Source organism: Topomyia yanbarensis, chromosome 2 (genome assembly GCF_030247195.1).
Source record: "Topomyia yanbarensis strain Yona2022 chromosome 2, ASM3024719v1, whole genome shotgun sequence".
NCBI lineage: Eukaryota > Metazoa > Arthropoda > Insecta > Diptera > Culicidae > Topomyia > Topomyia yanbarensis.
The window spans coordinates 33,213,137-33,357,315 of NC_080671.1; positions in this window are offsets into that span (position 1 = coordinate 33,213,137).

The following is a 144,179-nucleotide window of genomic DNA, read 5'->3' on the forward strand; positions in this document are numbered from 1 at the left end:
TCAATCAAATCAATCAAATCAATCAAATCAATCAAATCAATCAAATCAATCAAATCAATCAAATCAATCAAATCAATCAAATCAATCAAATCAATCAAATCAATCAAATCAATCAAATCAATCAAATCAATCAAATCAATCAAATCAATCAAATCAATCAAATCAATCAAATCAATCAAATCAATCAAATCAATCAAATCAATCAAATCAATCAAATCAATCAAATCAATCAAATCAATCAAATCAATCAAATCAATCAAATCAATCAAATCAATCAAATCAATCAAATCAATCAAATCAATCAAATCAATCAAATCAATCAAATCAATCAAATCAATCAAATCAATCAAATCAATCAAATCAATCAAATCAATCAAATCAATCAAATCAATCAAATCAATCAAATCAATCAAATCAATCAAATCAATCAAATCAATCAAATCAATCAAATCAATCAAATCAATCAAATCAATCAAATCAATCAAATCAATCAAATCAATCAAATCAATCAAATCAATCAAATCAATCAAATCAATCAAATCAATCAAATCAATCAAATCAATCAAATCAATCAAATCAATCAAATCAATCAAATCAATCAAATCAATCAAATCAATCAAATCAATCAAATCAATCAAATCAATCAAATCAATCAAATCAATCAAATCAATCAAATCAATCAAATCAAACCAAAATATCCAACTAACCCCCGCCGTTCAGTTGGCGCAAACCCAGTGGGATCTGCTCGTTCTTTGAAAATACCTACAGAAGCATGTTGTCAGATGTCTTAGTGATAAAAACATTCGATATATGGAACGTGTTTGCCAATAAAACAGAAAAGCGATATAAACTTATCATCCTAGGTACAGACAAAAACATTTTGACAGAAGACCTGGCTGTAACTTCTGTAGATATCTTTAAACATTTTTTGAAACCTTCCATAAATCAGTAACAAATTATATATCGTATCTAAATGTTATTGAAAGAAGAGAAAAAGCAACAATTCTCGCGGTATCATATAGTAATTCAAATAACCTTAAGATATAAAACCTCTTTCAAATGACCACCTTTTTCAAATGACATCCATATTGATGGTGGTTCTCACTATTTGTGGTAACCGGAGGTCGCCATCTTGGATTTAAAAATGGCGGTAATGGTCAATTTTCGGTGTCTGCTGACCACACCCTTTCAAATGACACACATATTGATGATGGTGTGGTAACTAGAAGTCGCCATCTTGGATTTCAAAATGGTGGTAATTGTCAATTATTGGTCTGCTGACCATATCCTTTCAAATGACATCCATATTGATGGTAGTTCTCACCAGTTTTCGATGTCTGCTGACCATATTCTTTCAAATGACACCCATATTGATGGTGGTTCTCACTATTTTGTGGTAACCGGAAGTCGCCATCTTGGATTTCAAAATGGCGGTAATGGTCGATTTTCGGTTCTGCTGACCTATACGGATCCAAAATCTTACGATTTCTGTTCACAAGTCTGAATAAGAAATATTCTGAACACCTGTTATGGACCTATGTATTATTTTCGTACCGCAAAAATGGGTTAATATTCTATACCATTCTTGCTCTGAAAATTTTGTCGAACAATTTTTGCGCTAAATGATATATGGCCCGCTTTTGCCTGAAGTTTTGATAAATATACCATTTCGGATCTAAGGGAATATTTTAACCCACTTTTGCTCTGAACAAAATTTTAATCCACTCTTGCTCTCAGTCTCTCATATAAAAATAGCGAAGGCTAATAAACTTCCTTTTTCTTTCAATTTTGGGCAGTTCCTCATACCAAACATACCCATATTGCAAAGTTCCTGATGATAAATCATCATGAAAATGCCGTAATATTGAGTTAAGGTAAGTCATTTATTTTCTTCCAAAATGACGAGGAACATTTTTGTTGTACATGGAAGATGTCTCAGAACAATTTTTCAATTACCGAAAAAATACCTGACATTATATCTAAAATAAATATGCACTGAATTTCTAATAAAAATGCTGGCAGCACTAGCATAGCCGATAAACATCAACCCGAATACACAACCGCAACACAGCCGAAGTTTGGTTTCGGTATTCTCGTGTTTCGTTCCATACTCGTGCACCGGTAAACGAAAATCAAAACCAAACCACGGTGCTGTGTAAACGAAACTCGGTTTGGTTTTCGTGTCTCGTTGAAACACAACCAGCGGTAAGACCGCACACGATGTAAAGGAAACACAAAATCGTGTGAAAATTTGGTTTACCGCACCGGTACTAAACCGGTTTTTTCCCACCTCTGGTCATGTATGGAAAGTTTGTGGACGAAATGATTTTCTGAAACTCTGTTGAAGTAGCAAAATGGCTATCTCTTAAGCGAAAAAAGTTATTGAATGAAATTGAAGTACATGTCGGAGTACCCCCTTAAAAGTGTTTTTTATTGTAACTTTTTTATTTGATTTTTTACAGTTTTTGGATGTTCTAGAAAGTTGTAGATGCTTTCAAAACACACCCTTTTGCGGAATAGACCAACTCGCTATCTTGTCGTTTTTAGGATGTGTGCCTGTTTTTTGTTTTTTTTAAAGACGCTATGGTTTGTAGAGTAGCAGGTAGAAGCAGCTAAATTTTTTTTGTTGTTCAGCAAAAAATATTCTATTGATACATATATAAATCATAGGTGGATCTATGTGGAGTAAAATAGACTAGCGTTTCAATAAATTATTTGTATTATGAAGCATGAAAAATAAACTGTGACGGCGAAGCCTCTCGTTGCAGCGCTGCTACCAACACACAGCGGCCCACACGGCGATCATTTTAGCCCTACCTGAATCTGTGCGGCGTTGATGAAACGGAAGGCAGAAAACTGTCACTTGGAAAAACACAGAAGTAGTGGATAGAAGGAGGACGATTCTTTTCTCTTTCATTTACAGAATACTTTATCTAACTACTTAAAAATTAATTTAAAGCTAAATTTGCAGTGCAGTATAACCTATTCTTAGGTGGCATAAAACTTAAATTAGTGGTTTGAGCTTAATACTACTTAAAACTACCGTGAGTATTCTAACTTAACCTAAAATTCTTACTTAGAGCTAAAAACATGTGCACAATTTATCCAGACTTACAGACTAAATTCACGGATACTGAGTCAACCCTACCATTTGTTAAGCTGGTAACATCAAATAATTGGAACTAAACCAATCATGAAAACATGCAAATATTAAAATTTCACTGTTTGCAGTTGAAGCATTCCGTAGAAAAAAAGATCCGGTTTGCTGTCTTAATTTGGAACTATCACACACCCCCACATAAACTATTATGCGAAATTATGTTGAAATATTATAGTTCATTCAATATATTTCGACTCTCCGTATCGTTCACTATAAATGAAAGCACAAAACCTGTCAGAATATATAACAAAAATCTACCTCATCATCAATTTGTACATGAAGAGACACTATTTTAAAGAAATGTTTTATTCCTACAGCGAAAAATGCGAATATCTAAAATGAATGAACCTCGAATCGTGCACTTAGATTCGACATAATATTGATTGATTTCAATGGCTGCAATATTCAACATTGTCATCTGTGAATGTAGTTGAACTATGATTGAAAAAAACATCAGGAACAGTAAGAAATTGAGAACAGCATTGTACGAATCAATGTAACTTTTATAAATCACGTAGTCATCATCTATTAACGAAATGAATTTTATTGGCATAATGCTAAATATTTTTCCTAGATTGTAATAATGTAAGGACAATTATTGAATGAAGCGTCGACATTGTAGTGTTGACGTTGAACCCGCCTTACTCCATTATTCGTAATTATTGACGGAGGCACTCTTCAGCCTCAAACAACGTCTTACAACTATGAAGGTCAGCTTATATCAAATGGGGAAAGAATAGCGCAGCTGGTAAGTCTATTAAACTGTACGCAGCTCACCTGAGTTCGAACTCTCAAAACCGCATATAGTGTGTTAGGCCTTTTGTCACTTTCGGTCAGATTGGTCATAAATGCTAATATCTTTATAAAATCTATCAAATACATCTTCCGTTTTTCGACGGTACCTGGATATTTACAATACCTTTTATAGTGGTGGAAATCTAAAAAAATTTCTCCATATATTTTGATTCCTACAGCATTTTTTAATACTTTCACATGGTTGAATGATTTGGCACTCTACTCTACAGCAGCTTATACCTGTTCAATTATAGGGGCTCTTCAGCTTAGCTGTGCCCAGGGGCTCCGAATGGTCTTAAGACGGCTCTGGTAGTGACAATCCGGTATGACATTGGTCAACTAAATGATGCTACGAGTAAAAGGACAAAGTTACCTTGTGGAGGCACAACGCGCCCTTTTTTAACTAGGATGAGTGTTAAAAGAAACGTTAGCTGTGATATGTGGCACCACTACGTAAATTAAATCGGAGCCAAGAAACAGATGACCCCCAGTTTACTTTCTTTCTTTATTTTTTCTAGTATTCGAGTAAACGAATCATTTACTCCGGAAAGCCGAAGCCCCGGGTAATCGAATTTGATCTGTATTGCAATAGACACACCTTATTAAAAAAAGTTTGTCGTAGAATTATTGCACACATTGCTATAAAAAAACTGATAAATATCGTTAACTCGTTACCAATATTAATAATAAACGAAAACCAACTAGAAATACACGTCACACCATGAAATTTTGAAAAATCGACTAGAGCCAAAATAGGTACATTTACATTTACCATAATAGAAAATTTAAATTTTAAAATTAAAAAATATCATAAAAAAGTTTGACTCGATCATCCGGGGTGAGATTTTTTTTTAAATCCCCGGATAATCGAGTCCGATCTGTAGCTATAAAACATCTCATGAAATATTTTTTCTCGTAAATCGTTTAAAAGAAAGCAAAATTGTAGTCTACTAGTTTTTGGATATTAAAATGTAAAAAAATAGGCGCCGCCAAGCTAACGCACCCGTGCTACCAAATAAGCGAACTGATAAAAAATAAAAATCCATAAGAAAAATGTTATGATCCCGTTTCCGTGCATTACCAAAGTAGGGCCATCGTTAACTGGTTTTTGAGCTTTTTGTGCCAAGTAGTCCGTGTGCTACCTCGACGGAACGAAAACTACCGAAGCAACCAAAAATTCGGATAATACCTAAAAAGTACTCCTTAAAGTTCACATTAAGTTCTTAGCGAACTTTCAAGCTTTAATTTAGAATTTGGAAGCAGAAGCTATTAGAAATGGCACCTCTTAAAGTGCAAAACCAAGCATCCCTTTCCCTTATATAAACTTTTGATTGATTGAGGCATGTTTGGTTGAATTTCTTAGGTAAAACAAATAGCTCAACCCTGTGGCAAAATTCCACGAGAAATATTGAAGGAAAATGTGAGCGATCAAAATATTTTTTTAAATAAAAAAATATATTTATAATTTGTTTGACCACCTCCCTCCCCCTTTTAAAAAAATTGGTTGGACATAATTTTTTTAATAATTTCGTATCTGTCTTACAAAAGCTACGAAATTAGAAACGAATGTTCTTTGTTTACTGCATTTTTTGAAAAGTCAAATATTTCTAGCAACGTACTTCAGCACTGCAGCCCTTGCTTATGCATCAATACCTAAAACGTTGAAACTACTAGAACAGAATTCCTGTTTTCCTTCCCCCGCCGTAGATTACGTCAGCGCAAGTAAAGGTGAAAGTGGATCGTCATGGCAGAGATTGAACTCTTGCCACTAATGCAATCTTATACCTATACTAGAGTCATTTTCCGCTACATGCAACTGTTCCTATAACAACGATCGCAGTAGTTGCAGCGCCCCATGACGACGACATCAACGAAAGAAACGATGCCAACTATGTGATGGCGATGACTGTGTAGCATATTACCTCATAGCCATAGCGTGCTGACATAAGGAATCCCCCTCCCGCCGCGACGACCCCGTGGTCGCACTGTCTGTAAGGCGCGAGCTTTTTCCTGAGTAGCCAAATCCGAAAAGATCACGATCGAGGGGTTTCTGGGGTTGCGCCATCGCCCCCACTGCTACAGCCGGTGAGGATGGGGATGAGAAAGGGGATGCGAAAGTTTTGTGTTACTGTGTCTTTGGAGCAGATCAGCGGCACGTGAATTTGAGCTTTTTTCTCCGGGGCTAACCATGGAAACGCTGAATCGGTGGCCTGCTATGCAACGAACGAGCTGCAGCAGGTCACTGTTTATAGTCTCGTAATTTATGCACTTTCGGCGCGATACAAAGGCTGCAGGAACGATGCAAGATGCTATGGCAGTGGTACTCTGATCGAGCATTTCTATGCTGTTGAAATGTTGCCTCCATTGTTCTTTGTCGTTGGCGTTGACTCAAGCTGATTAGTGCTATAATAAAATACTGTCGGGGAGAAATTTGTCGGTTTCGGAAGATTTTTGGTTTTGCATGAATAATTGACAAGGTTCAAACTTTAGTTGTCCCACAAATTGTCGTATTTCTGAAAATAAATATTCTAATAGAAAATTGATAATTAACATTACTTCAGCACTCTTTCCATTCCTATTCCATTCTTCCAAACATCAAAACGAGCCACGAATTCTATATTGTGCAATCCCGCCTTCCATCGAGGAAATACTCCCCAAACACGTGTTAACATCTGGTTCTAGACACTGCGGTAGCGTGGGAAAATCGTTTCGTCCTTTCCGAGTAAACCTATACGTAAACAAATAAAAATAAAGATCCTTCGAGAGAGGAAAGAAAGAAACCGGTGCCACATGTTCAAATAATAACAATCGAAGCAAGCTTGGTGTGGGTGTTTTTTTACATTTCTCAACTCCAATACATGTACAGGACCACAGCCGTTACGCACTGGGAGGGAATGATCCTTATTGTACCACCACTTCCTCACCCCAACCCGAGCGCCCCGATAAGTGTCTCCGCACTTCATAAAAATGATTGTTGGCTGCAAAAGGAAATGGGACATGTTTACAGCTCCGCGTCACACCGTCATCATCAGCCGACAGGACAGGGAAAGGATATTGTTACACATGATTTCAATGCTCGGTTGAGAGGCGTACTCGGAATGCGGGAGGAACACGTGCAATCTTTATGACTGGTTGGTACCAATAAGTAATCGCTAAAGGATGAGAAAGTTTTCCACCCAGCCCAAAAGCGACAAATGAAGAAATGATCTCGGTTAATCGAAGATTGTCACGGAATGAACGGGATGGTACACGAGGTAACGAGAGACGGCGAAAAAAACATAACAATCGTGATGAAACGTAATCGGTTAAATTAGTGCTACAGTTTTATGTGTGCGAGTTGTGATGAATCCAAGTAGCTCTCGCTTTGCCCATTCGAAGAGTCGTCGTCATCGTTGCGAAAACAACAAACAACAGATCAGATCCCGCGCGAGGCCCAGCTGAGCCAGACCGGGCCCGGACCCGGACCCGACCAGAGGAAGGATGATCAACGGAACCCCAACAACCAGCGCGACATTTTCAGTTTGATTGGCTCAATTGGAGTTGCTTGAACTGTGAACTGCTGCCTTTCGCGGGTGCTACTTGGGAGTGCCTTCATGAGTTAGTAGAGATATCACACTGCTGGCTGTGGATGGTGGCAGGCCGTGTCTCAACTTCCTCCATCAATCCGTCCGGCAAATTGTAGAAAAACAAACCGAACAGATTCCAGAGGAATTCCAACCAATCTCGTGCATATCCGACGACGATGGTGCGAGGTGGCGGTAGCGACAAAAGAGACAAGTGGATCTGGGGAACGACGTTTATTTGAATTTATTATTATTATTGCTACTTAGATCGTTGTCTTATTTAGAACATTTCACCATCGGGGTGTTTCGTGGGATCTCCTGCAGATATTTATTTACTTTAGGCAGATGATGTGTGAACGATGGGAAACCTGGAGGAACGAAAGCGGCTGAATTCGGAAGCGATGCGTATTCAACGGCGGATCATATTTCGGACCGGCACTAATTGGCTGTGGAATGTGAATGCGGAGTTAACGTAGACCTGTGCGCCGCCGCGCCACGCCGCCGCCGCCTGTAAATTTCAACAAACGCCGACGCCGAAAGGTAAACCGGCGGCGCACCGCCGACGTTTTTTTCTCACGCCGACAATTCGCGAACTCGAAAATGATTGACTCATAATTTTATCCACAAATCTATGAACACTGTCTATGGTCCGAATATAAGACGTTAACTGATTCATGATTTATCACATTGATCTTTATTTGGCATTAGTGGTTGTGAATTAGATCATAAAATTAACAAAGACTTGATATTTTCTCGAAAATCATTAAACGATACTCGGAATATAATTCATGGAGCCATTCTTGCTTTTTCAACTGGTTATGATTGCGAGCATATAAGTTACAATTCACCATTCGTGGAATGGTCCACAAATTCAAAAAAATACTTCCACTTTCAAGATATAGTTGATTCCTAATAAGTTAGACACGATTCACCAGTGGAGTTCGTGAAACTGTTCATGATATAGTTCATAAAGTAATAAATCTTCCACATAATCTTAATATACTTACGTAAACAATTTCAAGGAACTCGGACTATTATTTATGGACTATTCACTCTACTCTTTGGTTTTGAAATTTCTATGTGAGCTATTGTGTACAACTGCTAGCAACCAGTCTCATAGGCGCGAGCATTACATACAAGAAAACTCTAGGACCTGTAACCCTGTTATTCTTTTGTTAAGATTCAGTGTAATTTTCGAAATTAAATGAAACTGCGCTGAGCACCAAAAATACAGTACCTAGCTACAATTCATGTCCGTGAAATAATTAAGAAAACTATAAGACACGTGACTCTGTGTCAAAAATCTGACGGTAAGCTCAAGACTAAAATATCACGATAACACGACGAGAATTTACGAAAATCGTTGCACATCCTAGGGGCAGATAGAAATGTATAACAAATTTGAATCAAATTAGAAAAAAAAAATGCAATTAATTTCCATTTTTGCATCAACTTTGCGCTCCCTCGCAGAAAAGTTTGTTTAACAAACGTCCTACGCTGATTCACTTTGTTCGACGTTTTGTTGAACTTAGGGCTAATTTTTTGTAGGGTTTTGACGTCATACACGCAACGCAAAATACATTATGAATTTCTATTTTGATGGAAAGAAATGCATTTAATTTTGCTGATTTTTAAAAATGCTTCACAAGTGATCTGCCCCTAGTGCACATCGTTCAATTCTGGACTTTTTTAGTCAATAAAGTTAATATAAATCAATGTATCATCAAGTTATGAACTAGAATCATAAAAATATTAAACATATTAAAATACAACCACCTACTAAACATTTGAGTATAATGGATTATTTTTTTTGCAATAACTAATTTTGTAATTTTTTTTTTTAATTTTTGGGAGTTGAAGTCACCTAAAACTAGCCTCGATGCGGGAAGGAGTTCCGCAATATCGCAAAGCCGTCGGTGGCTAACCTAGGCTGTAGGGTAGATGTAGGTGGAAGCAATGCAAAGGTCTTTGCCTTTAATTCTGGTTTGGCAAGCGACAACTTCAATGCCTGGTGTCGAGGGGAGGTCGATCCGATTGAAAGAATAGCACTTTTTGATCCCCAAAAGTACTCCACCGTAAAAGTCTGCTCGATCCAAGAGAATAATATTAAAACCGTGGAAGTGTAGGTTCATTTCTGAAGTAAGCCATGTCTCGCATAATGCAAAAGTATCGCATTTCAATTCATTTAGTAAGATTTTAAACGAATCGATTTTCGGGATAATGCTTCTGCAATTCCACTGTAGAACAGTGATTAAATCCTTGACCTCGTTCGATGAATTAGCCATCGAAGGATACAATCGCTGAAAGGAGGGGCCATTTCGCAGTGAACTGCATCAAGAATGTTTTTACTGCGGGGAGAAAGCTTATCAAGATACTTTTAAGGGGGTCAGAAATGTTTAACGCTGTAAGAATACGGTCCACAATGTCAGAGAAATTTATTAAGCCAGCACTGTTTTCTTTCTCTGGCTGAGATATGGGAACACTTGGGGTTTTTGATGTTCCTGGAAGTGCTGGGAACTCCTTTTCTGAGCTCAGGTTACTGAGACCGGGAGCGACTTGCTTCGGTTTTGCACCAGTACTTCCTTGAGTAGTTATTTTAGGGGGACCATGAAGAGACACCTTCTGGCCTTTACGACGAAGCTTGGAAGAGGAAATGTTCTTCCTTTTTCTACTACTTCTAGGCACAACAGAAGATGTTCCCTCCCGGGGTTCATCATAGTCGCCTTCGTCAGTAGACAAGTTGGTAAAGATGTTCGTAGAGACAGGTGGCGTAGCTATCATAAGCTTTTCTGCAAAAGATCGCTTAGAGCGTCCCTTAAGGGAACGCTTAAGATTTTCTGAGTCGAGTCTGAGTTGACGTATATTTTCTTGCCGTCAGCTGCGACTGATGCTGAATGCCAACGTTTGCATTCCAGTATCTTCACTGGCTTAAGCATGGGGTCTTTGAAACAGCCAGTCCCATATTTTAGCAGGTCCTCGCAATTCAGACTCGAATCGGAAACGACCCCACTGACTTCAACCCTGCTAGCTGGAATATACACCCTGTACTCCTTCGTAAAGGGCTCGTAGCCAGCAATATCGTTTGCCTGAGTTGAACTATTAACCACCACCCGAAGCTTATCAGGGCGAATTTTCGATATTTCTGTCACGGCCGAATACCGATCCGTCAGAACTCGAGAAATCTGCAACAGATTCAGACACTTTTTTTCTTTGGTCCGAAAGAAGATCACAAATGGCCCGGTGGCCGAGCTCGGATATACCTTGAGCCGGGGAGCCGATTTTATTTCGACGTCCATCTCACCTTGAGATGAACCGCCGTCAGGGGAAGTCATTTTTGCACGGACCTATTGCCCAGTGCACGTTATTAAGACAACCAAGAAGGGGAAACGAAAACTAATACTTAGTTTTTGTAGGTAACGGTATCCAGACGGCTTACTAGAAGAACACTGCTTCACTTGTCACTGACCGGCTAACGGTACTCAGAAACAGAAACACAAAAGAAGGGAAAAATATTGAAACTTCAACTAGGCGTAGAGTGTGCAAATAACCTTGAACGCGGATTAACACTATTTGTCGCTATAGAGTGTACGGACCGATGACAAAAGACTTCTATCTCGACTGAGTGCTCGATAACGAATGCCGAATTCCTAATGTTATATTGGTTTGTTAAATATAAACTTTTTCGCAGTGAGAATCAGGAATCAGTAGCATCTTGCTCAAATGGCACGTTCCCCACAGGCCCGATGAGAGGGGGAGGCAGCCAGGGCAATTGCCCGGGTCGTATTTGGAGGCCCGCGTTTTTACCCAGAAGATGGGCGTACACATCCGGTATTCATAGAAGAGCAATAAAAATAGTAATAATATTTTCTTTGTAATCATTTGTCTTATTAAATTGTTATATGATGAAAGCGTAAAAAATGAAAAATTCAAAGTATTTTTGAAGAAAGCAATAGAGCGTCTAACAGAAATACGAGCGCACCGACAAACGCATCCGTCCTCTTCTACGTTCGCTTCTTTGTTGGTGGTGCCGGTTGTTGTTGAGAGAACATTTGTTCCTGCCAGATCCGTAGATATTGGTTTTGTAGCCGTTTGTGGTTTGGCATTAGATTACGGTGTGCTGTTTACGATTATAGTAAGTGGGCTTTTCTTAGCTGTTTTCACACAAAGTTTTCCATGGTGCAGTGTCTTTTTGTATGATTCGCGCATAGAAATCTACAATGGTTGCATAACCAATATTGTCAGATGGAACTTCCCGTTTTCGGGTGATCCGCATAAAGTGGTTACGTATGAAAAAGTTGGTTTGTACGGAAGCATTCTCACAACAAGAACAACGTTAGGGACACCCGGGAAAATGCGAAGTTACAGCTCTTATGGAAGCCACTTCTCCGTATCCTGACATAAATTTGTTAACCGCGATGTCAAGGGCGTGTGGAGATAATTTGTATAAGCGCATCTCGCTAGAGTCCTTGCCTATATATACTAAAGTGGTGCATTGCTATATGGAAAAACGCTATCATAGCCACATCAACCGAGCACAGCACTTTTTTAATTCCATTTTGGTTCCAGTTTTTACCCTGTATCTATAGCGGAACGATTCTTAGTTTCTACTTTGGGCGAGATGAGAAGATAGACTGACAATAATTAACAGGTGATTAAAATGGATATTTTTTGTATTCGTATAGCACGTTCAAGGAATTTATCTTTTAAAAGTGCATTGTGTTGAGATACTCGCAGTTGTTTAATTTGCGTCTTATTATTGCGTTCTGTGTCTATATTGTTGTCGGGTCTTACATTTTCTCATAGCATATCACAACCGGCTCCTACGTCAGACATATCACATTGTTTATTAATTAAACCTGCATAAAATCTACGATTAGAAACGGTTTTCTTGGATTCAATACGAGATAAACTTATGTATATTGAAAATCTTTTTGATTTCATAATTTTAAATGAGAATTTCGAACTGCATGTGCTACCTTCTCATTTTGCTTACAACAAAAGCTAGAAACTGCTTCATTACTACCAGCAAATAAATCAATCAGTGTCGCTTTGTCTGCACAGTAGAAGCAAAATATCGTGTTCCAATCCACTATATCGAAAAAAAATGAGTGACGATTACAAGCAGAAAGGCGCCTATTATGATCAAACTGTATTCCAGTTTACTTTTCGAGACGTTTCTTAAGATCTATTGTTAAAGATACAAATGGAGCTAAAGATGGCGAATGTTTACACCCTACAATTTCACCATGTTAGACATAGCGTGCTGATTATATTCCAGACCATCAATCAATCAGAAGTGATTTTCGCGAAAGGAATATATCCGCTCACAGTTAAAATAAAAATTCTCAATCCCTCCTGTGGTTGGAAGTATTATTTCTGCTATTGTAACACCTGCAGATCGTTCAGCATCCTTCCAGGGGTGCAGAATACTCTGTTTAAATTGTTTTGTGTCGTTACCCAAGTATCCATAAGCACTAATTTTAAACTCTAGATAAGCTATAAGCTAGCGTTCACATTGCTATATAGCCGTATACTAATATTTTCAAAGCTTCAATGCACCTAAAATGTAAAGCATTGAATCTAGCACTATATCGATATACAGAACATAGACATCGTGATAAAAAGCTTTTAAAGATAAATGCTATGAAGCTTTAGTAGAAATCTCTTAGTGCTAATATAGAATTTTCTTATAGTGCTTTGAGACACCGAACAACAACAAATATACGTATGGGTTTCAATAGTCACCTAAACTCGTATGCCTTCATGTAACAAATGATGATGAAATAAACTTAAAATCAAAATGCAAATTCTGCGCGATTTTTCGAAAAAATACAATTGCAAATATAATCCACAATAGACGTTTGCTTAATTTTAACCAAACATCTAGGTAGAGTTTGGATTAAACCAAGTATACATGCAAATCTTTTCACAGATCAGTGCTCAAACGCGTATACCAAATTGAGACGAGGCTTTTGACTGCGGATCGAATCCCATTTCTATAGGTACTAAATCATCAATTTAAACAGTCGGCATGTCAAACGAAAGAAGAGAGGAAGGGTGGTTACGTTATCGATTTTTTTTTCTTTTGCTGTCTCGATAAAAAAGGGAAGAGTTATTTAAAAAAAAAATACGGCTCTATGTTAACATTGCTGACAGCCGTTAAGATGCTTCTGAACTAGCTCTGTTCTGGCACACTATTTCGCCTCTTACGACACTTTCAATGATCTCTATAGAACTATGAAGCCGTAAAGAATACGTTTTGTATGCTTCGTGGTCTCCTGGGTATATTCCTTACCCCTAACCTTACCACTTGCCCAAACCTTCCCATCAGGGAAATCATGAAAAAACGATTTATGGCAAGGCACATATCTCTGATCAACATAGGGAACGTACCATTTGAGTACTCGTTGTTATAGCAATTTTATCCGATTTGGATACCACGGAATAAGAAGCTGTCGAAATTCACCTGTCTGGCATGCTATTTGTGGATGTGGCAATATAAGTCAACCGGAGACTAATAGAAACCACGGACTTACGAGTTTCCCATGGCTGAAGAGATACTAACTCATACTGAACTAGAGGGCTTAGGTTTAAAAGGGCCTGGCAGTAATACAAGCCTTGGGGCCCGCCGCGGCTCTCGACGGCCCTGGCTTCCCCATGTTGATCGGAGATTTGTGTCTTGCTAAGAATCGTCTTTTCATCATTTCCTGCTGGGAAGGATTGGGTAAGTTATAAGGTTAGGGGTAAGGAAAATAACTACACAGAACAATTAAAACATTCTGCACCCTCGGAGGGATGCTGAACGATCTGCAGGTGCTACAATAGCAGGAATTAAACTTCCAACCCCCGGAGGGATATAGAATTTTTATTTAAGCAGTGAGCGGATATATCTTAAAACCACTCGGAGCCCCTGGGCACTATTGAACTAAGGGGCCCCCATCATTGAACAAGTGTAAATAGATGTATATTGGTATGGTTCTTCATGCCACTCTAAGGCTTCCAAATTTGAGCCAGGTAGGCCAACAAACCATCAAAATAAATGGAGAAAATACATAGTTATAGATATCACCGCCAGATGGCTTTATACACGCAAGATGATCTAAGTTGATCTTAGAATTTATTAGCAAGTGACTATAAGCACAAAATTTCCAAAAAAACAAAATACAGGACACCCTAAGGTAAAGTTAATAGCGTTTAAAATGATAAAGCAGAATATCGCAGAGAAGAATCGTGTTTCAATCTAAGAATACAAAAAAGAGACATATTGTAAAAGTCATTGGAAAGACAAAAGGACATTTGAGGGTTAGAAATAAAAAAATACTGTGTGACATTTCTCATTGTATAACAGAAACCTGACAGAATTAACATGTGGTAATCTGACCTTCATAGATGCATGACGTTGTTTGAAAATGAAGAGTGCTTTAGCAAGGAGGAATGCTGAAGTATGGCGAGTTTACCGTCCACCATTTGAACGTTGGCTTGAGATCGTAGTAGCCATAGGCACAAATCAGACGCGAAATTTTTTTGCTCTCGTAAAATTTTCCAAAGACTTCAAAACTTTTTCCCTTTTAATTTTATTTGAACTGTGAAATATTGTCGTAGAATTAAACATTGAGGAACGATTTCGTGAATAAAATCGTCGTGCTCATTTTTTGGAAAAATAAAAGAAGAGAAATTTTACGCGGTGAAAATTGGGTTCTGGAAGAAAAGATTATTTGTGGTGGTTTATATTCAACATGTGGAGGAAAAAACATTGGAAGGCGGAAGGCTGCAAATCTGTTTCCGGAAGCGGCTCTAAACTATTTGGGATACCGATAGCAGCATATTTGCTCTCGCAAACGTGTTTCGTTGTTGGTGGCAGTAGCAAGAGGAACTCGTGCGGAATAATTGGGTAGTCTGGATCGCAATTTCACCGCCGGTTAGATCGTTTTAATTTATTATTATTGTTCAAATATTCCCACAAAAAAATGTTTTCGTTGGACTTTATTTTTTTTCGGCTTTCAGAGCTGTTTAGGCGTTTTTGCCTTTTGTCTTTATGTTTAGCAATAACTAACCGTTTTGGGCAATTTGCTCTATCATTTCGGAGAGCGAGTAAAGGCGCTATAACCTTGGCTCATCAGCCAGGACAGGGCTAATAACCTCTGCCCCAGCCCCATCCCAGGAACCCGGAACCAAAGGAGTGACATTAACCCTTTTAGCCAAGTCACTCCCAACGATTTATCAAACTCCTATCAAATTGAAACGGTTGTGTACGGTTGTCCACGATTCTTCCTTATTCAAGGTTCAAAATGATTCGTTGATTAAATTCTTCATTAAATGAATAGTTTGATGGCCGTATAATTTTGAATCATCTTCATTTTGTACGCTGCACAGTTGGCCTGGCCGCTTTAATGCTTGTGTCATATTCCATATGTGCCACAAACGTTAATAATGACAAGAAAAATTGTGGACGAACGCCTGCAATTTTCCAGGATCCCTACATGTATTGGCTGTGTATGTGTAGACTAGACTAGACTAGACTAGACTAGACACCATTTGAACGTTGGCTTGACCAGTAAAAGTGCCTTTGTATTCCGTGATAAGTTTATGTGGCTTTCGTAAATAAAGCGCGAAATTTCCAAATTATTTGGTATTTTTAATAGTACGGTTTTCAAATGTTCAATCGGAACATTTTAACATCGAGACTATAAAGAATGCCCAATCTATAAGAAATGATGTGTTCTGCTTCGAACTGAACGAACTGAAATTGGAAATGCATTTGCCAATAAATAATAGTGTCTAAGTTTGATTCAAACCATCCTCCGTAAGGGAAGGGGATCATATTTTATTGCGATCCTCGTTTGACCGCTAATTGAGGTTTTAAATTTAACCTATACAAACTGCATTGTAAAATTTAAATAATTTTATTTCAGGATCACAAGGTTTCTTATTATCAGAAAAAAATATTATCATTAAAGAGAAAAAGAATGGATTAGCTCCTTTCGAGCACGATAAGGCGAGTTCTAGAATGTTTGAAAATTTACCTATTTCAGGCCGAAAACAACATTATTGCCTCGGTACCAGGTCAAGAGGGTCCAGGCGTAGTGGAAGAGTAAAATTTACAGGGGTTTACTTTTGTAGATTTGTCCGTTAACCTATACAGTACCAGGTTAAAATTTTTCTGAAAATTTTGTTCTCATTTCGTCAATTTTTGACCGCATTGGATGGAACCGGCTTTAAAAGATCTGGAATTTTGTCCAGTTTCTATGTACCGAGTAGCGTTCAAATCCGTAGACCGGTTCCGGAATTAATCCGAATTCCCGTGGTGTATATCCGGCATCCAAATGAGGCGATGGACGAGTTTTGAAGAAACATCCCATAAATTTAAGTAATTGTGTTTTGAAATGTGGTACATATGACTATTTTCCATTGATCCTTCACAATAGACATGAATTGGACCAATCTTGGCCACTGGAGAACTAAGAAAATGTATATATTTTTCTATCATTCCAGCGATTTGGGTTCATAGATTTATACGAAATACGAAGTTCTTCCAATCATACGGTTCTACAGCTGCCTCAAGCTATGGCCATTCCGGCACCGGTTCCGGACGGATGGACATTTGACGCAATTTTGAAAACCAAGATGTCGGCTTCCGGTTACCACAAAACAGTGAAAACCACCATCAATATGGGTGTTATTTGAAAGAGGGTGGTCAGCAAAAGCCGAAAATTGATAATTGACGCCATTTTGAAAACAAAGATGGCGATTTCCGGTTGCCACAAAACAGTGAAAAGTATCCTCAATATGGGTGTCATTCGAAAGGGATTGGTCAATAGAAGACAGAAATTGATTTTTGACGCCATTTTCAAAACCAAGATGGCGGCTTCCGGTTATCACAAAGCAATGCAAACCACCATCAATAATGGTGTCATTGTAAAGCGCGGGTGGTCAAAAAAAGCCGAAAATTGGTTTTTTGATACCAATTCGAAAACCAAAATGGCGGGTTCCTGTTCCAAAGAAACAGTGAAAACCGTCATCAATATGGGTGTCATTAGATGGTCACTTGAAAACCAAGATGGCAATTTCCGGGGACCACATAACAGTGGAAACCAACATCAATATGGGTGTTATTTGAAAGAATCATCAATTTATAATTGACGCCATTTTCAAAACCAAGATGGCGGTTTCCGGTTATCACAAAACAGTCAAAAGTATTGTCAATATGGGTGTCATTCGAAGGGAGGGGGTCAATAGAAGACCGAAATTGATTTTTTCGCCATTTTCAAAGCAAAGATAGCGGCTTCCGGTTACCACAAAGCAGTGAAAAATTCCGTCAATAATGGTGTCATTGTAAAGCGAGTGGTCAGTAATAGCCGAAAATTGGTTGTTTACACCATTTTGAAAACCAAGATGGTGGCTCCCTGTTCCAAGGGAACAATGAAAACCGTTGTCAGTATGGGTGGCATTTGAAATGGGGTGATCAGTAGAAGACGGAAATTGATGATTGACGCCATTTTGAAATCCAAGATGGCGGCTTCTGGTTTTCACAAAACAGTGAAGACTATCATCAATATCGAAGTCATTTGCGAGTGGATGGTAGGCAGATACGGATATTGATTGACGCCATTTTGGAAAGCAAGATAACGGTACCACAAAATAGTCAAAATCATCATCGGTATGGGTTTTATTTAGAAATGAACGGTTACCCAAGTAGCAATTTTTATTTCAACAACTATTTCAAACCAACAATAAATATGTGCTGTTGTGACTGACAACTAAGTTTCTATGTGAAAATCGATGCTTTTACCGTAAATTTACTGTTGAAGTGCCGATTGTACGCCACACAGAATCGCAAATATTTCTGCTTGGAATACGGTACAGTATCTACTAAGCGAATGAGATTGGTGTAATTTCATTTCATGACAATAGACACCAGCACCGGCTTGGCCCTCCAACAAAGAACCGTCAGTATGACAAACTACGTATTCTTCAAGTTGTCGATCCATTCATCCAGACAGTCATTCCTCGCGAAGAGGAATTCTCATATGGAAAATTTTACAAGGAAAACTACATGTGAGTGTAAGATCACTGGGAGCAAGTGTATACTCATCACAAGTAACCATTTGAGGCCACAGTCTTGTGTGGCTAGTTGCACAATCTATTGGATTACTGTTCCAGAGCCGGTATGCACAAGAAAATGCTTCTTGGTTCAGAAACACATGTAGTAGTTTTATGTTCAAGAGTGTCTCTAGAGCAACAGTAGGTGTTATAGAGAACGCACCAGTCTTCGCCATCAAGACCATCATCTGAAGATGGTTAACCAACGGGGTGGGCGTAGCGTAGTTGGTAAATCGATTGCCTTGTGCGCAGCGCATCCGGGTTCGAGTCCCGACCCCGCACATAGGGTTAGAAATTTTTCACAAGAGATTTTTCTAACCCGAAGAGGCGAATGACCTTATGGTTAAAACCTCTATAATTGAAAAAAAAAATGGTTAACCTTTGATAGGATTGTCATGACTTCTCCCTTCCGCCACCAAACAAGGTACCCATATGCCAGTATTGGTCTAACAATTGTTGTGTAGACCGACTGGATGTACTTGGGTTTGAGTCCCCAAAATTTGCCGGAAGCCTGTCTACATTTGTCGAAGGCTTTTTTTGATCCTGAAATCGATGTGAGCTGTCCAATTAAGTTTTGAGTCAAGAATTACCCCATCATACTTAACTTGATCTGCGATAACAACACATAAGGCTTATTGCATCAAATCAAAAAGTGTGTTTATGCAAATACCGGTGATCATTATGTGATAATCATCGGCGAAACCATACGTCGGAAACCCAAGCTCATTAAGTTTCCTCAACAAACCATCGGCGATAAGGTTCCATAGAAGTGGTGACAGCGCACCATTTTTAGAACATCCGCAGAAACTCAGTTTCCTTATCTCTACTTGTCTTAACGATGAGCCCAGATGTCGGTTGCTAAGCATTGCGTGTATCCAGTTGGTGATATATAAAGGTACTCCGTGATCTCGTGCTGCTTCCAAAATGGATTCGAAAGACACGTTGTCAAATGCACCTTCAATATCGTGAAAAACTACTAAACTAGATTTGTTTTTTTTTGAAAAGCTTTTTCATTGTTGTAGACAACAATGCGTAACAGGGTGGTAGTAGACTTCCCCCGCTGATATGCATGTTGCATTTGCATGCAGCGGGTGCTCGCCCAAGCTAACATCCCGAATGTAGTGGTCGATTAAACGTTCCACTGATTTGAGAAGGAAGGAAGGTCATACTGATCGGTCTAAAGCTCTTTGCCTCCTCATAAGTGACGCAGCCACCCTTTGGAAATGAATTTGACAGTTATTTCCCGCCACGCTAATGGAATGTATCCTGTTTCAAGACTACAAGTAAGAATCTTTTTCAAAATATGCTTGAAGTGTTCGTATCTTCTTTGTAGTAGAACTGGAACGATTCCATCCTTTCCCGGAGACTTATACGAAGCAAAACTTTCAATCGCACATTTGAGTATTCGAGTATTCACCATTAGCAGTTCTAATCAAACTGATATGAAAGTCTTTTGGTTTCGAAAGTAACTTATTTAATCTACTAGTCTCGTCGAGACAAGTTTTACAACCACTTCGCTCAGAGGATCGAAGGAAATTTCTGCATGCTTTGCGAGCCAACCTAAATGCCTCCAACCCGTCCCTGCGTCTACGATTCCAAGCTCTTCTACATAACTTTTTGAGTTGAACAAGTTCGGTATTTCTCCAAGGTGTTCCTCTAGAAGCACGCATAACTCGAAGCGGGCAAACCTCTTGGTATGCTGCTACTATGAGTGAGTTTGTTTTATCCACGGCCTAATCCAAGTCACTTGGACATTCAATCATCGGAAGATACCCATAAAACCTAGTCGCCAAGCCCTCTTCGTGGAAGTCCCAGTTCGTAGATTTGGAATTACGATTTGTGACGATATCTACCCGAGCAAATACTCATGGGTTCAAACACCACATAGCACCTTGAAAAGACCTTAAACATGGTCCGTGACAAAATTCACAACCATCAAGGCGCCATAAAATGGTCTCAATAACCCATAAAAACACCAACATATGGTATTTTATATGGGATCTACCGGATCATGGTGATGGTGTTTTCATGGTTTGAACCCATTTCAAACACCCATGTCAAACCCCAGGACCATAGGGGTATTATGGGCTTTTCGTTTGCTCGGGTAGCGAGACGTTTAAATGATCAAAGACGATGTACTTATGATCAGATAACAGCGGTTCGAGCTCGTTTGGTACGAGCCACTTTGCCAACTTATGCGTAATACTGTCGGAGCAGAAAGTTACATCTAAAACCTCTTCTCAGCCAGCACGTACAAATGTTGGGCGGTTTTTCTACATTAAGTATGTGCAGATTTAAGTATTCTACCAATTCACTGCCTCTCAAATTGATACCAGAGCTGCCCCAAATTATGCGCATCACCGCCGAGTATAAGGGGAAACCCATTTCTGACACAGTACGATACAACCCTTTTGAAATCATCAGAAGGTGATGGTTTATTATGCGGCAAATATGCCGATCAATAGACGTATGACAGCACAAATATCGCAAGTTGTGAAGTCGAATATAAGACATGTGTCAATAGCACTATTTGCATGCACGAGGCATTTCACGTGGACTTGTCATACGATTTTTGTTGAAATCTCCGAAGACGGGGTTAGGTAGTTTTCCAAAGTAGCTTTTCATGTCAGGAAAAATACGGGAAGTTGGGATATTGGGGAATTCGATTAAAAAACTGTGGCTACCTGCCACTATGTCAAAAATAACTAATATTTCTGAATTTTACCGATAACAACTCTAGTTCCATTTTGTTCTTGAAGATATTCCACTGTCGTGAAATCTCATGCCTAATAACTTTATCGAAGACATCAAGATGATCTAAATCGATTAATCTGTCAGATAGTAGCAAAGGGCCAAACACATTAATACACATTAGACCACAAATCATTTCCGTTGTGCGATGATTGCCATCATATAACTATTTCGTTTCACTATTCTGTGTATCGTTTGACGCCCACCGAATCATCCATTTCAAATGAGCAAAATAAACAAACTCAAGAGGGCTGACTGCTCGGACTGTGACTGACGCCAAGCAATGTTTCATCCCGACTGTGCCTATAGTCCCAGGGCATTACTCCCAAATGGGTTAAGTCACTCACGACGCACGCCCATTCACCCATTTACTACGCCCGCTTGGGACGAGGGATCGAAAGCCGGAAAAGGCTAGATTTTTGTTTTATACATAAATGGAACGCCACCACCATACACTACACGCATGTAGACGACTTCAGCCGGCAAGAGCATCATCAAGTAGCCTTTGCCGACATAAACAAGCTGCAAACAAAAACAATACACATACGGTAGCGACGGCAGCCAAACAGAATAATTTATTTCAAAAACTAATTTGTTCTTAATTTGGTCTAATTTGATGCGCTTTTGTTCTGTGCGCCATAGTCGTCGTTACCAGAACCCTGTTTCGTCCCGCATATCCACCATGTAAAGTATGATTTTGCTGTTGCTCTTCTTTGGTCGAACTCTTTCCGATATTAATTCAAATTTATCGTTTGTTTATACTTTTCTCAAACACAAGCCGGGATCGTAAATATCCAATTATTTGGATTTAAACAAATTTGAATTTGGGACAGCCGTAGAATCTAGCCTTTCTCTAAGCCAGTCTCTACAGACATATTGTTCCAGCAGGAAATACTCAACTGGAGGAGAAATCGAATGAATTAGTTGTAATCAGTAGTCGGTTTGATTATTTTTAATTTTACACCAAATCAATCGTTTCGGAAGAAAATTAGTAAATCCTACATGGCTGTATGGTTGTATTTAAACCGTTCGCTATTTATGCGAAAAGCAAAAGAAACAATCTCACATCAGCGCAGTAGCACATTTTGCATCAATTGATCATAATTTGCGCGACCAATCATACTACCAACGCCAGCTGTTCTGCACGATGGGACAAACTATGACCGGGTCGGACGATGATGATGGTAGAAATTGCAAAAAAAAAAAATGATTCGACGTAGTGACCCACTTTCGGCCGTGCTTCCATGCACGACGCTTACCACCCTTTGGTAGAAATGTTCGAGGATGGCGTTCGCCTACTTGTTGCGCTTTAGGGGAGCCTGCACGAGAGTGAGAGTATTCAGCTCCTATGAGGGGGTTTACGATTGAAATCAATTGACTATTTTGCTTCCTACTTGTTGCATTTGTTTACAGATTGATATGTCGTTTGACTGGCTTTTCTGTATTAATCGTGAATGCGAATAGAACATCAGAATAGAACCACAATAAGTACAACGAGAAACAGTTACGCTACTTCCAATTTCAACTAACTGGATTTCTGAAAAATATGTCTTTTTTAGCCAATTACCCACTCAAACCATCGACGGTGTTAACATGATACTCAGCTAAGCTGCATTTAGGTGTTTTATATTACAGAAGCACTTCGACTTTCGATTTTTGTTTACGTTAGCCGCTTCTAGTGTGGGAAACGGTTACGCAATTAGCTAAATATTTACCCAAGTAATTCGAAACCAAATTGCCAAACTTCCGAGAATTAAAGAGTGCGCTACAGTATTGATTTGAAACATGAATACTGCTGCTACTAAGTGAATAGGATGATACCCAGCTAAAAATTTATCGGCAGGCCGTGCAAAAAAGTGTCCACCCGATGGGGGGTCCGCAAAATAAGCGTGAGAAATTTTCCAAATTTTCATACATAGCTGGTAATATCGGTGCGGTTTGAAAATTCTCTAACCAAATACATCGTGTCCGTCAGCGTCATCGGTTCGAAAAAAAAGAAGATAAAAAAGCTGTCGGTATATTCACGAGGTAACTCGATACTCTGCCGCTAGAACTGCAACATGTTTTCACTATCACTGATGATGGAACAAGGCAGAAGCAGTTAGTTATGTACACACACAAAAAAAATATAATGTCGGTTCCTATAATTGAACTTCGTTCAGGAGGCACATGTGTGTGTCAGCAGATAGCCGACTTTCAAGTGAGAAGCAGTAGAAAAAGGGATCAGGAAGAATAAACAACCGCATAAAAGTATGTATGTGACGATCGACGTAAGGGACATCAAATTTCATAAAAATTTTCGCTAAGCTGCGGTGCTTAAATCATCGTTTGCCCCGTCCGAAGCGACGGATCAAGTCAAGTGTAACCCCGTTCGGTCCGATATGATGATACCCGATAAGCTGCTGAAAGGGCGCAAGGCTAGTGAACCGCAAAATATGCCGTACCAGACGTTCTGGGTGCTGGAAAAAAATGTGACGATCACTTTTGGGGACTCCGCACTTTGATTGACGGATGGAGAAGCGTGGGAATGTAGGTTGAATGAAATTATCGGAAAAATTTTACTCGAAATCTTTAATCATTTGATAGTGCTGTATGAAGAACTTGTCTTTTTTCAAGAACCTAAATATAAACACTTAAAAAGTTAAAAAAAAACCTACCGCCTTACCTCTCCAAAACATTACGAATTCCTAGAATACTCACCTACCCGCATTCCATTCAGTCGCAGCAGCCGCCGCTGAAGAGTTTTATAGGCTTTCCAATGTTACGCACTTCACTTCGGCCCGGACGAACAAAGACAATGATTGATTTCCGAGACCGAAAAGCTTCCTCCTTATTGTCGTTTTAGTGATTTAAAATTTTTTTGGCTGCCAAAAATCATCAAGCTCTTTTATTCACAACAGACCTCTGCTCGAATCCTGCCAAATACCCATCGCAGCAAGCGGTCATTATTCATCGACGAGGAAAAAAAAAGTCATTTCGCTCTTCGGTCCCTCTTGCTTTGCTTTCGGTGCTTGAATTTGACTTCCTTTCATTGGTCCATTTCTGTCTTTCCGCATCAGCATCATTTATTATATCGAAGGTGGTCAAAGAACAGGATGTTGCTGCTGTCCCGTGCATTGTGTGTGTGACACCGAAAGGATCTTCAGCATGAATGGTTGCCTGGGCCTTCTTATGTAGGCCTTATTTCTTATCGTCGAAGGGGGATGGAAGAATATATTGTGAATAGACAGCCGTAGTATACAACACGATGAATGTAAGTGATAGTCTTAGACTATTTTTTGAATAAAACACTAATAACGTTCCAACTTTTTTTATTTATTTATTTAAAGGTGCTCAACACATATAGGTTATCTGCACCTGTTATCTAATACAGAGTTTACAAATTTTAGAGTACATCGTATATCATAAACTAATCTAAATATAATAACTTATTTTATATTATCCTCTAGTGATTAATCTTAATTGAAACTATCTATAATTGGTTATATAATTTTGACTCCTTCAGGAAATTGAAAAGATCCCTGTGATTTCCTTTCTCCTTCAAAGAATTAAGGGATATTTGGTATTTAATTCTAAGATCCAGATATTTTATACAATTAGAAAGTAAATAGGTTATATTTAATGGGGATTGGCATGTTACGCATAATGGGGCTGGTTCCCGTTCAAAAAGGTGTTTGTGTGTCAATTTTGTATAACCGATACGTATCCGAGTTAGCACAACAGCATCTCTTCTTGAGAAGCAATTAATGCCTCTCCATTCGTATGTTGTTGTTTGGTTTTGTCGAAGTTTGTTTTCTGTTAGGCTATTCCAATTTTCTTGCCATTGATCATAAACAATTCTTTGATGGTTGATATCATATCATAGGATGTTGGTCGCACGGGGTAAATTGGAGCAACAGCTGCAGAACGTGCTAATTGATCGGCTTGTTCATTACCTTCTATTCCTATATGGCTAGGAATCCATGGGAATGTAATTATTTTGTTCGGGGATAATCTAATTAGATCCAAAATATGTTGAACTATGGGATTGTCATTGAATGGATTTTGAAGAGCGTGGATTGAACTCAAGGAATCAGAGAGAATGAGAAATTTGTATTGTAAGTCTGTGCTTATGGCAAGTTTGACAGCGTCATGGATAGCAAGTAATTCCGCAGTGAAGGATGAAAAATAGGAAGGTAGCCGCATGATGATGTTTTGTGATTGTTCTATAACAGCGTAACCGACAGAACAGGCCCATAGCCAGGATTTTGTTTCGGGAGGGGCTTAAAAATTATTGCATAAGCATAGCATAGCATAGCACGAACACCTGCACAAATCGTAGATGGAGTTGCAGAAATGAGCATATCCATTGTCATATTAGTTTTTGCCACAAACCGCAATGACGTAGACCCGCTCATTTCCCCACACCTGGCCATGTCCTTACATGCGTTTTAATTTCATAATTGTTCTATCATCTACTTAATGAAAACGCTCGGAACCGAAATAGTTTCCATATATGACGGAGATTACAAATGGCGAAAGATATACATAATGTAATAATTGGGAGTTATATAGATCAGTATTACTAGTACTAACCACTAATACTTACAAACACAGCCCTCCTGTATAAATATTATTAAAAGAAAATAAAAACATTTCCTCTAAGGGACACAAACTTATTTCGTAAAGGTGAGTCGAAGGCACTAAAGGCAGAAATCCTAACATCGAGCTTCCACCAATTGGCAGCGTATTACAGAAAAGAAATGTTTCCATGTATTCATTCATGCATGGTAACAGTGACCCAATTAATAAAATAAAAACTATTAACAAAAAAAACCCATAATTCCACAGCGCTTTTCCTTCAGTTTTCCTCATACCGCCTAGCAGTAGGACAAACTCACTAATCAATAAGCAAGGACTCAATTATAGATATTCTTGCAATAAACCAAAAAAGGGAAGCAGCTTACCCGAGCAAATACTCTGGGTTCAAACACCACATAGCCCCTCGAAAAGATCTTAAACATGGTCCGTGCCAAAATACACAACCATCAAGACACCATAAAATGGTTTCAATAACTCATAAATACACCAACATATGGTATTTTATATGGGATCTTCCGGACCATGGTGACCCATGTCAAACCCCATGAGCATGGGGGTATTATGGGCTTTCCGTTTGCTCGGGTAGTCGGCCTATCAGATGGATACTTCCAGATATGACCGGAAATCCAATATTGTTCCAAACATAAAGCGTATATAGCAATATTTAAAAAAGAATATTAGAAACGATCTCACCGGTGTCCAGAACGCAAATTATGTCCAACATCCTGCTTGCTTACAGGTTCTTGATGCCGCTTCTGACTGATGACAGTTGCAGGATATTCAAGATCCTCGGTCGCCTAAGACAACACATGACATGATGTGTGTTTGATGATCTACAACTAATGGTTGCAACACTCATGGAGCACTTGAAGACAGAACCACATCTCGAACATAACTGTAGCAAGCAAATCTTCGCTTTGTAGTTTGTGCACTAAGGAATGCTTCTTCTTAAAGCTAATTTATGTTTCCCGGAGTCTTCACCAGTGTGAAAATGGCTTGAATTCCAAATCTGTTCCACAACAAGTCCGCCCGCAAAGGTAGCTTCAGCCAGCATCCGTAATTTCTTCATCCAGCAAGTGTTTTCAGATCCGGACGACGAAGCGTTTCTTCAAACTCCGGAAACGGTTTCAAACCTGTCGATCAGTTTTCCGTGTCGTAATTTCACTACTCTTCAAAATTAACGCTTGATAATTTAGGAAAAATGTTGACGGGAGCGAAAAAAGTTGACCACCATCGTCAAAGGTTGCTGTGATTCTTCGGGGCTTAAAAATTATTGCATAAATGGATTAATTCTGATGACTTGAGACAGTCACTGGAAACTGAACGTAATTATGAAAAGTGAAAACTATTCCAAAACTAAGGCAATAGACACTAAAAAACCCTAAAAGTATGTTGTCTGTTACAAGAAAGGCTATAGTGCATCGACGAATTTGATTATTATTAATTTAGAAATTTTTCTAGTTACAAAAATGAATATTCAAGAGTTCAAAGTATTTAGGGCTGCTTGAAAATGCTATGCATTTTAGATTACACGTTTACATGGTGTAGAAAAATATCCAAAAACCCGTCTCACGAAACTTTACACGCATTTGCTAATCAGGAGAACGAAAGCAACGTCAAGGTTATCTCCATGGATAGGAATATATCAATGTGAAATCCAAGTTTACGGTTGCAAAGGATGTCCGCAAAAAGTAAATGTCGGAATTTGCTTCAAACCTTCTGATAAAGCAGGCGATTTGTAGATGCGGAAAATAGGTTTAACTCCTATTTTCATGATCAGGCGTCTTGCTACTATTACTAGTTCTGTGACTTCATCCGAAGTTTTCGTTAACTCAACTTTATGAAATTTTTAATTTAAATGATACTGATTATGTCGTAATCATAAAAATCCTGAGAAAAACACATGTTTTGCCTTTCTCATATAGAAAGTTTATGCAATCACTCTAAAAATCGTCAACCTAATCCCGGCCGAGAGAGCCGAGTGTCATATGCCATTCGACTCAGTTCGTCGAGATCGGAAAATGTCTGTGTGTATGTAAGTGTGAGTGTATGTGTGTATGTGGAAAAAAATGTCACCTCTGTTTCTCAGAGATGGCTGGACCGCTTTGCACAAACTTAGTCTCAAATGAAAGGTACAACCTTCCCATCGGCCGCTATTGAATTTTGTATTGATTGGACTTCCGGTTCCGGAGTTACGGGTTGAAGAGTGCGACCACACAGCGAATTCCCATATAAACTGAAATGAAAAATTCTCAAAAAGAGGAGTAAGGAAAAATTTCAAAATCGAATTTGCATTTTAGATGCCAAATGACTTTAAAATGTATGATACGTTGAGATTTGATGAAATCTCGAAACAAAAATTTTGACAAAAATTGACTTTTTTGGACTGGCATATTTTTGCCTTTTTCGTATAGAAAGGTTATGCAATCACTCTAAAAATCGTCAACCTAATTTTTTGACCTATAAAGGCTTAGGTAGGAGTATGCAATGAGGGGTTGCTCCTTTAAAATTAAAACTATTTTAAAATTTCTAAACACGTTGAAAATTTTCGGCAGGGTCCCGACCCCCAGGATCTTCTTCCTTGATCCGCCATGCCATGGAATCGTAGTTTGGACAAATGAGAAAGACACAATTGCACCACTAGGTGGATTATATCAGGTTTTTTTTCATTTTACTCTCGTGGAGAATGGGTTAAAGACTGTCTTCGACAATATTATCAGGCAAGTGAAAATAACTATCTATTTATTTATCTATTTAAGTAGATTCTTTTAGATACTTTTTATATCGTTGGACTTACGAATTGAAAATATCGTTGACTGACTTTCCTAGGTCCCTGAAACTATAGTAAAAGTCAAAATGTAAAGTGAGTGCAAAAAACTACTGATTTCACTACAAAGCAAGAATAAGAACCTTAGCTTTATTGACTTTCAGCGATCTTGCAAAACCGTTGGAACTTGAGAAGATTACCTAAATTAAGTAAATATTAATTGTTAATATTATTGAACATTTGAAGGTTTTATTTCGGAATTCATGGGTTTTTGGACAATGTAAAATATATATTTCAATGATTTAATCTACTAATGGAAACTACCCAGAATTTAATCTACTGAGCGAAACTGCTCAGAACTTGTTCACTAATCGAAAGAAAATTAGTTAGCACTGATTAACGAATGCTTCTAATTTACGTAAAATTTGGTAAATATAACATTGATGACACCACCAAAATAACTATAAACTTTAAACTTATAAGCTTAATAATTTCAGCATCACTTGCTTCCGACACATGGAAAAGAACACATCGCATTTACATCTAATTTGCCGGAGAGGCTTTCTTTTAGAGTTGTCTGTTTTTAAATTACAGCAAATTATCCGTTACCTGTGAAACGAAAGACTGTCACATACTGAAGACATGAAATCGAAACACTTATCCAAACTTATCGGCTTATAGATTCAATCAGTCCCAACATTTTAGCCGCCCTTCGTGATTGCCTATTGTTTTACCACTTTTTGACCCGTCCACTTTTAAAAGAATTTTCTTTTACACGTTTTTTGCAGATATCACGGATTTATGGATTAACAGTGTATTAGTACGGAACGAATTACTCGTAAAATGAAATGAAGCGTCAATAAAAATGGTATTGCGGTTAAATGACGCGAAAAAAACTGTCTTCTCGGCTGAATCTTTTTCAGACAAATTGAAATACTTTTTGTGTACCACAGTACAGAGTACAGAGTGCACAGTGTGCGCTGACCTAATACAGAAATTTAAAATTGTCTGTAATTCAAAAACTTATCGTTTAAAAATAACAAGCGGGGTCGTGGGTCTGTTATATATTATGTAAACAACAAAATTAATATAACGAGTTTAAATATTTGTCTGGCAGATCTCGCGCAAGCGCTTAGTCATTGCACGTGGACACCAGTTTACGAGGCGAGGAAATATTTTTTTCCTCACCAACTATGTCTTGGAGGGAGTTTTTCATTTCTATCTCGCTATTGTACATTTCCGTGTCATCATCGTAGTTGCTGTCTTTATGTTCGCGAATATCTGATTTCTTCCTTGCTTCTAGCCCTCAATAATTGCCCTTCCGAATGGATTCCATTTCTCCCAAATGTGACATTAATCTGCGAGTAAGCGGTATCCGATCTTGTAGCGGAACATTGATTTTCTTATCGTCCTTATATAGGAGGATTTTAATTATAGCATTCTCACACACAACCATGTGTTTTAAGTTGATCGAAATGAATGGTTTCGTCTGTGCTAATTTGTTGAGCGCTAAATGCCTGACATGGTAGAACTCGATAAAGGCGGCTTCCGAAAGTCTAACCTCCATTTACACATTTACACCTTCAGGAAATGTTCCACATTATGAATGCTCGGTCCTATGCGAATCAGCAATAATTTTATAATCACCGTATTTGGCTGCAGCAACACTTTTTGCTTCTGCTACTCACTGATCTCGATGGATTACTACAGCAACAATTATAGTAACAGTTTATTTTATTCTTCAGACAAGGCACACAATATAAAAGTTACTATTTTTGTCGTTCGCTTCGCACTGGCTCGAGCAAAAGCATAAAGTACACTGAATTTCGTGACCATTGCCTTTGGTGGTTATAAATATCCTTCTTCAACCTTTTCTCAATGATTTGTTCAAACCAAATCAGCAACAAATTTTGTTAAAAGTAACCGGTTTTATAAATTTATTTTTGAAAAATTTTAGCCCCCCCTCTGGCTACGTGCCTGCGACAGAACCCTCTGTTTTAGAACCATCTGTGTAGATAAAATTGTAATCTTAACATTTTGAAACGCGGACATGAAGACGGTTGGATATGTCTCTGATTTCTTGAACCTTGTAAGTCTGTTATCAGATTGTCGGGTCGAGCCGGTCCAGGGTGGGTATTGTGTGTGTTCGCGAGGAAAAGGACTTCGAAGAATGATACCGTACTTTTCGAAGCAGTCTAGGCACCGCTGGTAGAATGGTTTGGAGGTTGAGTTAAAGGCATTTGGGTGAAGTATGCCATCAATCATCTGCATGAAAATTTTGTATAAAAGGTATTTCCAGGGAACATATCTTGAGACCTATTGACATCATTTGGAAATCTCACCGAAGAGGTAGAATTCCAGATTCAGCGTGTAAACTCTCGACAGGACTAGCCCTGAATGCGCCTGTTGCTAAACGAATTCCCATATGTTGAATTGTGTCTAGTTGACGAAGTATGGTCTTCCTTCCTGTACTATAGATGGCACTCCCGTAGTCTAGTTTAGACATCACAACAGACTTATACATAGTAAGGAGAATTTTACGATTGGAGCCCCAGGTGGTGTTAAAGAGAGTTCTTATAATTCGGATGGGTTGGTCTACATTTCGTTTCAATTGCTTGATATGTGCAGTCCAATTAAGCCTTCGATCGAAAAGCATTCCCAACTTATGTGCATTAACAAACAGGAGAGATTCGCCGTATAGCTTCAATTCTGGGTCGGAGGTACAGTCTGTTTTCTACAAAAGTGAATGACCTTTGACTTTGTAGTTGAGAATCGAAAACCTGTGGTTTTGCACCATTCTTCGAGTCTTAGTAGAAAATCTTGGAGTGTATCTTGGATAAGTGGTAGTGATTTACCTGATGTGAACGCTACTGTGTCCTCGGCAAATTTGAACTCTTTGATGGTGACAGGAAAGCAAAGTCGCATTGAGTTTATCGCTAATAGGAACAGAGTGACGCTTAATACGGATCCTTGGGGTAGACCATTTTCTTGAACAAAGATAGATGAAGAATGGTTACCAACACGGACTCTAAATGTTCGGTTTTGTAAAAAGTTATATATAAAATATAGCATGTTACCCCGAACTCCGATTTTAGAAAGTGTTTGAAGTATTTGGGGACGCCAAGTCATGTCATATGCTTTTTCAAGATCAAAAAATATGCAGACTAAGTGTTCCTTTTTATTATAGGCCTCTTGGATAGCAGATTCCAGCGATATTAGATTATCCATTGTGTTTCGATATTTTCGAAACCCTGATTGCGTAGGGTCGATAATTCGGTGGTTCTCAAGAAACCACAGCAATCTTCGATTTACTAGTTTTTCTAGAAGCTTGCATAGACAGGATGTTAGTGAAATTGATCGGTAACTTTCGGGGTTAAGGGGGCTAGCTCCTTGTTTCAAAATCGCGATGATGATTGATTCTCTCCACTTTTCCGGTAACACATGTTGTATCCAAATGTTATTATAAATCTCGAGAAGATAGAACATACCATCGATAGGTAAATGTTGGAGCATATGGTAATGGATATCGTCGGTTCCAGTTGACGAACCTTTGCAACTGGCGAGAGCTATTTGCAGTTCTATCATACTGAATGGGATATTGAGGTCATTATTTTCTAGATCTTCGAAATCAATATTGTCAAACTGGGTTCTCCTTCTAAGAAAATCACTTGGATAGTTGGAGGTACTTGAAACATAAGCAAACTGTTTCTTCTGCTATTTCAACCGGAGATGTTATTAGTACGTCACCTACTTTCAAAGAGGGTTTTATGTTTGGTTTAATTTTTCCGCATATGCTCTGAACCTTGTTCCAAACGGTTCTGGTTGAAGTAGTGGGTGTGATGGTCGCTACGAACTCTTTCCATTTGTCAGACGAGTATTTCCGAGTTAATCTTCTTGCTTTAGCCTTAGCTAAGTTGTATTGAAGAAGAGTTTCAGTGTTCATATGGGCATTATACTTTTGAATAGTTTGGGGGTTTGAATAGTTTTATGGTGGATGAGGTCTTGCGGATGGTTTCTATGGCTGAATCTATGATTGCCTTTGTAAAATATTCTACTTGTGCAAGGGCCTGGGATGGTTTATCATTATTGATATTAACTGTGACGAGTGATTGGAAATTCCCCCAATTTGCAGTACCAGTTATCCAACGTGGATGTTTTGAACCTTCGTTAGATCTTCCCGCTGGCGTGAGAACAATAGGGAAGTGGTCACTAGAGCAAAGGTCGTCGTGAACTTCCCAGCTAAAATTGGTTGACATAATTTGACTACCAAACGTAAGGTCTATGGAAGAATACGAGTTATGAGCAACACTGTAATGGGTTGGTGAACCATCATTAAGGCAGTTAAGATCTAGTTCTTCAAACAATTCTTCTAGTATTTTTCCCCTACTGTTGTTATCTTTACATCCCACACATATATTATGAGCATTACTGTCGGCATAGGCGGCTCCAGCTGGCTGACAAAGGAGGGGCACGCCTTTCTGACAAAATATTATTTATAGATCATTTAAAAAATAAATACATTTAGAAACTTCGAATTTTAGAATAATTTCTTAAAACAGTTCATATTTCGGGATTGGCGACTAGTGAATCAAACACCATCCTTGAATGAAATAACTATTTTTTATAACTCATTTATTCGACACGGCTCATTGCGGTGACTTAACGAAACCGATGGTCTTTAATATATTTACAAAATGTAACTAAAAACAAAACCAAATGTTATTGAGTGTTCGTCGGATTTAGTACGTGCTATACTTACTATAGCTTCTTTCGCGGCGGGGACACACGTGTCTTGTCGCCTGCTGCATCATGAGGTTCATTTACTTTTCTCTTATCATTCACGTAAAGATGGGAAATCTAATCGCGAGCGGTTCAGGAGAACTGGTTCTTCAAATAGAAAGAGCGAACGGGAGTTCCTTTCCAAAGCACAGTAGTAATTATTTAATTTCCTTAGAAATGAATTGGCCAGTTCGCCTAGAGCAGATCGCCAAATTCCAGGGATTGATTTTAGAGTGAACGAATGACAATGAACTGACCTACCGTCTCGCAAACTGTCATGGATGCCATCTTGTGGAAATTGGAATTTGACGAATAACGACATTCAAGAAGAATAGAAAAATCCCTCTCACTCCCAATTTCTGTCATTTCATGATACACAACTGGCCAAGAAATATATGTAACAGTTCGATTGGCAAACGCTCAAAGAGAGTTTACGCTCCAAAATTATACTGCATATGTCTTCCGGCCTTTTCAGATCAGACTTTCGACAATCATTCGCTATGTACAATTAAAAATTCAACTGAACGGGAAAATGGTTCATGTGATCTAGTTTGTTTTAAAGAACTATTCTGCCCATCTCTAATCGGTAATGCCGCGTTCGTACTCACGATCAGATTTTCGTTACCTTTTGCACTTACAGGTCACAAAAGCTGGCTGTTGATGTTGGGGTGCTTGATGCTATGTTTTCAGTTGAACAGTTGCCACAAATTTGGCAACCTGGTAATTGTAGTTGGATTGATTTGCCATAAATGTATTGGCAATTGGTTATGATGTATTCACCTGACTATCTTCCGCTTAAAATTTTTACATTATGTCCCGTTTAATACACAGTACTTGCACATACAAATTAGCCATATTCAGGAAAAAGTTTCTTCAAGTATCAGTTGAAACGGATTCTACTTCTTCAAATTATGACGTGTATTTTTTATTCGGTTTAAAGGGGTAAGCGTTGATAGCTCATATAACTATACCTCTAACCTGCCATTTTCCATATACACGGGAATCTTAATTCCAATACTGTAACTTTCAGCCACGTATTTTAAGCTGTTCTGTATTGGATAGGCATTGTTGGACAGGTGAAGTAAGGTGACATTAATAAGCCTAAGTTCAATTTTCACTTCTAGAAAATATTCTGAAATATGTTAATGTCATTTTTTTGTACTTTTACTCTCTGCGTTTTCCAAAAGAAATTCTTGTTTTTCATTTTCTTGGGAAAACAATTAAATTGAGTACTTATTTTGTTATCATCGAAATATCTCAAAAGTTTTTTAAATATTTGCTCTCACAGTGCACTGGTAGCAGATCTGTTTAATGACAAATAACAATTCCTTGCTCTCGATTTTGATCTTTTAGTCGTTCACAACATCAATTTAGTTTTCAATTTGCTATCAGATTTTACTCAAATACGCCCACAATATCAAATATAAATTCTGAATTTCCAAATAACAGTGTGTACACTGTACAGTTATGTTACTATATTGCTTCCGTGTATGAATCTCGATATATTGTTTAACTAATAAAAAGGGACAAGAACAATCTATCATCTTGGAAAACAAATTCGAGTCACTTTAAATTATTAGCCTTGGAATTCCATTGATTTTGGGCAGATTCCTCGTTCAACGGAATGCAGATACGCGAGAAATTAGAATTTTTGTGCTCATCTCGGAAAGCTTTTAAAAGCCTTTTATTGTTTGTTTACACTTTTGCTTGGTTATTTATTTCACAGTTTTAAACCAACATGGTACCGAGTTATTCCTCATCTAGGAAAAGAAAACAAAAATCACTGTGAATAGTTGCTCGAAAAACCTTCAGTGTCGACTCGGGAACTTAGATTATCCTGAAAGTACTGTGGCTCGAGTGATTAGAAGTATAAGGAAACCCTCACTACTGCCATCCATGCTTGTCAACTGTGGTTGAAGGTCATTCTGAAAATCAAACCTGATCTCAATAGCTTGAATTATGGTTTGGCGAAAAAATCGACGATGAAGTCTATGGAACTTTCAAACAAATCGGGGTTTAAACAAGGCTCCTGCTCACTGCAAGGTTCCTAGGAGATGCAAGTTTGTTTTCGTGGGTAAGTTCACGAAAAAAAAAGATTTGGCGAAGGATCTGTACGTTTAGCAAGAAAACCGGCTATTTTGTGACGGATTAGACTATGAATTTGGAAATATTTAAAAGGGAGTGGGTTTTACGCTTCATCAATTTTCATGATGGTCCAGTCATAGTCAGCTGCCATAACAGCAAGACGTGCTACCAGTCCCGTGCGCCGGAAATTCTCAAGGGAAGGTAGGGTTTTGATATTTTTACGTTTCTTATAAAAGAAAGATACGAAAGACCTACGGCTCCGTGAAGCTACCGCCTTGAGCCGTGCCAATTAAACAAATTAAAAAAAAGAAAGGTACAGAAATTCTTCAACTCTAAAGATTATTTCCGAGCCGTGGAGGGCCGAGTCTTGCGTACCAATCGATTCAGCTCAACAAATTGAGCCAACAAATATCGCTGCCTGCTAGCTTGTGGTAGTATTGAATTTTTACTGCAGTAGTGTGTAGTAGTTCAGCCTGCCAACTTAACCTTAACCTCTTGTTTACCCTAATCCGCATCCCTCGGATTTATCGTTAGGTGTTACTTCAGGATGGATTGTGCTCCTGCTCTTTTTATTTTATCGTTCATTGCTACTTTTTCTAATTCTTCTTGGTGCAACTCGTACCTATTATTATGCTAGCTGTCGCTGAGAATTCCTCGGCGGCGGTATTTCTCTCGATATCGATGCCCATTTTCGTGAGCCATATAGCTCTCAACAACTGCGACGGAGATATCATCGGCAGTGAAATTTCTCTTGACAACGGTAACCCGATCTTCTACGACTTCATGTGGCTCGTTCGTGGTTTTCCTTATCTCCCGTTGCTAGTTCGCTGACCGACCTTTGCTGTGTCTACTCACAACTATTGATATTATCGCATCTTGTCGAAACAGGAACCGATTCGGAGATGCCGATCAGTTTGACTTACATCCCTTTCCAGTCACCCTGGTAATATTTTTCCTTGATTTCTTCAACGGCTTGTTTCTAGAGTGTATAAACTCAAATGACATTTTATGATTCAAACGGCTCGCAGTATTGTTTACTGTTAAGACATTTTTAAAGGTAATTATTCTAAATACTCGTAGGATGGGTATGAGCCCCCAAAACCTTTCCAGTGCGCACGGGTTGCGTGCTACAATTGTTCAAAAGCGGAGTCATTTCATCTCAAACTAGCGAAATCCGCAAAACTGTTACTCCAATAGAAAAATCTTGAGCGATAATGAAACTCGATCTGAAGATTAAAGGAGCAGTCACCAGCGACATCGGACAGATGGAGAATTGATGGTTAGCCGAGGCAGTGACTAAAAGAAGATGTGCACTGACTGATGTCATTTATTTATTTATTTATTTATTTATTTATCACGCACATCAACAGGCCGTACTCGGCCCCAATGATGGAAACTTAAACTAATTACATCTAAAAAACTGCAGGAATCGATTTCTCAATGATATTCGAGACAAATGAAAGTCGAACAAGTGCGACACACGATTGAAGAGGCGTTGTAGTCCCGTGATAGCGGCATTAGCTGTTTGAATAGTTCGTCGAAACGGCACTCTCAGAAGAACGTTTCCGCGTAACGTTCTGGACCTTGCTTGGATGTTAACTCGCTCTAGTAAATCTGGAGAATCAATGCGTCCTGACAGAAGATCAGAGATGAATAAGGCTCTTGCAGTTTCTCTACGATGCTGGAGAGTATCGAGCTGGATGAGTTGACACCGACTCTCGTAGCTTGGTAGACGAACAGGATCGCGCCAAGGTAGGCGTCGAAGAGCATACCGTATAAATTTTCGTTGAACGCCTTCAATTCGATCGCTGCTGTTCATGTAATTCGGGTTCCAGACCGCCGAACAATACTCCAGCGTAGAGCGCACTAAAGAGCAGTATAGGCTTTTGAGACAGTAAATGTCTGTAAAGGATTTAGCCGTACGGAAAATGAAGCCCAGGCTTCGCGATGCTTTACCAACAACATACGAAATGTGATTCTTAAATGTAAGTTTCGAATCTAACAGCACTCCAAGATCCTTAACGCAGCTCACCCGGGAAACAAGAGCTCCAGACAAGTTATATTCAAACTCAATGGGATCTTTTTTTCTGGTGAACGATATCACAGAACATTTCGCCGGATTCAGAATCATTCGGTTGTTTTCACACCATCTGCTGAAAGTGTCGAATTGCTGCTGCAAATATTGTGCGTCCGAATGATGCATGCATATTTTTAAGAAACAAATTAATTTTTTTCAGTTATTCCCTTGAGATAAGCTCTAATTATTTATGTTCCAAACTTAGCTAGTTTATTGGTAAAGCGTAAAAAATACACGAATTTGAAAAAAGTCCCATGCCTAAATGATCTAGCCTTTTATGCGTAGCATTAGGTAATGATAGATTTATGAAGGCGATGGCCTTTTGATTCTCGTCAAGTTTTAGTCTACTTTAAATATATAAAATAGAAATAATTTTTTCAAAAGTTCCGAATTTACCGGTAACTACTTATTATTCTCCATATTTTCGATGCCGGTATTACTGGTACCACAATCCTAATACTTTGCTTATTGCTTGCACAAATTCAAAATTGCTTTTGTTACCAAATTTAATTAATTAGCTTTTACTTGGTTAAATAAAGTATAACAAAAAAAATGATCGCCTTGTTGATCACTTTTAGAATATTAACATATTGAAGTAGGGAAATACAAATATCTTTTTACCAAAATAGCTTCCGGTCGAATAGGGGGGGCACGTGCCCCTGCGTGCCCCTCCCTGGAGCCGCCAGTGACTGTCGGTGATAATTAGAAACGGGGGTGGGAGTTTGACTATTAGGCTTTCAAGTTCTTTTTTGGAGATTGGTTCTCCTGGAGGCAAGTAAATATTGCACAATGTATATTCAATCGGGTAGAACATCCTCACTGCAATCGCTTGCAATGAGGTGTTAAGATCAATTTCTTCGACTGCGAATCCATCTCGGACACATATTGCTGCACCGCCGGATGCTCTCGCATGGAGATTATCAATCGCAGAAAATATTTGAAAATTTTTCAGGGAGGGAGTAGAATCGGGTTTAAAGTGTGATTCTTGAATGCTTATAACGTACGGATTGTATTTAGTTATCAGGAGTTTTAGTTCTTGGGAATGTTGATAAAAACCATTACAATTCCACTGTATTAATGTGAAAGCGACTGATGAGTATTAGGAAGCATTCATATGGCTTGAATACTATCTGGGTTATCTGCGTCTTTTAAGAATATCGATGTTCTAACTGCATGGGAAAGGAAATCGTAATGGATTTGTTTATCTAAGGGATTATTTTCTGGTTCATCGACCTTATTATCGTTTTTATCAACCATGGATGGTTGTGCTGAGCTAGTGTGAGAACTTGCAGTGGCGGCGCTAAGGGGGGGGGGGGGGGTGAAGGGGGCAACCGCCCCGAGCGGCAAAATCAGGGGGCGGCATTTCCTACTCAACAAATTTCTATTTCATTTTTTAGTAATTGTTCAAGTTTCATTAATCACGATGAAAATCAAGTGCGGAGGAAAAGCTTGAATTTATATTATTTTCGCATCTGTTGACAATTAAAAAGGTAGGAAATCGGGACGACGGATGCGATCGAACAGAACTATATACTTATTGATTAGTCTCAAAAGATTCAACGGAGATGAGTTTCTGAATGTCCTTGTAGTAGTGTGAGTATTAGACAATTTTGACTTTTTTCGAAACACTGTTAAATCAAACGGTAATTGGCTTTACATACAATTTGTCAAATATGAGCTTTTTTCGAAAACTCTAGTTCACTCACAAGAATTTTCAAGTTTGTAGATGAAAATATATGAAAAATGGGCAATCGAAACAATAAATTCAGTACAACATCAACTTGTGCATCCCAAAATCTGCAGATATGTAGCTTAAGTGGTAAGGATCAACATTACCGAAGACTGCAAATTGATACGATTTTGCAGTAAAAAGATATTCTCATGTAAAGTTATGTGTTGCCTCTCTTTCTCGCACACGCTTAGAATAGGAAACTTTGAAAAAATTGGTTGGTCTTCAAAGTTGAAAAACTAACTTGAAGACCAACCAATTTTTTCGTGAACCTCTAAAAGTCTAAAAAGTGACCGGCTGTGAGAAGCAATCCACTCCGTGATCGGGATGATCTGCGTCGTAGAAAGAATACCTTCGGATTGGTTGAATGGCCTTATATGTCCTATCTTCAAGAAGGACTACAAACTCGAACATAATGTCTTCCGAGACATAACGATCATCAATGCCGCCTACAAGGTAGTCTCTCGTGTTCTTTTGAGGAGACTGCGTCTGTTGGCTGAATCCTTTGTTGATGAATATCAAAGCGGGTTTCGAGAAGCACGATCGACGACGGACCAAATGCGACAAATTCTGGATATATTCAGGGAAAACAACTTGCGGACAAGACAAAATACATGGTAGCTGGCAGAGAACGTAGCAGTCGTGTTGGGTTTGAGGTGGAAAACGATCGGGTACGGTAAACCAATTTATATATCTTAGAACACTACTGACATATGATAAAGATGTTAGCCGCGAAAGAAAAATGCATGTTGCTGCTGCGAATATGGTTTACGTAGTCAGCTAGAGTCCCACAGCCCGAGGATTCAAATCACTGATACTCCTTGTTGCTCTGTACGGCCATGGATGTTGAAGGAAGCAGGGTATCGAGTGCTCGGCTTGTTTGGGGAAGAATTCTGCGTTCAATACTCGGCAGCACAGTAGAAAATGGAGAATAGCCCAGACAGTACCAAGTATACAACCATGCTGACATTGAAAGGCTGATAAAACACGGCAGACTACAGTGAGCTTGGCTTGTAGTGCCGAAAGACGAAAGAGATACCAATTAAAGTTATGACAACAGAGCAGAGAACCTGGAAGAAGTCGTCAATTTCGAGACAAACCCCGCTCTCGCTGGCTGTGCACAATTGAGGAAGATGTGCATGCGGTGGGCGTCTATGGAACTGGCGGTCCAAGATCGAGTAACCTGGAAATCTAAAATACATTCAGATATGATTTGAATTATCCGGTCACTAGGTGACTAGTTTGTTAAGGCAAATTTGATATTATGATAGATGCACTTGGCCGCCCTTTCACCTAGGGACGTTTAACAAGCAATTACATACAAAGCTGAGGCACGAGCTGGACGCTGGCGAACACTGGGAAGTATTCACCATTCGGCGACCTTGTTATTAGTATAATAAATAATTACAAAGTGCCGCAAAATAAAAAATGTACTTTTCAAGTGATCCAGAAAAGGTTGCAGGTCTGGTTAAATACAATACAAACCCACGATCTCTAAATTAGAAACTTGCTCGCATAAACTTTTAAGGGGACGGTTTCATATAAAATTTTCAAAAAATCGAATTAATGGTAAAAAATTGTACTCTTTTGAAAATTCATTATAAAAGGGGCGGCAAATTTAATTTTTGGCCCCTGGCGGCAAATCATCTCGCGCCGCCACTGAGAACTTGCAAATGTAATTTTCTCAGAAGTTTTCTCTTCGTTCCCTCTCGGACTTATCTGTGTATTGTTATCACTAATCAATTTTACTACTATTCTCTTACCGTTACTGGGTGTTTGTTCTGAGTGATGTAGGTCTGTTTTCTCGATACCTGTAGTTTGCTCTTCTTGTCGTGGTGTTGATCTATAATATAGATCGGGTGACTCATGTTGTTACACTGGTATATTATTGGTTTTGATGATGTGGGTTTGCTCTGGAAGCTGTTTTTCAAGTCTCTCGCTATTCTTGGTTTCTTCTCGTTGCTGAAGTGATGCGCTAGTGGGTCGATTGGACGGCGTATGTTGTTGTGCTGAAATGTTATTAACGGGCAGTACGTTGGAATTTGCGACCGGCTGGGTACGTAAAACCATTGCGAATGTTTGTGTGAGTGGGGGTGATTTAAGTAGCGATAGCGGGACCTGGAGTCGACGTTTTCTCCTGGCTTCTCTCATTGTAGTTCTCTCAGATACTCTGATTTTCTGGATCTCCATCTCGTCTTCGAATATTGGGCATGGTCTTGTCAGTGCGTTCTGATTACCTCTACAGTTGACACATGTAGTCATTGCCTTGCATGGGGTTTGATCGTGGTAGAGCTCTGCACAGTTTGCACAGACGCGATTTCCTCTGCAGTTCTCTTTTTATGTCCAAACCGTAGACACTCCGTACATCGCATGGGGTTGGGAATATACATCCTCAGTATACACTTGTAAAAAAATCCAACGTCAATATTAGTAGGTAAGATGTTGGCAAAGAAATCATGGCGGCATAGTAGATACCTGCGTAGGATGGTATAATAAACTCCACCAGGCTAAAATGACAGATTTCTATTCCAAAGACCACATAATTCTCTGAAGCAAACAAATTCTGTAAGCATTTGATTTAATTTGAATTTGTCAGATTTGGCTGAACTGTCTGACTACTAAATATAATGTTAGAGAAGCTCTCAGTCCTTGGAGTGGCTAGCGACTAACAATACAACTCCATAACGTTCTCGGTTGTATGCACCATTATTAGCAAAATAACATTTTAGCCAATTATGGATCTTAAATATTTCTATTCGAAGGTTTAAGCTAAATCGAGGATTCCAAAATTGTTTTAAAATACAACTACATTATACTAGTAAATGGCATAAACAGTGAATTTTCAATTAAACTCATTGTACGGTTTTTTAACATTGCCGTGTATTGCCGATCAAAACGCAGTAATGCAAACGGCGTCAAATTGTCATGCTCCTCTTGCGCATACTTCGTTATTTTCAATCCTCTCTTCGGCTTCTTCTGGATAAATATGGCTCTCTTTCATCGCAATAAAGCTGACAATAAATAAGTCAGTTTTGTCAGGTAGGAAAGACAAGCATCGTCAATCTATATCTACCCGCATTCCTGCTCTCTATACGCTTGATTCCAATTGCACATCAAAGGGATACAGTAGAGCGCATTTGGATAAATTGGATCGATTCGAATCGAATGCTCAGACCGAAGTTGTTTTTGCGAATTAGAAACAGAACTGCAATAAGAATTGTTTTGATTTTTTTCTTTTTGCATATCACTATAAAAACAAGTGGGAACATTTAATTCGTTAATATCTATCGTATCTCACACTAGGAAAGAAAATAACGAAAGAAAATTAATTTCTCAAGGGGATGGATCCAAATAAGTGATAATCGGATATGAATCGTTAAATGCAGTATTTTATGAATTTTCTTATTTATACTCGTGGTTAACAAATTGAATCAGAATGTTAACAGCTTACAAATTGGCTTCGCAAATACCCTAAACTAAGATTGAATACCAGATTTTAAATATGTGCATTGTTACTATAAGAATAAACTCACAAAAAACATCTATATACAAAATATTTTGAAGCTGAACGCGAACGTAACGGTGATCAATATAATTGTTTCGAATGTTGGCATATGCTTAAATAGTTCTGAACCACCGGTACATATATCTACTCTACTAATCTACTTTTCCAAAATATACCATTCCAAAATATAGCTTGAGCCGCGAGTAAGAAAATAATTCGACATAAATTTGGAATACTAACCCGTCAGATTAAAATATTAATTAACTCTAGAAATAATTAAACAGATATATGATTCTGTCAGTTGTTGTAATAATTATAAGTTTTTTTAAAGGGGAAATTGCGTATAAATGGCACAAATAGTTACAGGGTGTTCGTAAAAATATATTGCTAGGATGCTTAAAACTCTAATTTCTGTTTTTCTGTTTTAATGAACTTATTATTTTATTCATAAAATTGTAGAAAATTTTATTAGCAAACAAAATCGTTTCAATCTGCATTGATACGTTACAGATATGAAATATAACACTTGTGAAAATAAAATGATCATTCTGTCAAAGTTTTATTTCTTGTTTGGCCTTTGTTTACCCTTTTTAACCCTCTAAAATTACAATTACAAAAATTACAGTTACAATTTTTAGTTACTAAAAAATGTGTATGCAGTATAAGCTTGGGCATGGAAATTTTGATAAGTAGCTTTGAAATCTATAACAAAAATAAAGAATTGTGAAATTTTCATCTATGGAGTGGTGCGCAGCTATGTTTGAATTTTTTACATGCACAAAAAGGCAAGCCGGGCCTGGCAGGCCCGGTGTGCATTCAATATTTACTAGGAATACCACGAGTTTTATACATTAATATTTATCTGAAAAAAACATTTTGATGAGTTCATCTTCATATTAGCAGGATTTTTTTCATGTTTTGATTGATTTTATCTTTTTACCTTTTCTTATAAGAAAAAAATCTTAAAAGTTTGAGCGAATTCTATACATTTCTTTTATAAGAAATATAAAAATAACATACGATAATGACGTGTGTCATATTTTTTGGGGTAAATACTTTTATTTCACCCACTGTGGTCTACTTGACAATTATTTGGATACAACATAACCTAACTCTGTCGTTATTGTCTATTTTTGCTGTCTATTCTTTGTGTTATAGTTGTCGTAATTATTCATATTGTAGGATCTAAAAGCAACAAAAAATTGAAATGGCTATAAAACGATATGGCTATGTTTTCAATCATCGGCCAACTATCAACTATCCAACACGTTAAAGCTCTAAGTTCTGATACATATCGGCTACAAGTTGACAAAATCTTTAACTTGAATTTGTTGTTTTTAACATTGTCGTGTATCGCAGATCAGAACGCACACTGAGAAACAAAAATTTGCATAGTTAGCATACTTTCTATTCCCGTCCATTTTCTTCTGCTGTGATTTTTATGCATTTTCATGCATAAACTTCTAATAAGCATTCAATGAGTGGATAGACCGAATATGTCCAATGCATAAAATTTACAGCAGAAGAAACGAGAGGCAGATAGAAAAGTATGCTATCGATGCACAAATAAAATTCTGCGTGCAGCCATATAAATGACAAGTATCGTTTGGTTAAAGCTAGCCAAATATTTTAGGCCGGGTTTAAAGTTAGTCCGGTTTAAAAACATTTAGTACGCCTTTAAGCTTACGGCTATCAGAGTTTCACTGTCAATTGAATATTAGCTTCTGGTCCTTTTTTGAGGCTTTCTTCAAAGACATCTACAAGAGTGACTCTCATTGTTTACTTTCTCTTCTGTTGATAATTCGGTCGCATTTATCTCTTTATCTCTTAACTCTTTGCATAATAGGCTAGTCAAAACCACCGTATTTTGATCTGTACTGTAAAATAAGTGAAAAGTGCTAAAGTGACGCCTTAAAACTCGAAAGAGAAAGTAAACAAAGCAAGTCACTCATTGTAGATATTTCGTTTTGAATAGAAGCTCTAGATTTGACGTTTTTGCCTGTTTAGTTTGTATTGAAAACCAATCTCACATTAGCACGGTCTCAGCTTATGGAAGTAACCCATTCTAAAGAACCACACTCAAATAAATATGAATGAACACTCACTGACATGTAAACAACTCCGACCAAGATAATAAATACATACAGGGTAAAGGCTAAGACAAGACGAGACAACTCTACACAGGGCCGTCTTAAGACCTGATGCCACGACAATCTTACCCTTTTCATCTAACTGCTAATAACCACCTGTTAATGCATTACTTGCTAATGAAGAGAGAAACCAAATTTCAATTCGTAAGTGTTTCCTTATATATGATTCCAAAATCAAAGTGTGAGCAAATTTTTTGGTTCCTGCACTGAATGGTTCATGCTTCGATTTTATACTTTTTTCAAACTTTCAAGTTTTCTAATTACAGTAAAAAGTTCTTGAACACGTGCGCAGTTGAAAACGGTTTTTTTTGAATTCTCGAACAATACATACTAAGCTTTAGGGGGAAAAGTTACCGGCGAGCTACGTCATAACCAGGGAGGGGGGTGTAATTTGGAGGTTTGTGATGAAATGTTACGATGGGGAAGGGGGATGTTAAAATCACTCAAAAATGCTATATCATTTATGGGTGTAGCCTAAAAGATGACGACTACGTGATTTATAAAAGTTACATTGATTCGTACAATGTTGTTTTCAATTTCTTACTGTTCCTGATATGATGCAGCTATAAGAAGTCAATTGCCAGCTTTAAAAAAGCCACATTTTTCACAAATTATTCCACATTTACAGATGACAATATTGAATATTGCAGCCATAGAAATCAATCGATATTATGTCGAAAATAAGTGCGCGATTCGAGGTTCATTCATTTCATCACTGAAATAGAAAGATGCTTTGAAATAGAGTCTCTTCCTGCACAAGTTGTTGGTCAGGTAGATTTTTGTTATATATTCTGACATAAGTTTTGTGCTTTATTTTATAGCGAACGGTTCTGAGAGGCAAAAATAGCAAACAAATACATTATAAGCAATATTAATATATTAATATTTAACGAAATAGTATCTCAAAGACGGCGCCGGTAGTTAAGTAGCAAGTCTAGGGTTTTATGGTAGAGTCGGTGTCGGTCATAGGTACTCAGTGCAGAAAGAATCCGAAGGAAAAAACCCTTCGAAAGTACAAATGTTCAATTCCTTGTTACGTAAATAAATAAACATACTGAAACATCGAAATTACTCGAACCAATTAATATGAGCAGCACAATTCATTTCAATAATTCACTACCACAACTTTTAGGAGTTCATTCATAATCAGTCACAAACAGAAACCATCTTCCAACGAAGCTCATCAAAGTCGAAAAGCAAATGCTATATCACTTAGACTGCAATATTATTCAAAATGTAAACTCAAACATAAAACAGTGAAAACAGGAAACACATCGAATGCATGCTGCCGTAAGGTACAAATCCTCGACTACCTACGGGATACGTTCCATTTGAGCCAGTGTATTCTGATTGCTGATTCTGATGGCCTAAAATATTTTTGAAAGACGGAGTGTCGTACAAAAATAACCTAATTGGTACTGTAGCAGACTACGACGGCATAGTGGAAAATGCCTAATCTGGCCGCGAGAGTATCGTGGGACCTCTAGAAGTCCAGGAGTCAGTTTTGAAGGTTTTCATGTAGATTTGTCGTTTCACGATCCCTGATGTGATGAAGAAATGAAAATTTGCCACATGCACTGATCGCTTGCCAAACAAGGATTGTGTACTTCTTCTTCCACTTTCTGCACAGCTTCCTTGTGCGAATTTTGCCACCTTGTTGGTTGTCGGTTGTGTTTGGTGTCCTTTCGAACTTTCTATGCGTATTGAAGAAATCATTTGATTGATTTCGCTCAAAATGAATTGAAACTTGAATCGAAATATTGTATTGACGTTTGAATTGGTCAAATACCAATCTGGTCATGCAGTTCCTCGTTTTCGCTACCAACACTCCGCCTGATTGTCTGATGCTCTTAAAGAGTTATAAATAATTGAGTGCTATTATTGTTTGGAACATAGCCTTCAGAATGATTCGTAAACACGTAAAAACGGTACTTTTTTCTAGACGGATAGAGGAAGCCGATAAATCAGGAGGATGTGAAGAAGAAAAGTATAAACAAATGACAGGCCACTACTTTTCTGTTCATAAAGGTTTTGTTTCGGATCGGTATTAATTATTTTTTATTGTTAGTTTCGAGATAAAAAGAGTTCCTAAGTGTTCAAATCGGAAGATCCGAGGTGAAACTCGTCCTTTTCTCTCTTTTCATCGTGCGCCAAAGAATCGGAATGCTCGTCCGGATGTTTACAAGTACAAAACTAATACACTCAAAAATTACAAATGTTCCCACCTTTATTTCTTTTTAGCTTGGAGGCTTCTTCTTGACTTCTTATTTTTGCAAATCAAACTTCTTATTTTTGTTAATCAAAATATGCAACTTGTAGCGTTGATTAGTCCCACAGCCCGCAGTGCTTCTATTTGCTTTGACTAAATTTCTTATTTTGAGCTCAAGAATACAAGGCACGCAATAAGGCAAGTAGAAATTACAAGTATCGTAACAATGTTCCTGAAATCATTGACACGAATCACATTACATTGCTGGACCAATACTCGACTGTTTTAGTCGATATAGTTAATACAAATCATTGGATCTCCAAGTTATGAACTATAATCCTAAAAAAGAAAACACATTCAGAAAAGTGCCGCTAAGCTTCACAAAGCTTATTAAACCGTAAACTTGTTTCTTGGTCAATAATTAAGTTCAGGGCCGGAGGAACACTTTTTCCCGAGTGGGTAGTAAGATTCGGAGTCATTTCTACCCGTACTGACGTATGTTCAGACATGGCGTGTGTAAGTGAAAATGAAAATTCCTTAGTCATTTGAAAAACCCTTTGTTAACGGGCTGTATGAACAACGGCTCAGCGAAAATGTGCTTGTTGATTACTGATACTATATGGAGCATTTGTGCAGCTAAGTACCAATTACTCCATTCTTTTAAATTTCGTTGCATTAATTTTCCATACCCTGCGATAGAACTGCGATTTGGTGGATATTGAAGCCCGCATGACAGAGTTGACTAATGGGAAGGTATCTCCGACGACCGACATCCTTTCAGGAATAATGGAGGACAATTTGAATACCGAAGGCAAAAATAATGCAGATTTATCTACTTTTCAATACAAACCTACCGGACCAAAGATATGCCATTCAACATCATCGATATGATCTAATTAAACAACACTCGGGCGTGTACGAAAATGTATTTTGTTTACGTACCCGTCCGGGAAGTAGAGATCGATGGTGTGGTCTCCGAGAGGGGCTTACTTGCGAAACAAGGGGTTAGCTCCTTTCAGAACCCTTCGTTTTAGGCAGTTTTATGTATCCAAGCAATTGCGTTCAGTAAACATTGAGGAGTATCAGAAAAAGACTTAATTTCCATTAGCCTCACTTCGAGCGTTTCGCCGGATCTGTTCTTCAAAAGTTGGTTCTTTTGAACGAGACTCGTCTACCTATTCGCCTTTTTGTACAGAGGGACATAAGCTGCCGTTGTTGCAAATAATGGGGCCCAAGGGTTACCCATTGTAGAAACAAGGCACGGTGTGGAATCATGAAAAGTTTTCCTTCTCTGGAGAGACTCTGTGGAGAGACTCCCGCATATAAATCGAGTTCCTGAACCCAAAACACCCAAAAGTGTTGAAATCGGTTGGAAATCGCCTTAGTTCTTGGCATTTCAGTTTTGTGGGTACCCGGGTACCCTCGTCGGCCTGTTACGTGGTAAAAAAATTCAGGAGCCCAGTTTCCAGCTGTATGTGTATGTATGTTGGTAGTCACCATCCTAACTTAAGCCTTGCTCTGCATGCGGCTCCACAACACAGTACGCTCAAATTTCGTTAGCAGTATCCAGTATCCGCGGAAATCAAAATGTCTACTTCCAACAATATGATCCAACTGATTGAATAGTGAATTTAGCGATGATTGTCAAGCTTTCCACGAGATGTTTTGTTCGAAGAAGAGCTCGTTAAGTTATTTACAACTGTTGGAGAGAAATTTATCTGTCGCGAATGGCAAACACTTTTCCTCCTTGACTCCGATTGGCCTTCCACTTCATTGTCTAGTTGTAACTTCAATGATGCCCTGATGCATCCTCCTCACCCCGTAAATTATATGCATATAATGTCAATATAATATAATATAATGTAATATAATATAATATAATATAATATAATATAATATAATATAATATAATATAATATAATATAATATAATATAATATAATATAATATAATATAATATAATATAATATAATATAATATAATATAATATAATATAATATAATATAATATAATATAATATAATATAATATAATATAATATAATATAATATAATATAATATAATATAATATAATATAATATAATATAATATAATATAATATAATATAATATAATATAATATAATATAATATAATATAATATGATTTCGGGGGACGGGCATAGCGTAGTTGGTAAATTGATTGCCTTATACGGCAAAGTTTCAATTTCCAGCTATGGATAAAACATTGGAATTTTATCATTTGAAACCTGTTTAAGGTACCCGGGTACCCCGTCGGACACATAACGGTTAAAGGTCAGACGAAACGAGTGCCCGGCGCGAACAACCGTGGCCACTCACTCTGTTGTGGGCAGAGAGTGCTCTGAATTGTACGCGAAAAGGTCCTATAAGAACTTTTTGAACGCCGGATTGCCCGAATATTTCTGAATATACGCGACGTTAAGAACGCAAATGAAATTTTTATGAAAGCTGAAAAAGCGGTTATTGGCACCGGTTCGTCGACGGATTAAGGAGAGAAACAATATTACGACTGGTCACTAAGGCCTACGTTGGATATTCGATTCAACCTTTGATCGGAATACACGGAGCCAAGAATATTTTTTCGGTGACAATAGCATTTCATGTAGATCCACATACTAAAGATATACGTTTCGCGATGAAATGATAATAGTGTATATAAACGTAATGATTGTTCTTTGAACACACAAATTTATCTGACAGCAAAGATGCTCGTGCTAGTCAAGTTTATTGAATCAGAAAAAAATGATAAAAAATAAAATTCCTTCAAAACTCAGGTAACAACTACCCAAAGACCACAATGGAGTACAGACAAAAGAAGAGCAAAATGTTTGCAAACATCTTCCGATGTTTATGTTCACCGTCTTCTCCAGCAGTCGTCAATTGAAAAGGTTACAAAGCAGTGAAGTGGCATCGAATTACCTATATCGATCTCAAAGTGAGTGAGGTTCAATTTCATTTGGAAAATAATAAAAATCAATCTGCTGCAATTCTAGGAACTACAGAATGCAGTTTGATAAACCCGTGGTTGTGCTGTGGTACATTTCGGGATCAATTTAACAAACGTTCGCTATGGGAACTGACATAAGGTTTTTGGAGGCGAGTGGGAACTTTTTCATTCACCTCTGAATTTCTTTCGTGCAAATGTTTGTATTTACAAGAAAGTGAACGTTTAAAAATACTTTCGCCAAATTATGTGTTCAACCTCGTGAACATTGTGTTGATGTTTAATTTATTCAAATATGAATGAAATAAAATCTGCGCATAATTGTTTATATTAATTATTCTTCGATTCCACAGAGTATTATCTGCTAGTGCCTCTTCTTAAGGATCAATTATTTAATAAAGCTTCCTTCAATTGTATCGTAAACATAAATTACTATCACAACCTGCAAGTAAAATTCTGAGTACATTTAAGATTTTTCTATCCCATCAGCAGTGGCGTTACCAGGAGGGGGTTTTGGAGGTTAACCCCCCCCCCCCCAAACTAAAATTAATTGAGTGAAAAAAATATTGGTAATGACCAGTTTAATTTAAAAAAACCTATTTTAATCCACCTAGCGGTGCAATTGTGCCTTTCTCAATCATGAATCACGAGAATGTGTGCGTTGTTTATATTCATTAAAAGAGTTCGAGTTCTAAAATTTTGAAAAAATTGGTTGGCCGTCGGTGACCTAGAACAACAAATTTAAGTTGTTTGAGAGACATTTTAGCGAAATTTTTACCTTTTTTGCTTTCATCGGAGTATCGGTTTGAATCACAATTTGCTATGTGATCGCACGCCACAACCTGTAACTCCGGAACCGGAAGTCGTCGGATCGGGATGAAATTAAATAGCCATTTACGGGGACGCAATACCTTTCATTTGAGGCCAAGTTTAGTCGAATCGGTCTAGCCATCTCCGAGAAACCGATGTGACTGTTATTCTGAATTTAGATACGTTCGCCGGGGCTTCCGGAACCGAGGATGGTGGCCAATGTGGCCAAATAGACTTTGAATGGATGTTAGTGACCTAATACTACAAATCGAAGCAGTTGTGGTCATATTTTGGAAATTTTTTCACCTTTATACATTCATTGCAGAATTTATTAAAATCGACATTTTCTGCGTGTTCGTACTTATCACCCTGTAATTCCGGAACCGGAAGTCGGATCCATTAGAAATTCAATAGCAGCCTATGGGAATGTTGCACCTTTCATTTGAGACTAAGTTTGTCAAAATCGGTTCAGCCATCTCTGAGAAAAATGAGTGACATTTTTGGTCACATACACACACACATACACACACACACACATACATACATACACACATACATACACACACACAGACATTTGCCGAACTCGACGAACTGAATCGAATGGTATATGTCACTCGGCCCTCCGGGCTTCCGTTAAAAAGTCGGTTTTCAGAGCAATTGCAATACCTTTCTATTGAGAAAGGCAAAAATAATATTTAAATAAGAATTTTGGATGTTTATTATCTGATCATTACATTGAGAACTTAAAATTTTAAACACCGTTGGGACTCTTGGTAAATTGTGGGAATATGATTTTTTAACTGATCTCTTAGTGAGGAGCTTATAATTGACAAATCATGTCCATATCAAATAGAATACCTGCATGGAAACATCCACATGGAAACTTATGCAAAAAGGCATTATCCGTTGGGCTCTAGTAGACCAGGATCAGTTTTTATGAGTATATGACTTTCTTTTGTACTATCAATTATTTTAATAGCCACTAAGTAGGATTGGAAATGAAGAAAATTCAAAAAAGTTAGTGACTATTTATAATGTACATTTGAGTACTGAATTAAATGGCGTAATACAATTTCGTATACAAGTACTCGTTCTTATGTTATGAACTTCAATAGCCAGAAAAAAGTAAAATAAATGCTCGAAATTAGTTTTTACGATCAATATCATATAGCTTCGAAACAGTCAGCTTTAGATGTTTAGTATTTTCGAAGAATTTTGCAACGTAAAGCATCTTCTGGTAAAATAATTTTGGTGAATAATCCTCCCAGATGGATGCATTAATTCTTCCAATAAATTCGGTCTCGAAAACTTGGTGTTTTCAATAAAGTTTTTGAGAATTTTATTACAAATAACTTGGCTGAAGACATGAATGCTTCATATATTCAGGGTAATATTTTCATAAATATCGATTTATATCTCGATACTAGGGGCAGATCACTCTAGGAATGTATAACAAATCTGCATCAAATTAGAAAAAAATGCATTTAATTTCCATTTTTGCATCAACTTTGCACTCCCTCACAGAAAAGATTGTTTAACAATCGTCCTACGCTGATCCACTTTGTTCGATGTTTTGTTGAATGTAGGGCTGTCTTTTTTGTAGAGTTTTGACGTCTTACACGCAACGCAAAACGCATTACGAATTTCTATTTTCATGGAATGAAATGCATTCAATTTCGCTGATTTTTATAAATGCATCACAAGTGAACTGCCCCTAGTCTCGATATGTTACATATCGTTGCTGTTGTGTTATCTTATGACAAGCGCCATTGAGCACATTTCAAGAAAAAACGATTTTTAAAGTTTGAGATTGAATATCTTGAAACTTATAAATGGTATGAATAATTCAAAGAAGACAATTGCTTCTATCTATTCTGTATTAATCTCTCAAATATTACGAAGATCAGTTGACTATGTTGCGAGTTTTTACTATAAATGTAAACGAAAGTCGCGCTCACACGTGCCACAGGTATGTATTGATGACAAAATTTGTATGGCGTGTCATAATCGTGCATGGAAAATTTTCCACAGAAAAAAATCATCAATTATTAACTTTTATTCATATCTTTGGCTTCATTTGGTCTATGAACAATCGGTAAGATGCATTTTGAAGGAAATGAGTCAGGGAATCTAGAAAAAATAGATATTTTTGGTTGTAGTGTTGCCAAATATGTGAAATTTCAAGTTTAAAACTTAATTTGCATTGCTAAGCTTCTCATAATTCGTGAATTTATATTTTGAAAATGATTATGCTATTGTGTTTCTCAGACCGGTTTACATAGAAAAACATCTAATACATCAAGATAACTTATGCCAGTCCCCAAACACAGTCATTTTAAGCTAAAATCACAAAATTTCTCAGCACGTTTCTCGCTATATCTCAGTAATCAAGCAGAATGTCAAAGTTCTGAAAACGTCACCTTGTAGAGATTTTTTAGACAAGTAATGTGGGATATCTAACTCAGTTTACCCCAAAATGACGTTTGTCATAAGATAGCACAACAGCGTCGATATATAGAGCTTTCATATCTTCAATAAAGATGTTTTACATGAAATTCGCAAAAACTTTGCAGAAGACATCAAGTCTCTTACTACTTTTTTGAAGAGTTGCTTTTCCATGGCTTTTTCTAGGAGGATTTACCACTAAAATGATCCGAAGATGCATTATTTTTTATTGGAAAACTTGTTGCTAAACTTTTACTTAAATAATTTAGTTACCTAAGGCCGCGTTTTTCTTTGCTGTATCAAGAAAATTGTCTCTAGTTCACTCAGTCTATGGCAGTTTGTCTCCTCGCAGGGCACGAAGACTTCGCAATTCCACTTAACACCCTTTTTATAGATGGGACATACTATTTCCTCCATCCAATTCTCCGGTAAAATCTGTTTCTTCCAGATCTTCAAAACCACCCAATGGGATGCTCTAACCAATACCTCTCTTCTGTGTTTCAGCAGCTCATTAGGCAGTTGATCATTGCCAGCGGCTTTATCAGTCCTCAACCGTCCGATCTCTTCATAAATCTTAGGTAGATCCGGCGCTGGGAATCTTTCGTCGGCGCCCAGGCTGATTCTTGCGATACTCTCGTCGTCAACTGCTATTTCGATACTCGTCATAATACACTTATCGATCAGTTCACACTCTGTCGTGAGAAGGTCTCCATTAGTATCCCTTCATATGTCGACCTGTGGCACATAGCCTTTGCTCGAGCGATTTACCTACTCGTAGACTTTTCGTAACTCTACAGATGCTCCATCGCTTCGGTATCCCGATCTTCCTGAAACGATTGTGAATCTTTTTTCCACACATTCTGGTCCGCCAAGCAAAGTTCCTACAATGCTACGGCTTTCAAGTTGCAAGTTTTTAGCTCATCGTATAGGATTCGTTCGAACCCAGGGAAACAAAGTGACTTGCAAATTCGATGTGCCAAGTTTTCAATCATATAGTCTTTATTTTCGTTACGTAAACTTTGTCCGATTGTTCCGATCCGCCTTTTGTTGCATGATTTTGCGTAACGTGGTGTTTACTGGGCGGCTTGTTGGGTTTGACCCAACCTCCTGTCTCATCGAAGGACAGTCATGCGGGATTTCTGTGCCACCTCACGTATTCAGTTCTGTCCACGGTAGGGTTATAGCGCCCATACCCACTCGCACCTTATCATTTCGCTTCTACTGTAGAAGACGGTAGTACCCAGTCGATGCCGGCCTAAGATTAAAAGTCATCAATAGACGCACTGGGAAGCATGAGATAGGAGCTTGTAAATACTGGGAAGTATTCACCATTTGACGACCAATCTTCAAAGTTGGTTTCGGAAATATGTGACCAGTACCGTCTTTACGCATGGGCACACTGGGCCAGACCCAGGGTCCCCGGGTATTTAGGGCCCCCCAACTTGGGATGAATATGGAATCACTCTGAAGACTACATTCCAAAAAATAGTAGCACTCAATTGTTATAACTCTTTAGCGTGTGGGTAACAATGGATCAGTTGGAGGGATTCACACATTGCATCTCATCCCATGTGACGTTTAAAGAGCATCACACAAACAAGCGGAGTGATATTAGCGATAGGAAACGAGGCACTGCATGACCAGGGTGGTATTGGGCCCATTCAAACGTCAATCTAACATTTCGATTCAAGCTTCAATTCATTTAAAGCAAAAACAATGAAATGTTTTCGACCACACGTATAGAAAGTTCGACAGGCACCAAGCACGAGCGGCAACCAACAAGGTAGCACAGAAAATGGTAGAAGAAGATGTCGAAATTCGGTACACAATCCTTGTTTGGCAAGCGATTCGCGGATGCGGCAAATTTTCATTTCTTCATCACATCAGGCATTGCGAATGGAAAAATCTACATGAAAACCTCTAATGAAGACTCCTGAACTTCTTGAGGTCTCACGATACTTTCGCGGCCAGATTAGGCATTTTCCAAAGTTCCGTCGTAGTTTGGTACAGAACCAATTATGTTATTTTTGTGCGACACACCGCCTTATCAAAAATCGTTTAGGCCGTCAGAATCAGAATCGCTGGCTCAAATGGAACCTAGCCCGTAGGTAGTCGAGGATTTATGCCTCACGGCAGCGTGTATTATATGTGCTTCCTATTTCGACTGTTTTACATAACTGGTATTGAAATGATTTTGTTTAACTTAAATTTTTATTCATTTATGTTTCGGTTTACATTTTGTATTGGAATATTATACAAGTCTAAGTGATATAGCATTTGCTTTTGGTCATTGATGAGCTTCGTTGGTAGATGCATTTCTGTTTCTGGCTGATTATGAATGAACTCCTAGATTGTAACTTTGCCCTGTGAAACGATCATTGGAATACATATTTTTACCTACAAAACTGCTTGAAGCAACCGCCGTGGAGGATTTCAAATTACCAGTAGAGTTGAACATCACTAGTGATAAATTATCCCGTTCACGGTGACCGGCATAAGCAGTCCGTTAAAAAAAATCAAGAAGGAAACATTCATCAGCCATCGGTTAACCGGAGGAAGACGAGTTTTACTTCTCTAGTACATGCCCTTCAAGATTGACCTAAACACTTTTCGTTAAGTATCTGTTTGATTTTTTATATTTGTAATAATATGAGTGATTGTACGTTGAAATGGCGGTTAAGTCTAATGAATTATTAGTTTAGGAATAGTTTAATAACCGCGCTAAAGACAAGGAAATTCTACGAGAAGTTGAACCGCTCGCGCAGGGGCCACGTACCACAGGCCGACATGTGCAGAGATACAAACGGGAATCTTCTCACGGACCAGTGTGAGGTGATCCAGAGGTGGCGGCAGCACTATGAAGAACACCTGAACGGCGATGCAGCAGACGACGAGGATGGCACGGTAGCGCACCTGGGAGCACGCGCGGAAGACATTACACTACCGGCTCCGGATCTCCAAGAAATCCAGGAGGAGATCAGCCGGCTCAAAAATAATAAAACCGCTGGCTAAAGCGCTGCACTGGGTGATTACCAAGATTTGGGAGGAGGAGATTTTACCGGAGGAGTGGATGGAAGGTGTCGTGTGTCCTATCTACAAAAAGGGCGACAAGCTGGATTGCTGTAATTACCGAGCCATCACCCTGCTGAACGCCGCCTACAAGGTACTCTCCCAAATACTATGCCGTCGACTACCACCAATTGCAAGAGAGTTCGTGGGGCAGTACCAGGCGGGTTTCATGAGCGAACGATCTACCACGGACCAGGTGTTCGCTCTTCGTCAAGTACTGCAGAAATGCCGCGAGTACAATGTGCCCACACATCATTTGTTCATCGACTTCAAAGCCGCATACGACACTATCGATCGAGATCAGCTATGGCAGATTATGCACGAGTACGGATTCCTGGACAAACTGACGCGATTAGTGAAGGCGACGATGGATTGGGTGATGTGCGTAGTACGTGTCTCAGGGACGCTCTCGAGTCCCTTCGAATTACGCAGAGGGTTACGGCAAGGTGATGGTCTCTCGTGTCTGTTATTCAACATCGCGCTGGAAGGTGTAATAAGAAGAGCAGGGATCGACACGAGTGGTACGATTTTCACAAAGTCCGTTCAGCTACTTGGCTTCGCCGATGACGTTGATATTATTGCACGAAACTTTGAGAAGATGGAGGAAGCCTACATCAGACTGAAAAGAGAAGCCAAGCGCGTCGGACTTGCCATCAACACGTCGAAGACAAAGTATATGATAGGAAGAGGTTCACGAGAAGAGAATGAGAACCGCCCGCTTCGAGTTTGCATCGGTGGCGACGAAATCGAGGTGGTTGAAGAGTTCGTGTACTTGGGCTCACTGGTGACTGCCGACAATGATACCAGCAGAGAGATTCGTAGACGCATCGTGGCAGGAAATCGTGCTTACTTTGGCCTCCGCAAGACACTTCGGTCGAACAGAATTCGCCGTCGTACGAAATTGACCATCTACAAGACGCTGATTAGACCGGTAGTTCTCTACGGGCACGAGACCTGGACCATGCTCGTGGAGGACCAACGCGCACTTGGTGTCTTCGAACGGAAAGTGCTGCGTACCATCTACGGTGGAGTGCAGATGGAAGACGGCACATGGAAACGGCGAATGAACCATGAGTTGCATCAGCTGTTGGGGGAGCCGCCCATCTGTCATACCGCGAAAATCGGACGACTACGGTGGGCCGGGCACGTAGCCAGAATGTCGGACAATAGCCCGGTGAAAACGGTTCTCAATTGCAATCCGACCGGTACAAGAAGACGTGGCGCGCAGCGAGCACGATGAATCGACCAGGTGTGAAGACGATTTGCGGACCCTTCGCAGACTGCGTGGTTGGCGACGCGCGGCCATGGACCGAGTGGAATGGAGGAATCTTTTGTATACGGCACAGGCCACTTCGGCCTTAATCTGTTAATAAATAAAAATAAGTTTAATAATATTTACATTGAATACCCAATCTTTGGAATTGGGTGGTTGTTGTTAATATTCCTATCTGCCAGGACAGAGTTAAATATCTCTGTCCCATCCCAGGAAAGGACCGAAGGAGTGACATTAACCCTTTCAGTCAACTCACTCCCAACGATTTATCAAACCCGCATTAAATTGAAACGGTCGGTACGGTTGTCCACGTTTCTTCCTTATTCAAGGTTCAAAATAATTCGTTGATTAAATTCTTTATTAAATGAATAATTTGATTGCCGTATAATTTTGAATCATCTTCATTGTGTGCGCTGCACAATTGGCCTGGCTGCTTTAATGCTTGTGTCACATATTATACTGCCACAAACATTAATATTAACAAGAAACATTGTAGGCGAACTCCTGCAATTTTTCAGGATCCCTACATGTATTGACTGTGTATGTGTAGACTAGACTAGACTAGACTAGACTAGAGTGGCTGATTATGAATGAACTCCTAATAGTTGCGGTTGTGAACTATTTAAATTAATTTTATTGCTCATATTAACAGATTCGAGTAATTTCGATGTTTCGCTACGTTCATTTGTTTGCGTAACGATGGAAGGTATTGAACATTTATACTTTCGAAAGGTGAAAAGGCTAACTATTGTTTTTTCTTCGGTCTCTTTCTGCACTGAGTCTGATACCAGAGAGGCGTCTCTACCATCAAAACCCTAGACTTGCCACTTGACAACCTACGCCGTCTTTGAGATATTAATTCGTTGAATATAAAAATATTAATATTACTTATAATGTACTTGTTTGCATCTGTTCGTTATAAAAGAAAGCACAAAATTTCTGTCAGAATATATAACAAAAATCTAACTCACCAACAATTTGTATAAGAAGAGACAAATTGAATTATTTTGGCATATTGCTAAATATTTTTCCTAGATTGTCATAGTGTAAGGACAATTATTGAATAAATCGTCGACATTGTAGTGTTGACGTCAGTGGCGGATCCAGGAGGAAGGTTTTGGGGGCCCGGACCCCCCACCCCAAAATTTTTAACTTCTTGAGAAATTTTGAAATAGTTTCTACTTTAAATTCATTCTATGTTCAAAATCATTTCGGACGAGATTCGATAACCAAAACCGATTTTAATGGAATAAGGATATTACATATTATGTGTTGTACAATGAACATTTCAAAGTCGAAGTTTTGGGCCCCCTCCGAAATTTTTTTCTGGATCCGCTCCTGGTTGACGTTTAACCCGCCTTACTCCATCATTCTTAATTATTGACTGAGGCACTCTTCAGCCTCAAACAACGTCTTACAACAATGAAAGTCAGATTATATCATATAGGGAGGGAATAGCGCAACTGGTAAGTGCATTACACTGTACGTAGCCTCATCTGAGTTCGAACTCCCAAAACCGCATATAGTCGGTTTTCAACGGTACCTGGACATTTACAATGCCATATATAGTGATGGAGATCTAAAAATGTTTCTCCATATATTTTGATTCCTACAGTATTTTTAATGCTTTCACGAGGTTGAATGATTTGGCATAGATGGCTCCCTGTTGGGGATCATTTTTTGATCATTCTACTCTACAGCAGTTTATACCTGCTCAATTATAGGGGCCCCTCAGCTCACTTGTGCCCAGGGGCCCCGAGTGGTCTCAAGACGGCCCTGTATGTGACCGTACGAAAAGTTGTCGAACATATATTCCATTTTAAAAGTGTATATTCTTTGATTTTAGAACATTTAATAAAAGAAAGTAATCTATGAAGATATGAAAGGTATTCTTTATTATTTTTTCTCATTTGTAGAATTGAATAGTAACTGATAAACTGGTTTTGTTTCTGATCTTTCAATATTTTATCAAATTTACATTATATTGAAGCATATTCGAAAAATTAACGATTTTTATCACCCCCCCCCCCCCCCCCCCACCCAAACTTCTGGCTATGCCACTGCATCAGAAGCAAAAAATAAGTTAAAATACCTATAACTTTAGTAAATTAGGATTAACGTTTCATCTTTGACGCATCAGTATCGTGCAGCCGACTTAACCTCATACATAGACGTCAGGTAAAACAATAAGGGATACTATTTATGTTTGCATGAAAATCACTCGTCACGGATGATATCCCATTAGCACAAATGTTCTTTTTCTGGTAAGATCATAGCGAGATCCAAATATGGTTCGACTAGTAAGTCAATGATCTTTTCTGTAAAAAAATAAACTTTCTTGAACTTATTTTGTGCAGATGTGCCCATAACCTATAATTATAGAAACTCAGGATTCACGCTTCACCTTCGTATTCGTGAATTATGTTTCGATCTCGCTCTGATCTCATTAAAATCCGATTTTTTTCAACTCTATTGTCATAAGAATTAGAACTCAGAATTGCCAACGGGACTTTATCTGCGGTTTGTTATTGATATGTGAATACAAGCAGTATTCTTTTTTAGACTTAAAGTTGATGTTTGCGGTCAAGTCGGTTGCCGCATACTGATGAGTCAAAGCCAAAAACGGTTATTCGAGATCTACTAGATTGAAGCGTTAGTTCCGTCGTTTTCGACTTCAATATTGTCATAATAAATTAATAAAAGACAACTTATCCTGATGGGGAAGTTATACTAAACTGGCGAAACTACCGAAATCAGACAAATGGTGTTTAAGTCAGATCACGTCACGACCCAGAGGTAAGCCTAAATGGGCTTAAGTGAGAGGCTGCATCAACGAAAAAACTGTAACCGCACACGCTTCTAGCAACCAGCAGACAATTTTTCGCTCGACCGATACGCATGTTATTACGTAACAATTATACGCAACTTTTACGTGCCGTTCCGAGCGAAAGACAAGTGGTCATGTTTTTCTGTATGTGTGCATGTTTTTTTTTCGGGTGATGAGCGTACCCCTAAAATTGGTCATAATGTGCTATGATCATGATGGCACGGTGAAAAATGTTTGCTGGTCATGCTCGCCAAGCCTACTTTGCGCATGGTGGCCAGTGGCGTGTTCAATTCGTTGGGCCGCAGAAGTAGGAAGTCTGGTTGATGAAAGCTTTGCCAACAGTGCGGAAGACGAGCGTCTCGTGGCTCTTGTGCCATATTTGGGCGTTCGGAGAGTCATCCTGAACTGGACTGGGCCTTTCTACTGTGTGGCTGATCTGCGAATCGAATTCTTCGATCGTGGAATGTAAATTGTTAAAAGGGCTCCGATGCTGGGCTAATGGAAGGAGGTTACGAAAGCATTTCGGGGCACTTTGTGGTTGGCGGTCTTTCTTGTGATGGGAATGAATAACTCGAGAGATGTGGTGGATTAGTTCATAATGGAAGCGACAGGGAGAATGCCTTTAAATCGGCGAATTAATTGAGATTATTACTCAAACGGTTCTCGAAGTATCTTGAAGAAAGTAGTGCGAAATAATGATGTGCTGGATTAAAAATAACCTAATTTCACTCTGTCGCTTATCGACCTCAATCGCGATTTCAAATTCGACCCAACAATTTTACGGTCAATGGTAACTATATATTTACTTATAATCCAAATTTAATCCTTCTTACACTTTTTCCTACTGGGTGGTCCCTTTTCCTAAACAGGATCCGTTTAATGGTAGTGCAGTATTTTCTGTGAACAGGAAATCAAACATCTCCACTTTAGAAAAATGCAGGAACAATTTAAGGGAAAAGAGAATGACGAAAAAATCTATATTGGAATGCTCAAAAGTGAGCTTCTTCGCCGCTTCTCTTCTGCTTATCTTCATGGAGATCTCGTCTCAAAACGGAAAGAAAGGACCCATAAGTAGGTAATAATGAATTACCGATCCCAACCCAAAAGTGTGGTTCCTTTCTTTTCGATTTCATCAAAATTGTAGAGGATTCAAAACGTAAAAAAATAAGAAGCGATTGTTTGGAAATTAAAGCCTATTTACGCTTGATTGGAAGCAACGTTCCGGAGTCGGTGAGTGCCGATGGTGGCGGTCAGCTCGGTGTGTGGCATAACCGGCCAGCCCAAAAACAGCTTTTAGGAACAATTTGGCTGAGCTGCCTCGATGAGGGAATTATTCACTCTTCTTCACTCTGTAAGGGAACAGAATCTAACGGGTCATTAATTGCACATAAACGATGTGTTGTTGAGCTACCCTCGCGCTCGGTGCCTATTAGCCATCAGGCGCAGGCCACACGGATAATAGAGTTGTTGCGAAATGAATCTTTATAGAAACTGGATCTAACCGTACGTTGTGTGCTGGCCATAATCGCAAGTCACAGGCACTGGGAAGAGTGGATGTGATTGATCTGCGGAGGAGCGATATTAGTGCACTTTATCAGAATCGATCGAATGTGAGGTTAGGTTCTGAAAAAGCTTCGTAGGTGCCTACAGCCAGTAAATAAAGAGTAGGCACTGCTTAACGAGTGATTCTTATTCACGATTCAGAAAATAGATTTTCGAACATTGAAAAATTCTTTTCTGAAACATTTCATTCGAGGAAACTGGCGAAGGATTCTTGTCTAATTCATCTTGTAGTGATACATTGATTGTTTTACCCATTTCATAATAAAATTTATTCCAACGGTTGCTGAATGACTATGATGATTGTTGAAATATGATGAATAGGAATGATAACATAGACTAACTATTCGTTTTATGTACGATTTCACAGCAAGTGGAAGTAAGATTTATTCTGGCCCGTATTTACCAAATAGCACACATTTAGGAAAAATATATAAACATTGAAAAATACCGTAAAAAGAAATCACCAGCGTGTTGCTCCGAATAAATTAATTCATGGCATTTCTGTGAACAATTTTCCTCCATCCTATGCCCATGAAATCATTGCATCAACTACTCAGGAAATGCCACATTCGTTGTACTGAAAGTTTGTTCGTTACATACACACACGCGCAATCTAGTGCGGTATAAAGGCCTTGGCCCAAGAGGTCCTTGGTGAAGGCGCCCAGGTGAGATCGTTAGGGGCGGAAATGATTCTCCAGTGTAAGCAACTGGACGAGTTTCGCGATCGCAGATGATGTCGTCGCTGCCGTCAAAGAACAATGTGGCGCAATAATTGAGCGGGCCCTCTGTGCGCTTGAGAGCGGGACCCTTCGGCACGTAAGTAGCCTACCTCATGCTACTGAAAGCGGAAGCAAAAAAGGTTACCGTGATAGGAAAACTGAAGATCGACTGGTCAGTATGTCCAGTTAGCATACCCCAGCCGGCTTCAGTGGATAGGTGCTATCGGTGCCTTGAGTCCGGCCATAAGTCGCACGAATGTAAGGATACAGACAGGAGCAAACTATGTCGTCGCTGCGGCGAGGAGGGGCATAAGGAGCGGGGCTGCACTAAGGCGCATAAATGCCTTATCTGCACCGCTAAGAAGCAAGCCCGTAACCATGCTATGGGTGGACCTTCGTGTCCCTTCGGTGAGGCAAATAAGAAGAAGTCGTGAACGTCACACAGCTAAATCTTAACCATTGTGCAGCAGCCCAACAGCTGTTGTGGCAGTCGGTCTCGGAATCGAGAACAGATATCGCCCTCGTATCAGACCCGTACAACATCCCTGCCGGCAACGGCAATTGGATGTCGGACGGGTCTGGAATGGTGGCAATCTGTATGACGGGACGGTTCCCGGTTCAAGAGGTAATACACTCCTCCGCCGAGGGTGTTGCGATTGCCAAGATCAATGGTGTGTTCTATTGTAGCTGCTACGCTCCACCAAGGTGGCCAATAGAACAGTTCAACCAGATGATCGACAGGCTCTCGTCGGACCTAGTGGGCCGGAAACCGGTAGTCATAGCGGGAGACTTTAATGGAGGCGCTTGCGAAACTCGATACTGTGTTAGCCAATAATGGCTCCGCTAGCACCTTCCGTAGAAACGGGTTGGAGGCATGGATTGACGTAACATTTGCCAGCCCGAGTCTGGTTCCAGGCATGGAATGGAGGGTAGCCTAAGGCTACACCCATAGCGATCAATTAGCAATCCGCTTTAGGATCAACTATGGTGTGCAGCATCCGAGGGTGGGAGATCCCTGTCAGGTACGCGGGTGGAAGTCCAATCACATCGACAGCGAAGCTTTCACCGCGGCCCTGGGACTGGAGGCCAACACCGACAGTCTAAGCGGGGATGCGCTGGTAGCCGTTCTATCACGCGCGTGCGACGCCACTATGCCGAGGAAAACCCTGCCAAGAAACGGCAGATGCCCGGTATACTGGTGGAGTGCCGAGATTGCAGCTTTACGATCAGGCTGCCTCAGAGCTAGACGTAGAATGCAAAGAGCCCGCACAGAGGATGCAAGAGAGAACTGCCGTGAAGTGTTTCGAGCTGCGAAATTTGCCCTTAACAAGGCCATTAAAAGAAGCAAGAGATCGTGTTTCGACAACCTGTGCGAGAGTGCCAACGCGAATCCGTGGGGTGACGCCTACAGAATCGTGATGGCCAAGACCAAAGGGGGCTCTCCACCCCCAGAACGGTCTCCGGACCGGTTGGCGACGATTATCGAAGCACTCTTCCCGTCTCGAGCTACAAGCCTCTGGCCACCTGCACCACGAGACAGTGTGGGCGCGGCCGAAATGGTGGCTTCGGTGACGAATGAAGAACTTACTCGCAGTGGCTAAATCCCTAGCAATGAACAAAGCTCCAGGGCCGGATGGAGTTCCAAACAGCGCTCTCAAGGCAGCGATCATAGCGAACCCGAACATGTTCAGGCTAGCTATGCAGAGTTGCCTTGACGAGTGCCGCTTTCCCGATAGATGGAAGAGGCAGAAATTTGTGCTGTTGCCGAAGCCCGGGAAGCCGCCAGGCGACCCATAGGCGTACAGACCAATCTGTCTGATCGACACGACTGGCAAACTGCTTGAGAGGATCATCCTTAACAGGCTAACCCAGTACGCAGAAGGTACGGACGGCCTGTCAAGCAATCCACGGTGGACGCTATCAACTCAGTGATAAAGACTGCCGAGATAGCGATCCAACGAACAAGGCGAGACATTCGATACTGTGCGTTAGTGACACTTGACGTGAAGAACGCATTCAACAGCTCAAGCTGGAATGCCGTTGCGCTCTCGTTACACCAGCTTAGCCTACCGGTGGGTCTGTACCGGATCCTGGAAAGTTACTTCCAGAGCCACGTACTGCTCTACGAGACCGATGCCGGTCAGAAAAGGGTTCCTATTACCGCCGGAGTCCCGCAGGGCTCGATCCTAGGCCCGGTGCTATGGAACCTTATGTATGACGGCGTTCTGAGACTGAAGTTCCCTCCTGGGGTCAAGATCGTCGGCTTTGCCGACGACGTAATCTTGGAGGTCTATGGGGAGTCAATCCCTGAGATAGAACTAACCGCACAACACGCGATCAACGCGGTGGATGAATGGATGAGCGCGAGGGGCCTGGAGCTCGCTCAACATAAGACGGAGGTGGTTATCGTCAACAACCGCAAGTCGGCACAACATGCAGTTATCCATGTGGGAGAAGTCGTGATCACTTCACAGCAAAGTCTGAAGTCTCTCGGAGTCATTATAGACGACAAGCTGACCTTCGGCAGCCATGTCGACTATACGTGCAAGAGAGCGTCGACTGCTGTTGCGGCTCTATCGAGAATGATGTCCAACAGCTCAAAGGTGTGCGCCAGTAGACGTAGGTTACCGGCAGGCGTTGCCGTATCTATCCTCAGGTATGGCGGCCCGTCATGGTCAAGAGCACTGAGGGTAACCAGTTACCTACAGAAACTGGAGAGCACCTACCGCGTGATGTGCCTCAGAGTGATATCTGCTTACCGCACGGTATCACACGATGCATCCTGCGTAATAGCAAGCATGCTGCCAGTTGGGCTGGTCACCCGGGAAGATGAGGAGTGCTTCGAGCTACGAGGAAATAGAGGAGCCCGCGGAGGTCCGCGCATGCCCTGACTGCCCAGGTGTGGACGAAACTGCTGAACACATACCGTTTGTATGTCCTCGTTTCGACGTCGAAAGAAGAGCAATGCTTGACGTCTGCGGCTGGGACACAACCCCTGATACCCTTATTCAGCGGATGTGTCAATCGGTGGAGAAGTGGAACGCAGTCTCGACTGCAACCACCCAGATTGCCTGTAGGCTACAGGAAATTTGGCGCACCGAGCAACAGACGACGGGCACGACTAACTAGTGATTGGTTAGTTGGTGCGAAAAAGGCCGAGCGAATGGTCTGTCCATGCTGAGGCACGTTTGGCGCAGCGACTGGAAACCGCGTAAGGGGTAAACCCAGCCACCCCGAAGCAAGACAGAAGAGTGAGTGTATAGGCGTATAAGTGGACTGCCTCATGCGAAGACGGGAGGGTCGTAGCGTAGTATGTTGGGACTTAGCTATCGATGCCTCGTGGCGCGGCAGAGGAGTGAAGGGTGAGCACCCAAGTAAGCCACACATGGTATGTCAGAAGTGGGGCCTAAGAAAAATGTCCCACATGGGATGCCAGGGGGAGCGACAGGGGTGTAATAGAGTGGTATGGCGAATTTGGGCTGACAAGCGTGCTGTTACACTCCCAAGGATGACACCGACTTCAAATGGCGAGTAGGCTAATAGCACGGCTGCCGCGAAAACCTTGGCAGGTATCCAGGTTCGTTCTAAACTTGTCACCATTTAGTTGGTGTTACTACGTTCGGATGGACCATTCCCGATTTCACGCCAATCCGGCTCTTGACACTACTCCCCATAAAGGCTAGTGTTAACCCTAGCATGACCTCCCTGCTCATATAGATAACCAGGGGATCACATGAAGCCACTACGTACTACGAGTGGAGATAGCGACCCAGAGTTGGGACCCAATAAAATGGAGAATGAACAAGAAACTCACACATTCGGCTCGTCAGAAGGCGCCAAATAGAGAAGCCGTGCTCGTCAAAGGCAATGACGTGTCAACGTATGCAGCGCTGCACAAGAAGGTCTAAGAGGACCCAGATCTGAGGGATTTGGAGGAAAACGTGGTAAGAATCAAGCGTACCCAAAAAAGTGAGATGCTCTTCGAATTGAAGGAGGTCCCACGATTAACAGCTCGACCTTGCAGGAGACTATTTCCAAATCAATGGGTGGAAAGGCGGAAGTTAATGCCTTAAGCCCGGAGATGGTTATTGTGTAGGCTAAGTTACGATTGGATGACCGAGATGCCCATTGAGAGCCGCCCCTCGAGTGAATAAATAAGTTGAGAAATGCTTCAAGTATTTGGATTTTGGACATTTGACATGGGTTTGCAAAGAGCCGGGTATATCCAGAATGTGCTGGAAATGCGGGGGACGGGCAATCTTGCAAAAGATTGCACGTAAAGGCCGAAGTGCAAGCTTTGCATTCCAGACGGTGGCTTCAAATGCCTTGCCTACAAGAGGGCGACTGCAGGCTAACGGTAATGGCGATAACCCAGATAAATCTGAATCACTGTGACAACGCACAGCAATTGTTTTGGAAGTTTACAACAGAAACAATGATTGCAGAGCCGTATCAGGTCCTTCCTGATAACTGTAACTGGGTGGCGGATAGATCGGGAGCGACTGTGATACAAGTTATGGGCGGATTCCCCATTCAAGAAGTGGTAGAACGCTCATACGAGGGTTTCGTGATCGTCAAAATCAACGGCGTCTTCGTGTGCAGCTGTTACGCTCCTCCAAGGTGGAGTGGAGCAATTCAGTCTAATGATGGAGCAGTTAACCGAGCAGTTGATTGGTCGAAAGCTGGTAGTCATTGGTGGAGACTTCAACGGCTGGGCTGTGAGGTGGGGCAGTAGAGTACCCAATAAAAGAGGGTGCAGGAAGCTCTAGCGAAGTTAGGCGTACGATTGTGCAATGAAGGTTCTGTTAGCACATTTCGGAGAGACGAGAGGGAGTCAATCATCGACGTCACATTCTGTAGTCTTTCAGTGACGGCGAATAAGGATTGAAGAGCATGCGAAACGTGCATAGCGACCACCAAGCGAATCGCTACCCGGTGAGCAAAATGGAAGACGAAAGCCTTTAACCAAGACCTATTCGTTGGGGCACTTCGGCCGATTGGCGAGACCGAGAACGCGGCTGATCTTACAACAACCATTGTGACGGCTTGTGTCGATATAATGCCGCGAAAACTTGAACCACGCAATAGACGGCGTCCAACATACTGGTGGAACAAGACGCTCAGTACGCTACGGGCTGCTTGGCTCAGAGCCAGAAAGCGGGCTCCAAGAACAATATCGGAGCCAGATAGAGAAGAGCGCAAGGCAGTGTTTCCGGAAGCTAGAGCCGCTTTAAAACGGGAGATCACACTTAACAAGTCAGATTGACACAAGGAGCTGTGCCGAGAAGTAGATGCCAATCCCTGGGGCAACGCGCACCGGGTCGGCGAAAATGAAGGGCACATCTACGCCAGCTGAAATGCGTCCAGGTAAGCTGGAGATAATCGTTGAGGGTCTCTTCTCGAAGCACGATTCCACTATTTGGCCATTGACACCGTATGGCGAAGAAGAAGGAACGAACACGAACGATCAGCAAGTGACTAACGATGAGATTGGAGAATCTTCGAAGCGACTGAAATCAAAGAATATCTCCGATCCTGATCGAATGCCCAACGTGGTGCTGAAAGCTGAGGTCCTGGCATACCCGGACATGTTGCAGACGTGTCTAGATGAAGGAAACTTTTCCGAAATGTGGAAGGTACACAAGCTGCCGAATCCAGGGAAGCCACCGGGCGATCCAGCATCGTATAGGCCCATATGTCTGCTGGATACACCCGGAAAGCTCCTGGAAGGAATCCTCCTTAACAGACAGACGAAATGTACGGAGGACAAGCGCGGACTGTCCAAGATGCAGTTCGGATTCCGCAAAGGAGCATCGACAGTGAATGCAATTCGGATAGGCTGCTGAGACATCGGAGCATGTGATCTTCGAATGGCCGAAGTTCGAAGCTACGCGCAGGGAGATGCTTGAAACGGAAGGACTGTACATCAATCCGGATAATGTCGTCCACAGAATGACAAGCACGTCGTTTGTCATCAGGAGAAACGCGGTGGACAGCGAAAAAAATGACCCCTATCGGACCATGCCTGAGTCGATTCCTAGTCCCACGAGGAGTACTTGCTCCAAATTTGAAGCAAATCGGACAAGTCTAGCTACCGGACCAACGTGCCTGAAGTTTGTATGGGATTTTTTGACAATTTACATGGAGAAAACCCACTAACTCGCATTTTCGCCGCTAGGTGACACTGTATGAATCGTATTATCACTGTAAGTGAAAATAAGAAAGATAATTTAATTGCCTACAACTTTGTCGAAGACTGCTAGTGAATCCAGCTTTGTTAAGAGGATTTATTAAACTTTTAACGAAGTGATGCCTGAGTCAGTTTTGCATGGGGCCTAGCAGTGCATAGTTGTGTATCAGTACTTGATTCGTACGTACTAAACATTTTTGTGAGATAATAGTTAGATTTAGCTGAATAGTATGTTCAGAAGAATTGTAGTACATAATACGAGTCATATTTTGGTTAGAAAATTTTAGTTCCACCTGTGACCGCATAGAGGGCGCCAACACTAACTTTTTATAGAAGTGAGGTAGAATATCGAGATGTTCGGAAGAATTATTTAAAAATGCTTGTTTTAATTTTGTGGAAGACACCTAATATCTATCTCTTTTCGTTGAAAAGTTGGTGTTGGCGCCCTCTATGCGGTAAAATGTGGAACTAAAATGTTCCAACCAACACATGACTCGTATTACTTATAATAAATCTTCTGAACATACTATTAACCGAAACCTAATCATTATTTCAGGAAAATGTTTAGTTTGTACGAATCAAGAACTGATACACAACTATGCACTGCTAGGCCCCATGCAAAACTGACTCAGACATCACTTCGTTAAAAGTTTAATAACTTCTTTTAACGACGCCGGATTCACTAGCAGTCTTCGACAAAGTTGTAGACAGTTAAATTATCTTTCTTATTTTCACTTACAGTGATAATACGATTCATACAGTGCCACCTAGCGGCGAAAATGCGAGCTAGTGAATTTTCTCCATGTAAATTGTCGAAAAATCCTATACAAACTTCAGGCACGTTGGTCCGTTAACTAGATCTGTCCGATTTGCTTCAAATTTGGAGCAAGTACTCCTGGTGGGACTAGGAATTGATTCAGGGGTGGGCTGATTGAGTTTTAAAAAATTCATCATTTTTCTGGGCACTCTAGTGGTGACGCAGATCATGACTGGCTCACAGAGCTCTCCGCCGGAGTAGGCTAGATCCACCGCCGAGGACTAGGCAAGTAGACTGCGAGAGAGCGCCATATATGGGTCGTCGGGGCGCCAGTGAACCGGAAGCCACACTCTACGCGGAATCGCTGGACCGACCACGGCACTCTAACGGTTGGCCCGTGAGAAATATAATGAATGCCAAAGAAGAATCGGTATCAGGAGAGCTTCTTTCGCCGGGGAACTCTCCGTCGGTGTAAGCTAGATTCACCGGCGGAGTCTAGACTGAGTAGACTGCGACGAGACACCATCTGTCGCGGGTCGTTGGGATACCAGCGAACCGGAAGCCCTGCTCCACCGGAATCGCCGAACTGACCTCGGCTCCTGGCTGGTTGGCTCGGTTCCGGGAGTACTTCTCTCGCCGGTAAACTCTCCGTCGGAGTAGGCTGATAGGGCACTAGACTGAGTGGTACTAAATGGCACAAGGGAGCCGAATGGCTCAGTAAATTAGATAGTCTGAAGTGTGCCGCCCAGATTCTCCTCGTAATTCTCCTAATTCTCGACCCACAGCTAACTTTCCTACTGCCATACAGGAATTGCTACGTTGTAATTGTAATTTGTTTATTAAGGGTTTTAACCTGATGATCATTCATCCGGGTATTGCTAAGTTGTGTGGATGCTCGAAAACTGATAGTGTTTCGAGGAGGTATGCTTTGACTCTACTAAAAGAACTACTTACTAAGTAGTTGGATTGGAGTGTGTTCTGTACACATAAAAAACCTCTCCCCGAAGTAATACATACACAGACGATCCCAAATCGTTGTGCTGGAGCTTGGCCCTTCAGGTCTTGGAAAAAATCTTGAATGTTTGAGGAATTATATACATTTATTTTGTTAGAAAAGTAAAAACAATCATAGCAAATTTCATGTAAATAACAGTAATGTGGAAATCATTCCCCTCTTTATATAGTAACAGAAGTGCACAATCATGAAAATAATATTACTTAATAATAATTCTAATTCTCGCGAACGAAAAAAAAATCGTATCTCAGTGGGGACGAGTAAGCATAGTTGGTAAATTGATTGCCTTGTACGCAGCTCACCCAGGTTCGATTCCCAACCCCGCACATAGGGTTAAAGATTTTTCTGTAGAGATCTTTGTTAAATCTAAAAAAAGGCGCATGACCGTAAAAAAACTTCTTTAATCAAAATTTAAAAAATCATATCTTATTCATATTTGTACTTTCAATTTCCTGAAAACCTTCCAAGATCATTTGTATCGTTCGGAACCTAAGTTTAATAAAAATCACGGGACTCTATGCCCACCTCGCAATCTATTCGTACAGAACATTTGCATAGTTCGTAGTTCTAACCATTCATCTATTGACACTATGACAGAGCCGTCTTAAGACCACTCGGGGCCCCTGGGCACAACTGAGCTAAGGGGCCCCTATAATTGAACAGATATAAACTGCTGTAGGGTAGGATGATCTAAAAATGATCCCCAGCATCAAGGACCCATCTATGCCATCTTGAGTTTTATTTTTCAAATTTAAGCCAAATCATGTGAAATATTAAAAATAAGGTAGGAATTAAAATATATGGAGAATTTTTTTTAGATTTTCATCACTATAGGAGGCATTATAAATGTCCAGGTACCGTTGAAAAACGGAAGATGATTTTGATAGATCTTAAAAAGATATTATCATTTCTGACCAATCTGACCGAAAGTGACAATGGGCCTCACACACTATATGCGGTTGTGGGAGTTCGAACTTACGTGAGCTGCGTACAGTGTAATGGACTTACCAGCTGCGCTATTCCCCCTCCATATGATATAATCTGACCTTCATAGTTGTAAGACATTGTTTGAGGCTGAAGAGTGCCTCCGTCAATAATGAGGAATGATGGAGTAACACGGTGTCGATGTTTTATTCAATAATAGTCCCTACACTATGACAATATACGAAAAATGTTTAGCAATATGCCAATACAATTAAACTTGTTAGTAAATTACGACTACGTGATTTTCAAAAGTTATATTGATTCATACAATATTGTTCACAATTTCTTTCTTTTCCGCCCTCGGCATGATACTGTACTTTTATGTGGTTCGGGGGCTTTTCCACCAAAGCAGAAACTTGGGATACGATTATTTTCTTTTTAGTTAAGCTACATTATTGTGATCAATTTTAGTACTTAACTTGGCGACCTTTATTATCCACTGCCATGGTCAAATAATATACAATGTGAGTTTAGGCCCCAATTCTCTCTGCTGGAGGCACCCTTCTTTTGTTGCTATATATTAAATTAACACTAACACTCACTGACACAAATTTCTTATTGTATCATATACACTCACAATCTCTCATTCCAAACGTACAAACGTGACCTTTGCGATAACACAAACCTGGTCACAAATGCGAACGCCCGCGATCTCGTCAACATTCAAACACTCCGGTAATAAGGTGAACGTTTGAACCTAAAAATTTACTAACGCGGTCTCAAGCATCAACCCACCGCTCGCGCAATCATGAATCGGCCACGTCCGGAAGTCTCTTGCCTTGATCCTAGCAGCCCAAACTCATGCTTTCAGTTGGACCAATAGAAATAAAAACTAGACAAGACATCCACGTGCAATCATTTAAGAATGCGCGAACATGCGAATGGTCACATGCTTATAAAAAATAATGTGTCCACGCGAAATTAAACACACACTAGCACACGCAACAAAAACGTCAATATACAGTCGCTCAAGTCCTTCGCGATCATCCACACACAACAGCACGCACGATCTCGCATTTATAAATTCACAAACGCGGTCTCAGGAGTGAACCTCCAAAAGCTCGTGCTCGCGCGATCATGAATCAGTTTCGTCCGGAAATCCATATTCCCGACCCTAGTAGCATAAGTCCAATGCCTTCAGGTGGACCAATCACATAGGTGATGCTCATATCCACTAAACTACACGTTCCATGGCGATATAAAAATTGAATTTATAAACACGAAGTCACATACACGCGGTAAACAAACATACATATGCTTAAGCCTTTCGCGATCATCCACGCAACCTACACCCGCGCTCTCGCAGACATGATAACATCCCGGTGATCATATGAACGTCTCAGCACTTATAAACATTCAAACGCTATCTCAAGCGTGGCGACATGACCGGGAACTCTAGTGATATGGAGTAACTCACTCCCTGTCAGAATGTGATCCGTACACCGGAAACTAAATATCAGAATGACGGTCCACGTGGCACACCTACGTTCGCGATCGCGCAAACTTTGTAACACTCCGGTAACAATGTGAGCGTTTTAGTACTTACGGTCAAACGCGAACCCACAAACGGATCTCAAACGCGAACCCGCAAACGTGCACGATCATGAATCGGTCACGTCCGGAAACCTTTACTCTCCATTCTAGCAACTTAGGTCCATACATTCAGTTATAGCCATCAAAAAATAAAGCTCATATCCACTAGACCAGACGTTCCATGGCGACATGACTGGGAACTCTAGTGATATGGAAGAACCCACTTTGTTCTAGAATCTGAACTGTGCACGAAAAATTAAGTATTAGATTCACGGTCTGCTCGCGATCATTCTAGAATGCGAATACAAACGGTTTTAATATAGAATTTATACACGTGAAGTTACACGTTAACACAAGCGACATACAAACGAACACGCGATCGAACACGTTAACGTATAAATACTCGAGTGCTTCGCGATGATACACGCGATCGCGGAGTCCCTACGCCCACACATACCTAAATCGTACAATAAATATCAGAATCACTGTCCGCTACAATTGGTGTTTTAGTGGGCGCCATTGCCTGTCTCGTCTGTAGTTGTAGTGTGTGTTTCTGACGGGGAGCCCTTCCGAGTTCCAGTTGGACAACCCTGGAAAAAAAACTTTCAATCATAATTCAACTATATTTACAGCAGGCAATATTGAATTTTGCATCCATTGAAATCAATCGATATTATGTCGATTCTAAGTGCCGATTCGAGGTTTTAGATATTCGCATTTTTCGCTGTAGGAATAGAACGAAATAGTGAAATAGTGTCTCTCCATGCCCAAATTGTTAGTGAGGTAAATCTCTGTTATAGATTCTGACAAGTTTTGTGGTTTCTTTTATAGCGAACGGTTCTGAGAGGCGACGATAGCAAACAAGCACATTATAAGTAATATCAATATTTTCATATTCAACGAATTAGTATCTCAAAGATAGCACCGGTAGTTAAATGGCAAGTCTAGTGTTTTGATGGTAGAGTCGCCACTCTTGTATCGGTGATAGGCATTCAGCGCAGAAGGAGACCGAAGGAAAAAAATAATAATAACAATAAATAGCCTTTTCACCATTCGACTGTATAAATGTTCAAACCTTCATTGTTACGCAAACAAATGAACATAGCGAAACATCGAAATTACTCAAACCTATTAATATGAGCAACACAATTCATTTCACTAACACAGTCACAAACAGAAATGCAACAATTTACCAACGAAGCTCGTCAAAGACGATAAGCAAATGCTATATCACTTAGACTGCAATATTATACAAAATGTAAATAAATGAATAAAAATTTAAGTTAAAAGAAATTATTTCAATACCAGTCATATAAAACAGTCGAACTAAGAAACACTTCAAATGCACGCTGCCGTGAGGTACAAATACTCGACTTTCTACGGAATACGTTCTATTTGAGCCAGTATACTCTGATTCCTGATTCTGACGGCCTCAAATATTTTTGATAAGGCAGAATTTCGTACAAAAATAACATAATTGGTACTATATCGGACTACGACGGCATAGTGTAAAATGCCTAATCTGGCCACGAAAGTATTGTGAGACGTCAAGAAGTCCAGGAGTCATTTTTAGAATGATTCGATATTCATTCTAAGTTAGGGGCCCTAAAAACCCGGGGCCCCTGGCCCTGGCCCAGTGTGTCCATGAGTAAAGACGGTACTGCACTATGGATTCTTTATAGGCGAGACTTGTATAAACTATGACTGGCTTCTGGGACCAACGTGCGTTCTTCTGTTCCACCGTTCCAACGTCTTCTCGATCAGAACAACCGAACAATATAATAACAAACTTATAATTGGCATTGAACTAAGATAACTAATTTTGTTTTAATTTTCTTGGATGCAGTTCATTGCATAAGCAGAACAATATTATAACATGATGAGTTATTGTAATAAGATTGGCGCCTGGAAATGATATTATAGGAAAATTAGATCTTCTGAAAATTTGGACGGAACCAAACTACCCAACCAATCGTTTTTATTCTACAGGTTATTATTATTTTTATTAAAGAGAGAAAATAAACTAAGAAATAAAATTTCGATGTAAAAATATTGTAAATAAGTAATCAAACGAAGATATTGAAAAACCACTTTTGTTGTATTAGTTTTTCTTAGCAAAATAAAGGGCGAACACGAAATTATTGCGACACCGAAAATGTCATGCCAATTTTCTTATAATGTTGAAAATCAAACCAAAATTTTAGGGTAGTTTTATACATATATTTACTTCAAAAATCAATAGAAAAGTTAATCGATGGAGCCTTGAGTGTAAAATTGAACGCATTTTCGCTTGATGCCTTCCATCAAAGTCTTTACAGTGTCATCCGGTACCAGTTTCTCAGTTTTTTTTCCATTTTCTTAACATGTCCTTCTCGTCTTTGACTGTCTTCTTGCTCTTCCGAAGTTCCCGCTTCATCATTGCCCAGTACTACTCCAGGACACTTTTAGAATAGTGGCATGATGCCAAATCTGGCCAAAATAGCGGAGCTTCGTCGTGCTGCTGCAAGAACGGCAAAAGGCGCTTCTCGAGGCACTCAGATTTGTAGATCTCGCCATTTACTGTGCCCTTTGTCACGAAAGGCTCACTCCTCAGTGCGCAAGAGCAAATTGCCTGCCAAATGAGATATTTGGAGGCGAACTTCGACATTTTCTTCTTCTTAAATTTGTCGTCCGCATAGAACTTGCTCTTGCCGGTGAAAAACTCCAACCCCGGAATTTGCTTAAAATCGGCTTTTATGTACGTTTCGTCGTCCATCACACAGCAGCCATATTTTGTCAGCATCTTCTCGTAGAGCTTCCGTGCCCGAGTGTTAGCCGTCGATTGTTGCCGCTCATCGCGGTCTGGGAAGTTCTGTACCTTGTATGTATGTAGTCCAGCTCTCTTCTTTGCATTCTGGACGTAGCTCTGCGACATGCCGATCTTTTCAGCCAAATCACGGCTTGAGACGTTGGGATTTGCTTTAATCATCCGCTTCACCTTTCCCTCCGTTTTTTTGTTCTCCGGTCCCGGTTTTCTTCCAGCTCCTCTGCCGTGGTCCAACGTCAACCGCACCTGGAACCGCTTCAACACTCTGGATACGGTTGAATGGTGAATGTTCAACATTTTTCTCAACTGCCGGTGCGACAGGTCAGGAAATTCCAGGTGTTTGGAAAGAATTTGTTCTCTCGACTCGCGTTGGTTCACCTCCATTTTCGTTGAATCGAAAAACACGACTTCGAGTTTGACAGCATGTAAATAATGCACATCAATGAGAAAGTGCGCAAAATTTGGTTGATTTTTACCCAATGGTAAAAAAGTTATGCCCTGTTGAATGTGTCGCAATAATTTCGTGTTCGCCCTTTATGTCAGCGAAATGATAGAGAGAGGGCAGAGGTATCGTAACCAAGCAACAAACAGTTTGTTTCCCCTCTTTGTAATTGAAATGGATGTATCTGAGCCCATTTGCCACTTCTGTCCTTTTATGTAAAGGTGACATAAGACCCATTGAAAGCATTTTTAAATAAATCAACCTGTATAAATTTCTTGTTCGTGTTGTCAACGGTAATTTTAATTTAAAGTCGCTTGAACTTGGACGCTTACACCGCCGCCTAGTGGCGACTATTTGCAATCCTAGTGTTTCTCCATACATTTCGATGATATTTTCCATACAAACTTCAACTCACTTTAGAAGTGTGTAAATGTTGACCGATATGACACAGAATCTCAGAGTGGAACGAGGAACGCGTCGATCCATAATGCGGTAGTTTTTTTGTTTGATCACCCTAGTATGTACATTCGAATGCGATCAAAACGGACATATCATTTTCACGAAGACGATTACAACGGCGTAATAAAATTATTTTAATGGTATTTAGATTCTTTTATCCGAATAGATGTTGGTTCCTAGGTAAAACTATACTTCAAATTTATACTATAGTGAATGAAACATTCCATATTGCAAGCCCAGATGAAACATGCGAGAGTATAAGCCGAAAGCGCCTTGATTTGCGGATTTGTTTATTTCCAAAAAAACCTTGCGTACAAAGTTAATTTTGTGGAAACTGCCGCAGAGATAAAAGCTAGGGACTCATCACTCTCACATAGTGCATTAAACAAACAGAGTTGGTCTAATGGATTATGATTCTGACGAAATTCACCTCCAATTCCTTTTGATGAATGACGAAAGACACTTTGACTAGTTCAGTCATAGCGAGAAATGACGTATGAAAGTTTGTTGCATGTCAACCTTCGAGTAGCAATTGAATAACAAACGTTACCATAATTGCATGAAATATCAAACATGGTCATAACTAGAACCAGCTATTCATGCACTCCAGGAGCTACCCAACGTAAAGTTTCCGGTCGTTCCATTCCCACGGCCTCATTTGGCTAACTATCTATAGCAGCAGAAATTACCGGAAGAACTACCCCCATTCGTCTTCTGCGTTGTTCTGCAAAGACCTCAACAGCGACAGCAGCAGCCGGGCGAATCTGCATCACCTGCATGGCCCATTTGTCAACTGCAGCAGTTCAACCGACGTGCGATAAAACGGCAGCAATGACCGCCGAGATGGTAAAAAACTGGTTTAATATATTCAACCTTCCCCCGATCGCGCAAGGCTTTCACGTCACCGGGTGCGCCGCAAGAAGTGTCCCATCATCAGCATCGTGTCCCATCGCATCGCTGCGCCGGCCGGCCGCTTTCGCAATTAACACGCAACATGCAATCAATTCGATGTTGCCGACTCTGACGCCGACTACCGGCCGGACCGCATCGCGCCCATTCCAGGGAGGAAGCAACGCATCCATCCGATCGGTAATTCGATGATTCTTCTTCGCCTATTTAAGAGCCCCCATCAGTTTAACGTCTGGAAGACGATCGATCGCAGGAGGCTGCCTGACTGCTCGTCTTTTCTCCACTTACGGCTTACATACGAGGGGGGCGCATGGGCTGGGCAGGTATATGCAAAAGAGTGAAGCTGCCGCGGGATGGGCCACCAGCCGAACCGGTCCCATCGGTCTGTGGCAGTAGGCTGGGGTGAAACGAAGACCTCTAAAACCGTTACTATTAATAACATGTTTTAAAAATCGTTGTTGCCTTTTACAAGACAGAGCGAGAAAGGGAGAGAAAAAGGCTGCTCCTTCCATCAGCATCTTGGTGGTTCTTGTGTCCGGGTTTCCTCCGGTTTACCGAAACAGTAGTTTGTACAACAATGTAGAGAAGCAGCAACGCACAAGCTCGAGCCGAGAAGGAACTTTTAAAAATGGTAAAATCAGACGGACAGAAATTAATGAGTGTAATAGCCGATCATCTTATCGTTCGTCCGAGCTGCTGATGCTGCTGACGATGTTGCCATGTCATGAGAAAACGTACGACGTCAGATAGCTAAACTTAAATAGACCGGACATTCCTTTCCCGAAAGTTTGCAATGGTTCGAACGCGCGTGGGAGCGTTTTTAAGTCCTGTGAGAAACAGGAAGATGTGATCCCTTTCCCAACTTTAATAACACCAATTCAGTAATCAAAAAATAAACTTCTTGATCGATTCACCTTGTCAGCTTTTGAATTTATCTTGATTCGATCTGTGAAAAAAATTCAATCGGAACAAAGTGAAAGATTTCCTTTTTCACGCAACAAAAGACGACGAAATTTCCCATGCCCCTCCTTAGGGTAGGTACTTCTTTTCACTGGAAGAAACAATTACCGCACCTTCGCCCGAAAGCGTCGTCGTCGTCGCACTACTGCATTCGGGAGGAAAGGAAGTCGCACCTTGATCGTCTATACTTTTAGCTCTCTTTGAAAACAAAACAACGGTTCAGTGGATGCCAAATTTTAGTCGTTTTGGTAAGACGTTCGTTCATTGTCCTCATTTGATCGTCGGGATTGTTATGCGGGTGAGATTCTAGCCGTAATTTCAGGCGACCATAGGTAGCGTTACCAAATTGGTTTAGTGCAAATTGTGGACACGTTCAATAAAATGTTAAAGCCTGCCGTACTTACAGGGCCGTAGAGAGAAAATGCGGGCCCGGGGGGTCCAACGTACGGGCCCCACCACTGTATATTGCCCCCTAGTACCAAAAAGCTAAAATTTGAAATTCATTGGAGTTCACTGATATTCACTGAAAATTTATAGTTATGTACCAATTTTTTGCTCTGGTAATTTGTAGTGACAATGACGGAAAAACGTAGGACTTTTGGTGACTTTGAAAAGAGCCATTTTTGTCAATGTGTTAGTAAAAGTAAAAAAATGAAAAGATTTAAAATGTAGTAATTGCAAAAATTAATAATATTATCGAAACGGCGAGCAACGTAAAAATAAAAAAGCAATGGGAAAACTGAATATTGAAAGAATGTACAAAAAAAGAAAAAATAGCAAAATAAACAAATTAAAGTCAATTGTAAAAATATGTATAATCGAGAAAAACTAAAACAGAACATACAAAAAACATTAATAACAAACAAATTGCAAAGATTAAATAAATCGAACATTGTTGAGCAAATGGTGAAAATAATAAAAAAATGGGTAAAAGTAGAAAAATTTTAAGAATCAATGAAACTGAAAAAAACTACTAGAGAGAAACCAAACATTAATATAAAAATACATAAAACTGAAAAACTCGATGAACCGAAAATAACAAAATATATTTAATATCAAAGACAAGAAATATTCAGTGCAAAAGAAAAAGCGAATAAAACGATATGAGTGCATAAACTTAGTGGAATAAATATATAAAAAAAACAAAAATAAAATAACAATGGTAAAATTAAAAAAAAACGACGAACCGGAAAATTTTGATAAATTGGAACGATGAAAAGACGAAAATAAATAAAGAGATTTGGAAGGTATGGATTGATCAAAAGCGAAACAAACGGACAAAATAGAAAACAAAAATATTAGAAAAACCAAAATGGTATACTATAGAAACACACAAAATGGAGAAAATAACAGGAAGAAATAAAAAAATGGATTTTAATTATTTAAAGAATGAAAAAAAATTAGAAAAAAAAAATTGAAATAAATTCAAACAACGAATTAAATTTAAAATGAACCGAAAGTATGGATAATGGCAAAAAAGATAAATCAAATGTTTTGTAGGAAAATAAAAAAAAAACAAGAAAGTAAAAAAATTAAAGTAAACGTTTAAGAAAATGGTCAACAGACAAATTACTTTCAAAATAGGTTCAAATGAAAAAATAACAACAATGAATTGGGAAAATGTGAAAAAATAAATAAAATTATATAAAGTTAACAATGGGAAAAAATAAAACTACGTAAAGCTAAAAACTAGAGAACTTGGTACGAAATAGGAAAAGTGTAAGTAATGGGACAATGAAACAAATAAAGATGAATTTAAAAAAAGTAAAAATACTTGTAAAAATGCAAAAAAGGATGGAATAAAGAGAAAGTAGAAATAGGGCATGATAAGAATAAATGGAGTAGACAAATTTAAAAAATTGATGAAAAATTTATGAAACAAATAAAAAAGCAGGTTATTAAAATATGAAACAACGAAAAAAAATAAAACGAAGAAAGTATAATCCTCTCGAAAAATTGCAAGTAAAATTGAATAACAGATAAATGAATCTTTAAATTAAAGTAAGTGGTAGTGATCAAAATGGAAAAAATATCGTGAAAGGATGGACAAAATAAAAATATTGTAAATATATAAATAAGGAAATAGATAAGAAAGGCGGAATGTAAAAATTGCAGAAATACGAAAAAATCTACAACTTGAAAAAAATCGATCAATGAAATTTTAACGAAATTTTAAAAAAACATGTAAAAATAAAGAAAATGGAAAAAATACCAAAAAATGGATCAAGTTTCAAATAAGGATTGTGGGTGGATTTTACGCTATGCTAGTTTCGAAAACATTCATAATCCTATGAAAAACATAAATTTTCCTGTTATTTGTGTTGGTGTGTTTGCATACTTTGAAGTATATTACAAGAATGTTGTAACTGATTTCTAGTAAATAGTACAAAAATAAAAATCGTTCTAAATCGGGTTATATATTGAAAGTATAAATGTATTATATATCAAAGTTCTTTCATAATGAGATATACCTCGAATATCCACGAAGAATCCAAAAGCACCAACCACTCTCGCTGTGGAGGATAACCCAAGCAAGCTTTGCTCTGTTCCACAGTAAGCAAAGACGGGCGTGAAATCACACTTCAGTATCTTTCGAGAATCTTTGTGGGGAGCATATAATCCGATGATCCATTGAAACGAAGGTCCTGTGGGGAAAAGTAAAGCTGAGCCGAAATGGTGGTGGACACTTTTTAAATAGCACCGAGAGGGGCCCTCCTTATCGATTAGGAGCTGCAGTCCCACGATGTTTATGATGACTGTGCTGGACGATTTATAAGATGATGCCCAGAGTTCCTAGTGAAATAAAGGGTAACGCAAAATTGCAAAATAATCCACTGGATTCTTCCGGGCGCTATCCGAATTACCTGAGCGAAGACCCGGAACTGGCCTCCAAAACCCGGTGTGGCAACCCGAAACATAAGTTTGAGAAGTTTTCTTTTTCTTTCTAATGATTGCTTTTGACAATAATCCAGCAGTTGCGAAGACAGTAAATTCAATAAATAAAAAAATCGATTTCATATTGGCGAAACTTGAAGACAACCTCATGACTTCTAATCAAACCATTTAACTTTTTTAAACCTAACAAGTCTGATCTTATTTTTGTTTCGATTATAGAAATTTCATGCTTTGGGCCATTCGCTTGTTGATTCAGGTTATTTCTATAAAAAATCCCTATTCCTGTGTGTGGTGTTGGGAATCGAACCCAGATGAGCTGCATGTACGCAATCGATGTACCAACTACGTTATGCCTGCCCGGGCGTGATCTTCTGATTTGGTAAAAATATATATTTGTTATTAAATAAATAAAATAGCTTAGAATTTTCGCTATTCTAGTCTCATCATACACAGATTTTTGAATTTTTTATTGCATTCTCAAATAATTTTTTGTCGAAAAAGTATTTGTCAAAATTTTGGTATTTGGTGAAAATCCGGGCCCCCTTCAGAACTCCGGGCCCGGGGGAAAAAACCCCGTCTCAACCCCCCCCCCCCTCTCGGCGGCCCTGTGTACTTAGAATCCGTACTCTTTATAATTCCTTTAGCAGAACCTCTAGAGGGCGGATTCGGCAAGTAAAAAGTTTCGTAGTTGTGCTAGATGAAAGACGAGAACAGAAAATTTATCTGCTTCTGCAGGCTTCCTGACAAAAGTTTAAACGGGTGTTCAATAAAAAATGATAATGATTTCAATACCTTTCTATAAATAAAGTATAGTGTATAAATTTATTTCTCTCCAAGAAGATTGCTCTATGGACTCTCTAGAAATGGGTGTCATGTTTCTTTTCGCTCGGGTGCTGTCAGTTCAATCGAAGATGGCGTTGAAACAACAAGCACTCCGCGAGCGTGTTGTACGGTTTTACGAAATGCATGGTCATCGTGGAAAAAAGTTTACGGTAGACAACTTTCAAGACGAAAACGTGACCGTGAGTGCAGTTTACTAGATCCTGGCATCTCTGAGCGTAGAGCGGAAGGCCGCTAGCGGCAGTCCGGCGAAGATAATGACGAAGAAGAAGAAGAAAGCATTGAAAAAGCTGTTCGACAACAACGACGGAACGAGTTTGCATGACGCCGGCCGAAAATTACACTGTTCCCATACCTTGATTCACCGAACCCTCAAGATGGAGGACATCATCTGCCGGAAGAACACTCGGTCCCCCGAGTACACGGACGAGCAGATAGCGATTGTGAAACAGTGCCGGTGGATGATTTTTTAACATTTATTTTAAAAGAAACGTACAGAAACCCTCAAACTTTGAAGATTTTTTCAGACCTAGTCTTTCGAATCAAACAACTCGGCCCAGTAAATTGGGTAAATGTTTGTTATCGAGAGGAGTCATCAAAAGACACCGCTGCATAGTGGTTGGAAATCCTAAAAACGCGAACTTAATTCACTAGAGACCAAACCATCGAATATATTCACATGGTATCATTGGACGAATTGTTCGTAAAAATATACCCACAACCTGATAAAAATTAGAATTAGGCATGGCTTACTACGATCAAACTAAAAAAAATAACTTTATACTGACGAGGTAGAAAGTTGGTGTCTTCGACGAAGTTTTAGAAATGTTCACAATGAAGAATTTTGTTGAACAACTTGAACTTGTAGTACTTAAAGTTATCGATTTATAAAGCGTTTTCTATGGCAACACCCCTAAACTTTAGTTTAGTGAAAACCATGTTCCAAACAAATATGTAGGCATTAAAACCACATAATATTGTTAAAGATTTTAATATTTATTACCATTAATAACAAATTTTTACAAAAAAAAAACAAAAAAAAACTAAAAAAAACATGAAAATGTGAGCTTACGCTATTCATAGGGTTCTAGAGTGCCACGCATCAAACCTTCTTACCTTTATTAAGCGTAGTCTGGACATTGCTCGTCCGCTTTGGTTTGCACCTTTCTCCCTTATGCGCCGCGCCGCCAATTTCAGGTAAAATTTTTACATCAACAATAATTTAACTTTTAAATACAGTCTTCAACAATATTATGTGGTTTCAATATCTCAACAATTGTCTGGAACATCGTCTAGTCACAAAGAACAGACATATAAGCTGGATCAAACTTTCCCGAAAAACCTGTGTAAACATTTAAATGAAAATACGATGAAAATCACCATCGCATACAGGTTCGCATGCGTGAGTCACCATTGTATTCAAGTTTGCACACAAGTCCCGTATAGATATTGCTGGCCGATCGAAGCGCCGGCCAGTGTCAAGTTGCTACTTGCTGTTGTCATTTCAAAACGACAGTTTTATTTCTTACACAAGCTAAAAACTTTACTTGTATGTCAGTTCTCAGTGGTCTAGTCTAGTCTAGTCTACACATACACAGCCAATACATGTAGGGATCCTGGAAAATTCCAGACGTTCGCCCACAATTTTTTTTTGTCATTATTAATGTTTGTGGCACATATTTAATATGACGCAAGTATTAAAGCGGCCAGGCCAACTGTGTAGCGTACAAAATAAAGATGATTCAAAATTATACGGCAATCAAATTATTCATTTAATGAATAATTTAATCAACGGATTATTTTGAACCTTGAATAAGGAAGAAACGTGGACAACCGTACACAACCGTTTCAATTTGATGGGGGTTTGATTAATTGTTGGGAGTGACTTTGCTAAGAGGGTTAATGTCACTCCTTTAGTCCTGAGTTCCTGGGATGGGGCAGAGGTTATTAGCCCTGCCCTGGCTGATGAGCCACGGTTATAGCGCTTAATGATAGAGAAAATTGACCAAAACGGTTAGTTAATGCTAAATATAAAGACAAAAGGCAAAAACGCCTAAACAGCTGTGAGAGCCGAAAAAAATAGTCCAACGAAAATACTTCCACAAAAACAGCACAAAAAGATCGTGACAATATAATACATTATCATCATATTTATCAGGATGTCCATTTCTACTTTCTGTCAAAACTTATGTGGGGGTGCCGACAACCGACCACTTCCCCCTATAATGTTTAATAAAATCAAGATTAAGCCCCAGTCCGACCTTAAGGACCGTAAAAGATTTCACAGTCATCATGAAACCGTATACTGGTGTTGATATCCCATAAATACACTAAAACTATAATTCGAACGGGCTCACCGGTATGTTTGTCCAGTCCTTCTGAAGCTTTTTACGTGATTAATAGGCTTGATGCTTTGCCCAACAATTCGTGACAGCTCCTTCGACAGCGTCCTTATGTTCTCGTGACGTCGGTACGCAGCTACACTACTTTGTAGAAACAATCACGCCGAGAAAATGTGCCATCCGACCGTGCAATGCGCTGCTTTTTCAAAAGAACGAATAATCGCAACAAATTTCGCCATCACAGTCCTTACGTATTTCTTTCCTCTTTTCACGGCCAAGCAAGGGCCGACCGCTATGCCGGTCTTCTGTAGTTTAGCATCCGACTGTTTTCCGTTGATCCCTGTCCTGGTAATCTACACACCAAACTATTAATCCTGGAGGTTTCCAGCGTCGGCTCCATCAAGATTGAAAAGGATCGATCGGACCAAAAGGATACCAATGCGATGGTCAACATCGCTCAAGGAATAATATCAAATAAAAATACTTGGATATCCAGGGACTGATGGTAGAAATCAAAATAAATCTCAACATTTGTCTGGAACATGGTTTGCACGAAAAGTCACAGCGAGAAAAGTTATATTAAAAAACTATATTTAAGGGGGTTGCCTTATAAAACGCTTTATAAATCGATAACCTTAAGTCGTACAAGTTCAAGTTGCGCAATAAAATTCTTCATTATCAGCATTTCTAAAACTTTGTCGAAGACATCAACTTCCAACTCGTCAGCATAAAAATTTTTCTAGTTCAATCATAGTAAGCCATGCATCAATTTATTTTTTATTAGATTGTGTGGAAGCTGACTCGATCAACATTTAATTTTGCTGTATACTCTTGAAGAAATCTTTGCTGAAATAAATGAAGCAGTGCGAATGTTTGGCTTGTGCAAATTCAACTTGTGTTAATTTTTCGACGTACAACCGATAAAACTCTTGTTCAAAATCAATCTCCTTCGTATTAAGGCATGAATTAGCATAATAGATCTAAACATTGGTCGCAGTGGTCCGTTTCCGACAAAAAAAGGGATGATTAACGTGCCTTAACTTAGATGGGTTGTTACATACATACATGGTGGAATTGCCCAGAATAAGTAAAATATATAGCTCGAGGAACAGCTCATGAAAGAAAGAATGGTATATTATATTATTCATTCAATGAATATACGAGTATTGCTGCTTCTATATCGATTATTTCCCATATCATATATTCTTAAGGCCATCAAAAATAGAACTATGAAACTGTCTGATACGAGGAAGAGTTTATTCATGTATTGTGCTGCGTTATCGATCATAAAAGGTATCGTCACAAACGTAACATAGCTGTAGCTTAATGCTTCATTATTTTTCTTTATTTGCTTATATTTGATACAATTCTATTGGTAGTAATCTAATTGGCTTTAAATGTGCCTTTAACAAAACTGTTTACTTAAATGAAGAAAGTATCCAGCTCATCGATGGACAACATAGAAAAAAAGTTCGACGCTTGTAAGAAAAAATTATCTCGCATGCTATTTTTCATTTTGCAGTCTCCCATTAAAATGGAACGGTTTCTACTAACCCGTAAAAATGAGCGTAAGGTTGAAATCTCTACAATAAAGAAAGCCTTGTGATTGTTTTAATATTTTTGTGAATTGTGCCTTTTATGCCTTACGTCCATTAGGCCTAACGCGCTTATGTCAAACATCGCGTACCCTTTAGACGTTCTTCTCCCACGTATTGAACTTGCGAATAGTGGTATTAGCGCTGGTGGCGACGGTTATCACGATAGCGAACATATTGTCTGGACATGCGCCGAGTACTATTCTGCTAGATCTCAACTAGTGGATTCCGTTAGGGCCAGAGGAAGATCATCAATTGTCCCGGTTTAGGATGCACTGGCAAACCGCGATCTGCTCTATATGTCGATCGTATACACCTTCTTAAAAACCATCAGTATTCAGATTTAACTGCTCATTTTCTATTTTCTTATCATTCTCTGTGGTGATGTATCGTAAAACCTTCGGTGGTTTGATGAGACTTCAAGGTGACACAAATCATCTCTGTAAAACGATTTTACAAACACGGAACCTACAGCACGAACACCACACGCGCAATTCGGTGTGTTGCTGATCCGTACCACGATCCACTACGTTGCATCTGAGAACGACCACCTGGCGTCTCAGTATATGATGTCTCCTGATGAAGGCTGTCCGAGCCTGTAATCGATGCCGTTTTTGATACCCAGATGTAGGAATTTACCCCCTTCTCCCCATCAAGGCTAATTTGCCGTCATTGTGTATTGATATTTTTAATGGTTAAATTTATTAAGCTCATTATGAAAGACCCAACTGTACTACTACTCATAAAAATAGCTCTAATTGGCCCTCATAATCTTACTAAAACATTATAATAGGATTTACAATCACACCGAATGTAATCGGTAATTATTTAATTTAATCGTGGATTGAGTTGTGCTGATACGATGCATGTTGACTTTAATACATAACACGATTGAACCGCTGTAATGAATTTGATGCACAAAGGATATTTAGGTGCTCCATCCAAAGGAATAAATTATAACAAGGACATCAAAACAGCAGGCAATTACCAATTGCGTCATCATTTAGTACAGATCAATAATCCTAGGTTTATGAAAATAATGCTGAAAGTAAGATTGTGCTCAAATTACTGAACGAACTGCTGCAGACAATTAAAAACGCAGTCCCATAAATACATACCAGACAATCAATCACGCGCTATAAATCCGGCCATCACCTGCAAGCTGATCCAGCAGCAGAGGTAAGCCCCTCGACCTCTCGCCTGGTCCGATGTCAATTCATTATCATCAACTCTCGGCCTGAGGGCTCGAAATGAATTAAATAACAGGGCAAAAAAAGCAAGAAGATCCTAAGCCTCAATTCAACAAACAGCTCATAAATTGCATCAAGAGAATAGACATAGGCAGCAAAAAATCATTAGAAAAGCACCTCCTAGCCAGAAGGATCCTAGGAGGAAGGAATGGAAGAAAGGAAGAAAATTAGACATCGAAAAAAAAAGGAATTGTAACGTAAAATCTTAAGGGTTCCGTTCCCACGCTCTAAAAATTTTCAGATGTACCAAAAAAAAAGTGTACCTTCCATCCAGCCTTCGCAAGCGTGTTACAAAAATGTTCAACCACTTGTCCTGCGCTGCGTCTGCTCCTAATGCACCAGGAACGGTTGCTTTTATTGATAAAAATGCCGGATAATAATCCAGAACGCACACTGGTGGTTCCGTCTCGTTCCCGCCAATAGCACCCCGGAGAAAAATCCGTGCACGCAATCCCCGATGATGGTGTTCTCCTATTACATGCGTTTGAAAAACGCAGCCTGCTACGATCGTCATGATCGTCGGGGAATTTCTACAAGGATTGTCAGTGTTTGGCAGCACACTTTCGGGCGGCAATTGAGGAAGAAAGAGAAAGAAAATCGAAAACTGTTCCGCTTTTGTTGATTGTCGAATAGGTCTGTTGGTTGAGCTACATCGAACGATGGAAAGGCATTCTTTTCGGACCTCGAGAGTTCGTGGAAATCGTTAAGAAATCATAAACGTTTTAAAAGTCATGGTAAATAGTGAATTTTTAGCAAAGAAATTTATGTGATATTCAAGTTTCCATAAAAAATTCGACAAGTTATGTTAAAAAAATGCAAGAAGTTGAAACAATTTTTTACATAGAGAGAGTATTTTATACTTACGTAGAAGTACAGCAAAGTATAACGAATGCATTTTTCGATTTAGCTATGATTGCATCAGCAGTTAGAAGTTCTGTGCTTACGGGAAATTAATTATAGGAGTTAGTCTTTTTTTGTGAAGACGAGTAGTGTTCCTTTTAGCATTTCACATCTACGTGGAAGTCAAGTCGACTGTCATGGACTGATGAGACAAGCTTGAAACGTTAATCCTATCTTACTGCAAATAATTTATTAACGTATTTGATCCAACAAACTTTTTGCATTTCTTGTGGAACTGCAACAAGCAATATTTTTTAGAGTAAGACGTAATCTCAATCCAAAATGATGTCGAAGTGCTCCGAAATTCTCTCATTGTCACCAATATCAATTATTACCGTCTCCTTTCGTAAAATTAAAGAAACAATAGCTGGATTTAACACGACAGAGCACCAATGGGAGAAAAGGCAGTTCAAGAGATCTAGACGCATACGAATAAATCAGGATGAAGAAGGACAGATTCTAGTGTAATCCCTTTTTTTCTACACTAAACAGACATTACGATACCCAATGGGCGATATTGTGTGTACCGGGGATCATTTCCCATGAAATGAGACATAAAAAGACATCCGATTTCATTTTCTGTTGATATTCGCAATGACTTTCCACGACTCTCAATGTGGCTATTTCAATAGTAGAAAAGGAAAAAAACACTTCAATCTGATAATGGCTAAATCAGTTACTTTCTTCCTCATTCCTAACCGGGTTACAAGCTGTCGACCGACTGTTCAAATCCTATACTTAGCTTGCCGTGGCCTACTTAGGACACGCCTATCTTGACCCGATCTTGGGTTTAAAATTCGATGAAACTATTATCTCGTCGTTTTATGGAACCGACTGGGCCTAGGTACTAGTACCGCATCGCGCCACAGAAGATCTCAGCTGCCAAGTTCTAAAGCACTGCTGCGGTCAGGTAGGTGGGGGCAAAAACTGTTTCTTACCCTTTATTTATTGGCAACATTAGCAAAGGCTGTACAGTAGCGGTAGCAGCAACTGTCAGACAGACTGGTTTTGAAAGGTGACACCACTTCCGCATTTTTTGCATGTGATGTTGTTAACCGTTTAGGCTTGGTAGTGTAGAAAGGATTTACGAGTTAGAAGCAATGCACTTGATTGGATTTTAAATCGTATTAGCGACGTACTCTCTGGCTTTTATTTACCACGCCGAGCAGGTGGCCCTCACTGGGATTTCCAACATCAAAATAGCTGACTGAAATAAAAAGGATGAGTGATTATTTATTGCGATACTTTAAATTGATTGGTAAATCGACGATATTTATCGGATTGAAACAAAAGTTTTTCAGGAGTTCAGTATGTGAATTTATTTTAGCTTACATGCGTCAGGCAAACTTTAGAACGAGTTTGAGTAAAGTGCTCGACATTTCCATCAGAGCCAGTACAGTCGTTTCCGGTGCGTTTATCTCAGATTTTTACTACGTTTGCCACAAGTGCGTATGGCCTGCCAAATCAGATTCTTCGATGCGAATTTTCATAGCTTCTTCCATTTGAATTGTTCATCCCAAACCCGGGCCCCGTGGTGGTGGAGGAACGCTACGTGGGAAGCTGAGCTGCAAGCAACCGGGCGGGTCATAGGTGGTGGATAATGCTTAATCGCGATAGCAACTAGTTGTGATTTGCGACCCGAACCAGCAGCGGGGGCTGACTGCGGGTGTGGTAGGACGAGGCGAGCCAGCGCCGCCTTTAAATAAGCGCTTAGCCCAAATCCCAAATCCCTCTCCTCCCGTTATCCTTCCTTCCTTCTGCGGCTGTTCGCCCATCTAAATATGGAAGCTGTTCTTCAATGTCAGCTTCTTTCACCGAACAGCCTAGATAAGCCGTGTAGTGTCGGTAGTGGTTGCTTCAACCGGCTAAGCATTACACTACGGACTACCTGTTTCAGTGGCAAAAATCTACCAAACAGGGAACCCCAATTCCATAGTGTCATGCGACCCGTGCTATGGGTAAAATTGTTGAGGGGGTTTAAAACATTCTCAATGGCGAACGGAGCCTGGGAAGAGTTGGGCGAACTCCCCAGTATGCTGCATTACGCAGCGGAACGTTCACTGTACACACCGATCCACTTAATTTTGCCGAATTTTTGTTGGCTGGGGGTTTGCTGAGACTCTCAGCTGATGGTAGTTCGGTGAAGTTTTATTGAGTTTCGATTATCAAATTTCGATGTGTACAGATGAACCTACCCAGAGGCCGCGTGGTATCCGGCCTAGAATTGAGCCACTGGAGTCCTGCTCCCATGTCGTAGGAGGCGACTGAAAGTAGGAGACCCTAAGTCAAGGTGTAGTTCCGTGCCGAGGACTTAATGACTGGAGGGTCTAAAATATGCCAGTCGCGCACGGAGCATTTTGGGTTTTGCCCTTACTGTGTTATGCGAATCTCTGACACAGTGGACCATTATTTTCTTCGCAAATCGTGGGAATTAAATGATCATGTCCCATTTAAACCTGATATGGCTCGCTATATGCGTTAACATCCCAACTCGCTTGGTGTCCTCTAGTTGTTGTGCAATTTATGTTGGAGATGAAATGTACAGTTCTCTAATCAACAATGGTTAGAATAGCACAAATCAATCTCCAACATAAACGTACAGCAACTATGAATTTATCTCGACTCATGCAGGAAGGTAAAGCTTCCATAGCATTGGTTCAAGAACCGTATTTCCATAAAGGAAACTTCTATTTTGGAAAGTTACTTAACACTGCCTTCATTGCTTACAACAAGACAGGCATGACTAACCCACGTGAAATGCCTCGTGCTTGCATTCTTGCAAATAAGGCTATTGACGCGTGTCTCATATCGGAGCTCACAACTCGCGATATCTGTGTTGTCACAGTTACATTGACTGTCGGAAACGTAGACAAAAAATATATATATTGTTCAGCATACCTACCGCATAACGAATCAATCATCCTTCTGATGATTTCAAAAGCGTTGTATCATATTGTAGCAGAAATGGGCTTCCGCTCATTATCGGCAGTGATGCGAATGCTCATCACATCATTTGGGGCAGCTCAGACATCAATCTGAGAGGCTCTGAACTGATGGAGTACATAAGTAGTACAAATCTCCATATTCTGAATGTGAGAAACCGACCAACTTTTGCGAGGTCTGGGAGGGAGGAGGTGTTAGACATAACACTTTGCTCTGATAGAATTTTGCATGAACTGGGAAATTGGCAGGTTCCAAATGAAACTGAACCGTCTCTATCCGATCATAAATATATATTTTTCGATCATTTTGATGTCACCTTCAATGTGGTGACATATCGTAATCCTAAATCTACAAACTGGGACCTCTTTTTGGAAAACTTGGCGACTAAATTTCATGGATATTTTCCAACAATTAGTCAATTAGACGACTTAGATGACGTCGTGGATACGACAAACTCATTCATATTAGCATCCTACGAAGAAGCTTGTCCACTTCGTACTGTTAAATCGACTAGGGGAACCCCTTGGTGGAGGGCTGAGCTTGAAAGAATGAAGAAAGTTATGAGAAGAGCTTGGAACCGGCGTCAGCGTGATGACTCCAGGGCTTTCAGGTCAGCTCGTAGTGCATATAAGAAATGTCTTAGATCTGCAGAACGGGCTGGCTGGCAAAGCCTATGCACTAATGTCTCTAGTCTGAACGAGGCTAGCAGATTAAATAAAATTCTCTCCAAATCGAATGATTTTCAGATGAACTCCTTGAAAACCAGAGATGGTGTTTATGTGACGGACGAAAAAGATGTTCTTAATTGTCTCTTCGACACACACTTTCCAGGCTGTATCGATCCGGAGTTGAACAATGTTTACAGATCTCATTCTCGTGATTCGAACTCGTGGGCGTTAGCACGCACATTGGTTTCCACTGAATCGGTCAAGTGGGCAGTTGACAGCTTTGCTCCATACAAATCACCCGGAAAAGATGGAATACTTCCCGTGCTACTGCAAAAGGGATTTGATATTCTTAAACATGTCTTGAAAAAGATTTTGCTTTCCAGTCTTGTTACCGGGTATATCCCGGAAGCATGGCGAGAAATAACTGTTAGATTTATTCCCAAATGGGGGCGCTCAAGCTATGAAGAAGCCAAGAGTTTTAGGCCTATCAGCATAAGTTCTTTTTTTCTGAAAGCTTTGGAACGGATAATCGATCATCACATCAGGAACGTTAGTTTAGTTGAATATCCACTGCACAAAATGCAACATGCATATCAGTGTGGGAAATCCACGATCACTCTGCTTCACGATGTTGTTTACAACATTGAGAAAGCCTTCTCGCTCAAGCAATCTAGCTTGGGTGTATTCCTAGATATTGAGGGTGCTTTTGACAATGTGTCCTTCCAGTCTATTCTGGAAGCGACGCGCGGTCATGGGATACCTGCATGTATCTCAGGTTGGATAAACGCAATGCTTAGTAACCGCATACTTTGCTCGTCACTGCGACAGGCTGAGATACGGAAGTAGAGTATTTGCGGTTGTCCTCAGGGCGGCGTTCTGTCACCTTTGTTATGGAACTTAGTAGCTGACGGCTTGTTGAAGAAACTCAATGAGCTTGGATTTCCAACCTACGGGTTTGCTGACGATTACCAAATACTAATTACTGGATTTTGCATCGGAACAATCTTTGACTTGATGCAACAGGCATTAAGAACTGTCGAACAGTGGTGTCGACAAGTTAAACTATCAGTTAACCCAAGCAAAACTTCAATGGTTCTTTTCACGAAGAAGCGAATAACAACCGGGGTTCGTCCCTTGCAGTTCTTTGATTCTGAGCTACTGTGTGCAGATCAAGTCAAATACGTTGGAGTCATATTGGATTCCAAACTGAATTGGTCTGCTTACATTGAGTTCAGAGTCAAGAAAGCGTGCATGGCCTTCGGGCAGTGCAGACGAACTTTTGGAAAGACCTGGGGTCTCAAACCTAAATACATCTATTGGATTTACACGACAATTGTACGTCCAATGCTGTCATACGGATGCCTTGTGTGGTGGCAGAGGGGAGAGGTGGTGACAGTCCAGTCAAAGCTAAACCATCTGCAAAGAATGGCGCTCATGGCGTTGACTGGTGCTTTCACCACGACTCCGACTGCTGCTCTTGAGGCACTTCTAAATATCAAACCATTACACATACACTTAAAACAAGAAGCACTATCATGTGCATACAAACTGCAGGTTACTGGGCTTTGGAACAGTAATCATGTTGATCTTGCTACCAGTCATACACGATTGTGGTCACAAATGGTTACATGGGGTGAAGATATTCTTGCTCCCAGCGATATTACACTCACTTGTAGTTTTCCTTACAGGACATTCCATGTGAAGATTCCCTCTCGAGAGGAGTGGTTGTCTGGCTTTATGGAAAGACAACAACAAACGCAAGTAGTCTGTTACACTGACGGTTCTCTGATGGAGGGACGTGCTGGTGCTGGTGTCTACTGTCGTGAAATGAGATTGGAACAATCTCACTCACTAGGTAGATACTGTACTGTATTCCAGGCAGAATTCTTTGCGATTATGTACGGGGTGCAATCGGCCCTTCAACTGAGTTTGTCCGGCAGAGTTATAAACTTCTGCTCCGATAGTCAGGCTGCAATCAAGGCCCTTAGCTCAGACAAATCCCGGTCCAAGCTAGTGATCGCGTGCCGAACCCAAATCGAAGAACTAAGCATTGTCAACACTATCTACCTTGTCTGGGTGCCCGGACATTGCGGTATTACTGGAAATGAATGGGCTAGCGAATTGGCCAGGGCAGGTTCAGCGATTGACTTCGTTGGTCCTGAGCCCACGCTGCCAATTTCGACAAGTTCGATAAGGGAAAAAATACGGTCCTGGGCTTCGTCCGAGCACCGCAATTATTGGAGAAATCTACAAACGTGTCGCCAAACAAAGGCGTTTCTAGAACAACCATGCCCAGTGGTTTCGAAAAATCTCTTACATTTTTCGAAGCTCCACTGCGGCATGCTGACCAGGGCTTTAACCGGCCACTGCAAACTCAATTATCACATGGCAACTATTCAGCGCGCTGAGTCTTTTTCATGTGATCTTTGTGAATCCGACTACGGAACCTCATATCATCTGATATGCAACTGTCCAGCGGTAGCGCAATTGCGATTTCGAGTCTTCAGCCGTCCTTATATAGACGAAACCATGTTTGGTCGACTGAAACTCAGAGACATACTAAAGTTTCTTATCCAATGTGGTAGAGAGCTTTAGGCTTATTCGCAGGCAAGTTGAACTACTTGTGAGTTTAACTTACCTGTTGTTTATTTATGTTTTGTGCTGTTATTTTTCCCACCCTTCCAATTCTACTTCCCCACACCTCCTTGTCCTTTCCTTCCACTCAGGAAATGATGAAAACACACGGCAAGGCACAAATCCCCGACTATGTACGGGGAGCGTGCCATTTGAGCCAATATATTCTGATTCCTGATTCCCCTATTTTTCCAGGAATGAAACTTTTCTCATGTGATCGCTAAACGTATTTTACACTAAAAGTAGTAAATTTAATAAGAATCTTGTTGTTAAATGGAGTTAATATGTGTGATTTTATGATAAAAATGTGAAATTGAGACTATATGTCAGATAATTTGATGTTTCTGAATTTTACCGGTAACGAATCTATTTTTATTTTATTCCTAATGATTTTCCACGTTCAACAAGGTACAATTTATTAAAATTGAGTGAAGAATAATAGAGATATATGCACGAGAAAATGATAAAAATTTAATATGAATGACAAAAGGCCCGATAATCCCAACTTCTCGTATTCGGACTAAGGTCAATCAGGTTACGTTCGATTTCTGAAATTTTTTCTCATTAGAAAAACCGCAAAATATGTATGATTTGGATGACGGAGCAGAAAAATTATTAAAAACATGGCATTTTGGGGTCAAAACGAATCAGTACCTCGCTTTCCCGTATTTTTATAGAAACTGGAATATCTTCATTCAAATACTAAGATTATTTACTTTAAAAAGAGGTATACATTGCAATTTGCTGATTGCTATTTCAAAAGTTATAGCATTTAATATATTTTTCCTTCATATTTTCCCATAGTACCAATTTCCAAAAATTCAATCGAAGTGGACGGGAGTCTAGAATTGTTGAAATGATGTGAAATTTGGCATCTGAGCTTACTTTGACATTAGCCACATTGGTCAAATAATGAAAATTCAAGGAATTTTTTTTTGCGATGCCCTATTTTACATTTGTAAACGTGTACCTGCATACCATTCAGGCACCATTGTTCAATATTAATTACGTCATCTTGAAATGCAGCAGAGTCAAGTCCAGAAGCAATGGATCGAATTTTTTTTTAAACATTCGGCGAAGAATAGTTTTCCAGATATAATACGAGTTGCAAATGTCGTTTATGAATAAAACAAAAATTAGCGGCCCTAGCTGACTTCCTTGAGGGACTCCGGTTGGCATATCGAGTAAGCTAGAACTTGTTGAACCAATTCCAATATGATTGCAACCATCCAGTTAACCACGGAGGAAATCCTAGTCTTTGCAGTTTCATAAGAGCAATGTTGTGAGGTACTTTATCGAATGCTTTTGAGAAGTCAAAATATATTGCATCGGTTTGTTGACGCTTCTCAACAGAGGAGACCTAGTTGCTAGTGTACTTCATCAAATTTGAAATTGTAGAACGTTGATTCACAAATCCATGCTGACATTCGTCGATGTTGTGAGAAGCAGCAGCGTTCTTCTCATTGTAAACATTTTTTTTCAAGTACTTTAACCAAACAGTTCAAAAGCGAGATTCCCCTGTAATTTTCAACATTATGAATGTCTCCAGCCTTCTGAAACGGAATTATAGCCGCTTATTACAATGCACTCGAGAAGACGCTTTCAGTGATTGAGCGGTTAAAAATAATGCTAACCGGCAATGGCAATGATCGTGCACATCCTTTTATGAATATCGGAGGCGAACAATCCGGGCCTGGTCCTTTCGGTAGGACGACACTGAATAAAGCTTTCAACACATCTGCTTCAGTCATATTCAAGCAAGGGAGACTGATATTGTATAATGGTAATGTGTACTATATACTCTTGTGACGGAGAGATAGCTGGGTTGGTGAATACCCTACGAAAATGTTCTGCAAAAAAGTCTACGGACTCGGCTGTGGAATGCGCACTGGCATCTCCAAGATTAACATTTTTGGGAATGCCACCAAGCGCGTTTTCTGCTGTTCGCAAATTTCCTAACTAATTTATTTGTTTGTAAAGTATTTAATTGATCAACTAGAACTAATCCATAGAGCATCTAATGCGCGTGGGAAATACGCATGATTTTGTCTGAGTGAAATGATTACTTTAACCGTTATGTATCCGACTCGGTACCCGGGTACCTTTTTAGGTTTCAATTAATGAAATTCTCATGTTTTATCCATTGCTGGAAATTTAAACTTTGTGACATCTTAGAACTTCACTAAGTCAAGCTTTTGGGTTAATAATAATGTTGATATAGTAAGGGGGCAGTTAAGAGGGGCTCCTGAATTTTTTTACTACGTAACATGCCGATGTGGGTACCAATAACTAAAGTAATTTCCAACCGATTTTGATGATTTTGGGTGTTTTGGATTCAGGAACTCATCCGCTTTTGGACTTGGCAAAAATGAATCGGGTTACTTCATTCGGTTCCCGGAAATCTGGATTTCCGGAAGCAGGTTCCAGTACTGGGATACTATTTATGAACTTCAATGGAATACTAGCAATATGGGTATAAAAATTCTTGGAATTGCATCAGTAGACTGTATCTCGTGGTTTTGGAACCCTTTGGTGAAAGGACATTTCGAAGCAGGTTCCCGTGGGGCCGTGAGTGGCCATGCCATTCCAATTCCATTTTTCTTTTTTTGTTGGACACATAACAGTTAAAGTCATGTATGAGGATTGGGAATTGACAATTCGCGAAAAGAATCGAATATCAATTACCAATGTGGGGCAGCCATTTCAGCTCATTATTGTTTTAAATTAGTGAACTAGAGTATTTTTATTCTAAATGACTCCAATCTTATTCTAGTAATTATGATTAGAAAATGCTCACGTGTTTTCAACAGTGTAAGCCAAAAATTGATTCACTGGGTGAATTCCTGCTCCCATGTTGTAAGAACAGGACACTATACTTCATTTCTTGCTTTTTTGAGACTTTCTAATTTCTTATATTAAATTAGTAATTTGATTCTGATCATTCTTCTTATCTATTCGTAGCAAACTTGCTCGCTTCTCTTTCTATCAGTTAGAATAATAATAAAGAATGCGCACATCAAATTGCTAATATGCCCGTCATACAAATTAAGAAAGTCAGTAAATGCTTATTTTCGGCTGCTCAAAAATATATCTTATTCTCAGCGTAAAAGAAATCGATTTTTTTAGTTGTAGCCACAGTATATTTTCCACTCCCGATTTTTTTTTAAATTTGTTGGTGTTCCTCCTTTTACTAATTTGTCTTCTGTAAACATAATATTTCCATTAAGTAGACTTCTTGAAATTTTCTTGCCATTCACTGCAGCACAATTTATAATCTCAATTCTTACCAGCAATCTCCCTCCTCCCGAGACACTTGTGTAGTGCGCAGTAGTAAATACGGTCTCTAGCAAAAACAAGCGTCGGGCTAACATTCCGTCCCTTTTCTACTGCGATCTATATTCGAGCTTGGTCGGCGCCGGGATGGATCAGTAGATAACATGGGTTCAGAGCCGTGTTAGGCGTCCTGAATCCCGACAAATTTTATTTCCTCATTCCCGGGATTCTGAAATCCGGGGAAACGGATTTTTTTAATTTATTCCAAAAACTTACCTTCAGCAAAAAAATCTGCATGCAATGTCTAGACCGGCAAACACTTGGAGTGGGTAGTAATTGTAAAGTTTATTTTTTCAACAGATCAATGGGCGATATACGTATCTTTGAACTCGATAATATGAAGACATTTTTTGAGATTTTTTAAGGTATTGTGCCCAAACCTTACGCAAGTCTTTATTAAAGAATGATCCTGTTTTCATGCCAAAAACGACAAATTCGCCGATTATTATGGCGAAGTATTTCTTTACAGTAGCGTTAGTGGTGCGCATGATATCTCCGCAACCGACGCACCAATTTATGAATTTTTAAACAGTTCCTTCTTATTTTAATAACTAAACCATCAATGAAAGTGTTTGCAAATAGAGATTAGTTACGTAAATTGGGCTGATTTCTTTTAAAAAATCGATTAGTTTTGGTTTCAAAAATCAGGATGGTTTGTAATGAAATCATGTTTAACGCAATGTTTTATACTGGATTTTTAATATCGATTTTATTATATGCATTATACATACAATTTTGCATTCAGGGATATTCAAATTTGTATGAAAAGAAGTACAGAACGCCGTATCTGGTTTGGCGCGAATCATATTCTCATATATTCATTGCGAAATCAGGTCATATTATAACTCATCTTTAGTTAAGAAATATCTTAAAATTTATTGTCTATATCCCTAATATAAACAAACCACAACCACATTCCATTTCTCCTACTTTTTGTGATGGTTCACAACTCCCCACCAAAATAAAAAAAAACCGATTCGACACAATCTGCCATATCTAAAACAAGATTGAGTTATTTTAAATTGTTTCAGCCTGTAGATGTATTAAGGAGTCCTTTACAAATATCAGTTCAGATATTGGAAATCGACCAAATGTTTATGGTAGTTATGCCCCGAAAACAAAACTATGTTCACAACTCCCCACCATCCCCTAGAGAAAATACATCGTTGTAGATTACACCACCAGGTGGCATTATACTCGCAAGATGCTCTGAGTTGATGTGAATTTTTTGGTAAGTGACTCCAGGATCTCCGAAAAAAAGCAAAATTCCAGGCACCCTAAGATAGAGTTATGTTTCAATGTAACATTTCCAAAAAGAGACAAATTTTAATGATTCAATAGTCAGAAATAAAATATATTGTGTGGTGTTTCTTTTAATAGCAGTTGCATAATGTGTATACGGGTTTCACATGTTCAATCTGTCCTGGTTAACATCAGGAATCAGTAGCTGGCTCAAATGGTACGTTGATCGGATATTTGTGCCTTGCCGTGATTTTTCATTTCATCATTTCTTGATGTGATGGATTGGGGAAGTGGTAAGCTTAGGGATAAAGAAAATAACGACACATACAACATAGTCGATAGAGAAGTATTCTTCGCTCCCAAGGGAATAAAAGACACTTCTCATCCCCGAGGTAATATTGAAATAACAAAATGACAACGCCACTGAAGAGATATTGTCATTCAAATACAGCTGACTTTAGCTCTTTGCCATACTGTGTTAGGAACAATAGCATATCCTTGCGTTTCAGCTCTCTGTACATGAGTTTATCTGTGTATGGAGAACCAAAAAATCTATACACGAAATTACTGCATGGCAGTTACATACAAATGATATGAAATTCCGTATCCGGATTCACAAAGAACACACGAATAATACTCAGCACGCTGAACAGTAGCCATGTGATAATTTTTTTCTTGTTTATTTGAAACGGCTCAAAACGTTAGCATAACTGAGCCGTGGGTCTTCTAAAATTTTTACAATATGTAGAAATGAAAATACACTCTCAACTATCCATAGGATCTTGTTGACGTAGCTTGTTGCTGCGTGTTGAGATCCTTTTTCTTGTTGGTGAAAATTTAGGTACGTTGTCTGCCGCATCTTGAGGGTCATTTGGTCCGTCTTCTCTCGCGTTTTCGTTCATGTCCATGTCGTCATCGGTGCTGCATTCATGATGCTCATGGTCGGATGTTCTTGTTTGTTTCTTGTAACAAGCCGGATACGAAGAAGCTTGTCCGCTTCGAGCAATGCGTTCTTCTAGAGCAGCGGTTCTCAACATTTACCGTACCACGGACCCCTTAGAAATCACTTGGTTGGGTTGTTGCGGACCCCCACGGATTAACATCGATTTTGCATGCTATCAATATATTATTTTCAGTTGAAAGACTTGAAATTTCAATATGCACTCGAAAAATATATTTTTCTTCGCGGACCCTCAGCAACGACTTCACGGCCCCTAGGAGTCCGCTGACCCCTGGTTGAGAATCACTGTTCTAGAGGAATCGCTTGGTGGAATGTCGAACATGCTAGACTCAAAGAAATATGTAGAAGAGCTTGGAAACGCAAACACTGAGGCGGATTGGAGTTAGAAAAAAAAGATTTGGTTTACAGAAATGCCCTTCGGTTCTCTGAGCGAAGTGGTTGGAAAAGCTTCTGTACAAATACCGGTAGTCTCAGAAAGGCTAGTGTATAAAGCAAGTTTTCTTTTCAAGTCAGTTTAATTAAAATGTGTTAATAGTGACTACTGGTCCGACGAAGATGCAGTACTCAACTGTCTATTTGACACACTCCGACGACTCCTATAATTCTGATTATTGAGAATTTGATCGTAGAATGACAACTGAACCGATCATTTGGCCGCTTGAAAGTTTTGCTCCGGATAAGTCTCATTTCAGTTCTACTATAAAGTGGGTATGAGCACTTCAAACATATCTTGAAAAAAGTCTTTTCTCACAGTCTTGTAACAGGATACATTCCATGAGCGCGGCGGAAAATAATTGAGAACTCCATTCCCAAATAGCCGCGTTACCAATCCGATCTCCTTCTTTCTCAAGTCAGTGGAACGTTTAATCGACCACTACATTCTAGATATTAGCTTGGGCGAGCACTTGCTTCATGCAATGCAACGTGTATATCAGTGCGGAAGTCTACTACCATCCTGGTGCACAATGTTGTCTATAGCTTTTTTGCAGAAGTAATGAAGTTTGAAAGTTTTCTTGGCATTAGAAGTACTTATAATAACGTGTCTTTGTGATCCATTTTGGAAGCAGTACGAGGTCATGGAATACTTTTATATATCGTGAACTGGGTACACGCAATGCTTAGCAACCGACATCTGCGCACATCATTTAAACAAGTAGAGACAAAGAATCTCAGTGTCTGCGGATGTCCTCAAGGAAGTGTGCTGTCACCACTTTGATGGAACCTTGTCTTGAATGGCTTGTTGGGGAAATTTAATGACCTTGGATTTCCGACATCATATCAAATCAAATAATGATCACCCATGTTTGCATTAACACAATTGTTTTCTACTGTAAGCCTTAGGTGTTATTGAATTATCAGTTAAATCAAATAAAACAACAATGGTGCTTTTTACGCAACCAGGGATTTTAACCAGAGCTCATCCATTGCAGTTTTTTAACTCTGATTTATGTTCACATATCAAGTTAAGTACTATGATGTAATTCTTGACTGAAAACTCGATTGGTCTGTGGCCAATATAGACGGGCTTTGGCACAAATGATTATTATCGTTCAAACAAACGTTTTATTTTTCCCTAAATTTGATACCGCCAGCAGCGAAAAAAACATCGACTATCACTTTAACATTTTTTTTTCTAATCTACGGCTAATGAGATGCGTCTCTTCATCGTTCTGTTGTTCCGAAACCAACTCAGATAGTGAATGCTAACATCCTTCTTTTCAACAGAAAAAAACCGGTTGTAGACCAAACATTTCGTCATCGCGTTTTTTTTTTGTTCTACAGATTCCCAGTGTTTCCACGCCAAAATATTTATAATGCCGGTTCCTCTTCCCGGATCAAGTAGCCAGCAGTCAAGCTGTCAGCATCATCTCTTCCACTCGGAATGATTATTAATTCTTGTCAATGCTATACGTGTGCTACATCCCCGGCCGACCGGTAGCCCTTGTATTGAACGTTAGCTCCGAAAACAAAAAAAAGCGGTAAACGTTGACCGCGACTGGAGAAGAGAATATTTTTTATTGATTTATTATGTATATTTTCCTACTGTTGGTTTTTAGTTGACAAAATTTGATACTTTTTTTTCGGTGGAAAGGTCGTTACACCTTCGCCAATGCGCGCTTAGCTTCCCCCTGCGCAGGTTGAGGTTACGGACGGTGTGATGGTAATCTTTTGACATACTTTGATGGTATGTTTTGGAAATACGTCTTCGCTCGTGACGAACGAGAACGATGGTTTCTAGGAAGAAGGGTTAACTTTTGGGTGCTTTTCAATGTTTGCTTAGATTTAGCCGGATCCGCCTTTAAAAAGGGGCTATAATGTTTCAAAACGTAGCCAGCGGTGATTTACTTGGCTTCCTGAATAAACAACAGCTGCTAACTAACAAACGGAATTGCTCTATTCCGGTATGAAATTTCCGATACATTAATCAATTATGAATCATTGTTTTCATTACAATTTAACAATAATTTGTCAAACACGTTGTTATGCCTGTATAAAGAGCTCCTACATCTGTTTTATCCGGTTCGAGAAGCGGCCCGGTAAGTAACAGTGGAAATTGTCTGATGGGGCCAATAAAAATCTTGCCATTAAAAATTATTATTCCTGAGAGCTTACGCGTGCTGTTTGCTTAAGTAAGTCGTCATCGCTGCTGGTACCGACGTTTGAGGTGAGGTACTCCATCGAGTACAGTGCACACCACCTGACACAGCACAGGGAAGGCAATCAATCCCACGCACTATTCGTTTCAGCGGCTTCGTTTGGTCGCTCGCTAGAAGCACTCGGTTGCGGTAAAGTACTCGGAGCTGTAACAGATGCTGGTGGGTTAAATCGAAGGTATTTTGATCGAATAACTTAAGGGATTTTCGATTGATTGACACCGGTGTAGTGGAGTGCACTGGTTTTGCACTTTCTAGCAGAAGTGTCAATGGAATATACCCAGTTTTCTGCACTTCTGCTAGAAAGTGCAAAAACGGTGCAGTTTCAGTGCACTCCACTACACCGGTGTCAATCAATCGAAAACCCCATTAGTAGAGAGTTGCTTCAGAACAAAGCTGTCAAAACAAAGTATTTTTACTATAAGTAGTAGTAAAATGCAATTGAGACTGATAATTTATATTTTAGCAGTAGGACTATATCCTGTAATCGTAGGTGCCGCAAAAATTATTTTCAAATAAATAATCAACTCCAACTCATTCGACCAATATTATTGGACGCCTTCCCTGTATTTCTATTGCAATACTTCCAGGCATCATTCTCAATCATGTATGTAGATTTTTCAATTCCAGCTCCAGGTGGAAGCGGGTGAAAGGAGAATCCGCGCATATTTTATGATAATCATTGTGTTAAAAGTCTATTCTTTTCCTGGTCGTTTGGGTTACTTTGATGGCGACGAACCTTCTGTGAAACACACTGCGCCTGATTGCTTCTCTTTTATGGCCAAACACACAGCGTTTGAAGTTGAACGTAGCAGGTGGCCTTCAAACAAGCGCCAGCGGTATTGACCACTACGGCCACAAGTTACACCTACCATACCAACCAAAGAATCAACCTTTGTTCTACCTACGTTTGCATCGCAGATCCATTCGTCTAAGTAATGTATATCCAATTCCATAAACATCGGTTCTCAGCGATGCCATGCCATGAAGCTTCTGTTTTATTCGCAGTTAATTAGATAGTTTAATGCTGATATTTACGACCATGAGGAACGTGCCTGGAATTCAACACCTCCGAAAACATTTGCTTGGCCTGCAATTGGTGATGAGCTCCGGTAGAGTAGGTACACTACGCACCTGTATGACCGCATGACTTCCGCTACGTGGGTTCGTCAGTCGGTGGGAAAAGAATGTTTGTCCCAAGTGCGGTTTGTGTACGACATGTGTGACGGTATCAACGCAGCCACAACGCACGTAGACTCATCAAATCCCGGATAGAGTAAAATACTTTCTGACTTTTTACGATTCATCAATTTCTACGAACCACTCTTTATGGAAATTAATTCAGCCGGGCGGGTTATCCTCTCGCAGCCCAGGAATTTCTTTTCCGAGGAAATGAATGACAGGTAGGTAGAACCAAGTTTTCCGTCTTCGACGTTTATTGTCTGGCGTAGGTCATCTGATAGTCGCTGATGGTGAAGGAAAAAGAAGTACTTATCGCGTGACCCGTGCAGGTCACGTGAATCAGCGTTCCACCGTAGTGTCTGAAAGGAAGCGGCAAACTTTTCGGATCAGGAGAAAGATCATAAATCGAATTCTTGCGCTGAAGGGCCAAGAACCGTTTCCAAAACAAGCGGGAAAAGATTGAAGGGTGCGATAATTGTATGGTTTCAGTTTTTGGTCAGAAGAGAGGAAAAACAACAAACGCACCAATTAGGCTCGAGTTCGGCGACGTAGAGGAATGTGTTTTTTTTTTGGTTCAGGATCATTGCATAAAAGTTTAATATTTTCAGCTCACTTATAAAAGAAACATGACTTAACTACTACAAGTTTTGAAAAAAAAAATGTGTTCAGTTAACCTTAAAAATAGTACAGTGCTATATGATTTAAACGGGAGTGGAGGAAAAATCCACCACAGAAAATTGTTTTTTGTCATATTTTCAAATTATTAACCTCATTATGGTTGATAAATGATGTGAGATTCCAGAGGGTTGCATATAAATGTAATTAGCATTTAATCTTACTTATATTACATAATACTTGAGAAGGGGAATTTCATCTTTGACCATGAGCTAAATCTTTCAAACCGCCTTAAGTGGCCTATCTGTTAAATCATAGGAATAAGATTTATACAACTTCTCAGAACGGTATAGTAAAATACGTCGATGAGCATCTGCTGCACGTCTCTTTCCATTGTTTGGCCCTTTGTCTTTCTGGGAGAACATAGGCTGTACTTTTGTTGCAATAGATTGATTTGCAATGATAATTCCCACCCCTAGATTGACGGGTTTGACGGCATTTGCAAACGTCATCAAGCATATTTCGCGCATCAGTTTTAAAGAATCTCTGACAGACAATTGCTTTAAGATGGTTATTGCATTACGCCTCGGTAGTGATGCATCGAGGGGACCTAGACGGCTTAGTTTTTTTAATTTTGTATTTTTTCATAATCGGCACCAGCCCAAACTAACAATCAACCATTGAAGAAATGTAAAAGTAGAAACCTGTTAGTATTAGTGTAGTCAGGGCCGTCGAGAGCCGCGCCGGGCCCCGGGGTTCGAAGTACTGACGGGCCGTACCATATATGACTTCTTATTTCAACATCGATTAGAGGAACTATACAAATGCAACCGTTTCAATTAAATTATTTTTTATGAAAATTGTTTATTTGATACGATTCAATGCGTTAGCTTACCAGAGTCGTCAGTATTTTAAATAAGTAATAGATGAAAAAATAAAAATAATAAAGGAATATTTGTTTGTGGCTGGCCATTAGAATGACTTGCGTCCGATTTGCCATTGCAATTGGAAACCTTTTTTGCGACATTGCCATACAGTCCATATCGCCATCGTTCATGCTCCCTTGACGCACGTTAATGCTACCATCGTTAATGCTGCTCAGAATCCGAGCTTAGAAAAATTGACATCCCTTCGTGAGCTTGAAAGAGAAATAAAATTTATTTATGCCCGCCACGATGAATCGAAGGTTTGTTTGTTTTCCTAGTCCATCCGCTCTGAGATCATCAAGCAAAAGTGCACCAGATATAGAATATGCAGTTCAGTTATGCTCGAAAATGTAAAAGAACTTCTGCCTTCAAACTGTCCACATAATAACAAATGAATGCTTTGGTTTGTGAATGAATTTATATTTCCTCTGCACTCAACCATTCGATTCTGCATAAAATTTCAGTCAGTTTGGAAGTGAATGAATGAGGGAAGCATTGAAACTGAATATTGAATTCAGCAAATTCATCAGAAATAGGCAACTGAATGTAAAATTTCGCACCACCGATGCTGCCTTGTTTCTTATTGTTGGTACATGTTGATGATTTTGAGGCACTGGAATTTTCTTTATTGGTTTCTGAACATGGTAAAATCGGTTTTGGAATCAGTTGTTACATTTGCGCCAACATTCAGAGAGAAAACATTCCGAATGCGATGAATGGGATCCCAACAGCGAAGTCTGCTGTTAGAAAGACTGAGACAGAGAGTTGTGAGAGAAAGAGTTTCAACTTTTGGTGAATACTAATAGGTAGAATAAGTATCTAGTTCAATTCCCACATTTTTCTGCATCAAATGTGTACACTGGAACCTTTATTTACGGACCAAGCCAAGGGTTCGTAAATTGAATTAGTTCGTTTTTTGGGATTTAGATCGTAAAAAAATCGCTTCACATTCTTATCAAAATTCGTTGGTTGAGCAACATAATCGATAACCCTAACAATATGGGTATTTCCGGAACGGGCTTGACAAGTACATGATGAAAATGGATATTTGGCACCTTTTTGAAATCCAGAATGGAGACTTCCGATTGAACAATAATCTCGATAACCCTAACAATTTGGGAATTTTTGAAACGGGCTTAATGAGTAGATGATAGAAATGGTACCTTGGAGCTATTTCAAACAATATCTGTATAAACTATGAGGGTATTTTTAAGCGGGTTTGCCGAGTAGATGAGCGATGCCCTTTTGAAGGCCAATATAGCGTCTTCTGGTTCAGAGAAGTTTTCTATAATCATATCATCCACATCACAAATCAATATACCTATATCTATTCTATGATTATCTTTTTTCGAAAATGTCAATATTTTAGGTTATAGAGATGTCTTAACTGGAATTCGCCATCTTGGTTTTCAAAGTGGCTTCATTCATTGATTTTCGTCATCTACTCGTCAACCCCATTCCGAAAATATCCAACTTTTATTAGTAACATTAGCTAAGAATATGATAAATTGTAAACAACTTCATACTGTACACTTTGACAAACACTTGCGATAAATGAAACCAGAATTGTTCTATTGCACTGTTGAATGAATCTAATTGGGTTACGTTCACGTACTTCAGAAAACCATTGGAACGATTGGAACGTAGTTATTATTATTGAGAGGGAAAAACCCGCGGGAGTGAATTTTCAAAAGCTCCTTCTCCCGTAGGCACAAAACCTCTATCTTTTAGGTATCAACATTTAACAAACAAACCAAATGATACAATGACTAACACTAAACACTGCTTAAAATAAACACTTCTTAAACTCTATCTTACATAGGTAAAGTATTAACATTAACATAAAAAATTGGCTAACACTATCAGGTTTGGGAAAGGGTGCGCGAAAACAATTTTTTTAAAGAAGTGCGAGACAAATTGAAGTCAAAGACATTGTAACATTGATTGAACACTCTACACATGCTACTGACGGGTTCATTTTTGCCATAATTAGTACGAGACACTGGAAGACGGACAAAAGAGTAGGAACGAAGGTTTCGGAGGCGAATATCAATGTTGAGAAGACGGAGTAAATCAGGGCAGTCAATGCGAGACAATAACAGATCAGAGACAAAAGACGCTTTGGTCACATTGCGGCGCAAAGACAGTGTTTCAAGACCAATGAGGTTGCAACGATCTTCGTATCTGGGCAGATTGTAGGGATCGCTCCAAGGCAGGTGGCGCAGCGCAAAACGCACAAATTTACGCTCAATACTCTCGATGCGTTGAATGCTGTTCTTGTAGAAAGGAGCCCAAACAACGGCGGCGTATTCCAGTGTGGAACGAACGAGCGAGCGGTACAACGTTTTTAAGCACTGTACGTTAGTGAAATGCTTAGTAACCCTAAAAATAACTCCTAGATTACGCGAAGCCTTAGACGAGATAAAAGCAATGTGATCCTTAAATGTAAGCTTTGAATCCACGAGAACCACTAAATCTTTCACTGTAGTTTCTCTTTTTAATTTGTTTTGCAAGATAGTGTAGTCGAATGTTACGATGGAGCGTTTTCGTGCAAACGTAATCACAGAACACTTCGAGGCATTCAAAACCATCCTGTTAGTCATGCACCAATTAGCGAAAATGTCTAACTGAGATTGCAAAAACAAAGCATCAGAGTAACTTTTAACTATATGGAATAACTTATAATCATCGGCATAAGACACCATGAAGCACTAAATCAATGAATCCAGATCGTTTATGTATAGAAGGAAAATATAAGGACCGATATGGCTGCCTTGAGGTACGCCGGACGTTACGTCGAAGGATGAGGATAAATGATTCCCGATTTTAACAGACACTTTACGGCCTGACAAGTAAGATCGAAGCCATTGGTTGATTTTATTGAAGGCGGCTGACAGATCGGTGTATATTGCATCAGCCTGCAATCGATCCTGTAGCGAGCGAGCGATAAATGAGGTATAGGCTACTAAATTAGTGCAAGTAGATCGCCTGGGAATGAAACCGTGTTGAGTTTCTGAGATGTATCTAGAACAACAATGTGTCAAAAACTCGAGAATGATGAGCTCCAATAATTTCGATAGTGCACATAAAGATGCGATTCCTCGGTAATTGGGAACTTCGCTTTTGGATCCTTTTTTATAAACCGGAAAAACGTAAGATGATTTCCAGATGGTAGGAAACACTCCGGAACTTAACGATATTTTGAAAACGACGGACAGAGGTAGGCAAAGCGACGACGAGCATTTTTTAATGATAGATGATGGGATTCCGTCAGGTCCAGGAGTGTTAGAACACTTGAGTTTTATGCAAGCTTTTTGTACAATATCGGAAGATATCGTGAAATGAGGTCCAATACTAGTCCTACGGGGAATGTTGTCGGCTGCTGCGGAGACTTGTTGATTATTAAGATTATTATTATTGGTAAAAACACTGCTGAATTGTTGGCGAAATAACTCACAGATGTCCGGCAATGAAGTCGCTTCTAAATCACCCAGCGACATAGAAGTGGGTAAACCTGACTCACGCCTCTGTTCATTAACGTAATTCCAAAACTGTTTTGGATTGTTACGAAGGTGGCTTTGAATACGATGAAGGTAGGAATTGAAGAGAGACTTATTAAGTCTCTTGTAACAATGATTTAAGAAGATTCTGATTCTTTAGCATATCGGTTCGGCATTTCGAAAACTTTTTTAGAGCTGACCTTTTGGCCAATTTAAACTTTTTTAGTGTACGATTCGACCATGGAGGATATTCACAGCCATGATTGAGTTTTTTAGGAGTAAACTGATCGATAGCATAAATCAGTACGTTCGAAACAATTTCAGCCGCTGCGTTTGAATCAGATTGTGGCAAGATTTCATTCCAATTGATACGAGACAAGAAAAGGTGCATTCCTCGAAAATCTGTCTTGCGATAGGCATATGTCAGTTTCTCAGTGGTATCTTCGAATGTACAAGGTACACATTTTCGGAGAAAACAATGAAGAGCAGGGTGGCGTTGGCATAGTTTAACGAGAGGAGCTGGAGCACGACAAACGGCAAAGTGATCGAAGAGCTCCTGGCTTCCAAAGCAAAGATCCAAAATACAGTTGTTGTCATTAGTGACGTCACATAGTTGAACTAGCCCCGCGGTGCTGTAACCGTCGAGTAGCTGAGTGATACACGTGTTAGTTGATGAGTGTGATGAGTCTGGGTACAGAAATGATGTATTATTGCGAACCCAATTAATGCCGCTAAAGTTGAAGTAGTTGATTGTAATATATTTGCAGTGTCGACAGAAACAATAAACTTCATCAATTAAATTAAAATAAATTTAATTTAGTTAAAAATGCGGGCCCCCAAAACAGACCCGGGCCCCAGGGTAGTTGCCCCCCCTGACTCCCCCTCTCGTCGGGCCTGAGTGTAGTAATCTGAGTATTTGTGACAGCTGTGTCGGGGAATGGATGCGGGATTGATTATAACTATTAGTTCAGGAACGTTAATGTGGTTTTAACATTGATTTGATCAGTCGTTCGATTGAAACACAAAGTGTGTTTTAGTTTTAAGGGATTTGCGTCAAGCCGGCGCTAATCTATTCCGACAATAAGTTAGTGTCGGTTTCTGATGAGGCGAAGCCGAAACGCAACAGAGTATGACAAGTTCAAGTAGTTTGATAGTATGTTACATGCGTTCTTTTCTTCTACTTTACAAGTCAGCGTTTGTTATACCAAAAATAATATCGGTTAATTTATACGCTAGTACCTGATCTTTTTACACCTTTTGATCTTTTTTTGACCTTTTGTACTATATCTTAAATTAGATCTGTCGATCTCATATACACTCACAATATCTCTCACTTCAAACGTACAAACGCTCGTGGCCTTCACAAACCTGATCACAAACGCGAACATGCAATTGCAATTATCCACGCTAACTTCTGCCCGCGATATTACCAACATTAAAACCTCGCACTTATAAATTTACCAACGCGATCTTGCGAATTAACCAACTGCTCACGCGATCATGGATCGGTCACGTCCGGTCATTACTGCCTAGACTCATGCCTTCAGTTGGACCAATCCAAAAATACCCATCCTATATACTCGAGACAACACATGGCGACATGACAGGGAACTCTAGTAATATGGGGGAGCTCTCTTCTAGTACCTGAACCGTACACTGAAAATTTAGCGTCAGATTCACGTTCCGCACGATCATTCAAGAACACATTCGAATATGCGGTTATAAAATAAAATTCATTCATGCGAAGTTACATACACGCTAGCAGACGCGAAAACTAACATACAAACACCTGAGCTTCGTCCACACACAACTAAACCCGCCATCTCGCAAACAAGAAAACACCCCGGTGATTAAGTGAACGTATTAGCGCTACAAACACATGTGTTCGCGCGATCATGAATCGTTGCCTTCATTTGGATAAATCAGGAAAAAATGACGCTCATATCCACTAGACAACACGTTCCATGACGACATAACCGGAAACTATTGTGTTATGGAAGAATTCACATTTTTTTTTGTATCTGTACAGAAAATTAACTAGCAAATTCACGGACCGCACGATCATCCAAGAGTACACGCGAATAAACGAATGGACACACGGTTATAAATCCGAATTTATAAACTCGAAGTTACATACACGATAGCACACGCGACGTACAAATGTCCACGCAGCATACAAACGCCCATGTGATCGAACACGTTAACTTATAAACGCCCGAACCCTTCACGATGATACACAAAGACAAACATGCAATCGCGATCGTCCACGCAGAACTACGCCTAATATTTTGCAAACACAAAAACGCCCCGATTGTTTAGTGAACAGTATAGTATCCCACGCGATCGCAAAGTTTCTGCGCCAGCACATCTGAACCGTAGACACAATATCACATTCAGAATTACGGTCCGCTGCAACTGGCCTTATGCAGTGTTTTAGTAGGTGACTTTTCGCTTAGTCCGAAAGCACGAAATTTCGCTTCAAAACAGTTTTCTCTAGAGTGTATGTAGGGCTATCAGTATTTGCTTTTTATGGCGATCAAAGGCCTGCGACAATTATTCTTTTATTTCTTTTAGGAATTTAGAGTTTCCGGATTCGACTACGATGATAAACAGTCACACTGAGGCTCCGTGCGTCCGTCACCACTTTGAAGTGCCCCTCGACATAATGCTCGAAGTTCTCTATCGCGATCGACACTCCGAGGCATTCCTTTTCGATGCTTGAATACGCTCGCTGCGTTCTTCTGTGCTTTTAATAACTGAATTACGCAATCACCAAGTTTCCCCATCGATACTCTGGACTAATGCTGCTCCCACGGCTGTGTCAGATGCATCTGACTCGATGGCGAAAGGTTGACTGTAGTCCGTATTGGCCAGTACCGGTGCTGACTTGAGCTCTGAAATGCCAATTCCACTTCTTTGGTCCACTCGAGTTTCTAATCCGAGCAGTCGGCTCACATCCCTAACGTTCTTCGATTTCGAGTAGTCCAAGATCAGTGCGATTCTAGAACTGTCGACTGCTACACCTCATTCAGTTAACAAACATCCGCACTATGGGGCGGCAAACGGCCAAAAATCGAAAATTGCATCAACTCCAATTTAATTAAATTTGATGCTGAGTTTCTCTATATACTCTGGCTAAGAAAACTACTAAATATATGAGTAAAATATTCGACACAACCTAAAAATTATGAAAAAGACATACTACGTGCGTTTTCTCAACTGTTCGTATCTCTGCTGAATTTTGCATGAAGCATATGTTCATAATATGTCAATTGAAAACTTAAAATATCAGCTTTGTGATAAAATTATAGGAATATAATATAGTATTGTATCGGTATGAAGTTTTATGAAAATTAACCTTACAATGTACTAAAATATCCCTAAATTAAGCCCGAGAAAAAAATGTCCCCCTGAAGTCTCGATTGGGGATGCAAGTATGATGTATCTTCTAACTCACAGCGAATGTTTCAGCTGCCCATATTTGCCCTTAGCTGAGAACACCTCAAATGAAATTTCTGTGGCAGTCACAATTAGTGGACATAACAACATAACATAGGTGGTAATTTGCTGCGTAGAATCCGAATTCGGTGTCAAAATGTCAGGATTTTGTGATATTTGAGGTTGTGTTCTCGAAAAACTGCGTTGTTTCCTACTTTTGAGGTTAAGTACACAATGAAGGAAAATTTTTATTTTATTCTGAATGTTTTCAAATCGCCAAATGCATGTGCTTTTCTGACTATAATTATTTAAATTAGTTATTTGTTTCTTGCAAGTTGGAATTTTTGTTCATCAGATTTAACCACTTCCCGACGAAAAAATTACGGATAATTTTTTTTCACCCACATAATGTTAAGTTTGAAAACGACGGGACAATATAGGAAACACGAAATCACGAAGAGCGACTAAAATGTTGCGACTGGCTGAATCTATAAATAAATAAGTTGGGATAAACGACCCGAGCTCATGCCTGTAACAGTCTTTCATTTTTTGTTCGTTATGGAGAGAAATATGATCATAAATCAGAGAGAAAAGAGCGGAAAAAAGAATTAATCAGTTGAAATAGACTCAAGTATACTTTCTATATACTCAACACGAATTCTTCCAGAATTCCGTTCTAATCCTTCCATTTCAATTTGAATAAAGCAATTTATGCAAAAACTTTAAATGATACTTTTTCCTAAATTATGGTAAAACAAAGCACAAATAAAAAAATAATACGTCCCTCCGCGTGAACCAAAAGAGAAAAAAAACGCTAAGGAAACGTACTATTGCTGTTGTTTATGTTTAATAACTTACTTCGCTGTTTGTGCTTTACTCACAAAAGTTATAACTGGGGTTGGGTAATGTCAAAACTAAGACTCCTCAATAATATGTAAATTATCACAGTAAATCCAACTGCCAGAAGCAACTAGAAAATTGGACTTTTTTTTCGATTTAGCTGTGAAAAATATTCGACATGTATTTTTTCTTTTTATTCAGTACAGTAGGGGAAGCTCTCGAGGCTCGTTATCTTGAATTGGGTCATTAAGCCATATGCTGTTTTTGATTTTATCCTATGCAGCTGACGTTAAAGATACACATTTTTTTCACTTTTTTGTGCGCAAAATAACAAATAAAAATCATTTCATAAAATTGAATTTTCACTACGCTTTCCAATCTCTATCCTTTTTATGTGGCTAAATTCACCGTCAATTTACATTTTTTTGAGAAAATCAATTGAAAATCATTTTGACAATTTAAAGATTGAACATATATATTGTTGTATTTAGAAAAATAAGCTCAGTCGGTTTATGAAGTAAAAGACGAATTTTATTCTTCATTTAATGACCCAATCTCCACGTTTGTAAAAACTCAATCCGATCGTACCCGAATTGAAGTTTAAAGAACCTATTCTTTGGGCTGCTTTACATTTCTATATGCTTATTTTTGAATACTAGCAAACTTGGAAACCTCAACCATCGACTATAAACACACATTTCTCACCTGCCGTGCAGAGCCATCGCCATCGAAACGGTCGAAAGACTCGCGAAGCTCCGCGAGGCAAGCGACGGTAAATAATGGCAGAAAAAAAGTACCAACCCGCACCCTCAACAAACCATATTATTGTTTAAGCGCTAGCCCCTGCCATGGGGAGCTCACAATGAGATGAAAAGTAAAATCTGTGTCAAGAAAACGAAACGGCACACGGACATGTAGGAAATCACTATCTCTTTCACCTTCTAATAGTTTTATAATCGTTGCGCTACGCCCACGGTTTAGTACCCCGCTCTCGGTCCAAGTAGGCAGACCGCCCGCCCGCCCGGTATGCCTCTTTCTTTGGCTAACACACATATAAGCCGATGGATGTTTGGTTAGATACCGTGTCAACAGATTGGTAGATATCGGCCCGAAACAACCTTTCTGCTTATTTTCCTCCTCATACGAAAGAGTGACTGCTCGATTATGCAACTGGTTGGTTACGTTCGTAAATATTACAGGTATGCCTTATTGGTTCTCGCTTCCCCCAGAAAGCTAGCTATAATGAATATTTTCTATCGTGCTGTTCCATTGCTTGTTGTTTTTTTACGGTTACTAGTCTTACAATTAGCAGTGCCAATTGTATAACCAAAGGACCGTGGCGGAGAAAACAAATTCATCTTTCTTGGTGGATATTAGTTCTTGCTCAGATTTGACCTTCATATTTAGTTAGGCAGTTTAATTCCGTAACAAAATGTTAACTCGGCGTTTTCATTGAAACCGTATTACATAAATTTCACTAGGGTCATAAGCGTAAGTATACTCCCGGGATGGCAATTTTATTGATTCACCCTAGTTGATAACGAAATATTCGAATCTTATCTGATGATAAGATACGTTCCTTTGGAAAAAATCTCGTTTTTGTTTTAATACTAATTTTGTCATTGGTAATATATTATCAATCAGCTCACCTTTGTAGGGGTATGATCGAAGGGTTTCCAATAGGTTAACGTAGGGAGACATAATCAAGAATTTTATTTTTTTTAAATAATTCGGTAATTTATTGATTACATCGGTTGCTCCGGTCACGTAGAAATTTCCCATATAAACCGGTACAATTGTAATACCTCACAGGTTCAAGTTTATCAAAATAGACATCAAATTACTTTGATTTCGAGATCCAAACCACTGATGGCCAATCAAAGATTCTTTGAATATATGTTTACTATCGACAATCCCAGAAGTCCCGGGTTCTGGGCATATTCCAAAATTGAAGTCTGAACCGATTTTCATTCGCTTAAGTCTCAAATAGAAGGTATAATAAGCGGTAGGGTGTAGCACCCCCATCGACCCTACACTTTTCCCTTACACCCCCTCCGCCGTTCTAGCCATTGAACCTAACCAGCTATCAAATTATGATTTGGATTGACAAGAAAGGTACAGTTGCACCACTAGGTGGATTGAAAAAGATTTTAAGAATTATTTTAGCAATTATCTATTTGTATTCCACAAGACTTCAACACTTGCGGTTTAACAAGACTCGCATATACACCAATTTCAACTAGAATCTGTTTTTTCGAGGAATAACGACTATATATTTCCTTGATTAAACCCACTGTATATTATACCAGATTTCAAGCGGTTTTGAGCGGAGCGGTTGCTGTTGTTTTGGGGGCTCGTTTTTTGACTTGAAAATAAAACTGAATGGCTACTCCAATTCGTAGTATACAGCAATTGCAATCAACTAGTGTATAACAATGGATAGGCCGTCTTTTTGATACAATAGACGAATTTCGCGCCAACTCGAACAAATGTTGGCAGTACCCTCTCAATTTTTAATGAAACTTTCTGTACATGAGAACTTTATCACAAAAACCACTTTGCATACTTTGTTTTTCCAAAAATGATCTAGACTGTCTTTTGAAAAGGGCCAAACTTTTTGTACCATTTTTTTTCAAATGGCCGTAGTCGAAAAATGACAAATCCTACAAAAAAATGTTGTAGGAGTGATTTTCACAACATTAGTGAAAATTTTGAATAACAATATTGAAAAAATTCTTCATTGACTCATACACTGAAAAAATCGATTTTAAAGATTTAAAATAGATTTACAAAAACCCCATTTTTGATTTGGATGAAATATTGTTGCAAGATAGGTAATTATGTTCCCTACCTACCATCGAAAATTCAAGTTGGGCACTTTCAAGGAAAAAAAGTTATTTAAAAAAAACTTTTCTTTGTCCAAACTGATTTTTTTTCAGTGTATTTTTATCGAAAATTAAACCAATGAAAGTCATAATCATCTCAGAATTCATTTTCCCAGCTGCTAGTTGCCTGATACATGCAAAAAGTATCAGTAACGAATTTGGTATATATTTATAACAAACTTGAATGAAGATTGGAAGATTGAAAGACTAAAAGACTGGAAGACTGGAAGACAAGAAGACTGGAAGACTGGAAGACTGGAAGACTGGAAGACTTGAAGACTGCAGTTCATTTGTTCCTCTCAAAACTGATAAATTTTATGAAACAATTGACAAACTTTTCTAAAATTTATTTTACGTCTGATAGAGCAGCAGCACAATACAAAAATAAGAAAAACTTTGCAAGCTTGTGCAGATTTCAGTCAAAGTATGAGTAAAGCGCAGCATGGAAAAAGACCCTGTGATGCTATTGGTGACACTCTGAAGCGAATGGCAAAAAGAGCCAGTCTTGCTCGCGACTATGGAAATACCATAACAAGTCCCCGAGAGTTATAAAATTAATTTTCTGCTACATATTCACTGAATAGTACAACAAAATGCCAGAAGAACTCTAAGAGCTGTATAATAACGCCAAAACAATATCTGGAGCTCCAATTCCACAGTTTTGTGCCTATTCCTGGGGGCAAAGTAGAGACGAAAAGGTATTCTAATTCAGAAGACGAACCAAAAATATTTTCCTTGCATAGAAATAATACAAAATAGAACGCATGAAGATAGTTTTAAGACAAATGTAATATATAAAAATAAATAAAAATTATGTAAAAATCAATACATAATGTTGTGGTGGTTATTTCTTTCTCTGATTCTTCTTGAGCACTAAACAAGAAAATAAAAAAGTAATAATGGAATATTTGTTTAATCTCATAAACTCTTTTCAATGGGATTATTGATTACCTTTTAGTGATATAAATGTCAAGAAAGTTTGAATTTACGTAAAGGAATAAAGCAATGATTTCATTACATCAAACTTATAATATTTGGTAGTACATTTTTCAGTGAAATAAACAAGCATAAGTTTATAAAAATAAATTGATAATTGGCCGAGTTTTGGCTTTTTCCCCGAAACCGTTTTTTATTTAAGAGGTTTGCGGTGATCATGGAGACCAGTAGATCATCTAAAATCCCAAAACTCAAAAAATTCCATTAGTATATAAGTATTCCTCGTACCTTAACGATTAGTTGAAGCTCTAAAAATTGTAAAAATTCTGATTGATTTTTATGAAGATCTAACCTAAGGTGTGGAAAAAAAACTGCTTTTTTCGTTTTCGATTTCAGCGCTTCCTCTGTTCAACCTTAAAGTTCGAGAAAAATTAATTACGATCAATTGAACAACAAAAATTAAGAAAATTGATTGAGTAGTTTTTCGGCAATTGTGATCACGGAAAACCCATTTTTAATAAAACGACATTTCGAGATAAACGAGTTTAAAATTTCAAATTACCACTGCTCTTGGTAGACGAAGCGCGCTTGGAAGCGCTGTAACTTTCGATCTATTTCTCGGATCTTTATAAAAATTTGGAAAAGCATTCTCAAGGAGTTGTACTTTCAGATAAAGTAATAAAAAAAAATTTATTTCATGAAAAATGAAAGAGTAGTTAACCCCTTAATAAAAATATGCTTAGTTGCTAAATTAGACAATATTTTCTCACAAACTGAGTGATTGGATTCTGAGATGATTATGACTTTCATTGGCTTAGTTTTCGATAAAAATACACTGAAAAAATCAGTTTGGACAAGGAAAAGTTTTTATTAAACAAATTTTTTTCCTTGAAAGTTCCCAATTTGAATTTTTGACGGTAGATAGGGAACATAATTATCTATCTTGAAACAAAATTTCATCCAAATCAAAAATGGTTTTTTTTGTAAATCTAAAAAATTTAATTTTTAGCATCGATTTTTTCCAGTGTAGGAGTCAATGAAGAAGTTTTTCAATATTTTCTTCGAAAATTTGACTAATTTTGTTAAAATCACTCCTACAACATTTTTTTGTAGGATTTATCATTTTTAGACTATAGCCATTTAAAAAAAATGGTAAAAAAAGTTTGGCCAAGACAGCCTAGATCATTTTTGGAAAAACAAAATATGCAAAGTGGTTTTTATGACAAAGTTCTCATGTACAGAAGATTTCATTAGAATCTAAGAGGGTGCTGCCAACTCTAAATACGATTTGGCGCGAAATTCGTCAATAATATTCACTAAATAATGATAATATAGTTGAGAACAATTAAATTGGCTATTATTTGAGGTAAGCAACTCTATTTTATATTCTTCTTAACGAAAATTGTTGATAAAATGTCTACCGGTTCAGTAATGAAAAAATAATAAGAATGAGTAAACAAACCATTGAGATATGTCCTTTTGAAGTAAACATTTCAACTTTTATTCAATTTTTACATTTATGATATCAACAATCGCGCGCGTTGTTAAGCTAACCGAAGCGCATTTTAAACGGTATAAAATAAGCACTACCGAAATACCTGAAACAACTAGCTTTGTATATCGAATATGCAACCGATGGCGCTAATTTTTACACTAATTACTAGAACAAGATTGGAGACAATAAGAATGAAAAGAAACCAACCTGTAACCTTTTACGCGAATAATCCAACTAGAATATTTTTATACTCATGAAGAAATATAGTTAACATAACAAGTTGAAAGCATTCGATACAATGAGAACAATTCATTAATTTGATTTCATTAAATTAATTAAAAGTAAGTCCAGCATCCTTTATACTATATTTTGAAATTAATTTTTGCTATAATTCTTGCTTATTGTATCATATTTCAAATCAGCTAAAAGTCGAATGTAGCTAAAGAAATTCTTTATCCAGTGCTATGCGTATCTCATTTTTTAAGGTTTTGCGACTTAGTCCGGTCTGATCCAACACCGACCATATATTCTTCGTGCTGATATAACTGCTGCAAATTGGTAATAAGCTTCTGATTCTCCTAACGAACTGCCAATTCTCAACCCCTCATACATGAATAAACTGTCATCATTTCACTCAGACAAGATCATGCGAATTACCCACGCACATTAAATACCCCGTGGATTAGTTTCCTAGTTGGTCAAATAAACACTAAACAAAGAAATTAGTTTGATCAGTCCAAAGAAATGTCAGCTCGGTTAGCATCAACTGCCGGATCCCTTACAATGCCATCAAATTAAAGAACATTTAAAATTACATACGAAAAAATATGTGCAATTCTGAATATAATAAAAAAAAACCCTCTTAATTATAAAAAGTTGATAAGGGACGTGGAAGAAAATAGCTGACCACCGCCACCGATATAAAATGGACTCATTTTCAAGAAAAGCAGATTTAAAATATGAAAACTTTTTTTCAATTATAGGGGCCCCTTAGTTCAGTTGTGCTCAGGGGCCCCGAGTGGTCTTAAGACGGCCCTGGGGAACACGTATACACCGGGTGATGTTAATATGGTACCGGGTTGGGTTAGTACCGATACCGAAAATTCCGGGAATACCGACCCATTTTTGGTAAAGAAATACCGGTACTGAATATAAATAAGTACTGGTATTTTCGGTACCATGCTAAACTTTTTATAAAGAATTTATTTGACATAGAGCTGAAACTTGAAACGGGAAACTTTCATTATATCACAGTTTTACTCTTTGATGGGTATAAATTTCACCTACGATTAAATCGCCCGATTCAAACTATCGATCAGCAAAGTGACATTGCGAGTATAACGTTAATAACTCCCGTTGCACTGAGAGGATTATTTTAAACTATTTGATTAAAAATAATTACAATGATGTTGTATTAAACTTCAAACCATTCCCAACGAGCCAAAAATAATGGATAACATGAAATTTTTAGAAATTTTATTATATCAAAATAAACAACGTTCCGATCAGTTCCCCTTAATCACGTCTGTGTTGCTGTTTAATTTTTGCCTATAAAAGAACGAACACCGATTTAATACCTATAACCTTTGGATTTGAAAGGCGCATGAATCGTTTCGAACGGCGTTGTTTGTGATTTGCTGAAAGGCAGAAAAGGTAGCAGCTGGCAATAAGGGCAGGAAGAGGAAGGAGCCATGGTGTGCAAAGGAGAGGAGCAGATATGCCAGATATGTTGTATTAGACCACTGTGCGATGATTTGCGCTGAATTGTTCTCGAGAAGTGGCAGAAGAAAGAATACTTGTTTCTAGCATCTAACAGCTATCTAAACTGTAGAGAACTGCACTGCTGAAAAGCAATTGATTTCAAAAGCAATCTCGGAATCTAGGTTGCCGCATTTGCCAATTATCTACTACTAAAATGTGAAATGTTGTTCCAAAATAAGTGGCATGCTTTGTTGATCTGAATACTTGTTAAGTTTGTTAACTTAATGTTATGTACCAGTCGACTCAGTTCGTCGAGATTGAAAATTGTCTGTGTGTATGTATGTGTGTGTCATTTAAACTCGCACGATTTTCTCAGAGATGGCTGAACCGATTTACACAAACTTAGTTTCAAATGAAGGGTATAACGCACCCATAAGCTGCTATTGAATTTTTAGCTGATCCGACGTCCGGTTCCGGAGCTACGGGTTGAAGAGTGTGATCAGACAGCAAATTCCCATATAAACTGGTAACACCATGATGTCTAAATGATGTAATATATATATAAAAATAAGTGCAACACTCCCTCCTTTTTCAAACCAATTCCCCCAACATTTCAAAATCTGATCACATGAATATAACATTGAACTCCAGCAGATAAAGTCAATTAAATATTACACTTTTTTGTTCAAAGTGATTCGGCGTCAACTATCGTGGTAGTAGTGGGATACGCGCTACGTATAATAAGAATATAATAGACATTTTCACAATCATATTGAACAATCCCAGCTAATTAGCAAGGGACTGGAAGGTGTGAAATATTTTTCAATATTAAGAGCTATAGTACTTAAGGAAGAGCAAGGAGTGCGGGCCTGACCGGCACCGGTATTGATCAATAAACAACCTGAGATTACCAGGAGCTGTGCATTGAAAGATGGTTTGTTACTTCCAGGCATTATCATCTATTGATTATCTATGCAGTTTCAGCTAGTCCAGATCGATAACGAAGTAGCAGCCAGCCGGGGTCGCGCAAGCTCAAGCTCAATGCGATGTACGCTACATCTTCATACATAATTGACGAACATCAGCAAAGATTTGTAAAGAAACGCTCGACCACTTCGAGCTTGATGATGATGCTCCAAACGTCGAGAAGCGTCAGCTACAGACTTCGACAAGGTGCCTCACAGTATAGCGGTTATGAAACTGCGGCCACTAGGATTTTATCCGTGGGTAACCAGATGGCTAAAATTTTACCTTTCGGAACTATCCGTTCTTGTTAGAATCGGCACCACATGCTCAAGAGTATCTGAAACGCCAACCAGTGTCCTCAGGGGAAGTCACCTAGTGTCAAATATCTGTATATTATTCATCAACGATCTCTGCATCCGTATCAAGTTTGGAAAACTGCTCTACGCTTTCGTTCAATTGCTTAGGGACTCGACTCAGATATGAGGTCAATATTGAAGAGTTGTGCTCGCTGAATGGAATGCAGGTCAACGTTGATAAATGTAAGATAACAACTTTTGGGTTTTCGATGCAGATTGTGCAGATTCCTGTCCTTTGTATTGAAATTTTTCATCTTTATCCAATAAAGAGCGGAGTCATCGGATTCCTTCTTCACAGCTTTCATTAATACGTTGATCGCTGCTGTCGTTTTGTGAATTACGGTTGGTTGTTCAATTCGCTTTGTGCGGTAAGGTTGTAAATATGTTTTACTTGTTCGTATCTTCGTGACATGTTTACTTCTAAATACTGGATATAGTCGTTGTTTGTTGAACATTTTTAGCTGGCGAACCGAATGCCTATCTCCCAGTTTAGAAATTATTGGCCTAGCGATTCTTTTCCTAATTTGTCCCTTAACACTGCACTCGAAGGTGCGATAAGAAGATCTTCTTGGTTTCGCAGACTATATCGACATCGTTGAACAGAATTCACACCTAGCTATTTGATTCTCGTAGGTACGTAGAGTAGTATGCACATAAGGAGTGAGCCAATGTTACAATAGATGGATACCAGTCAGTGGAATTGAAAATTAAGCAAATTAAAAAAGTTGACGTTAGTTACTATTACATGTAAGTGCTGAGTTAAAAGGCGTAATTTGATTTTATATACAAGGTCGCGTTCTCAAGCTGTTGGATATATTTTGGTAAAAATCGGGCAAACAAGAACACATAAGCTAATTAAGTTTATTTTGAATATTTGTTTTAATTTGCCTTTTTATAAACCAAATTTGCGTTATAAGAACAAAAAGAAAACGCCTTTTCAACAGGCTGAAATTGTTCCTTGTATGTATAATAGACCGGCAACAAATTTCAACTTTTTTTTCGAACACTGTTGAATCGAACGGTAATTGGCCCCACATACTATTTGTCAAATGGAAACTTATTCCGAAAACTTTAGATCACTCACAAGAGTTTTCAAGTTTGTATGTGAAAATATATGAAACATAGGCAAAAGAAACAATAAATTCAGTAAAAATTCCAGTATCATCTTGTGCATTCCATAATCTACAGATATGTAGCTTAAGGTGTAAGCATCAACATTGCCGAAGACTGCAAATTGATCCGATTTTGCAGTAAAAAGGTATTCTCATATAAAGTTATGTGTTGCCTCTCTTTCTCGCACATGCTTAGAATAGGAAATTTAAAAAAATCGGTTGGGCTTCAAAGTTAAATAACTTTGTCGGAGAAACTCCATTCAATATGCAACCTTCAACAAAGCTGTTCGTTATAAAATAAGCTATGCAACCATAAGTTTTGAGGTATGCAGAGTTACTGTGGAATTTTTTTATTCGATTTCAAGTTTTTATTTCCGATTTTTCATATATATTACTATAGAAACTTGAAACCTCTTGTGAGTGAGCTAGAGTTATCGAAAAAAAAACTCACATTTTACATATGATTTGTGCATCCAGTAATCTTTTGAATTAGCAGTGTTCCCAAAAAAAGCCAAAATTGTTGCCGGTCTAATGTATAACAGACTACAGTAGAAAAAGGAAAGTGTAACCATCTCACGATCATCGATAGCCTTCCGCAAAGACGCGGCTCTCGACGGTTGTTCTTCTCAACCCAACGCCAGTTGCAGCGGTTGGATTGGGCTCATAAGTCAGGAGAACCGGCTCCGGCAGGCGCACAGGAAATGGGTTTCTTGTTTCTCTTTCGTTCGAGTGATCGGCATACCAAGTCAAGAGCCGCTTCGTGAGTGCGCAAGGAGTCAAATTTCTACAGGGTTTTGGTTTTTTTCGTCAGTTACGGTAAAGGATCTCTGCATTCTTTTTCGGTTGGTTGCCGTTCGTCTTATGTTTACACATAAATTTCGAGTTTTTTTCTTCGGTCGGCAATCCCGAAAGGTCACAGGCCAACTCTCCGATGTCTCTGCGATTGCGGGAATATGTAAATCAGCAGAAGTGAGTCAAGTGGTTTTTACTCGGTCTAGTGAAGAGTTGAGGATTAAGTGGGAAGAGTGGAAAATTTGTTGCCACCAGAACGAAACACGAATTTGGAAACAGGGAGGGATGGAAAGATTCTGACTAGAAAATTATCACGATAATCAGGCGGTTAATAAGCATGCACGCATTTTAGAGTCCGGAGTCAAGTGGAGTGAATGATAAATGATTCATAATCACTAGATATAGATTGTTGGTGGGATCGGTCCTGGAAAAGTAATACTGCATTTCCGCTATTGTAAGCTAGACAGCGTCGACAACCTCGAGTAGCACGGATTTTCTGGAAATGCTCATCAGCACTAATGTTTCTGATGGTGAGAAAATGAGTATAGAGAAAACCAGATGTTGTAATATGAACAGTTTAACTACTTTGGTGTTTGACGAAACTAATTTCCTCTCACATGTTGTCTCAATCAAAAATTTCCTGGTTTTAAACCCAGACACAGGTGGAAGCCAACAAAATATTCGCACCGAACAACTGAGACCAGACAAAATTTCACCCAATGTAATTTGAACGCATGAAACCATACTTTTTTTCCGAACTGAGACCTCAAACTGAGACCGGATGAAACCAAAGCCACGACACCCTTTCGGAGACAGTCTCGCCAGGAAAATAATTTAATCAATCAGGACCTTATAGGGACCCGGCAGATATGATCAATGGGGTCAAAGGAGATACGATCTCCCGAGAGTGGGATCGAGTTACGGAACCTCCTCAGCTCCTCCAGGGTCCCTGAAATTGGACGGCTAACAGCACTGCCGTTTGTCACTTGAAATCGAAACGTGCCGATTGTCACTGGTAGGACTTCATCGAAGAATGTTTAGGGAGTTGACAAGGGGAGCGGACCACATTATGGCAAGAAATTTTTTATCGTATTGAGACTTTTTTCAAATAGCTCAGCGCAGTGTATTGAACAATAAAATAAGTGCAAGTTGGCTGTTAAATTAATTAGGCTATTAGCCGAACGTTTTTGGCCGAACGTAATGAAATTTATATGGCTTATAACGTTTTTGCTTGTAGCAAAGCTGAGTCAGGTTCCAAACACGTCAAATGGTTCATTTTGGACCCATCTGTGTAGGAAATTACTGAATCCACACGGGCAATTTCCCGTTCAGTCCCAAAAAGTTTATAAGTAATATCAAAGTTCGCTATAATCAGCAGTCAGTCTTCATGCACAATGACGAGATTTGGAGAGATTTATATTCAAGCCATCCTGTTTTCACCACTTCTAAGTGAAGTTTATTGCAGATCGCATTCTATTTGAGATAACAGACAAATTTTCCCCCTCACAAGGATTAAAACTTCGTAAATCCCATCACTTCGTCTTTCATTTCAGTTGATGATTTTAATAGTTTGTCTACAACTAATGACTATAGTAAGTCAATGTCATGTTTCCAATTATTTCATACCGGTTTTGAATTGATCCAATTTATTGTGTAAAAATCACACCCTTGTGATAACAGTTCTTGTTGAACTAGGAGATGCATTCCTTTCCGAGCTTTCGATCAAATCAGACCTTGTGCTTCTTGTGCTGTGTATAATGTGTATAGTTCATACAGTAAATTAGTAGGACACGTCGGTGGGGAAGCAAATGATTTTTTTTGCTTTTGTTTTTCCCTGATCAGTCGCTACTTTTTAGATCCCTTTTCCTAGATATAAGATTTATACCTAGTTTACGGAAAAAGATTAAGCCGGAATGACAATTCCCCTGAGATTCTAATGGATATAATGTATATTCCCTAAATTATTCCCTCCAGGAATTCTTCCAAACTCCTCGCATAAAAAATATCCGGCCAGCTCAAATGGACCCCTGGTAATCTACCTTCTGCCCAACTCGAGATCACTAAATATTTTAGAAATCGCACGGGAGCTGACTGCTCACTACCGAGCTGTAACTCAGATAATACGTGGCCGAGCTAATAAGATAAGATTAAAGCGAATGACTTCGAGCAGACTAATCAGACGGTTTGCTGTGAGCATTTTTCCAACCAATTTCGGGTATACGTATCTGCAAAATCAGTGGAGATCGATTGCGTTGTCTCCGAAACGGGTCTGACGGGTTGACTGCCTCAAGAGCCTTTCCCTTCAACATGTGAATACTCTAGACTTGCATCGGGTGATTTCCCAACTATGTTCTCCTGGATAAGGTTCGACTACCTTTTTGCTTGTTTGCACCACGGCTAATGAAATGTAACAAATAGTTGGGCCATGCAGCTACCCATTGTAGCAAGAAGAAACGGGGTGGCAAATGCGGGGGAGAGCATAAGCACGTTCCTTTCCGAAAATTCCTGCACCACTGCTTGTTCTAGAAGACTCCCACGGTACGATATGGGGTAATTTTCATGATGAAAACAGATCAACTTTAATCTCTACACCACCAGCACATTGAGTTTATCGCTATGCTCGACATCACTACAGTTCGATCGCATGTGGAAGGCGAGCCCTGATCCCCCCGGCCAAGACCGTCGGAACAAACAAATCATCGTATGACTTCACACTAGGGTGACAATAAAACGACCATTTTGGAAAGCACTAATCTACACCCCCTAGCGTCGTTCCAAATCATGAAAAAATGACACTGTCCAAATGTGAGCGAAATTGGTTAACCATAACCCATCCCCCAAAGAGCTTAAAGTTTGTATGGGATTTTTGGCCAAAATGTATGGGGAAACACTCGCAGTTCCAAAATCGCCGCTAGAGGTCGCTGTACACGTCTTAACACGGGCCTAGGAAGGAGTTAAGCTTTTGAAGATATGCCAAACAAGTTTGTCGAAGACTGCAAGACAATACAATCAACCGTTAAAGAGTTATTAATGTTTGAAGTTGGATACTGCTGCTTAACATTTGCAAAGGGCGTACTCCGCTTACCTTAAGCACGTGAATCACGCGTAAAGGTAGGGCAAAGTTAGGAAAAACTCATTTATTTCTGAAACGAATGGGAGATAGAAAGTTATGATGTTCCACAAAGTTGTAGAGGATTAAAAGGACTTTTTGTGTTCACTTGAAGGTTTCGGGATTTCTCTGCATGGTGGCGGTAGTGAGCCAAGTCATTTAAAGGGAATACTTCTATCTGTAAAACGGTAAGAGATGGAGCAATATGATGTTCTACAAAGTTGTAGAGTAGCAAAAAATACTTTCATGATTTGGAACGATGTTAGGGGGTGTAGGATGTGATTTTTTTTTCATATAAATCATTGTCACCCTACTTCAGACGGAACATTGAGCATTGGTCGTGTAATTCTCCACATTATCCGAAAATCCTCCGGAGAAAGCGTACAGGTTTTCAACAGGCTTGATTTTCGACACCGCAAACCATGCTCAGATTAAATCAGTACCCGGCGCGAACACCCACGGACGATCCACCCCCATTGTGTGACAAAGAGTGCTCAAACGTGTAACTTCACTGCGTATAAGGCCGCTTACAGAGTGGCGGCGAGAAGCTGAGCTGGCGCTGATGCTGACATTAGAATGCGAGATGCGAGAAACCTGCTTGCAGCTTATCAAATGGAGCCTGTCAGAGTGAAAGCTGAGCGGATCGGTGCCGACTGCCTGCTTTTACTCTGACAGGTTCCATTTGATATGCTGCAAGCAGGTTTCTCGCTTCTCGCATTCTACTGTCAGTACCAGCCCCCGCTCAGCTTCTCGCAGCAACTCTCTAATCACCTTAATGCGTTATGGGCCGACGGGTTGCAACGCAGTTATTGGCTTAGGTCCGTTAACAGATTCACGAAAGTAACATCGCTGAACACTCTTTGAGACACGGCTCGATGTATGCGTTACCGGAAGAGTACTAATGAGATTGCGGAATATTCCATCCGTTGGATATTCGATTTCGCCAAGAAGGTTTGTCCGAATTGCTCCCCGGCAATTACAAGATACACCGTGCTGCACTCCCTCATGATAGCGCAAATGCAAAACCTTTTGGGAATGTAGAGCACTCACGAATATAAGAATGACGAAAAAGTTGAAATGCAGTTGTGTAGACCTCATTACACCAGAACGCAATAAAAGATATATGTTAAAATACGGAGAAGTGGAATCCGTTACTAACAATACTTGAGAAAATTTTGTAGTGGCTTTCTATGAAAATGTAAATGCCCTCGTTTGACATTATCCGTCTTCCTTGACATTGAAATGAACCAAATTGGTAACCATTTTTTGACAGTTATTCCAGCAAACGGATATGAGTCAAGTAGCTCAATGGAAGCTGTAGTCTTAATAATTCAATTTTATAAAATAATTTTTATTAGTCATGTTTCATACAAAAAAGTGAAAAAAATGATCGACTACATATCTTTGACGTTAGCTGGATCGGAAAACAGCATTTGATCATCCAATAACTGATGCGATTTGTATCTAGACTGTACCAACAACGATTGGTCTAGTGTCTCCAAACCAACAACCAGCACAATAAATGCCGATAAAGGCGGATTTAAAAAATGATGAACGATATCGCGAGCGAAGGAGAAAAGGCTGAGCCCCAAGTTTTGGTGTACACGCAGCAGCAAGCTGCATCCACAAGACCCTACTGTTGGCAGTAACTTTGTACCATTCTTTATTTTTACATTTTTACTCCATGGCTCAGTTTTGCTAAGTTTTGCTAAATATAACAGAAATAAATATAAAAATCGATCTTGAACCGTGGGGGTTCGAAACAACCCAGAGCTATTTCGGAGGAGTCCGTGATATGAAAAAGGTTGAGAATCGCTGATCTAGGTTATTAAAGGGCTGTTAGCTCATTTTCTATCTTTCAAAGAAGCTGCATCAGTATGGCGTTTCACTCAAGGTGCTTAGAGTTCTAAGGTGATTCGTCTTTGGCAGTAACTAGGTGAGGAGTGAGGTAAGCGTGCCGCAAGCTGAGGGGAAGAAATATGACAGCGAACAACTTTGTTTGCATACTGAAATCCAAGCAAACATGCATGGAGATGTAGTAAACAATGTTGTTAGCTGTCGTTTCCAGCACCAACATGGCTGATCGGCGATTTCAAGGATCGTATCACCTGAGAATAAAAGCTCCTTGGTTTCACTTACGACGAATTTCATGCCAACTCGAACAATTGTTGGCGGCACCGTCTCCGATATTAATGAAACTTTCTGTACATGAGGACTTTGTCACAAAAAGCCACTTTGCATACTTTGTTTTTCCAAAAATGATCTAGACTGTCTTTTGAAAAGGGTCAAACTTTTTTTACAATTATTTTTTTTCAAATGGCTATAGTTTAAAAATGACAAATCCTACAAAAAAGTGTTGTAGGAGTGATTTTCACAAAATTAATTAAATTTTTGAATAAAAATTTAAAAAAAATCATGGATTTCTACACTGAAAAAAATCGATTTAAAAAATTTAAAGCCGATTTACAAAAAAACCCGATCTTTGATTTAGAAGAAAATTTGTTCCAAGATAGGTGTTTATGCTCCCTCCCAATCGACAAAAATTCAAGTTGGTTACTTTTAAGGAAAAAAAGTTATTTGAAAAAAAAAACTTTTCCTTGTTCAAACTGAATTTTTTTTCAATGTATTTTTATCCAAAAATGAACCAATAAAAGTCATAATCATCTCAGAATCCAATTTCCCAACTGCTAGTTGCCTGATACATGCAAAAAGTATCATTAACGAATTTGGTACAGCCTCTCGGACTGGACTGAAACGAGGCCCAAGGGATTCGTTTAACGGAGATCTGGTACTAGAATACTTAGCGCACGACCAGACAACATGTTTAATATCGCGATAACCGCCACCACAAGCGCAGAGACTGCTCTCCACAATCGTACAATACGCCGGAGATGGGCCTTCTACGCATAATGATCGTACATGACCCGAGATATCATCCGAATGAAGTCATGACCCACATCCATTCTCTTGGACCAAGGTTTGTTGATACCTTTGGGATTCTTCAGATAATGTACTCAAAAACTCCCATGTTTTCCCCAGGAAATACAAAGAGTGCTTTCCATGCTCCATTAAACGGAGAGCCTCCTGTAATTGTAACGATGTGGGCATGGTCGTTAATAGGTAAATATAAAACCATCAATTTTGTGGGGAGAATGTTGGCAGCACAGCGTCTTTTATGATTGCACTCATCACTACTGCCATAATAATTAGCATAAAATGCATAGCTATCATCATATGACGAACGTTCCGTGTATTCCAATCACAGAATAAATCTAATACACAACGTAGGCCCTAGCCACCAGACGAAACATTGTTTTTCTGATGATTTGTCCGTTAATCCGCCGACGGACCGGTGCCAGTAATCGCGTTTTTCAGTTTTCATCAAGTTTTTCATTTGTATTTGTAGCGTTGCGTATATTGGAAAAAAAAATCGTGCGAGCCGACGTTCAAAAGTCCCTTTCGCGTATATTTCTAAGCAATCTCTGCCCACCACGAGGTAGGAGACTGTTCGAGGTTGTTCGCGTCGTGTACTCGTTTCGTCTGTCCTTCAATCGTAATGCAAATGAATTGTGTAAAAACTGGGGGAAAATTTAGGGACTGAAATATAAGGACATTTAGTGTTTTTGATGTCTCATGTCTCAATTCCTGCTAGTTTCTAAGATTACCGAGACCAGGAACCACTTGCTTCGGTTTTGTAACAACACCTATCAGGGGACACTCTCAGGCCTTTACGAGGAAGCTTAGGTGAGAAAAGTGATTTTCCTCTTTCGGAAATTTATAGGCACATTTAGTAGATGTTCCCACAATGGGATGGTCAGACTTTCGCTCTTTAGTATACAAGAAAACGTAGAAATTAGTCGTTGTCGGTGGCGTAGCGCTCTTTTGCATTATCGGAGTAATCCTTAAAAGAGCCCCATACTTCGCATTTAAGGCCCCTGTTGGATACTACACCATCAATCTCTACTTCCCAGGCGGGTACATACACAAGGTACTTCTTCGTACACGGCCAAGTGGTATTTAGTTAAATCTTGCATATATCGATTAGATTAAATGGCTTATCTTTGCCCTCATTCAAGTTTGTTTTGAATATATAAAAGTAGGAAAAGAAGATTTGGCCCTGCGTGGTCGAGGATACTGGAAGATAAATCAGTACCTAATTGACAGAGAACAAGTGAAAGAAACCTTCGCTAGTGAATTCCAAAACTTAAAGAACAGACACATCTACAGTACCGATCGAAATGCATGGTGGAATTTCGCCTTCAAGCGAAAGTGCCGAAGTTTTTACAAAAACGAGAGCTGGAACCTCAACAAAGAGATTTATGAAAAGAAAAACGCTATTCACTCCAAATTAAACAACTTAACTGAGAAGTTTATTTTGGGGGATAACGTGGGGGACGATATCAAAATTGCAAAATCAGAATTATTGGAACTTGAATCGCAGCGCATGGCTACGTTAGCATATAAAAGTAATTCACAATCATTGTTTGCCGATGAAAAAATAAGTGTTTTTCAAGTGGCATCGCAACTTAGGCGTATGGGCACATATCTCAGATTAACTGATGGTAATGAAATTACTGCTGATCCAAAGCGGTTAAACGATATAATTATTGATTACTTTACCAACCTTTTTGATGTTTATGAGAATGTTGAACCAGCAGAAGGAAACAACCCCCTAGAAAATGTGGATGAAAAATTGAATAATGATGATCGAAGGATGCTTATTGCTCCAGTATCCGAAGAGGAATTAGTGAACACACTAAAATCTTGTACCAAGAAGAAATCACCGGGTCCTGACGGGTTGACGTACGAATTTTACTTGAGCCACCTTGACATACTGAAAGATGAAATAATTAATGTTTATAATGGCTATTTACAAGGTAATATTATACCGCCAAAAGAGTTTACAGCTGGGGTAATTACACTAATTTTCAAAACGGGAGATTCCACTAAACTTGAAAATTATAGGCCAATAAGTTTACTAAATGCAGACTACAAACTTTTCACAAAAATATTAGCCAACAGAATAATGACTTTACTAGGAAAAATTGTTGGTCCAGGGCAAGTGGCATGCTCGCCCAGAAAATCGTGCATAGATAACCTGAAGAATATTCGTAGATTGATAACAAAAGCAAATCAGAACAAACGAGTTCGAGGATTTCTGGTGAGTCTCGACCTGCAAAAGGCCTTTGACAGTGTAAATCATCAGTTTCTATGGAATATACTTCTGAAATATGGATTTCCAGAAAAGCTAATAGCGTGTTTGAAAAATCTTTATTCGACAGCCACATCATCAGTTTTATATAATGGATTTATCACTAAAGAGATTAATATAAAGTCTTCAGTTAGACAGGGATGCCCCATGAGTATGGTGCTGTTTGTTATTTACATAGAGCCTTTGTTGTGTAAACTACAAAGCAGCATCGGTGGCATTCTGGTATTCGACAGATTTGTATCTGTCACTGCTTATGCAGACGATCTGACCATCTTCGTTCAGAACGAAAACGAGTTCGATTTGATGCTTCAAATTGTAGACTCCTACAGAATGTACTCTAAGATCCGTTTGAATTTACAAAAGTCATCATTTATTAGAATCAATGGATGCAAAGGTGGCCCATTCACAATTAAAGAGGTCGAAAAGCAGATAATATTAGGTGTGTCGATAACGGGAAGATGGACAGATATTATAAAGGACACTTATGCAAAACTTATCAGTAACCTGCAAAGACAAATAACAAATAGCAGAATAAGAAACATGAACTTCATAGAAAAAATTTGGTTTGTAAACTCATTTGTGCTGTCCAAATTATGGTATATTGCCCAAGTATTTCCACCTAGTAACTTACATTTGGCCAAAATAAGATCAGCGATCGGTCGGTTTATATGGGGTAACAACATTTTCAAAGTCAATAGAAACCAACTTTATTTAAGGCCTGAGGATGGCGGAGTGAATTTGGTTGACCCCGAAAGCAAAGCTAAAGCACTGTTTATAAAAAACATACTGTATGATCACGATGGAAATGAAAACCTCGATGAAAAATACTTACTAGAATTAGTACAACTAAACATGCTGACAAGGAACGGTAAAGATTGGATAGCTGAAGCCAAAACGATTAAACAGAAATTCAATTTGGTAAGTGTAAAATTGTTATACTGGTATTTTGTTGACAAACGGGAAATTAAGCCATCGGTAGAAGACAAGTTTCCTCTCGTTCAGTGGGAAATAGTTTGGGAAAACATCGGCTCAAATTTCCTGCCATCGGAGGACGTATCAAAGTTGTACTTTTTAATAAATGATTTGATACCAAATAAACAGAAACTCATGAGCCACAATATTGGTCAACTTCAAGATGCAAATTGCGATGTTTGCTCAGGCATAGACGATAATACCCATCGCGTTAAAGGGTGCACAAACGCACGGATAATTTGGGAATGGACAAAAAATGTAATCAACACAAAACTTAAAATAAATTTTACAAAATTGGATGATATTCTTTCATGGAAAATAAACCCTAGAAACCAAAGGCAAAAAACAGCACTATGGCTAGTAAGTCGAATGGTAAGCTACAATCTAAAGTCAGGGAACGGTAGTCTGTTTATATTTCAGAAAGGATTGAGGGAAATGCGATGGAACAACAGAAATGTTTTTAGAAAACATTTTGGTAAATTTGTGAACCTCTGTTATTAGATACTAAGATAAATAGGCGCAGATGAGAATGATGTAAATGCAAAATAATGTAAATAAATAGTATTTTCTTTAATAAAAAAAAAAAAAAAAATATATATATATATATATATAAAAAATCCGTTACTAATACTATTTGCATGTTCAGGCAACTAGTAGTTGGGAAATTGGATTCTAAGATGATTATGACTTTCATTGGTTTAGTTTTCTATAAAAATACACTAAAAAAATAAATTCAGTTTGGACAAGGAAAAGTTTTTTTTTTAAATGACTTTTTTTCCTTAAAAGTGCCGAACTTGAATTTTTGACGGTAGCTAGGGAACATAATTACCTATTTTGGAACAAAATTTCGTCCAAATCAAAGATGGCTTTTTTTGTAAATTGGCATAAATTTTTTAAAATCGATTTTTTTCAGTGTAGGAGTCGAAGTAGAATTTTTTCAATATTTTTATTCAAAAATTTAATTTTATGAAAATCACTCCTACAACATTTTTTTTTTGTAGGATTTGTCATTTTTGGACTATTGACATTTGAAAAAAATTAAAAAAGTTTGATCCTTTTTGAAAGACAGACTAGATCATTTTTGAAAAAAAAAAACGAAGTATGAAAGTAGCTTTTGTGGCAAAGTTCTCACGTACAGAAAGTTGCATTAAAATCTAAGAGGATGCTGCCAACTCTGAAAACGATTTAGCGCGAAATTCGTCTTACGTTAAATAACTTTTTGCTAAACTTGTTGTTTAAAAAGAATTTTTCACATAGCATTTTTCACAATCTCGATTCAAACGGTAAGCCGGTAATTATTGAGACGCTTTAGATTGCTTTATAAATCGGTTAGAGCTGTCGAAATGAAACCAATGCTTTACAGTAGTTCAGAAAATATATTTATTTTAGCTTATATATGTCGGTTAAATTTTAAGATGAGTTTCAGCAAACTACTCGACATTTTCAATTGACACTCTTCATTATAGCTTGCCTAGTTCTTCCCGGTACGTTTTCTCTGTTTTTGTCCACTTTCCAATTACGTCCTTTTCGTCTTTCACCTCTGGTTTTTCAAAGTATGCGCTGCAGCATGGCCCACTAGGACAGGACAGTTTGGTGGATTCATGTCTCAAAAACAGTAAAAGCTGTTTCTTGGGGCACACAGTTTCTTAAATTTAAATTTAATTTAAATTTTAAACATTTTTTCACAACAAAATATGTCGTTTGGGAAGGATGAATTGATAGTATGGAGAGAAAAAAAGATCCCTTAAAACCTATTGGACTTTCCTGAAGCGTGTCCCATTTTTATGCAGTTAATTGAATCAAAAAAAAAATTTCTTTTTCTGGCAGGTGTACATTTTATCGAGGCAAAACATACATACTTTCGAAGGTACATATAACAAAATTGTTGTTTGAGATAGGCTTCTCGGATGCTATGGTTAGCGGAACAACTAAATTCAGTTAGAGCAACAATTAGCAGTTTTCATATCGTACAGTACAACCCTTCGCCGGCGCCAATGTCATTCGATCCATAAAGCATTTAAATTGAGGTAAATATAAAAAAATATCTACAATAAAATATACCTTTCAATTTTAGGGTTTTAACAGAAGCCGTGTCATTGTGCACCGTAACATCATAGCCAACCCTACTAGCTAATCAACCAGCGATTTGCGATGCCTACTTTGATTGGTGATGATCGTTACGATCGCCTTCGGCTAGATATACCCCGCTGGGTGCTCATCTGCAGACATGAATGATATGCCACCGCACATATTTCTCAGCCTTAGACCGATTACGTAGCCGTTTCGGTACGAATGATTTCTCATGCTCACCCAAACCCCCACGACCGCCACAACACACCGTCCGGTCCGGCGAAATGCATTAGGCTGAGATTCGATGGAACGGCGAACGCGGTGACGATCTCTTGACATACTCTCTCACCTTAGTGATGCCGGTTGGTTGGAAGCTGGCTTGGTTTCAATTCGAACAAACCGAAAAGGAAAGGAAACCAAAAAAAAATGAAACCAGAAAGCATAACAATGGGGCACTACAAGCGAGGGGTAGAGAGGATAGCGCAGTGAAGTGGATACTTCGCTGAGGTGGGAAGGGGGGCTCCTATATGATGTAATATCGGTTTTCGGTACTACAACTCTCCGGAAAGCGGGACAAGATCAAGTTGGCGAGATTAGGAAGGCGATCGATGGGGTGCGCGCTGTGGCAACAATGAAACCAAAATCCGTGTCGGTGATTATGAAAACTGGAAACTAGGTTACGCCGCCGGGTGATGCTTATAAGCATGTTTTACATGAATCTGGCATTTAGGTAGATTTTCATGGACGGAAGTCACTACGGTTTTGGCTTGGCTTGGGATAATATAGTAAATTCAAATCAAATCGCTATTTGCGGACAGTTGCAGGACACTTCTCGAAGATCAAATTAACTCGTTTTTTTGCATGGGTGATCTTATACATCGATGCAACCCAGCACAGTTCAAAAGATTTTCTACACTATACTGCATATACTCAATACATTTATCTGCTTTCTTCATTCGAACATCTTATGACAAGTAGTATACTGGATAAACAAAACCACCCCGTCCATCAAAACGGCCGAATTTCCGGTTAAAAAACTAACAATCTCAGTTCTCGGAAGATCAAAAGACTTTCTAATTGAGCTTCTTTCGAAACATTATACTTTCTAAAGTCAACCTCAACACTAACAACATTCAAGCAACTCATTTTTATTAACAGCTCATCCCGGACACTGCACGGACAGATTCCCATATGACCTACACTGCAATCCTACATGTTGCCGGAACTCAGCACAGAATGTTTACGTTGACATTTAAATTAGGGAAAAACATCTGACGCAGCTGAATCAAATCTGTGTCTGTCTGCCGTTCGGTCGAAGTAGGCGTTTGAATGTCCCATTCCAACCAACCACCAGCAGGTTCGATTGCGAAATGGGAATACATTCACACCGGCCGCTGATGAACGGTGAGATCCACGATCACGGTGCGTGTGTGGGAAACCGATCCCGAGAATGATTCAGAAACTTCTTCGACACCGTGCTGGTATGCGACGATCGCCGGTTTTATGCTTTATTAATTTTACGAAAATTTTATTGGTAGCATAAATTTATGGCGTGACGATCGTTTCCATAAAGTGTCTAGTCCGGCTGATGGTGATGAGTCAGAATTCATACCATCAGCCTCACCGTACAGTCGGTTCCGTCTCCGATGTCGGTCGTGTATGGTTGGAAGCTGTTTGTCGTTTGACAGATTGCGGGAGAACCCATGCTGAGCCGAAGCGGTTCCGGATCAACAGCATATAACGATTTAGGGGGCAAAGAAAAAAAAGCGTGAAAAGAAAACTGTTTTTTTCTACCAAACCAAGAGACATAACGATAATATTTACTTTAAATTCATATTTCCACTATTTGGTAAACCGAGGAAGGTTTAGTGTTACATATTAATTTAGCCGAACGGTAATAACGTGGTCATTTTTAGAGCTGACACATTTCGTGGTATAAGAATGCGATGGTTGGTCTGACATTTACTGGTTTGTGCTAATTTTGAAAACAATATTCTTAGATTGTATTCTGAACAGGCTCTTTGATGGGGCATGGAGTAAATTTACCCACAAACTAGGATTTTTCATGGCGAAATTTAAAAAAAAGTTTATCTATTTGTACTAAGGAGTGCTACGATAAAAAACCGATGAACTTCAACTTGACGCATTTTTTTCTTCGTGCATAAAAAGCGTGCAAACATCTTATTTCAAAGATGCATGCCTACTGCTTGATTTTGACATTTGCTTTTCTGTTGTGAAAATGGCATCGGAACAAGAATGTAGCAAAATTTTCTCGCGCATCTCGAAAATCCGAATTAATCGCACGCCAAGTTGGCGAAATTGTTGAATGTGGTTAAATTAACCGTCACCAACGTAATAAAGGTATTCGGAAAACGTTTGTCGCCGGCCAGGAAGTCTGGATCGGGCGGAAATCGAAAGCCGGAGACCGCAAAAATGACGAAAATAGTGACTACCTTTTGCAAGCGAAATCCCAACCTCTCCAAATGAGATGTCACAAGAAAGCTGGAAGTGTCGTCTATAACTTAAAAGCTTAAAAACAATCTCGCGTGTCGACCCACAAGAATATGGTGACTCTAAATTGTGACGATAAGCACAAGTCTGCCAAGGAACAACCGAGGAACACATGAAGATACCGACGAAACTTGATTGCGAGGTGCAGGATCACGAAATTTACGCCAAGGCAGACTTTAAACAGCTTCCTGGATACGAATATTATACGTCGACCGGAAGAGGAAAAGTGTCAGAGACATAAACAGCTTAAACACATTAAGCTGTCGAAGTACGCAAAGAAATATCTCGTGTGGCAGGCCATCTGTTGTTGTAATTTGAAGAGCGACATTTACATCGTAGCCGAGACCATCAACTATGAAATTTATGTGCAAGAACACTTGCTAAAACATCTGTTGCCTTTCCTCAAGCAACACAATTGTTCCGTTCTGTTTTGGCTGGATTTGGCATCTTGTCATTCCGAAAAAAGGTCATAGAGTCATATGTCGGAGCAGCGGCCAAGCACGCCACTGTTTCACCCAATAGAAAAATATTGAGCAATCGTCAAACAGACCCTCAAGAACATTGGCGAGCGCACGGGGGGGGGGGCTAGAGGTGGCTATAGCCCCCTCTAATGTTCTGGATTTTTTTAACTTTTAAGTATAATTATATAATTGAAGATATACGAGAAACATGAGAAACTTACTATATAGCTGACTCGATAAAATCAACAGCTGGCGCAAGTTCGTTGAAATCAGGATCTCCCTCGATAACAAGATATGATTAATGAGAGGAAGGAAGCGGCGAGGGGCAAGCACTAGCTGGTTTGAGTGCGTCTTATTGAAAATACCAGCGTATTTTGAATATAATTAAAGTAAATAATGAAAGTATTTAAAAATTCTGCTGTTTTACTTAATAAGGTACTTAATGTAATTAATATCGATGTGTTCGTACTTCAAGTATTTAAAGTACATGTAGATAGTAATTAAAACATTTTGCGTATTTAAAGTACGAAGGTGCTGTACTAAAAATCGTTTCAGTAATTCAAGTACAATGAATTTGATATGTACTTTTTGGAATCTTTGCGGTACTTAATGTACTTTATGGTAACTAATTTTTTAAGACTTTTGGCACTGCGTCGTATTGAAGATTTAGTGCTTGTCCCTCGGGAAGCGGTAACCGCAGCAAATATTCGGATACCGATTTAAAAATACAAGAGTGCTGGCGATCATTTTCGTTTTTGCTGAGACTAAAAATTATAAACTTTTTATTGTAAAGGTATGTATGGCGATTAAAGGAGGTATCTCATGGGGAGCGATAACAAGAGAAACATTCAATTTTTCTAAAACTTAACAGTTATATATTCTTAGAAGAATTTTTAGAATTATATAGATGTTATTTGTTTGGATAACAACCTATTCTACTTCTATCTTTTAACGACATTAAATTAACTAGAGATTAAGTAGCAAAAGTTATAAAAATTCTAGTTATTAAAGGATTTGGAAAATACAGATAGGAAATATGTCGGTTCTCGATGTAAAGAAGGACAACTCTGCTGTTGCCGTGAGAAAGTTGGTAGATTTTAGCAATTCGTAGTAACTCTGCCTAAGCTCGACTCCTACCAGCAGAAGATAAAGGATTATTCCGGAAGATTTTAGGCCTGTACTTAATGATCCTGTTATTTCTAGTTTTCCGATCAGTATATTTTAAATCCTTGCTCTCACATGAGTACTATGGCTCTAAATTGTCATATCTTAACATACTAAGTAATCTCTAGCTAATTTAATGTCGTTGAAAGGGGGAAAAAACAATGCAAGCACTCATTATTCATATTAGAAATATGAAAAATGCAATATTAAAAATAGGTTATGGTTTCTATGTTAATTTCTTATATTTTTATTTGAGCGTGACCTAATTGTTCCTGAAACATCTAAAAACATTCCTTTAGTAAACTGAAAAACAACCTATATTAATAAACATAGTTTAATGATGAATACCAAAAAAATTTGTTTAAATTTCATATTTCATGGTAAGCATGGGATATATAACTCCTCCTTTAGGACAAAAAGCTTTGGGGAACGACTAACAAGAGATTGCCTGATCACAACGTAGTAGCAAGTTCATAAGGTGATCAGTTTTGCAGTTACATGACTGTCGGATATCACACGAGGAAACTGGTTTGATGTGGGGTGCTAACGAGCAACAGATGAGAAAAAACAAACTAGGAGCGTATTGCTCACACTGGTTAAATGTTGAAACAGTGTAGTGAGCTGAAAAAGATGACGGGACATAACGCGCCTCAATATCGCTTATAAGCTACTCATCCGTGTTCTGTTTAGCAAACAACACCCATTGACAGAAATTTTTTCCTGTGATTACCACAGCGAGCTACGACGGACCATTACCTTATGACAATACTACTAGCGGGCTGGTAATCAGATTAAAAAATAAATTGAAGCATGTACTCGAAAATACGATTCGATACAGTGTACGAAGAAACGAAACCTTAATCACATACTTACTGGTTTCATGAAAGGCTTCGGAATTGGCGTCGATCACAGATTAGTGAAAGAGGAATAAATATAAGTTCTAACAAAATACTAGTAATGCTTTACTACTAAATACTATGACGAAGAAAAGAAAATGGAAAATAACCCCCGCATGCTTGCGTTGGGAAGTTTTTGGGCATGTATCGCGTATGGGAAAGACTCGCTACGATGATCAGTAGACAACCTGCAAGGCGTCGTCTACTTTGGGGAAAGCGTTACTCTCGCTGGAGGTATGCAATGCAGTGGCTTCCAGAAAATCTCTAATGCATTCGACCACGGTTTGTATCAAATAACCGGATTGCTCGGTCGCTATAAATAGTACGAGACGGTGGGGAGTTGTGAACATCGTCAATTCCCACCAAGCTATAGATGATAAAAATGTGGTAACTACTGTTAAATGTTTCTACTGTCATGACGTCATTTTTTCATTAGCAAATGTTGCATTAACTCATGCTCTTCATGTTCAGGTAACTAGCGACTAAATAGGCCAAACAAAAACTTTTTTTATTGTATCGATTTTGTTGGAACCTTGTGGCAATTAAAACATAGTAACACAAAAAGTTTTATTACTAAATTGTATCTGTGGTATGTGGAGTCCCTTTATGTAGCTGACTTCAAAGAAAATTAGTGCAAAACATTCCTTGGGTAATTGGCTTTTATCGACAAACAAATTTGGGTGATCCTTTAGTGTGTCTATGGAGTTACGTTTTTTTTCGAAGATATGTAAAGTAGGGAGTTGTGAACCATACATTTCAGTGGGTTATAGTGTTTTTTTTTTAAATAGAACAGTATCATAAGTCGAAAATCAGGGATGAATCATACATATTATTATATAAAAATGTTCAGTTTTATGCGAAGATCGGGATTCTGCCACAATTTTAATTTCCCCGTGCAACAACTGCGAATTCAAGTGGCTTGGCGCGAATCATGTTGTCGTCGACTCATTGCAAATCAAATTTCTTTTCCATCTCATCTTTAGTTTAGAAATATCTTCAAATTTATCTTCTATAGCCTTAATAAAAATAAATCCCAAAAATATTCCATCTCTTCTACTATTTGCGATGATTCACAACTCCCCACCAGATTAAAAAAATCCGATTCCACGCATTTCACGCATTCTCTCATATCTCAAACAAGACAATGATTTTTTAGAATTGCTTCAGCCTGTGGATGTATTTAGGTGTCCTTAACAAATACCAGGTCTAACATTGAAAATTGACCAATATGTATGGTAGTTATGCCCCGAAAACAAAACAAATGTTCACAACTCCCCACCGTTCCCTACTGGTTTACGAAAAATGGTTCATTTCCTAACTATGTTTTCTACATGTATTTTGGTCCAGCCACATGCCCCGAAAAGTGTTAATAATTTTTTTTCCTACAGAAAGACGATGTTCTATTTTACACTTGATTCTCGACGTTGTTCAAAAGTTGTTCAGAAGTCTTATAAATCCATTAGAGATCCACTTGATGCTATTGATAGAGATTTTTTGCCTTTCTCATATAAAGAAAGGCTATGCAATCACTGTAAAAATCGACTTTTTAACCGAGGCCCGGAGGGCCGAGTGTCATACACCATTCGATTCAGTTCGTCGAGATCGGCAAATGTCTGTGTGTGTATGTGTGTGTGTCATTTAAACTCACACAATTTTCTCAGAGATGGCTGAACCGATTTTCGCAAACTTAGTTTCATCTGAAAGGTATAACGCTCCCATAAGCTGCCATTGAATTTTTAGTTGATCCGACTTCCGGTTCCGGAGTTACGGGTTGAAGAGTGCGGTCACACAGCAAATTCCCATATAAACTAGTACCACCATGATGTTCAAATGATGTAAAACATATTAAAATAGATGTAACATTACTCTAGTTTGCGGGTCTGGATCATTAATGATCAATCAAAGCAGCTTTGACCACATTGGCCCCCTATGACGGTTCATGACGCCCCCGGGGAACCCGCCAAGTTTCTAAGCTAATATCACACCCATTCCCCAACGAATTCTCCACCGATTTTTACAAACTTGATTTCAAATGAAAGATACAGTAATACCATTGACTGCTGCGGAATTTCATTCGGTTCTGACTCTTGCTTCCGGAGTTACAGGGGTGTTAGTAAGGATACACTGGAATTTCCCATATAAATCGGTACAATCGTAATACATCAGAGGCTAAAAACTATTGAAATGGTCACCAAATTACTTCTAATCGCAGATATAGATAACTGATTGCCAATCAAACATTCTTTGAATATATTGTCCACTATCGACGATTCCGGAAGTCCGGAATTCCGGGCATATTCTACAATTAAAGTCACATCGGTTCTTCGGTGATGACTGAACCGATTTTCTCAAACCAAGTCTCAAATGGAAGGCAAAGTATGCAATTGAGTATTGCGTCGCCGCCCCTACCCCCCCCCCCGCCTTGCCCTTACACCTCCCTCCTTCATCACTCCCCTCCTCTTGGACCACCCTCACGCCCGCATTTCCTTCATCCACTCTGTATACCGAAATAAGATGAAGGATTTTTAACGCATCCTCCACTCCCACTCTACCCATTCTCTCCACTTTCAAACCCATTCCACCAACATTTCAAAATATAATCACATGAAGATAACATTGAACTCAAGCTGATTAAGCTAATTAAATATTATTATTAATTAAATTCTTTTGCTTTTCTCATATAGAAAGTTTATGCAATTGCTCTAAAAACCGATTATCTAACCGAGGCCGCAAAATATCTGTGTGTATGTATGTGTGTATGTATGTATGTATGTATGTATGTATGTATGTATGTGTGTATGTGCAGATTTGTTAACAAAATGTTTACATCGGTTTCTCGGAAATGGCTGAACGGATTTTTACAAACTAAGATTCAGATGAAAGGTATAATATTCCCATAGGTTGCTATTGAATTTCATTTTCAACCGACATCTTGTTCCGGATTACGAGTTGAAGAGTATGGTTACAAAACAAAATTTGTTGATTTGTCCACATCGATTTCTCGGAATTTTCTGAACCGATTTTGACAAACCTGATTTTAAATGAAAGCTCCGTCAGCTGCTGTTGAATTTTGTGTGGATCCGAGTTCTGGTTCCTGAATTACAGGGTGATACGTACGATCACGCAGCAAATCCCGATTCTAACGAATTCTGCGATGAATGTAAAAAGGTGAAATTTTTCCCAAAATTTAAACACAACTGTTGAATTTGTAGATCTAGGTCACCAACAGTCATTCAAAGTCTCTTTGGCCACACTGGCCACCATCGACGGATCCGGAAGCATCCAAATTCAGAATAACGGTTATATTGGTTTCTCGAAAATGGCTAGACCGATTTGATCAACTTAGTCGCAAATGAAAGGTGTTGCGTCCCCGGAAACTGATATTAAATTCCATCTCCATCCGACTTCCAGCTCCAGAGTTACGGGTTGTGGAGTGCGATCACATAGAAAACTCCGATTCAAACCGATACCGCGATGAATGCAAAAAGGTGCTCTTATATATACTTTCCAAGTGTAATAAGAATGAAAGACATTTCCATAATGTTATATTGTACGAACCAGCTATTAAATCATAGTTTGGAGAAATGAGAAAGGCACAATTGCACCTCTAGGTGGATTAAAACAGGTTTTTCAATTTAATATTAATTCAGTTTTTTTTTCTTTTACAAAATTTTAGAACTCGAATAGTGATTTTTTTCTTGTATATTTGTCATGTCATGTATAATAATAAAATGTAATATATTCATTTGAAAGCTTTGAATGAATATAAACAACGCAAACATTCACGTGTTCATGATTGAGAAAGGCACAA